This window comes from Vicugna pacos, chromosome 26, assembly GCF_048564905.1.
Source record: "Vicugna pacos chromosome 26, VicPac4, whole genome shotgun sequence".
NCBI lineage: Eukaryota > Metazoa > Chordata > Mammalia > Artiodactyla > Camelidae > Vicugna > Vicugna pacos.
In genome coordinates, this window is record NC_133012.1 from 3445262 (window position 1) to 3589440 (window position 144179).

Here is a 144179-nt window from a genome sequence, read left to right on the forward strand (position 1 = left end):
GTCATCTTTAACATGTGGTTTCCATCCTAAGGGTTGCTTCGCTGTCCAAGATGGCTTGTCTGCGCTCCAGAAAGCAAGCAGGTGCAAGAAGTAATACAGTGCCCATTAGAGTGTATTCCCTTTTTGAAAAACTTTCCGGCAAGTCCTACCCACTAACTTCCGCTTACATCTCGTTGATGGTCTCCCTAGGTTCAAGAGAAACTGGAATATGTCATCTGAAGGGCACATCTTGCTGGCTAGAATATAACTGAGTTCTGTTACTAAGGAAGAAGAGGCAGATACGGGGTAGGGAGCTATGAGTGTTTGTCACAGTGATGATTCCCACATATACCTGAACATGTAGGGAGGAAGTTGCTCATTCCCATCCCATTAGTGCACAAACCCAGTAGTTCTCACGAAGCTTTCCAAACTCATGAAAAAGTGGGCGTGCTCTCTCAGTTGGCTTTACAGTAGAGTGTTCCAATAATGTCCCGATGTGAAGGCTTAATTATTACATAAGGTAGGGGCCTTTTGGCTCCCAGTAGTAGAAGATGACTTTAACTGACTTAATAACTTAAACCCCTCCCAAGCTAACACTGTTATGCAGTCCAGCGAGTTTGTTCTGTCTTGCTATTTTTTTAACCCCACGAATTAAACAGTACATTACTGTTTTTAACATCCAATATTTGTTTAGAGTTACCCACATCTCCGATCTTCTAGGATCATTTTTGTTCTTTAAATTTATTTTTATCTGTCCTTCTTGGAATTTATTGGGATTCCTGAGTATGTGATTACTGCCTTAGATCAGTTTTGAAAAGTTCTCAGCCATGGTTAATTTGAATATCGCCTCTCCCCCTTTCTGCATCCTCCTTTAGAATTCTGCTAGGACGGGTGGCAATTTCCCACTTTACCGACATACATTTTAACCAGCCTTTCCTAGTCTCCATCTCTTTTGTTCATGGACTTTATTCCTTGCAATTTATCCCGTTTCATCTTCTTGTTTAGGGTTGACATTTTGTCTATTATGCTGTTTAATTTTTCTGTTTTTTTCTCCAATATTTTATCCTGATACTTTTCAAATGACAGATGTTGAAAGAATTTTACAGTAAACTCCCCTATACCCACCACCTATATTCTATAGTTAACGTCTGCTATACTTGCTTTATCACAGGCCCATCCCTCTCTGCACCCATCAATCCGAATTTTCCTGTGCATATCAAAGTGGCAGCATCCGTACCCTTACTCCCAAATCTTCCATGTAGTGTTTATTTTTCATTCTTCTTTTTCCCTCAAATTTTTATCTCTTTACTTATTACTGGTGGTCCTGGGGACTGAACCCGGGACCTCATGCATGCTAAGCATTCACTCTATCACTAAGCTATGCCCACCCACCCCCTATTTCTGTTTCTTATATATTCCATTTGAGAAGGTCCCTTTGTTTCTTTTTCGTATCACGCTGGTCACTCCTGATGTTCTGTTACCCATCACACAACTTTCCAATTTTTCTTCTTTTATTTCTCAGACATATTAGACATACAGGTTTTATAGTCTATACCTAAGACTGTCAGATTTAACCAATTAAAATTACAGAAGGCCAAGTTAAATTGGAACTTCAGGTAAATATCACATTTTTAGTATAAGTATGTCTCAAATATCGCATGGGACATATTTAAATTGTATTCATTACTTATCTGAAATTCAAATTGCAGGGGAGGGTAGAGCTCAGTGGTAGAGCATGTACTTAGCATGCACAAGGTCCTGAGTCCAATCCCTACCACTTCTACTAAGCAAAAGAAAGAAAGAAAGAAAGAAAGAAAGAAAGAAAGAAAGAAAGAAAGAAAGAAAGAAAGAAAGAAAAGAAAAGAAAGAAAATAAAGAAAATAAAAGTGAAATTCGAATTTAATTGAGTGCCCCGTGTGTTATCTGGCCAGTATCTGACAGTTCCTGTATGTGAAGTCTTCATAGGTCTGGCTCATTTGTTTTGCTGAATCTTGCTCATGGTGGCTTGTTTCCTTGTACGTTTTGTGATTTGGGGTTGTGGGCTCATCTGTGTTGAAATGTCTGTCAGGTTTCTTCCAGGCCTGGGTTGAGGGTACGCTCCTCCTCGGAAGGTTTCGTCTGCTTCTGCCAGGTGTGTGGGGCACACTAGATCTGGTCTACTTTAAAATTCTCAGTTGATGGTTTTCTGGACCATGCAAAGAGTGACAGTTTGGGCCAGGAACCCTTAAAAAAAAAAAAAAGCTAGTAGCCACAAAATGTCAGTGGAGGCTCTCTCTTTAAAAAACTTCTGGACAAAGATAACGTGGAACAATTTTTGTTGCAGTCTGGCTCTTCTAGATGTGTGTTCTCCCAGCTCAAAGTCTTACCCTTGCTGGGTCCTGGCTTTACTCTGGGGGGTGGGGGGGCCCTGCACCCTGCACAGACCCCATGGGTAGACCAGGTGCCCTGGGGCAGAGGCTCAGGTCATTATCCAGTAGCTTCAGAGCTCACATCCTTCCTCCCATGGACTTCCAGGTTGGTTTGTTCCAAGCATCTAAGGAATTAATTCCACCTAAATTCTTCAGATGCAAACACTTCTTTAAATGAGAGGTTTTCCTATTTGATTGGCTTCTTAGATGTTTTATGGAACCTCTAGCTAGCCTTATTGCTGGAAACCTGTGCTCCTTATTCATCAAATGATCTTCATTTTAAAAAGTTCAAGGGTTGCTTAAGGTGTTGTTAAATATGAAGATATAAACCAGAGAGACCCTATCTGATAGTTAACACGTGTACAACAAAATAAGCAGAATTCCTTTCAGGATTATGTTTTACCTTAAGAAGCTAACAGCTAATCTTTTTCTAGGTATGCCACATAATACAAAAGTAAATCAATTAAAGTAGTAGCCACATTTAAAAAAAAAAACCCAAACAGAGCAACTGGAATGACCAGCTTCACCAGCTGGGGACACACATCATGTCACATCCCTTTAATATTTGAAGTCATCCACCATATTGAAAAGAGAACTGGAGACCCCGGCTGTGATCAGAGATGCCCATTTTCATACTGCAGAGCCCTCTGCCTGCCTGGGGTTCTTTATTTCATATCCAACCACTCTGCCTTCGTACCTCAGCCTCACCCACAGGGCGTGGGTGGCTCTTGGTTACGTGGCCGCCACGACAGTCTAGCCTGGGATTGGGTTCAGATCCCCATTCCTTCCTAATAAGCGACTGCCCAGGGACACCTGGGGTCTTTTCCTGATGGAAGAAGCTTCAGACAGGCCTGACTCAATGCAGCTGAAATATCCTGACACTGACACTGACACTGAATGTGTGCATGAGAGTCTCAACTCCATCCTTGGAGGAGGAATCATGGTCTTGATGCAAAATTTCCTTTCCGCTCAGCATCACAGCAAGTAGCCCTGGGAGAAGCTGACTTTGTCAAGTCAATAACAAATGCTCACGTTATATCTTATTCCGGGGCAAGGTCTCTAATCAGCAAGTTCTACCCAAGTGATTTGTTCCAGGAGAAAAAAAATGTACAACCAGGATGAAATGCCTTATGATCTATGATGATCTACGATGCCTATGATCTACGATGCCTTATGATCTAGACATCAAAGCAGATGGGAGTGTTTAATTGACAGCTTGTGCCTTAAAAAAAATGTACCACTGTTTACCTCACCAGAAAACGTCAGCAGAAGAGTTGGGGGAGTATCTCCCCATAAACTGATTATTAGTTACAAGGAGAAAAATAGTAACCCTACAGCAGTGAAACCGAACAACACCTTGACCAGGTGATCAAAATTAACCTCACAAACATCTATATTTAAAAAAAAACTCAAATCAATTAAAAAAAAACTGAACTGAAGGCAAGCAAGAGAAGGGAAATAAAGATTAGAGTGGAAATAAATGAAATTTATTTCCAAACCAGACCAGACCAAAGTTTGGTTCGTGAAAACGATCAATAAATTCATAAACCTTGAGCTTAGACTGAAGAATGAAAAAGAGAGAAAACTCAAATTACTAAAATCAGGAATGAAAAGGGACATTCACTGTAGTGATGAATATTACCAAACATTTAAAGAAGAATCATACCAATCCTTTACAAACTCTTCCATAATGTAGAAGAGGAGGTAACACTTCCCTATTTATTCAGTGTGGGCAGTGCTACCCTGATTTCAAAACCAGACAAAGATATCGCAAAGTAGGGGAAAAAACAAACAAACTATAGACTAATAGCCCTTATGAATATAGATGTAAAAATCCTCAGTAAAATGCTACCAAACTGAATCCAGCAACATATAAAAAAGATTATATACCATGAAGTGGGATTTATTAGGAATTTCAGGTTGTTTAATATTAAATTCAATTAACATACTATACCAAAGTTGCAAACTTAGGGCAAAAACCATGTGATCATCCCAACAGATGTGGATAAAGCATTTGATAAAATCTGACACCTTTTCATGATAACAACGCTCAACAAAATACAAATGAAAGGAATTCCCTCAACCCAATAAAGCACATCGGTAAAAAAGCCATAGCAATCATACTTAATGTTTAAAAACTGAGTGTCTTCCCCAGTAAGATCAGGAACAAGACAAGGACGTCTGCTCTCACCACATCTATTTAACATTGTACTGGGGTTTCCAGTCAGGGTGATCAGACAAGAAAGAAATAAAAGGCACCGAGACTGGAAAAGAAATGAAACAGATGGCATGACCTTGGATGTAGAAAATCCTAAGGAATTAAAAACTGTTAGAGCGAATAAATGCGTTCAGCAAGTTTGCATGATATGAGATCAATATATAAATAGCATTTTATTCTTACACATTAGTAATGAACATTGCAAGAGAGTAATTAAGAAAACAATTTCATTCACAATAGTGTCAAAGAGTTAAATCCTTAGGTGTAAATTTAACAAAAATAGGTGTAAGAGGTATGCTGAAAATTATAAAATATTGTTGAAAGAAATTTAATAAGATCTCATACATGTTCATGGTTGGAAAGGCTTAACACTGCTAAGATGGTGGAAGCGGTGGTAGGGTGGGAAGGTGATGAGGAGTCACAGCTAATGGGTATGCTTTTTTAAGGGGGGATGAAATGTTTAAAATTAGAATGTGGTGGTAATAGCACAACCCTGTGGATACTGTAAAAAACATTGAACTGTACACTTTAAATAGGTGAATTTTACGGTATGTGAATTTTATCTCAACGAAGTTGTTTTTAAAAAATTAATGTCATCAAAGAGGGGGAGGGATAAATTAGGAGTTTGGGATTAACAGACACACATTACTATACATAAAAGAGATAACCAACAAGGACCTACAGTAGAGCACAGGGAACTATATTCAGTTTCTTGTAATAACATATAATGGAAAAGACTCTGAAAATAGATGAATATATACGTATATGTATAACTGAATGGCTCTGCTGTGCATCTGAAACTAACATTGTAAATCAACTACACTTCAATAAAAAATAAAATTCAAAAAATTAACTTCATCAATGAGGGGGAAGTGGAATTCACATACCTCCAGAAATAATACCCTGGGAAGGATACATCAATTTTGGTATATTCCAACTGAGGATGAGTAACTGGAATCTAAACCTGAGGATATAGACTAGAAAGTGCCAACTCTTCTATAAGATAATCAGTGTATATTGTTCAGAAATGTCAGTGTCAAGAAGGACAAAGGCTGAGGAATTTTACCAGATTAGTGACATGCAATCTGTGATCTGGGACTGGATCCTGGGCTGGAGGGGAAAACACCTTAAAGAACATACTTGGGACAATCAACACCATTAGAGTTGAACTGTAGATTAACATACTGTATCAATGTTAACTTTCCTGAACTTCGTAACTGCTTTATGGTTAGGTAAGGAAATATCTTTGCTCTAAGGAAAAAGCCCTCATGTAAGAGGCATGACATATGCCACCTGGGAGATGAGAAATCAACATGGGAAGAATATATATGAAGAAAAGCAAAAGAATGATTATGACAAAAGTCAGGAGAGTGGTGGGGGAAGGAAGGGACTGTCACAAGGTGGGCATTGCAGGGAGGGGGAGCTGGCTGGGGGAATATGGTTCTATTTCTTAGCATGGGTGACAGAACACAAGTATTTATATTATTATTGTGCTTGAAAATAAACATACCTTTTCATACACTCGTTGTTTGTTACATTTTACAGTTTAAAAAAATGATTTAAAAAGAATAAATCTAAAGTGCGACACCATGGTCCAAAAACAAAATTTAAAAAGAATCCAAACCAGGACAGTCTAATCAACCTGATGTTTTCTATGACTTGCTTCTTTTACTCAATATTGCTTTCAATGAATTTTTCCCTATTAAAGATATCTTTTTTTTTTAATTTTGAGGGGGGAGGTAACTTGATTGGTTGATTGATTGATTTTTTAGAGGAGGTACTGGGGATTGAACCCAGGACCTTGTGCATGCTAGGCATGTGCTCTAGCATTTGAGCTATATCCTCCCCCCACCCAAAGATACCTTGTTAAAGTCTGCCTATTGATCTTCTTTAAAGTATTAATTCTGGACAGTGGGTAATAGATACTTGTTAAATTCTCTGAACTTTGGAGGATTTTCCTACAAATTAAAAAGTACATTCTTGATCCTGCCAAAGAAAACACTTCGTGGATTCACAAGTGAGGGTGATTTGTCAGAGAGTGCCAGGCTGACTGTCCCATTTTTCTGGGGTTTTATATCTTATACTTCTATGTCCTTCAGCTCAAGTATGGCTTTGTGATCACTGGCCCTCTACTTCAATATTCTGTTTTGTATTTTCTCTCTTTAAAGCAGCAAATGGAATTCACCCAGTCATTTTGTTAGGATATAATATTCTTTCAGGGAAGTTACTGATACTGGAAATCACTATGAAAAGAATGCCATATATCCTAGATTTCAGGAGCCTACCAATTTAAAGACGCATCATTTATTTAAAGCTTTGAGCAGTTTGAGGAAGAAAGGAAGGAAGGGAATGGGAAGGGAGAAGAGGAAAGTAAAGGAGGAAAGAAAGAAAGAAAAGAAAGACTACCACATTGAATTAACAAATCCTTTAAAACGGTGCATCTTAGTATGAAGAAAATGCCATTATCATTTTGCCTTGGCCTCACTGACTTTCCAACATGCCAAAGGATTGAGGAAGCCCTCTTCCTGAACATCACTGTTTCCTGATAGAAATGTTCCATCTTCATACCCTGCGACTGGAGAGTTGGCAGGTGTTAAGTGGCTAAGCGGCAGATACAGAGTTCTCCAAGGACACAGGGGTAATACTCAGCAGGTTAAACACAGACATCCAATTTTTTTCCTGCCTAAAATTTTACTAAAATTAGAGTAAAAGACTGCTTTTAAAAAAGACATAACAATGATTGACGGGAAAGAATAGGAAAGGAGACAAAAATTGTGGCAACCAGATTGTAGGAGGGCATGAGATACTGACTTGGAGCTTCTGCCTGCAGTGGCAGAAGCTCAAGAGTGATTCAAATTATCGCACAATCCTGGAAAAGCATAGAAAAATTGGCAGCACCAGATACCTCTGGAATTTGGGGTTAAAGCCATGGCTAAAATAAGGAGACTGGGTAAAAGGTATCTATTTGTGAAGCAGTGAAATATCTAGATCCCTCTTCCAACTCTGTTTGCTTTTGTATCTTGCCTCTTTGGCTGCCTGTCCATGATTAAGCCTGGAGTACTAAAAAGTTGACCGGAAGGTCTGCTGTGGAGGTGGGACTCAGAGACCCTTATTTTTAGAAGGGCGCTCTCAGTGGGCTGCTGGAGAGCGAAAAGTCCATAAAGTATCTTTAGGTCTTTCCTCTTGAGCTACACAGACTCTCTAGAGACGAGTATTCAGATTTCCTTTCTTTAGGGTAGGGATCTGGCTACAGGCATTTTGATAGCCAATGGGTGGAGGCAGAAGGGGTCTGGTGATCATGTTCAGCATGTATATTGCCTCTTTTCTAAAGAAGAAAACTTTTTATTTTGAAGCAGTTTCAAACTTACAGAAAAGTTTCAAGAGTAGTACTGAAAATGTCTAGATACCATTGATCCAGGTTTACCAGTTGTTAGTATTTAGCCACATTTAACATCTTGTCTCGTTTCCCTTCACACTCATATTATTATTCATTTTTCTGAACCATTTGAGGCTAGAGATTCAGGCTCATTTATTTCTTAATATTTTAGTGTATATTTCCTGAGAACAGAAATATTCTCACATACTATCTCTTAATCCTCCTGTTTTTTGATATGTTACTTACACTCTCAAATGTACTTGGCATCCTCCAATCCAGAGACTTTCTGCTTTATCCCCTCTAGAGGATAAACCTGAATTTTTCTGTCATCACTAAGTGAGCAGCAGTTGCCCAGTGGTGTAGAGTTGGGGAGGGGGGTAGAGTCAGGCACAATTGATTAAGAAGACTTACACTAAGATATCTTACTGTGCAATTTCTGAACATTGGGAACAAAGAGAAGATTCTACAAGCTTCTGGAGACAGAGTCCAGGGAATTTTAAAAAGAGACAGTAGAATTTGGAATCTGAATGGTTTTGATTCATCCTTAGAAACTCTGGAAGTAAAAAGACTACAGAGCATTGCCTTCAAGATTCTGAAAGAAAATTATCTTCTACCATAATTTGATTTTATACCCAGCTTATTTATCACACCTGTGTGAAGAGAGAGTTAAAATATTTTCAGAATTTCAAAATCCCCCCAAATTTTCCTCCCATGCACTCTTTCCTCAAGAAACTCTCAAAGAGGAAAAAAAAAAAAAAAAAGACTTGGCTAAGAACCAGGTAAGATATGAGGAAAAAGAAGCTTTCGTACAGGAGAGGGGTAGAGAGAATCCCAAAAAGTACCATGAAAGGAAGTTCTTGGATCACAGCTGCACATTGGGTGTGAGGGCAACCTACCCAATGTACTCGAAAGATCAACATATTGAGGATTATAATTTCCAAGATCCTTGTTGCTGTTGTACCATCTTCTGAGGACAGAGTGAGCCTGGCACTGATTCTTATGGAAACTTGACTTAGCTCAACCATACGTATGCTAATGCATTTCTGCTCTTCTCTCAGCTGCCTGCATGAGATAAGGACACTTAGTTCATCCCACATAATGGCCCCCTTGATTTATTCTTGAGTACTAGAGGTGGGTCATAAACACAGAAGCTGAAAATACAGGGCAACTCATTTTCTGACAGATTTCTGCCACGCATCCAATACCTGGTCTACAAATACTCCAGCCCTACTTGATGTCCTGACCATGGTGAGCCCTACGATACTCACTCATGATCTTAGCCACCAACCCTCATGTCACAGTGGCCCTCTCTGTATACAACTATGTTTCTACCTGTTACACAGTTTTTCAAAACAGTGTATTGTTTTGTTTAGGAATACAAATATAGGTGGAAAACTGTAAAGCAAAGCAAGAAAATTATTAACGCAAGAGAGCGGTTAGCTGGAAGTTGGGGAGTGGGAAATGGAGGGAAAACATTAAGGGTACCAGTAATATTCTATTTATTACCCTGAGTACGGTTAGGTGTGTGTACGTGTGTGTATGTGTGTGTTGTGTGTGTGTGTCTGTGTATGAGAAAGAGAGACAGAGACAGGGAGAGATGTATGTGTAGAAGTTCATCATATTATTATTCAGTAAATTATACATGTGTTTTATATTATTTATCTGTATATTATATCTGCATATTTGCTATATTTCACAACAAAAATTTCTTTCAAAAGACAGTAAGCAAAATCACTGGCATTTTGCTCAAAAACATTTTTTCCTTAATCAGGATTTATAGATACTGTGGACTAATTTAAAGCAGTTTTTTCCTTGAGGAATTGCATTAGTCTTTCTAAAATCCATTTGTAAATGCTCACATAGTTCCATATAATCGGAAGAAGAATGAATGTAACAGAGTTCAAGAGGTGAACATCTAGAAGCAGACAATGCCAGATCATGAAGGACTTCATATACTGAAATAATCCTGGCCTGCAGGGAGGTCTCTAAGTGAACCTGGACAAGGACCAGGTAGGTGTGGCTAGTGATTTCCCCATCCATCCCCCAGCTTTTTCTCATCAATGTGTCTGGGGGCAGATCAGGAGCCCCAGGAACAAGTAATGTGCAAGCACACAGAGAATGTCTCAGGATCTTAGAGTAGGTGAGGTGTTTTGTTGGTTGGTTGTTTGTTTGTTTGTTTGGTTGGTTTCAGAACATCAAACAATGCATCTCCTTGTCCGCTACATCCAGAAGAGACTAGCCTGAATTAAGAACCTACATCAATTCATGGGCCAAGGCTAGTGTCTTGACTGCACGACCAGTGACTTGGAATGACCATGATGGGGAGACTGTTGGCAAGAAGCTTTGGGAAAGAAGTTTGAGAAAAGATCTCTCAAAATGGACCAAGAGTAGGCAACTAATTTGTGCCTAGGTAAATGTTCACCAAGGGTCCTCCACCATGGAGAAGGCTCATAACAATCAGTTTGGCGGGGAAGGTATAGTCTAGCGGTAGTGTGCCTTCCTAGCATGCACAAGATCCTGGGTTCAATTCCCAGCACCTCCTCTAAACATAAATAAATAAATAAATAAACCTAATTACCTCCCCCTACCAAAAAATAAAAAATAAAATGCAGCTTCTTTAGAACACATTGAAAAAAATTCAGCACTTGGTAATGTTAAAAACTTTTACCAGCAATGTGGAAATAGAAGGGAAGTTCGAGCATCCTCGAAAACCACAACAAACATCCTCAATTTGAAAGCATTCCTTTTGTAAGATTAGAAGCAAGACATGGGTACCAACTATCACTACACAAATGATAAAAGAAAGGGTTGATATACTTATGTAAATTAATAACAGGAGCTTCTCTTCATCAAAAGACATCATTAAGAAAAGTGAAATGACAAGCTGAAACTAGGGGAAACAACACACAGCACATATAACTGACATGTATCAGTATCTGGAATACATAATTAAGAAAGAGGCAAGCAGAGCAACAGAAAAATAGACAAAAAAATAGAACAAGCACTTCACAGGAAAGAAAATTCAAATGGCCAATAAACATCTGAAGAAAAAGGTCAATATCACTAGTAATCAGGGAAATGCAAATTAAAATACTGCAACAATCACAATACGGATGAGTTAACCCTATCATGTGCTTACTATAGAATGCAGACTATTTTAGTGCTATAACTACAGTGACTTTAAATTCTCAGAGCAATTTGATGTGATGGTATGGTAGCCGTTAGTACCTATAAACTGATACTAGCTGGTATGCCCTGCATGAGAAAACTCAGAAAGTCTTAAAGTCAGGGAGTAAAATTTCTTCAATTTTATTATTTTTCCAAGTTGTACGACACTTCACATCTTTCGTATTTCTGGAAGCATTTTACGATCTGCTTGTCATTTTCTACAAATGAATCCTGCTGGGATTATGATTGCAATTGCATTGAACCTATAAATCAATGTGGTAATAATTGACAGATTAACAATATTGAGTTTTCTAACCAAGAAGGTGTATCTTCTCATTTCCTTAGGTCTTCTTGAATATTCTTGGCAATATTTTGTAGTACTCAAAAAACATATCTTTCACATCCTTTGTCAGATTTACCCCTGAAGATTTCATTTTTTTGGATGCAATTGTAAAATATATTATTTTTTATATTTTCATCTCCAACTGTTTGTTGCTGGTGTATAGAAATACAATTTATTTTTTAAACTGTTTTAAATTATATGTAACATAAAATTTACCATCTTAACCATTTTCTTAAAAAAGTTTATCGAAAGTGTAGCTGATTTACAGTGTTAGTTTTGGGTATACAGAAAATTGATTCAGTTATTCATATACATACATATATATTTTCTTTTCAGATTCTTTTCCTTAATACATTATTACAAGAATATCTTAACCATTTAAAAATGTATAGCTTAGTGGTGTTAAGTACTTTCATCATATTTTTGTGCAACCATCATCACCATCCATCTTCAGAGCAAGACCGAAACTCTATTAATAATACCCCCTCATTTTCCCCTTCCTCCAGCCACTGGAAACCACCATTCTACTTTCCATCTCTATAAATCTGATTACTCTAAGTAACTCATATAATTGGTATCATACAGTTTTGCCTTTTGGTGACTGGTTAATATCACTTAGAAACATGTTCTCAAGGTTCATGTATGTTGTAGTATGTGTCAGAATTTCCCTTCTTTTTAAGCGTGAATAATATTTCATTGTATGCACAGACTACATTTTGTTTGTACATTCATCTGTCAATGGACATTTCTGAGTTGCTTCCAGCTCATGGTTATTGGGAATAATGCTATGAACATGGATATGCAACTATCTCTTCAAGACCCTGCTTTCAGTTCTTTTGGATATATACTCAGGAGTCGGATTGCTGGATCATATGGTATTTCTGTTGCTAATTTTTTGAGGAACGACTATACCATACTACCACAGCGGATTGCTGTTCTGCATTTCCACTAACAAAACCCAAGGGTTCCAATTTCTCCACATCCTCATAAACATTATTTTCTGTTGTTCGTTTTCTCATAGGAGACATCCTAATGGGTGTGAGGTGGTACCTCATTGTGGTTTTGATTTTGCATTTCCCCAGTGTTAGTGATGTTGGACATCTTTTGATGGGCTTATTGGCCATTTGTGTATCCTCTTTGGAGAAATGTCAATTCAAGGCTTTTGCCTATTTTTTAATCAGATTGTTTTTACACTTGATTTTTGTATATTGATCTTATGTCCTGCAGCCTTGATAAAATTAACTGTAGCAGCTGTTTGTAGATTCCATAGGATTTTCTAGGTAGACAATCAAGTCATCTATGAAGAAACATTTTACTTCTTTCTTTCCAATCTAATGCCCTTCTATTTTCTTGCTTTATTGATCTGACTGGGATTTAGGGCACAATGTTTAATAAAAGTGGTGACAGCAGACACCTTTGTCCTGATCATGTTTCGGAGGAAAAGTATTAAATCTTTTATCATTATCATGTTAGTTATATATTCTTCATAAATGCCCTTCATCAGTGTGAGAAAGTTCTCTCTATTCTTAAATTGCTGAGAGGTTTTTTTTTTTTTCCCCAGGAATAGATGTTGGATTTTGTCAAATGCTTTTTCTGTGTCTATTGAGATGATCATATGATTTTTCTTTTTTAATCTGCAAATGTGGTGAATTGCCTCAGCTGATTTTTAAATGTTAAACCAGCCTTGCATTGCTGGGTAAACCCAGTTGGCCATGATATATTATGTTTTATATACAGTCAGATTCAATCTGCTAAAATTTTTTAAAAAGAATTTTGCATCTGTCCCTCCATGTTCATGAAGGAATTTCCTTCTCTGGTAATGCCTTTGTCTGATACTGGAATCAGAGTCATGCTGAGCTCAGAAAAAAAGTTGGGAAATATTCTCTCCCCTTCAGTTTTCTGGAAGAATTTATGTAGAATTTGTTTTACTTATTTATTAAATGTTTGGTTGGCTATTTTGGTGAGGCTTTTTTGGGAGACCAACTATGCCTGAAGTGTCTTTGTGGAAGGTTTTAAAACAATAAACTCCATCCCTTTAATAGATGTAGGATTGTTCAAATTATTTCTTTTTGTATATCCTTTAGTAGATTATATCATTCAAGGAATTTTTCCACTTAATCTAAGTTGTAAAATGTATTTGCATAAGGTTGTTCATAATATTTCTTAATTCTTTTAATGTGTGTAGAAGCTAATGTTATGTCTCCGATTTCATTCTTTATATTGTTAATTCACGTCTTCTCTTTTTGTTTTCCTGGCCAGTCTCCTTCACATTTAATTGATTTCATCCGTCTTTTCAACAAACCATCGTTTAGTTTCATTGATTTTTTTCTAGTGCTTTTCTGCTTTTTCATTTCATTGATTGCAGCTCTTTATTATTTCCTCCCTTCCATTTACTATGGGTTTTTATTTGCTCTTCTTTTTCTAATTTCTTAATGTAGATTCTTCAAGAATTCACTTGAGGTGTTTCTACTCTTCTAATTTACTGTTTAGTACTGTTAATGTCTAAGTACTGATTTAGCTGCACCTCACATCATTTGATATATTTCATTTTAATTAAGAAAATATTTTCTAATTTATCCTGTAATTTCTTCATTGATCCATGTGTGGCTTGATTTGTAAATATTTGCTGATTTTCCAGATACATTTTTGTAATTAATTTCCAATTTATTTTCACTGTGTATATAATTTCAATCTTCTTAAATGTGTTAAAATTTGTTTCATGACCCTGAATATAGTCTCTGTTGGTGACAATTTTTTGTGCACTAGTAGAGAACGTGGATTCTTCTGTTGAGTATAGTGTTCTATAAATCTCAATTAGCTGACAATGCTTTTCATTTATTCTATATCATTACCCATTTCTTTCTACTAATTTTTATCAATTACTGATATAGAAGTGTTGAAATCTTTATAATTATAAATTTATCTATTCCTCTTTTCATTTCTATCAGGTTTTGCTTCAGTACTTTGAAGGTCTGTTATTAGTTTCCTATATATTTATGATTGTTATGTCCTCTTGATGAATTGACTCTTTTATCATTCTAAAGTAATCCTTTTTATTCCTGGTAATATTCTTGTTCTAAAATCTACCTTTCTTGGTATTAATAGAGTCATTCCAGCATATTTTGGATTAGTGTTTACATGGTGTATTTTCTCCCATTCTTTTAATACTAACTGATTTCTGTCTTTTTTATTTAAAGTTTATTCTTTATAGACACTACATATTTGGCCCATGTTTTTATTCAATCTGATAATCTGTACCTTTTACTTGGATGTTTATACCATTTGTATTTAATATAATTGCCAATATGGTTGAGTTTAAATCTATCATTTTGCTGTAGTTTCCTATTTGTCTCATCTGTTCTTGGCTCCTATTTTTCTCCTTTTCCTGTCTTCTGGATTGAGTAATATTGTGACTCCATTTTATTTCTAGTACTGGCCTATTAGCTATACCTCAGATCTATTATTATTATTCCTTTTAGTGGTTGCTCTAGAGTTTACAGTATACATCTTTAGCTTACCACAGTCTACCTTCAAATATTATGCCTCTGAATGCACAATGCAAAACCTTGTAACACTACTTCCATTTCCCCAGACAACCCCATCATCGAGTTCACTTCTACTTAAGTTTTAAACTCCAGGTACATTTTTATTAATTTGCCTTAAAATCAATCATCTTATGAAGAGATTAAATTAAAAAGAAATTATACTTATCCATATACTTCTCATTTCCAGCACTCCTAATACCTTCCTACAAACCCAGATTTCCATCTAATAAAGGATATATCCTTTCATTTTCCTTCTGAAATGTTTTCAACATTTCTGGCTATTCAGGCCAGCTAATGACATACTGTTTTAGCTTTTTCTTTGTGTGTCTAAAAACTTTCCTGTTCTGCCCTCATTTCCAAAAGACATTTTTTTTTCTGAATAAAGAATTTTAGGTTGATTTTTAATTTTTTCAGTAACATAAAGATATCCCCCCTCCTTTTCTTCTTGGTTGTATAGCTTCTAATGATAAGTCTAATGTAATTCTTACTTTTGTTGCTTCATATGTAATGCGTCTTTTTTCTCTGGCAGCTGTTAAGATTTTTCTCTTTATCATTAGATTTCAGTAATTTGACTATGATCTGCCTTGGTGTGGTTATGATATTTGTTTATTCTGCTTGGTGTTCATTGAACTCCTTGAATTTGTGGGTTTATAGTTTTTATTCAATTTGGGAATATTCCGGCCATTATTTCTTCAAATCTCTCTCCTAACCCCCAGTATAGGGTAAATTCATCTTCAGTACTAAGACAATACCCTCCTGAGAACTCTACCCAAGGCCTGAAGTGTTGAGAGGTGTTCCTATTCTGGCTTCTCGAAACACAGGCACTATTTCTACCCATTTTGGAGTTCTGGGAATTCCTTTACCTATTCGTTTTTGGTGGTTCTTTTCCCCAGTTTCTTTCTTCTCAAATATGTGTAAATTAATACTCTTCCTCAGATGCAAAAGGATCCCTCTGCAGATATCTGGGGTTCTCTCTACATATGCATCTTTCCCCTTTCTGGTTCTCTGTCCTGCAAATGTTAGCTACCTTGGTCTCTCTCAGTTCTCATATTTGTTTCCTTGACTCAGCAGTATTGCTGGGTTCTGTCCTGAGGCCTGGAAACAGTCTGAAGGCAGTAGGCCGAGGCAATTAGATGGTTCAACTTGTTCAGTTCTCTTGGCCTACACTGTCTATTGTCCAATGTCTGGAAACCATTGTTTCACCTATTTTGCCAGGTTTTCTAGTCGTGTAAGAGGGGAAGATAAATCCAGTCCCCATAACTCAATCATGGTCAGAGCAGAAGTTCTTACTTGGACAGTTTTTAAAAACACAGAGTCAGATTCATCTTATCCTCAGAAACTTAGATTCAGTAGGTTTGGTGTGGAATCCTGGAATCTTTACTTATTAAAAGGTACTCAGGTGAATCTGATACACAGGAAGTGTTGGAAACTATATCTTGATATCTCAGGCAAAGCTTTGTTCAGACATTTTTCTAATCAGAAGGAAGGACAGACCTTCCTTTTCAAACTTTTGCTGGTTGTGAGTATGATGTACTTAAGGCTGACCAATGATTCTGCTGAAAACAATTAGGAGAGCAGATAGAACATAAAACATCTATTTGAAGGCATCAGCACGCAGCTGAGACAATCAGGACTTAAGGGGACACTATCTTAAAGAAGGGGAAACTATACACAGAGGTGAGGTGACATTCTCCAACACCTTTGGCCCTCAGAGAATTTCTGGGCCTAAGGCCAGAGTGTGAGTTTTGGAACAGAGCTATGAAAGAGGCCCTGAGGGCAAAAAACCAAAACCAAAGCCAAAACAAAAAATCAAAACAAACAAACAAAAAGCCCAATAGGGATTTGGGCAGTTAAGTAAGGTTGAAGAGACAAAACTTAAAGACCAGAGGAGCCAGATTCCCAGTGAGAAGGCAGAGTTGAATGACTGAGAGTGAGTAAATTTCTACCAGTTTCTCTCCCATCATTTGCCAGAATCTGAAGATGCCTGAGAACAAAGGCTAAATCCCCGGAAAGCAGAGTGGAGGTTACTGCAGTCTCATGGTCCTCAGGAAACAAGCATGAGACATCAAGGTCTGCTGGGTCACGGGCCCCAGGGAACACACAGACTCTCAGGTGGAACACCTTGAGGGCCATGCTGGAGGTGCAGCAGGCAAAAAGAAGTTTTGCCAAAACCCAACTTCCAGTTAGTTTGGCCTCTGATCCATTAAGGTGCTCAGTCCTCTTTCTAAGTGCTTCCCAAAGGAAAGGGTGAGCTCTCTTTGGATGAAGATAATATTATCCAGAGCTTCTACAGTTTTTCATACTTAATGTGTGGCATTCTATTAAAAATTACCAGGCAGGCCAAAAACCAGTTAAAAAAAAAAAAAAAAAAAGACCAAGAACCATCGGAAAGAAAATGCAATAGAAATAGACCTACAGAAGGGGGAGGATATAGCTCAGGTAGAGTGTATGCCTAGTGTGCACAAGGTCCTGGGTTCAATTCCCGACACTTCTGTTTAAACAAACAAACAAACAAACCTAATTACCTCCCTCCATTAAAAAATTTGAAAAAAAAAACAGACCTACAGAAGATCTAGCTAGTAATGATCAGAGATTTAAAATAGCTAGAATTGATGTTTAAGAAAGTATTGGTAAAAGTGGAGAAAAATTAAAAGATGGAAAATTTCTCTAAATAAATTTTAGTTTAAAAAAAAATCACATGAAAATTCTAGAACTTGAAAACAAAACACCATGACCAATATGAAGAACTCAAGAAACAGAGTTAAGAGAAGATTTAGATAATGCTTAGAAAACAGACTCATGTGCAAAGAAAGGGGCAAAAAGGATGACAGGAAAATACAGATGATAAACAATGAAAAATTCTGACATAGGTATAACTGAAATTCTAAAAGGAAAAGAAAGATAGGAAGAGATAATGACCAAGATTTTTCTAAAACAGAGGAAAGATATCAAGCTACCATAAAGGAGTGCGTGAGTGGCACTCATCCTACCCTCAAGCCGAAGTGGATGAATATGAAGAAAACTATATCTAGACAAGTCACCAGAAAAGGGTTGAAAACTAAGACGAAAAAAAACCAAACCTAAAAGGAATCAGAGGAAAAAAGATCTTACTTTTCAAAGGAATAATAAAGGAATAATGGAAACCAGAGGATTCTTTTAAAGTGCTGAGAAAAACAAAACAAACAAACAAATCCTGCTAAACATTTTTCTTTTGGTATACTCAGCAAAAAAAATGGTTAAAATGAAGTTTTTAGGCAAACAAAAATAGAGAGAACTTGTCACCAGCAGACCTGCTCTAAATAGAGAAATTATTCAGAGGGGGGAAATTCTAGTCATAAGCATATTAAGTGCACATTGTAACAAGCAGTAACATAAAGGGGAAATACGTAGGCAAATATATTGAATATTGACTGTATAATGATTCTAAAATTTTCTGTGGTTTAAAATGTATGCACAATTAAAATCCATGACAAAAATAAACACAAAAGGGAAAGGAGTGAGTGGAGGCATAATATTACAGAACTTAAAAGTCTTAGCATTTTGTGGGAAGTGGTAAAAGTAATCATTTATATTAGAGTGTAATAAGTCAATCAGACATGTTGTAATTTCTAAGAATTTTTTTTTAAATTGAAGCATAGTTGATTTACAATATTGTGTTAGTTTCACGTGTACAGCAAAGTGATTCATACATATATACATATATATTTTTCTTCAGATTATTTTTCACTATAGATTATTACAAGATACTGAATATAGTTCCCTTGATCTACAGTAAATCCTTGTTGTTTCTAAGATTTCTTTAAAAAGTTTAATAAGCTATAGAGGTTAATGGCATACTTAAATATTTAATTCAAAAGAAGGCAAGCAACAAGAGAATAAGGGATATAAAGTAAATAGGCAAAGAAAATAAATAGTAAGACAGCAGGTATAAATCTAAATACAGCAGTAATTATATTAAATGTAAATGGTCTAAAAACTTTTCCTCCTGAAACAAGGATAGAGCAGCCTTCCAATTTTAGGCTTAGCTGCCTAAAATAAAATGTAGTTAACAGACACATCTGAAAAGGCAAGGATTCCTAGAGCAAACTGTGGAAGGGGGAAGTAACTTTTAGCTGTCAGTCCAGCAGGGCTGAATTCTGAGTAAGCTTGAACCCAGAGAAGCTGTCCCTTCAGTACTGTAGATTTCGCTTTTTAACATGCAAAAGATGAAGACCTTAATCTGTCTTTGTTGCAAACCTTTTATTTTGAGAAGACCGCCTGCATGTGCCATTAAGTTATGCAAATGTAAAGCAAAGACTCGCTAAGGAAGCTGCTTGAAAAGCTAAACTGTGCTTTGTTGTTGAAAATTCTTTTAAATTCTTGCTACTGTGTGCTTCAACTCCAGTTTGGTCTTTTCACAGCAAGGGCTGTAGCTAGTTTTCTTATCCAAAAGCAAACACAGCTCATCTTTGTATAATTTTTCTCCTGAAGACCACACACTAGTTTCACATGAAGAACTCATTTTCTTTCTATTAATATGACTTGATCAGTCCTCTTTGGGAAATAAAAACCTTGCATTATTCTTCTAAAAGAGAATCTCCCCCTCTTCTCCACCCCCACCCCCATGTATTGCCATTACAAACATTTCTCATTTCACCTGCAAATGCGTCTAATTCATCTAGGATGGAAAATATCCTTTCTAAAAGATTATTTTTCACCCCCAAATTTCTCTCCTAATTTGGGAACGGGGCTTGGCAGTAAGGTGATGAAGGGTGGCTCAGTAAATCTCACCACACTGATAACCCTTAGGTTATCAGTTTTCAGAGCTAGGATATTGAGTTGAAAATACAAGTTTTCGTGTTACAATTGAATGGTCTAGACAGTCTATGTATAGAACAACACGGCTAAGGATCAGAGCGCAGAAAAGCTATAGACAGAAGAGCAAGCTGAGGTATAAATAAGGCAGAGCTTGATTTGGGGGGGGCGGGATGGGTTGGGAAATTCCACCTCTTACTTGGTGGCTGAAATAATGTTCATTCACCGCAACATTTTTTGAAGTCTGTACCGCTTGTACACTATGTCCTGGAGATGCAAAGAGGCATCTTTAACAGAGACTATACCTGGAAATACATTCGTAAAATGTATATAAGGGTCAACAAGTGCCACACGAGTAGGGCAAAGGGTCAAATTACAAAAGTTCAGAAAACGAACTAAACGTGGACGTCAAGGTAGTGGGTGGTCTTTACAAGGTAACGCGGACACAAAACGAGGAGGCGTTGGGGAGGACAGTCTAGCAGGGGTCACAAAGCAGCTGAAAAGGTCCAGTAGCAGGAAAACGCTTCCACACAAAATTATGAAGCATGTAGTATGTCTTTTCATCTGTCATTTACTGCTCTTACAGTGAATGCAGGGAAATAAAAAGTATGACTCAATCTCTGCCTCAGGAGTTTAAACTAGATGAGAGACAAGACAAAGGAACACACTTGCAGCCAGCAGAGGACAGACAGGCCATGAAAAGTGCCAGTTCGCAGCTCCATTAACTGGGACGAGAGCAATTCCGCCCAAGGCGGGAGTAGGAGACAGGCGTTGGAATAAGACAGATGGAGGCTCCCAACTCAGGGGTGTGCCACCAAACAGCTGGGTGACCTTGTGCGAGTCTCAGCACCCCGCCTTCGCCGGTTCCTACGAACATGGCTCTGGTAAGGTCCAACAAGTCCCTCGGTGTGGGGAGGATGCGCTCCCCGCGGGGAAAGAGCCTGACACGGGTGTCTAACTTTCCACCCTTTCCCCCTCCTCATCGCACTACTCTTCTGCCTACAGAGGGGGTGAAATGTGGGAGGTGAAGATGCGAGCAGAACGGGGGTGCTGAGGGAGGCGGCCCCCCTCGCCTTCGCCCTCGCTCCGGACCCCGGGTTCCGGGAGAATCTCCGTGGGAGCGGGGCGAGGGCACCGAGGTGCGGAGGGAGGCTCGGGGACTGCACACACGGCGCCGTCAGAGTTCAGATCCCGTCTGCCTACCGGATTTCCGCGCCACACGGAAGCCTCCTCACCCAGGCGCTGCCCTCAGTTTCCCCAGCTGTGTAATGGGGCTACGGCAGCTCCTTCGGCCCCGGGTAACCGCCCGGCCCCGCCGCGCGAGAAAGGCGAGCTGGCGCCCCCGGCTGCCGGCCTCCAGCCCACCAGGTCCTCCTCCCACTTTGGCTTTGGCCTTTTGTACCGGCCCCACGTGACCCGCCCGGCCGGCTCTTCCCTCCTGCCCCGCCCCGCCCTCCGGCCGTTCCCGGCTCTCGGCCGAGCTCTTCCCGCTCCTCGGCCGCCCCCCTCCCGCGCGGCCCCTTCCTCCCCCTCCCCCTCGCCTCCCTCCCGGGCTGTTCCCGCGCCCTCCCCCAGGCAGCCGTTCCCTCGCGACGCTTCCCCTCCCCCCGCGGCTGTTCCGCCGCCTCGCCTCCCCTCCCCCCGGCCAGAGCTCACTGTCTCCAAGATGGCGGCCGTGTCAGTTTGGGGCATCTCCGCGGTCCGGCCCGGGGCCCCGGGAACCCGGCGCTCTTCCCTCCCGGTAAGTAGCCGAGGGGCCACCCCCCGCCGCCCCCGGCCGTCGCGCCCGAGGCTGAGCCCCTCTGGGGCCCGGCCCGCCGCCCCGCGGGGCCGGTGGCCGCTGCAGGCCCCGCCGCGGCCTGCGCCGCCTCCCGCTGCTCTGCGCCAGGCCTCGGGCTGGGGCGCCGCGGCCGCCCCCTCGCGCCCGGCCGGCGCCCGGCTCCCCCGCCCCGCGGCCCGCGCGCCGCCGCCCCCGCCGCCGCCGCCGCGGGCCGGGCCCAGCCGGGGAGCTGGGAGCGGGGAACCGGGGAGGGGGCGGCGGCGGCGGCGGCGGCGGCCCAGGCCGCGGAGCCTCGGGCGGGCCGTGCCGGCAGCCGGCTCTCCCTCTGGGCGCGCCCACCGCCCGGGCCCCGGCGCCGGCCGCCCGCCGCCCAGCCCCTCCGCCCGCGCTCCCGGCGCTCGCTCTCGGCCCGTGCGGCCGCGCGGCGCGGGGTGACAGCGGGCCGTGTTGTGGTGCGGAGGGGCGCACGTGCGGCGGTGTGTCCGCCCGGCTGTCAGCCCGGGCGCCGGGGGCGGGCGGCGGGCGCCTGTCAGCGCGGCCCGGCCGGGCCCGGCCGCCTGCGCGCCCAGCCGCCGCCGCCGCCCGGGACCCGGCCCCGTGCCGCCGAGGCTCCGGGGGAGCTGGGAGTGCAGATGGACCGCTCTCAACTCTTTCACGTGATTTCATTGTTAACTTAGTCCTCGGGTTCCGTCCCCGGCGAAGGGGAACAGCCAGCTCCCGGTTGGCAAGCCTCGGGCTTGTGCCGTTTCAAGTTTTTAAAGTTTCTCGCTCTTTAAAAAGAGAGCGCGAAGAAGTGTTAGGGGGTGGGGAGTGGAGGCCGGGGAAGGACTGTCGGGAGCGAGCTGTGCTTTCTCTCCAGCCGCCGGCGTACTTTGGGAGAGTTAAAGTTCAAGTCTGCAGGCGCTTTACTTTCTGCAGACCTGGAGACCGGTGCGGAGCCCGGCCCGGGAGACCATGAGAGCCTGTCATTCATTCTGTCACCTGCGAGCTTAATCGATTAGGACAGGCCCAGCTTTTAAACGCAAACTGTGGCTTGTCATTTAGTTTAGCGTTAATGTCTCCATAGTGAACTTTTTTTGGAGTAATCATGCTTTGATTTCTGGCCTCTCGAGACTCTCACCAAAATGAAGCATAGCCCTCTCAGGGGGCATCTTTTCAGTCAACTAATTTAAAAGTAAGTCTTGGCTCAGACTTGAGTGTTTACTTCAGCCTTTTCTTTCTCATCAGAGTTAATAGTACTATCAGTTTCCTGATATCTGTTAGGTTTCCTTTTGATTTTAGTGTCACTCTTAAGAATAATTGCTGCGGGAGCCGTTTTTCCGTCATTGTTTATGTTGTAATGTAAATGCTCCTCAGATGAGAGAAGTTCTTAAAAAAACACTTCAGTCAAGTTAAATTTAGTTTTGGAAGCAAAGGAGTTGTGAGATGCAGAATTCCTTATTTTGGTGATTTTAAAAAGGGTTCTTTTCTGTCTGTCAGATTCTTTTGTCGAAAGAGTATTGACTTTGATCCTGGAGAGACATTGTCTGTCCATGTCTGTCTGTGTTTTATTCATTAATGTTCGTTTCAGGACAGCACTCCTGCCTGAATCTTTATGAGATCGTCTCCTCTTTAGGCTACAAACAGGCAGTGCACTTTTTTTTTCCTGTACTGTACATTTGATGTAGTGTGTACATTTGAACCCAGTGATTCTGCACCCTTCTCATTTCTAGTTTATCTGTAGATTGGCTATGAACATTTTGACAGTTATAGGACTCCCTCCAGTATATTGAATGTTATTAGGAGAAGCTATCAGCACATGATTCTTAAAATTTCAATGAAACTGGATTATTTTAAATTTCTTTAAGCACTTTTCAAACTGTTTTCAGGGTTATTTTTGTTTGCATTTGGAATGTTTAAAGGAACGTTGTACTTAAAATGTGAACTTGGTTTGTATGCGTTGTATTTGTTGTTTCTTTTAATATATGAAATAGTTTAAATTTTCTCCATGGTTTTCTGTCTCTCTTACTGATTCTTTTCATCCAGTCTGAATGTCTAGAACTTTGAAAGGTGAACGATTCACTCTTAACTTTCATTGCAGGATTCTTTCTACTAATCCTTTACTTGCTGAAGTGCTGAATAGTTTCTTGGGGAAAGATGTCAAGGACCAGTTTCAGTTCATAGACTGGTGAGCAGAGATTGTGCAGTGCAGAATAGCCAGGTCCCTCGGTTAGCCTAAGGTTGTTCATAGTCCATCTCATCTTGTTTCCTCTTTGTATCTTAATTAATCATCTTTTTCCCTTTTTTTCGTTGTTCCAATGGTTTACATACACGGTTGTTTTGGAATGTTGTTAGAAACACGTGCCAACTCCTACAAGTGCTCAATGAACACTTGCTGTTGAGTGCTTTAAAAACTAGGATGTTTCAGTTACAGTTTATTTACAAAATGGGCCTTGATAGAAAACTGACCTTGTTTTAATGTTTTAATTGTTTTTCAGGCATAAGATGCACATTTTTTTCTGCTGGGAATGAGATGTTCTTGGGTTCTTACAACTTTATGAAGAGACTCATGTGTTGTGCTGTTGAGAAATTTGTTGGGAAGTTTGAAGACATTTCAGATAACAGGTTGTTTTGGTTTCTGAAGTAAAAGTGGGGAGGCACTCTATTTTGTGAAAGGAGGAAGGACTCAGGCCAGAAAACTTGTATGCTATGGTTAACTGGTTCCCAGCCTCCGGGAATCTTGTTTTCCAAGGTGTAAAACTTACTCAGCATCAGGATAAGGGATAACGACTCTATGGATATACAGAATCCTTCACCATGGTAAAACTCGCTAACCCGCTGTATACCGAGTGGATTTTGGAGGCCATCAAAAAAGTGAAGAAGCAGAAACAGCGTCCTTCGGAAGAAAGGATATGCAATGCAGTGTCTTCATCCCATGGCTTGGATCGTAAAACTGTTTTAGAACAATTGGAGTTGAGTGTCAAAGATGGAACGATTTTGAAAGTCTCAAATAAAGGACTCAATTCCTATAAAGATCCTGATAATCCTGGGCGAATAGCACTTCCTAAACCTCGAAACCATGGGAAATTGGATAATAAACAAAATGTAGACTGGAATAAACTGATCAAGCGGGCAGTCGAGGGCTTAGCAGAGTCCGGTGGCTCAACTTTGAAGAGCATTGAACGTTTTTTGAAAGGTCAGAAGGACGTGTCTGCATTATTTGGAGGCGGTGCCGCCTCTGGCTTTCACCAGCAGTTACGATTGGCTATTAAACGTGCCGTTGGCCACGGCAGACTCCTTAAAGATGGACCTCTTTATCGGCTCAACACTAAGGCGACCAATGTGGATGGGAAAGAGAGCTGTGAGTCTCTTTCCTCTTTACCTCCAGTGTCACTCCTTCCACATGAAAAGGATAAGGTAAGAATGGGGTATGCATCAGTGTTCACAGAGCTGATGATGTGGCCACATTTCTAGGAAGTTAAATAGAAGTTACATTTGGTGTTTGGGGACATTTGTGGAATGATCACCTCTTGTTTTTTATTTGTGAGTTCTAGGTGTGAGAACTCAGTAGTTGCTAATTGTTCTGATACTTTGAAATATTCAATGCCTAAGATACAAAGTGTAGAGTATTGATCTACCTAGAAGAACATTTTTAGATTAGAATTGAAAAGTGGCATACAACTTTAAAACTGTTACAGAGAAGCTCTTGTAATACTTAACTGCTGCAATATATGAGCACGAAAATGCTGGAAACTCTTAAGAACCTATCATCTTTCTTTTTTCCATTTTCTTGCAGATTATCAGACAGGAATGAGGCTGATTGTCCTGACCATAGTAGTGGCGAGGCAGATTTAGTGATTCTTATTTTTGCTGTTTGTATTCTAACTTTTTGTCATTTATAATTTTTTGCATATGATGAAGTCCTGAATGTTACTATTGACGACAGGTGTAGCTGCATGGATCAGGAATACAATATCCTATATTAGTAAAGTTCTGGGGAGTTGGGAGTCTTGCTACACAAATGGTATACCGTAAGTGCTGTGTATTTTATGCTTTTATTTTGTGCAGTTGAAAGTATGTATTCTTCACAGTAAATTTTGGCCTTAAATAGATAGTCGAGGATGAGAAGAGTTTTGTTTTGTTAGGAGCTCTTTTTCACATTGACCTAGTGTCTTAGCTGTGAATTTAAGTGCTCTGAATTGTAGTTTTGTGGAGAGTGGTAGTATTTTAAGTTGTTTGACACCTTAGTGTACACTAGTAACATCTTCATTTTGCTTAAGATCATAGAGGCTACTTCTAGGATGATAAGATTGTAAAGTTAACATTGAGTGTATTTAAAAATATTTGAGATTTGATCTAAATTCATTGCAGTTAATAACCCATCAGTAGATTTTTGTTTAAATAGCAATTGAAAATTAACAGTATTTTTTTTCTTTTTAGATGAAGTTTTTAGAGATCTATTTTACAGTTCAATTTTCCTTGTAAACTTTGAAATAGAAGTATTATATTACTGTTATTATCCTTAAAATGATTTTGATGGAGTCATGAATTGATAGTCCCATTCATAAATTGGTTCTGTATCATTTGAGCATTTGTTAAAGGTGTGTATTAGAAATTCAAGGTGGACAATGACCAAATTCTACTATCAGTGCTTATCTGTGAGAACTATTTTTTGATCACATATGACTGAAGTTAAATGAAATACAACGATTGATTCAAACAACTGTTATCAAATGATCTACAGATTTACGGCATGGAAACAGGAAATAATTTATAGTTTAGAATGAATTCAGTGTCATATCTGTGAATTGGGTATTATACATTCTTGTTAGAACACTGGGTATTTGTGTTTATTATAATTTCCCTTACTTGAATTAGATACTTTAATTTTAAAAAATATTGGCCATACATAAAATGTCAGTTGTGCCTATTTTTTTTAAAGGTAGTCAGTATATAGTACAATGTAGGACAAATCTGAGTTCTCTCACCCTAGGATATTACTTTTGAAAGCGACTTTGAGAACCATCTAATCCAACAATCCTTATTTTGCAGCTGAGCTGAGATCTTTGCATTAAGAAAAAAAAAGTTTAATCCAGTAGAGATCTGCTGATTTGCTTTGGTTGGAAATACATCTTTGGTTACATAACTTTAATATATGGTGTTCTTAACTGAAGTAACTAAATTTGGAGTGTGCATTTGGGAAAATTGAGTTTCATCGAGTAACTTCCATACATTTGTACTGGTCTGATTGGAAACCAGATTTCATGATATCTGCAAAATTAGAGTTAATAAGATCTGTTACATATTTTTGAATGGAGTCTCATTTTCAGTGGTGACTTTCCCCAAAGATATGAAAAGCTCAGATTCAAAATCATTACAGTGAACCCTAGGGCAAGGAATTATTCCTCCTTTGAACAGATTATAATCTGTTCCTTTTATTGTATTTAACTACTTCTTTTTTAAAACTATCCAATCAATTCTCATATGGAATTGATTGATTTATTGTTATGAACATAGATAATCTCAAAAAAAAATTATCCTGAGTGTATTTGACAGTGGTGGAGACAGGAAAGTGCATGCCAGTAGTAGTTTCACTTTCAGGCATGCATTAATTCAGTTACTGGTTATTGAGCGCCTACTGTGGGCCAGGAGCTCTGCTTGGAGCTGAAAGAGCGTCATTGTCTGGAGAACGCACATACATCTATCTATTGGTCTGCTCAGCCGTGAGGTGAGAGAGGAAGTTCCTCTTTACTTTTTTTTTTTTAATATCAATTCTAACTTTTGATTTTGTGTGTGTGTGCACACGTGCGCGCATGTGTGTGATATTAAGCTTTGGAAGGAACTGTATGTTAGATTTTCAGCAACTGCGTGATTCTTGTTTTGCTCTTTTTGGTGAGATAGCTGTGTAGAAATATTTTTAAGAGTTTTTGTGAAGACACTTGAACTTGTGTGTTTTCACGTTGATAAATAGGAGAATGTGAAGATAAATCTGTGATTTAAAAGTTTTATCCATGTTATAAGGGAAATTTCTGTGCTAGCTTTAGGCTGTGGTAGTTTATGATGAGTTTATTTAAATTAATGATAAATATTTTATACTCTGTGCCAGGCATCACTTTATAGCTGTACATGTATTAACTCATTTAATCCTCACACAGCTCAATGAGAGAGGTACTGCTATTTAACAGATGAAGAAACTGAGGCATAAAAGAGGTTCAGTAACTTGTTCAAGTCACAAAAGTATTAGGTGACAGAGCTAGGCTTTGAACTTGATCAGTCTGGCTCAGGAGTTGGTAGCAGCTATACCTGCTGCCTCTCGGGGGTTGTTATGTATAATGCCTGTCACTGCGCTCAAGTACAGGATTATAAGGTCCTTGGTGTTAACTTCATAGCGCATTCTCTAATTGTAATAGGACACACCCCCCTTCCCCTTTCCTATTTGCATCCCTTTTTTCTCTTCCTATCATAGAATTCTAAAATTCGCTTTGAACCAGTGGTAAGAATGTATCAGAAACCAAAGATTATGAATAATCTAGTTTTGTATACCTGAGGTCTATACATTTAAAAAATAGTTTGATCTACATGATATTTTACTTTTTTCTTAAAAATATTTTCTTTGTTTATTAATTTTCATTTTGAGTGTCACTGAAGCCTTCTAATTTGTAGTTTGAAATTGGTTGCATGGCTGTAATAGCATGCTTTCATTTGAGACAAAATATTGCTTTCCCTTGAATTGTGGGATATAGGTGAGGGTGATAGCGTGTAACTGGTGTAAATAAAAACTTCCTCCTTGCAAATTTTTTTCTTTTTGAAATATAGACATTACTGTAAGGTAATTTGTTCATTTACTTCATTTATTCATTATTCATTCATTAAGCATTTAGATACCTACCATGAACAGTGCATTAGGATTTAGGTCCTGTTGGAGATTAAGGCTGACAGCATAGAAATGTGAAACTTTTTTGCAATTCTTTTTTTAGTTTATGAAATATAATTTTTATTCTTTTTACATTCACTATGTTTCCATAACAATGAGATATTGCGGATCTCTGAGAAAGAATGGGATGTTTCTTGGGTGGGGCTAATTATTATTTGAGATTGTAATGGCCCAGGTCAAAGAATTACTTTAGACCTGAGTCTTGGAAGGATCTGTTTCCCTTTCAGGAATAATTTTCACCTTCATTTCAAATTTCTGGGTTCATTTTACACACTCATAGAATAATTTACTGGCACATCTATAGTTTATGTTCCATATTACTAGTCCAGAAATCTATTATGGTAATCAGTCAAATCAGGAGAGCATTGTTGGTCTGTGGAGTATTGTTGAACAGAATTACATTTTGCTGAAGCATTCTAATTGGAAAGGGAAGAGAAGGTATTTTCAGCCTAGTGTTACTGTTTAGGTTATTACTCAGGTGACTTGGAGCAGAAAGAACAAATGATAAATCACTAGCCTTCTAATACAAGTTACATCTCAATTCAGTAAACTCTTAGTAGAGTCCAAATTATTTTGTGTTACTGGAATTTGGTATTTTAAATTCATAGAATAAATGGGGCTTTGACAGCAGCTTTCGTTTTTGATATAGAAATGCTGATGAGAATGGAAATACGTTTTCAAGTTACTGAGAGTTAAGAATGATAGTTTTGATTTAGCTATTTGAAAATGGCCTTTATAGTAAAATTGTTTCATATTTTATATGATAGAATGGTGGTATGATAAAGATGTTTATAAATGTAAGCTTAGTAATGTCATTTTCATATGTTGTTGCTATGATACTTTATAGTAATTGTGCTATTAAATTCAGGGGTGTGTTGACTGCTTGACAGAACAATTGTTTACTTACAAACACACATGCACCCACACGCACCAAAAAACCTGAAAGCAAAAGATGCTTCATAAAAGTTGAGAATAGATAAATTAGTAGTAAAAACTGGAAGAAGTTCTCAATTTAAAGTATATTTTAAGATTCCTTATGAGAGCATACAAGCAAGTGTATTTTATAGTATAGTTATTAGGAAACTTTTTAAGTTGCAAGTTTTAATTCTTACATTGTAGGGGAGGGAATGGAGGATATCAGCTGTGTCAGTCTCTAAGTAAAGAAGGATTATTTCAGAGAAAGTTATCCTAACCATAAGAAGTTGACTTTATTTTTCAAGTAATGGCAAGAACACAATAACATGAATAATGTAGATTTTTGTAATGTTACCGAGTTTGCAACTGATTGAGGTCAGTAATTATATTTTCTTATGTTATAATTAATTACATTGATTATGATCACAATTAATTTTACATTTCTTACATCATTGTTTGAACCATTTTTTGATGACTATTAAATGTTCTGGATCCTGAAGAGAAGCTGGCTGGAAATAAAAACTTGTTACTAACAACTCATTGAGGTGATTAAGAATAAATGTGGTTAGTATAAATTGACATTGTCTAGCAGATCTGTTCTTACAAAAAAAACACAGAAATTTAAAAATAACTCAGGCAAGGATATATTTCTAATGCAGTATTTGTTTAAATACAGTTGACCGTACAGATACGTTTTTGGTCTTCTAGTTGGCCTGTGAGCTTTGTGTGTTTTGGTAATTTTCAGCCCATGACCCACCCGGGAAGAAAACGTGAGCTACTACAGCAGCCTTTGACTTAGCCATTGCTAATCAAAGCTTGTATACCCAGCCAGTGCGCATGACCTGAACATTCTTCTTACACTTACAGTTGCTAGCACTTTGCTCTTTCTTGGGCCAGCTTCTAATAAAGTGAGGAAATAAAGTGAGGGAATTAATGAATGAAGTCATCAGATACTACAAATTGCTTCGGGAAAAGAGCCCTAGATGATCTAACCATCTTGACCTCTTTCTTTGCCCTGTATCAGGAGACCAAGGGAATGAAAGCAGTTGCTTATAGAAACCTATTAATAGCTAACATTTGTTAAGGCCTGACCGTGTGTTGGGCACTGTTCTGAGCGCTTTAACATGTACTTTCTTATTGAAGTCTCAAAAGAACTTTACATGGTTAAGTTTTATAGGCATAATATATTTATATAATAGCTATTTAATAATATAAGTTTTCATTATGGCTTCTCATAAAACACCAAATGGAAAATAAGTGTATGCAAAATACATTATCTTTCTTCTTATTCTGCTGCCTGTTTTTTATTCAACTCATCCTGACACATGGGCCATCCTGTTTTACATTACACTTACCGTTAATACTATGAAAGCAAATAGATAACAGGAACTGTTTGATGAATCTGGGGAAAAAATGTATCATTCCAGGCCTCTTGAGGTTGTAAGGCTCTCCTTCATGTTTTTTCCCTTTCTGTTTAGAATACTGGAGAAGTATATTTACACTGACATGGTTCTTAGCTATGTGAGAGGACTGAATCTGGGTGCCAAGTTTGCTGGTTAAAACAGAATTGAAAATATTTTTTCCTAGTGAACTGGGAACGGTCTTTTAAAGGGATGGTAAATACTTTTTACGCTCTGATTTAAAATATTTAAAAAACCGAATAGATGTTACATTTTGGAATTAATTAAGGGCCTCATTCTGGTAAAGTTGTTTACCAGTTGGCTACTCAGGGGTGGAGTCAGTTCACAAAGGATCTGCAGCAGATGAATTAAACGAGCAGCGACTTCACCCTTCTGCTTTTCCCAGCTGGAGTAGGATTAGGACTCATTCAGCTGCAGCTGGTTCCCAGGAAAACCTAGGCTGTTTCTTCAGGTTTTTTCCTTTGACAGGAAAGTCATAGTTCCCAACAGATGGCTTTCATCAGCACTGTACATAACTCTGTAAATTCAAATCCAGAGAATTACTTTCAGCTTCATTAGGGAACAGGTGAAGAGATAGTTCGTAGTATGGCACTATTTGGTTTGGGTTGAAATTAAGCACGGAGATTATAGGAGTGTAGCACTTAGATTTGCAGAATGCCATTCTGGGTCAAAGTAGTTTTTTAACCGCTAGGAATTAAAGAAAAAGACCTGCTTAAAAAAAATAAGTCTGGTTTCAGTGTTGATTAATGTCTATTTTATAGTTGGATTATATTATGCTTACAAATTATAGATAAATTTTTAGGAAAAAAGAATAGAATTGTTTGCATTTTGTAGAATTTTGAGCCAGTAGCAATCTTGGATAACAGTGATTCTAATCTTATTTCACAAATAGAGAAACAGAGGACCAGAGAGATTTAAGTGTCTTGTTCAGTGCCACCTAGCAAGTTGATCACATCTGGGAGAAGTGGTTGGGCCCTTCTTGGTTCTGTGCTTTTTTTCATTAGGCTGTAGTACTGCTTTATAGCATCAGAGAGCAAGTATTATTAGTGTATAAAATAATGTTAGAAGTTGTTTCCTTAATGGAAACCATAGAATAAACCCTGGTGTAGAGAATTTTGGTGGTTTTTGTAAACCACAAGTATGTAAATCTGCTTGTTTCGGTGTTTGAAGATAGCTAGCTGTATACACATCCTAGAAAGTCGAGACTTTTTTTTTTTTTCTTGGAAAAGACTGCTTTCTTATGGCCTGAATTAGAAAGTCTTCCTGTTTTAAATAAATATTAGAAGAATGTGTTAAACTACCTTAATGCCAGAAGGAAAAGTACTTCTTGAGTTTTGGGGGGAAAAAGTCCACTTACAGTTAAGTCTGATTTTCAGAAAGTCTCCAACACAGATGGTGTCTAAGTGACTTAGGTAGTTGGTTCAAACTTAAAATGTTTAAGACTGAGATAGAAGGGTATAAGCCTTTCTATTAATTAATGAAGTAATTCTCCTTAAAGGCATTAAATATGGGTGGCCTAGGAGTATACAATTTCCACTCATTTTTATATATATGTAATATCTTGGTTCTGGGTGATTTTGTAATGCCAGTAAACAAACCTTACAGGGAAGGCAGCAATAGGTCATGTTTTTTTGTTGTTATTGAGTTTTTCTTCTTTAGTAGTGGGACTCCCCCCACCCCCTGCTTTTTTTTTTTTTTAGTCTTTATGATTAACAGTTCGTCTTTGCATTGCTTTTACTTTGTCATAAAAGTTAGCAAATACATTAGAAAGTGGCAAATAAAGGTTAAGATTGGGGGCAGTTACTTATAAAATAATTGGATAGAATAGTATGGCACTATCTGCTTTAGGGTTGAAATTAAGCATAGAGATTACAGGAGTCTAGCACTTAGATTTGCAGTAGGTGGTTTAAAAATTATTGGTAAAATTTGTTAGTAGAAAATGACTGCTGTAGAAAAACAATCTGGCAGCTAAAAACTTAAAATTTTTGTATGTATGAAAGAAGACAGCTGATTCCTTTACCTTTTGTGTGGAAGACATGGGTTCCAGGTAAGTGGGGTCCTTACCATGCTTGTACTGTGGGCTGCTGTTTCCTCCAGGGGATTGTGAGCTGTAGTTGCCCTAAGAGCTGTTGTTCAGTGTTGGTTTTCAGTCCTTTTGGCTTAGTGGAGTGCAGGTTTTCCTTTTTTCTTAGTCATTGGCTGCAGCGAAGCATTTAACTCCTGAGTTTTCAAGAACCCATAAGAGAACTCTTGGAAGCATTATTACATTTCTTGGTGTATCTTGAGTGGGATGCTGTGCTTTCATAGTCTCCCAGCTTTTCTCTCCAGGACATCTTCAAATGGCTGATAGAGTTTAGATCCTCTTTCACCATTTTCCTGCTTTAGTTATTTCATTTATTCTTATGCCAGTCAGTTTTCCTTTAATTCTGTAACATAAATCTAAAGTCCGTTCTTTCTAAAGCAGTGGTTCTTGACACTAAATCCACTTTAGAATTGCCAAACCAGCTGAAGTAGACTCTAGCAATGGGGCCCAGATTTCAGTTCGTGTGTTTGTTTTTTAAAGTCTCCACGTGCATCTGATATACAGCCTGGGTTGAGAACGGGCTCAGAACCAGCATGGCCTGTCAGGGGAGCTGGCTGAGAGAGTCAGGGGACAGTTATCTAGTAATTAGAATTCAGACCAATACCCGAAGCAACACCCTTCACACTTACTCTTGTGAACACACTTTGAACCCAGGACAGTGTACTTCTGGAAACCTTCATTTTGTTCTGTCCCACTCCCTCACTAGAACTGCCCTGATTTTCCACCATTCTCCTCACTCCTGTGGCACCTGCTCTTTTATCTCATCAAGGCCTCATATGGTGTGTGGTTAGAAGACGTTTCCCTATGTGATTCTGATGGGTGGCCCCTTCCCACCATGAATGCTTTTCTCCTAATTGCTTGACTGAAGGTTTATCACTTCAGTTACTCGCTTTACGCTTGCATCTAATTGGCAGACCCCAACCTTGACATTAAGCCAGCCATTCTCTCCCTGATCCTCTAAGGGTCTGTATTATCATTTTGAAGAAAATTGCACAAACCATGTGGTGGTGTGCCACTTACAAATTTGTGGCTTCTAATCTCAGCTCTGCCCTCTGCTTAGGGATGTATGTCTGTGTCTGCAGTCTGTTCTTTCTGCAGCAGCCCTTTTGCTTTTCTCATTTTCAGCCCACACTCCCATATCCTACTTCATAGAATAGACTCCATCCGGCCATATGAGCTCATTCAACTTTACCCTCCCATACTAACTCAGACACATCTGTACTTATTTACCCCCCTTTGCTGCCCTTTAGAGGACATGAAAGAAGTCACTTGTCTAGAGGTAGCATCTCCGTTCATGTGTAGGATCCTGTTCTCTCCTGTCTTAGGGGCCTTCTTCCACCAGTGGTGTTCTAGTCTTTTCACTCTTTGCCTCTTAGCAGGGGGAAGTCTCTCCCATCACACTAGAATAAAAACAAACAAAAAACACTGCTCCAGATCCTTCTCTCCATCTACACACCCTGTCTTTTCCCCTTCATTTTGGAACTCCTTGAAAAAAAAGTCTGTATTTGTGCCCTATCTGTTGCAACCTGGCCTTTGGCCCTGGAACACCATTTGAAACAGCTCTCGTGGACTGTTTTCAGTCTTTATCTTAAGACCTCTCAGCAGCATTTAGTACTTGGACACCATTCTCTCTTCCCTTGGCCTCTGGGGTCATTCTTTCCTAGGTGTCTTCCCTGATTCCTCCCATCTTTCTGGTAATTCTTTTTCAGTTTACTGGCATTTTATCTTGTCCCTGTATCTTAAATGTTGGATTTCGTAAGGTTCTGTTCTTTGTCTACTTATTTTTATCTTCCTAGGTTATCTCTAGACTTAACTTCTCTATTCTGATGACTAAATTCATATCTTAGTCCAGATCTCTTTTTTTGAGCTCTGAACTTGTATACCCTGCTGTGTAGTGTCTTACTTACCTCAGTCTGTGCAAATTCATGGTGACCCAGATGGAGTTCGTCACCCTCCTCCAGCTTGCACTTTTGGTTTCTTACTGTGATGAGGCATTGCTGTTAACTCTGATTCCTAAAACAGAAACTTTGGTGCCATCTTCTGCACCTCACTTGCACCTCTTCTGGATTCAATTCTAGTCCATCCCCAGTCTTTTCTCTTCCACTTCTGTATCATCTCTTAATCACCCTCTTATCCATGCCAGCCGCTGCTCTCTTGGTGCTGGTCCCCATCATTTCTCTCCTGATTTATTGTAGCAGCTTCCTCACTTGTTTTCCTTCCTCCAGTATCATCTGCCTCCAGTCCACATGATTGCCAAGAATGATCTTATTAAGAAGCAATTAAGAACACAGGTTCCAGAACCAGACCATCTAGGTTTGCACATCACTTGGCACTACTCGCTTTATGACCATGGGTAATTTGCTTAATCTTTCTTTGCCACATTTCTTTCTGTAAAACGGGAATAATACAGTGCCTGTCTCATAATGAAGATTTAATGAGTTAGTATGATGGAGCTTTGGCGATGATGGAATGTCCTGTATCTGTGCTCAGTGCAATAGCACTAGTCATACGTGGCTCTTGAGCTCATGAAATGTGGCTGGTGGACTGTAGAAACTGAATTTTAAATTTTATTTAATTAATTTAATTGAAATAGCCACGTATGGCTAGTTGCTGTTGAACTGGGCGACACGTAAGTCCAATGCTCTATAAATGTTAGCTATTATTACCGTCTTTCTAAAATACTCCCTTCTCTGCTTAAGAGCATTCAATGTCAAATTCTGTGGTGTAGTATATGTGATTTTTACCCCCCCTTCACCTCATGTGTAGCTCCAAACTTGTCTGCTCCTCCTCCTCCATATGCCCTCTACCTTCCACGATACCAGTTGGCAGAGTGTGGTCCAGGACCAGAAGTAGCAGTAACGTCACTGAAAACTTGTTTGAAGTGCAAATTCTTGGGCCAAGTTCTGGGCCTACTGAGTCGAACTAGGGGTAGGGCCCAGTGATTGATACATTAACAAACCCTCCAGTCGGTTCTGATGCATGCTGAGGTTTGAGAAGCACTACACGTTCCGCGTGGAGTTCGTTAGGTCCACCTTGTTTTCTCTTGCACCTGTGTTTTTGTCCTGTCAGGAATCCTTTTCTCCTTCACATTTAGCTCTTATTTAACCTTGAAGATTTAGCTTGGGCACATCTGTTTCTTCCTTGGCACCCATCTCGCTTCCAGGCTGACTCAGAGAGCTCCCTCCAGGCCCCAGGTGTCCTGCACATTCCTCCATCCTAGCCTGTTTCACATTGTGTTGTTGCTCTAGCCTGTCTCTCTTACTCGATAGTGACCTTAGGTCTGCTTTTCATCTTTGTACCCCGGCCGTCTAGTGCAGTGTCTGGTGCTTTGCAAGTATTTATGGGACATCTTCAGGTGCCAGCACAGTGATTGGGTCCCAAATGAAGGAGATACAGTCTCTGTAACTGACACACTCAGTGATGAGCGCTCAGAGTGGGTAAAACAGTGCTGTGGCAACACAGAAGAGGGGGTGGGGAAAGATAGGGAAGCCTCAGAGGAAGTCACATGTGAGAGGTTAGTGAGCGGGGGAAGCAAATGGGTGGGGTGGGAAAGAGCGTGGTTCCTGCAGAGGGAACTGCATGTACAAAGGCCTAGAAGCAAAACATTGTAGGCCCATAATAAACGTTTACTTAAGTATGGAGAAAAAACCAAATCATGTCTGACTTTTAGATCTTGGTTTTGAAGTCATTACCCTCCCCAGCATTAGTTAGCATTTTACATGTTTTTGCATTTTTAAAGCAGGTTTTACACTTGGTATCATGCTTTCTTTGAGCTGATGGTTAAAGGTATGACAGAGTAACCTCCAAGCCAGCAGGATACATTTATTTTTTTCTCCCCTCCCACCAACCCCCTTTTTTTTTTTTTTGCCTTTTAATGGTAGAAGAAAGAATTTGTTTTATCTGAAGAATTATTCTACAGGGCAAGTAACACAGCAGTGGTAGCAGAGGTAAACACATTCCTTTCATTGCATAAGAATAGGCCAAGATTTTAAAGCGAGCACCTTCAAATTTAGGGCATTGAGAAAGCGCATCATTAGGAAGGCTGAGAGGCGGCCAGTGCGACAAGCCCTGTTGTGACTTCTGCAGCCTGTCTGTATTGCCCTTTGGGCCCTTGTTGCTGCCCCCCTAGGCTTCCTGGTGTTCTCATTAAGCCTGCACTGTGAGGGCATCAAGGCCTTGGTTGAGGTGCTGTGTGGGCTCCCTTGTCGTAGCTGTTGAATACCTGCTTCCGTCTGTGTGGGGCTTTATGTATGTACTTCTCAGTAAAAACTTCACCTTTTACTCTCTCTGAATGCTTTACAAGTGGGTTGCCTCCATTATCTACTAACTTTAAGGAACAATAAAAAACAATTTTATTTCTGGTAACTTCACCTAAGCAGAGAACTCTTAACTTGAGCCAGGAAAGCTAGGGAAGGAAAAAGAAAGTCTTTTTCCCTAAAACTTTGTGTAGGTGGTAATGACATGTTTTTGAAGTGTTCCACAGGTTTTAAAGAATTTTGCTTTCACATATTTTCTTTTGATGAAGTACTTGTAGTAAGGTAGGCAGTCGCCATGCTGTGGTGGCCAGGTTTTACTGATGCAGAATTGCATGGTAGTTAAGGGAATAAATAGAACTAGAACCCAGGTTTCTTAAGCAACATTAGGCTGCCTCTGGTTCATGAAAATGACAAGCATTGAAAAAAAGTGGGTGCTGCTTTAGCGTGTATTACATACATATGTTAAACCATTTATCAGATCATGTGTGTTATTAATCCTTGTGTCCAGGTCTTGGCACATTGTAAGATGCTCAGAAAATGTTTGTTGAATGGAAGCTCTCAAGTTTAAACTGGAAGAGGGAATGATAGAAAACAAGTTTTGCTTTTTTAAATTATTAACTCTGTTAATAATGTGCCCAAGCTAAAATTAGAAGCAGAACCATTTATCCTCTCAAAATATATAGATAAAAAGGGAGATCGTTTCAGATGTTTGTGCAAGTTTGACACCTCAGCTGAAAAATACTATTTGCTACTTCCTTCAAGGTAATATTTTTTCTCTGGTACCCATATAGTAATTTTAAAAGTTTAAGAAATTGTATTTTCCCAAGGATAATACATTCATTAGTATATACAGTTCAAAAAGTACAAATGAGAATTTCTTGAAAAATATCTTCTAACCCTTGTTCCCTAGCTAGCCGGTTCTCCTCCTGGGAGGCAGCCGGTGAGTTTTGTTTCTTTTTCACCTTTCAGAGAGATTCTGTGTGTATATAAGCAATCACTTTATAGATGTGTTTTTCCTTTTGCCTTTTTTCCCACAGTTGATAACATATCTTAACATACTGTTTTGCACCCTACTTTTTTTTTTCTCCCCACTTAGCAATATATCTGAAGTGTATTCCATATCAACACATAAGGCTTGGTGGTATTTCCGTGTGTGGGTGTACCATAATTTACATAGCCAGCCCCTTGTTGATGGACATTTGTTTCCAATTTTTTTGTGATTACAAACGTTACTCAGCTAAATAATCTCCTTTATACATTGTTTTACTTACAAGTTCCTAGAATTAGAATAATTAGACATAGAATGTGTCTTTGTAATTTTGGTATTTCTAAATTTCTCTCCGTAGAGATTCACCCTCCTTGTATGAGAGACTTGTTTCCCTACACCCTTGGCAGCGTGGTTTTATCAAAACTTTGATCTCTGGCGGTCTGCTGAGTGACAAATCAGTATTCATTTTTGACTCCATTCTTTCACTCTGATTGGAGTGTGCTCTTCCAGCCTAGTGACCAGAGATAACTTCTGATCTGTATTTCTACTACTAGGCTGTCTTTAGCCTAATTACTTAAAAACATACGATTCTTAGAGGTACTCAAAAAATTTGTTGGTGTTTTTGTTTTTAAACTGTTATTATGTTACTTTAAGAAATATCTTGGTCTTTTTGCTGAATCTCTCTTGTAAACAGTGGCTTATACTGATAGATTTCTATCCTGCGGAGTGAGGCACCCCCTCACTCCTCAGATAAAAAGCCTGTTGCTGTCTACTGGTGGCAAGGAAACTGTTTTACCGATGGTATGGTATGACCTTGTTTGTCAGTCTTTTTAAGTGCATATAATGTAGTACTTGTATTTGAAAACTTAACATAATTTTGAATGAATATTGTATACTAGATATTATATTTAGGTCACAACCACCATTAAAGGAAGATTGTCTATTTTATAGAAGAAACAAAGGCTCATAGAGGTCAAGTGATTTGCCCAAGGTTGTATAGCTTTAATATACATGCTGGAGTGGAGAGGCTGGTGGAGTGGCCAAAAGAAAAAAGCACTGTGAATTCAGAGTTTAGATAAACTGAAACTCTGGTAAATTGGTACAGTCATTTAAAGTACTCCCTGAATTGTTATAACATTAATTCTGATTAGTTTGGGGCTTATCTTTAAGAGTGCTTATCTCAGCCTCATCATTTACTTTTTGTTTGATCTTTAAAGTACTTTGCTCTCCATGAGCTTCGGTTCCTTTTCCATAATAGGGAAGTAATAGAACCTGATCACCCAGGGCACCAAGCAGCTGCCTATTGAAGATTGTTTCATGCCAGAGCAGCTCATAGCTCCAGTGATTTTTTTTTAAGCCTTTGTCTTCAAAAATAAACAGCAGGAAGTAGTGATTTCCCTCTCCTTTCTCTAGTAAAACAACAAAACAAAACCAAACAAATAATTTATTAACCCACAAAATATTGCCATCATATTTTGAAGACTGAAGTTTTCATGAACATGTATCAGTTTTTACAGGACACTGAAGCAGACATCTAGACAGCTTAAAAAGCATTTTTCATATACTCTGTAGTCCATTTAAGTTAGGATGGATGTTCTCTGGTCGTATTCTTTTGAAACAGGCAAAGTGTTTGACAGTCCCCCATTTGGCCCTATGTTTTAAGTAACAGTATTTCTCTCTCCTCCCAGTAAAAGAACAACAACAACGCGCCCCCCTCCCGCAACTACGCCCCTTGGTCAAGTTGTCAAAATAGGTCTTTATTTAGTATCTTGAGGTTCAAGATTAAAGATGAAGCCTAAGAGCTGTTCTTTTTCCCCCGCAAAGCTACCTGGCCCATAGTGAGACCAAAACTAAGGGCTTTAATATAATTAAGCACTATATTGGATAGCACTGCTTCTCAAATTTTCATCTGGGGATCTTTAAAATGTGGTGATACTCTGCTCTCAGTCATATGGGAAAGCCAGGGAAATAAGAACAATAAGATACGAAGCTGTGATGGGTCATAAGTCCAGGGAGCTCTGAAAATTTAAGTACAAAACCTGCTTTTTAAACAGATTTATGAAGATACTGAAACTAGGTTGTCTGATGTATTGACATCTAAGTTCCCAATGGGTATAAAGTAGAATTCTGATTGAATTGTTTGTTGATCTAAAACAGATGTTGGCAAACTTTTTTTTTTTTTTTTTTGTAGAGGACCAGGTAGTAAATATTTCAGTCTTTGCAGGCCTTACAGCCTCTGACCTAATTACTCAGCTTTGAGTAAAGGAGCCATAGACAATATGTAAATAAGCGAGTGTCTTCCCATCAGGCTTTACTTACAAAATGGGAGGTGGGCTGGGTTTGGTCTGAAGGCCATAGTTTGTCTATCCCTGCTCTAGAACAGCAGTGTATTACACTCAGTTGTAAGATGTGTTGAAAATAATTTAAAGTAATGAATGATTTGTTTTAAAAATTGGGGTAGTTACCTCTATAATAACACCACTGATTTATTTGCATTCAGATATGCTGTCTTGGAACATGAGTTGCTCATATACCTAGGGATACTCCGAGAATATGTCATGCATGTGATTGTCGTTTATCATGAGTATCATTGGGAAAAGAAGGGTAAAGAACTAAAGTTAGTGCCCCTCAAGAGCAGCCCAGACACCTGCTTCCCCCTTTTCTCATCTGGGGAAAGAAGCCATGACAGGTTCGAGGGGCTAGGAAATCTCAACGTGGCTATACCGTGAAGCTCTGTAAATTGCTTTTTCTGGCCAATGTTGAAAAACATGTAATGCCTGGATCGGAAGGGGATGCTGTCCTTGGGCACTCAGATCAGTTACCATCATTTAGGGTGGTGAATAGAATTTGGGCTCTGGAGTTTGCTTTCTGGTTTCACCGCTGAACTAGTTGTGTGATCTTGGGCAGAGAATTTAACCTCCTTGCCCTTCAGTTTCTTAATGGGATCATGATGGTGAACATAGTTGTGGAGATGATACAGAACACTGCTTGATAGTACTGGTAAGTAGGAGGCCCTTAGCTGTTACTTTCCCTCCCTCCTGACCTGCCTGCAGAGCAGCTTATTATGTATGCACTGAGGAAAATTAAGAAAAAATGTTCTTGCCATGTAAAAATGTTAAAATTCTCTTGGAGGTAAAACAGTAAAAGAAGAGCACTTTCAAAATAACATGCATACAAGTGTAAGGCCCTTAATAGGTGAGGGAGTCTTAATTGTAGAACTAAAAGTCTTAGGAATTCCTACAATTTGAACCCATATTTTAACAGATGAAAAGAGATTAAATGACTTCCCCTAAATATCTGTATGTTGTCTTTGTAGACAAATAGAGAGGAAGACTCTCTAACATTCGTCCATTAACCAGATGTTACTGACTCTTGGTTACGAATTTCTTTATCGCTAATCTAAATTCATCTTATTTCATTGTAGGCACCTAAAAGCTTGCTCTGCTTGTTTGAACACTTAGTAAATGTTGACCCAAATGTTTCTGACTTCAGCAGAGATGGAGAGTAACTGTAGTCCTGACTGTAAATTAAATAATGTTGATTTCCTTCATGTTGCCACTAGGAACAGTTTCCTAATGGTATTTTTGTACCTCTTTAATCAACTGACTTGGGTTTTTTTTTTTTGCAGAGCTTAGAATTTACAATTTACTGTTGGTCTCTCTGAGCTGTATTAGTAGAAGGGAAAGGTGATACTGAATACTGACAAGGCTCCCAAAATTATACGCACATGCACACACAGAGTAATTGCTGTTTAGCGGCTTTAGTCATGCTTCTGTATCTGTCTCCTGTTGCCTTAACTCAGTTCTTTTCTCTCTTGGGTTATTGCAGTTCTTTCTGCTGGTTTTCCTTCATTCATTCAATAAACATTCCTGACATATGATAAGTGTTGCGGATTAAGCAGTGAACCAGATGAATAAAAATGCCTGCCCTCGTGGGGTTTATATTATCTAGCTGACTCCAGTCTAGACTTCTGGAGCTCACCTCTATATGTCTGTCTGATTTACTCTTTCTACAATATCATGTCTTCCCTTTGTTTAGAATCCTCAAGTCTTATGGATTTCTGTTACCTTCTGGGTAAAATTCAGGCTCCTTATGCAACTTCATCTGTGCCACACTCTTCTTAACCCATTGCCTTCCGACATACTGCAGTTCCTTGTAGACTCCACACTGTCTTGCCTTTCAGTTTTTATAAGTATGTGTCTCTGCTTGGAATGTCATTCTTTTAGATGTTTCTCCAAACAAAAATGAAAGTAGCTAATAGCATCTTCTACCTTTTTTAAAAAATTGAAGTGTATTTGATTTACAATATTGTGTTAGTGTCAGGTGTACAGCAAAATAATTTAGTTACACATATGAATGTATTTTTTTCAATTCTTTTCCATTTTAGGTTATTATAAGACACTGAATATAATTTCCTGTGTTACACAGTAAATCTTTGTTTGTCTATTTTATGTACAGTGGTGTGTATCTGTTAATCCCATACTCCTAATCTGTCCTTCCCCCTCCTTCCCCTGGTAACAATAAATTTGATTTCTGTGTCTGTGAGTATATTTCTGTTTTGTAAATAAGTTCATTTGTATTATTTTTCAGATTCCAAATATAAGCAATATTATGTAATATTTGTCTTTTTCTGTCTTACTTCACTCAGTGTGGTAACCTCTAGCTTCACCTATGTTGTTGCAAATGGCAAAATTTCATTCTTTTTTATGGCCAAGGACTGTTCCATTATACACACACGTGTGTGTATACCATACCTTCTTTATCTGTTCTTCTGTCAGTGGACATTCAGGTTGCTTCCATGTCTTGGCTGTTGTAAATAGTGTTGCTGTGACATTGAGGGTGTGCATATGTTTTCAAATTAGAATTTTCATCTGTTCACATACCCAGGGATGGGATTGCTGGATCATATGGTAACTCTATTCATTTTTTAACGAACCTCCATACTGTTTTCCATAGTGGCTGCACCAATTTACATTCCCACCAGCAGTGTAGGAGGGCTGCTCCCTTTCCTTCATACCCTCTCTAGCATTTATTATTGGGCTAATCCTCATTTTTTAAGCCTCCTTGACCTGCCCACTACCATTACTGGTTTGGTGAGGTGACTTTTCTTTCTGTATGAACATAGCAGACACATTCTCATGGTTACGTTAGACATGCTGATTTTTCTCCCTGTATCATACACTCTGCCTGCCTGTTCTACTGGAATTAAAGGCAGGAGTGCTTTTTATTTCTTTGTTTTTCAGTGTCTATCAAGGGGCCTGGCTTACAGTTTGAAATATCTGTTGAGCAAGGAATGAAATGCCTGAGCTGCTATCGCAACGAGATGACTGGAGAGTGTTGGGGGTTCATTCAGTAAACCTTTGAATTTATGAAGTGCTTACTGTGTGCCAGATAGTAGAGATAAGTAGATAACCTGCTCTCACATAAATCAGCACTAAGGCCGACAACTTTGTTATTTTCACACAGGCTGTCCTTTTTATTATACACACACACATGCGCGTGCGTGACTGGTAAGTCATCTGTACTGTCAAGTCTGCAGTGTCAGTGGTATTTTTTCCCTAAATAAAGCAGTGCTTTAAACTATCGAATAGAGACTGATAAAAATTTGGGGATCCACAAACCATGTTAGGATCATATGAGGAAGGAATATGAGTCTTGGTTTGTCAGAATACCTTCTGTGGACACCTTCTGGTAAGATTAATAAGAGTGTCAGCATTCAAACTGGCAGAATGGAGTCAATAGCTTGGAAGAAAATTCTGGAGACCAGAGTGAAATAGTCTTTAAGAATTACTGTATCACTGAGAAGTGAGTGGTTCAAAGAGTGATCCTGTACAAATAAACCAGAACCACCAACAAAAAATGAACACTGACAGCTCCGAACCGGATAGTGATTCAGAAGAGATGAACTCTGAATTCAAAAAAGGTTTAAGAATACTTAATTCATTTTGCTTACATTTTTCTTTCTTGATTGCACATTGATGTAGGATAAAAATATGTCTAAAGAAGAGCATTTTCAATAAGTTTACATTAAAAATTTAAGTAATAAAAGATTTTGGCAAAAAATTGGGGGGAAATGTAAGTTTTGCACCCCTCAGAGATCCAAAGTCATTTGGATAGTTCAGTAACATACAAAGTATTTTTTGAACAACTGTGTTTGCTCATTAAGTCATTGTATTTATTATCTTAAAAATATGAAGGCTTGTAATGTTTTCTACCCCCTAATTAATAAAGTTTTGACCTTTAAATGCTACCCTTGGAGAAAATTTTCTTCTGTCTACTTCCCGTTCCACCCTCACCTTTATAGAAGAGTTACCTACTTGTTCTCACATTTCTTCTTTTTAAAAATAGAGTAGTCAGTTTTATATTGCAGTTCTCTTTGAATCTTATTTTACACTTTGACTTTAGTGTCTGTAACCATTAATCTCTCAATCTGTTCTACATTATAGAGATGTTAATAGTTTTGTGTGCTCACGCTGATGTTTTCAGTTCAGGGACATGTGCATATAAATCTACTGTTTTGAAAAGGATTCTTAAAATGTTCTGTGGGTCTGTTTGTTATAAGGAAAAGGTTTAATTAATCTTTGACTAATGAGCCTTGAGGTTAATTTTTATTGCTCACTTTTAATACTAATTTTAAAACAATAAGTAGAAGAGTTATGTTTCCCAGATTGCTTCCTTGGTACATGAGTTCCTGAGAGGAATCCCTGTCACAGTAAGTTTAGGAACAGTGCATATTCATGGTTCACATAAGCATATTAAAGGGATTGGGAACCCTTTTAAACTGTGCTAATAACTAAACCTGTTTGTATAAGGGAGGACGACTCCCCTTCTCCCACCTCTTACTGCCCTGAGACCTGTTTAGGAAGCATGGCTGTTAGGCTTTTTTCTGGGACTCTCTGGTTTTTTAAAGAACTTGGCCTTTTGTTTGTTAATAGCAGTTAGAGTCTTTGCGCTTGCCTGCATTTGCAGTAAAATATCTATGGGAGTTACTTAGAGGAAAAAAGGAGCCAGTCAATTTCAGCTGGAAAAACCTGTGGCCAGGGTGACTGTGTATCTGTGAGCAGAGTCTTTGCTGTCTTTCAGTTCTTAAACGCACATCAGACTTGTTGGCTGTTTGGATTATTGGAGCAACAATAAATTGTTTAACTCAATTGTTCATGGCATTGGAAGGGACAAAAAGATGTTTAAAACAATGTTGTAATTCAGTTTTTTTTAAAAGAAAAACCTTCAAATGAAGAAGAATACTTCTTGAACATAAGTGTTTATTTTAGCTCAGCCTTTTTTTATTACCTGTTTCTCTGTTGAGAAGATAGGATAATTTTTATTCCAGGAGTTGAAATGTGTCTATAAAGCTGTACAGGAAGTTGTGAATTGGTATAGAAGGCCTTTTAGACCTGCTAATTTGTAAGCACCTTGAAGATAAAGTGATCAGCTTTGTATTGCTCACAGGCAAATACTATTTTATGGGTAACAGTAATTTGTGTTTGAATTTAAGGCAAGAAAGCCTTTGTATTCAGTTATCTAGTGCCTGTGTGTCTTGACGTGGTTGATCAACTGGGATTGACGTTAAATGCTATTGTGATGTCTGGAAGGTTGTTTGTATAGTTGCTGCCTGATGCGTCTGCCCTCCTCGCTTGCTCTGCTTTCCCCAGCTCACAGGGGCTGAGGGATCTGGCTGTGGACTGTAGTCCTGCTTTCTGTCGCACAGGGCTGCCAGCTCGAGTCAGGATTCTTTTTAGTACAGAAGGGACACAAGGCATGGCCCCAACCTCACTGGAAAGATTTTTTGTGGGTTTTGATGTCAGTGATATATCAAAAGGTTTTGGTATGTCCTTGCAGATGACATTGGTGGAGCATCTCTGACTTTGACTTGGCATTTTCTGGCTTCTCTGTTAAACTTCTCGTTGCCTTAACATCGCTCTCCCCTTATGCCTTGGCTCAACCATTTGAAATAGTCTCGAGGCTTAAGGATGAGGAAGAGTTGGAGAATTATGAACAGTGTTTCCTCAGCTAATGAAAGAGACCCGAACCTAAAATCTAACCTCACCTAATCTAATCGTGAACTGAACCTGTAAGTAAAATTAATCACTGCACACACCAAAATATATTATGGGGTCACGTAACTGTTCCAGCTTCTGCTTCAGTTTCTGTCTTATGTGAAGTTGCCTATCCTAATTAAGAAACATCTCTTGTTTTCTTTCTTTTTTTTTTTTTGGTATGGATATAAAGATAGAGGCTTGCTAATCTGCTCTCCTCCCTGCCCATTTTACCCTTTTCTTTTTTCTTAAATTCTTTGCTGCTGTTTTGTCCTATCTGTCCTCATTACTGTGATTTCTGCCCCATCCCCAAACAAAAACCAAAACCGATCATGCTGTGGATTGAAGGTGTATGTGTTGATTTAGTTTTATATATTGAAAAAACTTAGTAGCTTGAGAATTTTCTCTGTGTATATTTTAAGAAAGAGCATGGCCCTAAATCTCAAGCCCAAAATGTGGCTGTTTTTACTGGTATATTGCCTTCAATTGATTTTTTATGGGATTTGGCCCTGGGTAGCACGAGCATGGGCGCAGTGACTGTGAATGGCCGATACTGGCCGATGACAGGACTGCAGGGCTCTCCCGGATTTCCCTTTGCTCTGTGCGGTGTGTATGGGACAGTTTGGTATCTCTCTCTCACTCTCTCTTTCTCTCTCTTAACTGAAGTATAGGCCATTTACAGCGTTACCTTACTTTTTGGTGTACAGCATAGTGATTCATGTCCGACATCCCTTTTTCTCACACGTCACCTGCAGTCCGGCAGCAAACCCTTCCAGCTCTGCCCTCAGAGCAGGGTTGGAGATTTACGGCCCCAGCTACACCTGGCCCCCACCTCTTTTTATATAGCCTATGGACTAAGAATGTTTTAAAAAAATTTTTTTAAGTAGTTGAAAAACATCCAAAGAAAAATTATATTTCATACATGTGAAAATTATATGGAATTCAAATTTCATTGTCTATGTAAAGTCTTACTGGAGCACAGCCATATTTGTTTGTGGCTTTTTTCACACTTTACAGCAGAGTAGTTGCAACTAATAATGGCCTGCAAAGCCCAAAATATTTACTGCCTGGCCCTTTACAGAAGGAGTCTGCCAAACCCTGCTCCAGGGTGCATAGCAGAATCCATCTACCTCTCACTTCCTCCACCACTGCTCTCCGATTCAGACTTCTTGACTAGACGGTTGCTGTGGCTTCCTAATTGTCTCCTTGCTTTTGTCGTTGTCCCCCTGCGTCTTCACAGCCAGAGAACTGATCTTTTTAAAGGAAAAACCAGATCTTGCGCTCAAAACCATTTATAGTTTACTGTCTTTCTCAGAGTGAGTGTGAAAAGTGTGTCAAGTTTCTCTGTTGCAGTGATCCCAGTATAAAAGCAGACATACCAATATGAGAACAGATGGACATGGCTGATTTCCAATAAAACTTTATTTACAAAAAGAGGTGATAGGCCAGATCTGTAGTTTTCTGACTTCTGCTCTGGATGGTATGAAATCCTCCCAAGGCTTTCCCGTCCCACTTAACACACACTTCCTGGTTTTATTTCCTGTTATTCTCCTCCCTTCCACCAGCCACAGTAACTTTCTTTTGGTCCCTAGGTACCTCCCTGCCTAAAGGCATTTTGTATTTGCTGCTCCCTCTACTTGGAGCACTTTCCACCCAGATAGTCAGTATCTGTTGCATACCTGCCATATACCAAGTACTGTCCTTAGCTTGTGTGAGCAAAACTGAAAATCCCACACCTTTTATAGCTTACATTCCTCTGTGTGTGTGTGTGTGTGTGTGTGTGTGTGTGTATGTAGACAGTAAAAATAATAGCAAAAAGTAAAGAATATAGTATGTCTTAAGATACGTGCAATGGAAAAAGTAGACCATGCTTAAAGAAGCCTTGTGGATAAAATGACATCTGCAAAGACTCCAGGTGGGGGCTCCTCCAAAGTAAGTGTTTACTTGGCTTGTCTGCCTCATCTTCTTCCCTGACTGCCTTGGAGAAAATTGCAGTCTCTCCACCACACCTGGAACTCAGTGCCATTTTTCTGTTTTCTTGTATATAGCACTTACTGCCATTAGACATACTTTATATTTTATTTATTTTTGTTTGTCTCCTCCTCCTAGAATGTAAGCTCCAAGAGGGCTTTCTTTTGTTGTTGTTGTTTTTTAATTTATTTGTTTAATTGAAGTAAAGTCAGTTTATAATGTTGCATCAGTTTCTGGTGTACAGCATAAAGTTTCAGGCGTACATATACATACATGCATTCATTTTCATATTCTTTTTCATTAGTGGTTATTGAATAGAGTTCCCTGTGCTGTACAGTATAAACTTGCTTATATTTAGTAGTTAGTATCTGCAAACGTTGAACTTCCACCCTCTTCCCCTCCGGTAACCATGAGTTTGTTTTCTGTGTCTGTGAGTCTGTTTCTGTTTTGTAAATAAGTTCATTTGTGTCCTGTTTTTAGATTCTACGTGTAAGTGATATGATACAATATTTCTCTTTCTGGCTTACTTCACTTAGAATGACAGTCTCCAGGTCCATTCATGTTGCAGCAAATGGTATTATTTTATTCTTTTCCACTGTGTGTGTGTATGTGTGTGTGTGTGTGTGTTGTGTGTGTGTGTACACATAACCTCTTTATCCAGTCATCTGTCAGTAGACATTTAGGTTGTTTCCATGTCTTGGATATTGTAAATAGTGCTGCTATGAACATTGGGGTGCATGTATCTCTTTGAATTAAGAGTTCCCTCTGTATATATGCCCAGGAGTGGGATTGCTGGATCATGGCATAAGTCTATTTTTAGTTTTTTAAGGAATCTCTGTACTGTTTTCCATAACAGCTGCACCAGACTGCATTTCCACCAACAGTGTAGGAGGGCTCCCTCTTCTCCACAGCCTCTCCAGCATTTATCATTTGTGAACTTTTTGATGATGTCCATTCTGACTGGTGTGAGGTGATACCTCCTTGTAGTTTTGATTTGCATTTCTCTGATAATTAGCAATATTGAACATTAAAGTTTTTTTTGTTTTTCTTAAAACTTACTAATTTTTTAAAAGAGGGCTCTTTTTGATTCCTGCTTTTTCCGTAGTGTTTGGCACATAGTGGGTATTCAGTAAATATGTTTATGAAATGACTCAGTCTAGGTGAACTGATAATCCCTAGACGTATTCTTTATCAGTGGTATATTAGCATGCTTATCGCCGCATAGATTTACTGCTTCTTAGGTTTTGGGTAATAAATTTGGAAGCAGAGGAGGAAATTCATCACTAAGTAGTCTTAAAGATGATTTTGTTTCTTTTCAGATCAAATGGATACTTACGTATAGTTAGGAAGAGAGCCATTTAAAAGAAGTCATGTTGGGAAGTGATTGAAGGAAGAGAAAAAGACAAGGTTGTGCTCAGTGACACGTCTAGATAATCAGTGACACGGCTGTCCTGTTTCTAAATAGGAATGCACATAAGGAAGCCTGCCTTAATGTTCCTTCCCTCGTCCGTCATTCTTCTCTTTCCCGGTTCCAAATACCCTTGAAACAATTGATTTAGAGCAGGGGTGGGCAAACTAGACCCAGCCTGTGGTCCAAATCCTGTGCAAGACCTATTTTTATATAGACCTTCAGCCAGTTTTATATTTTTAAAGCATTATTGAAAGACAAGACAAAACAAAACAGAGACTGTGCTCTAGATGGTACAGAAGTTAGGTGACCTACAAACTCTAACATACTTTCTGACCTTCTGCAGAGACAGTTTGCTGACGTGTGACTTACAGGTGGGCACCTTCTTGGTTGCTTCCAGTGTAGAAAGAGGCTTCTATGTGGTGATCTTCATACGTAGTAGGACTTTAGATTGGAACATGTCATCCATCTCACTTAATTAAAGGTTGTGTTGAGACCTAGAAATCTACATTAACTTTTTAACGTAACACAGCTTTCTAGATATAGATCTTAAGTCTCTAGCCTGTTATTTTTTATGTACCTTTTTTCATATCACTAAGAAATGGTGTTCCCACTTCTGTGATATCTTAGGCAGACAGACTGTCTTTTCTAACCCTAATTTTTATCATCTGTAAAACTGAGAAACGGGTTGTATAGGGTTTTTATAATAATTGAATGAAATAATGTTTATCAAGTACTAGTATGTAATTAAAGTGCTCAGGAGATCAGAGTTACTGTATTTTGTCCTGGTGGAGTTTGTAGATTTCTGGTGCCTAGGAGTCGCTCCCTCTCCTTGCCCCCACACGTTTTAGGGGATAGGGCCAAGGAGGGAAGGTGTTTCTGTCATCCAGAGCTTCAATTCACACCTCCTTTGTGTGTTGAAAAGTAGTTAGAGACCTAACTGTTTCAGTAATGTTGTTGTATTTGATTATTTTTTAGGGTCTTCACCAACTTTTACAACACTGTTAAAACAGGACATTTTGTTCCAAGTAGTAAACAGTGATTTACAAACAAACTTTTTGAAATTGGATTGTAGATTACAGATTACTCTTCTAAAAAGGTTAGGTAGAAGGGATTTTGGGGGGTAGCCAAAAGAGAAAGATTGAAGGAAGGGAGAGAAGGAAATGGAGCACCTTTGGGGAGTCAGGGCTGTAGTACTGTGGGCCAGGCTTGTTTCTGGTGCGTGTGGACAGAAATGCGGGAGGTTATTAAAGTGCTCAAAGTGCCGTTTATGCATGGATTAGTGCTGTGTCAGAGTTTACCTAGTCTGAGATGAGGAAGGCCATCACATTTTCCAGCTGTCTCCCCCTTCCTCCCGTCTAGAGAAATAGGGTTAGTAAATTAGAACAGTTTTGAAGGAAAGTCGTAAAAGGACTAGCAAGCAACCTTGGGTAAGATAAGAGTAAGGAATCACATATCTGGTGTTCAAATGTTTATTGAATTAAAAAGTGATTGTGTGTGTGTGTAAATTTTTTTTAAACAGTAAATGGCAGAGCTACTTCCCTTTGTAACTTCCTTTTTTCCTCCCTCCCTTTCTTCTTTCTGGTTTGTATACAGTAATGTATTCTTTTTGGTGTATAGATTTACGAGTTTTGACAAGTGCTCAGGGTCATGTAACCACCACCACAAATCAAGAGATAGAAGAGTTCTGTTAGCTCCTCCAAAAAAACATCCTCTGTGCTGCCCTTTTGTAGTCAAGCCTGCTTTCCTGAGCTGCTGTTCTCCCTGTAGTTTTTCATTTACCAGACTATCATAAAATGAAATAATATATGGTCTTTTGAGTGATTTCTTTCATTTAACATAGTACATTTGTGGTTAATCCATGTTGTGTGTATCAATGTTTTGTTCCTTTTTCTTGCTGAGTAGCATTCCATTGTATGGATGTACCATAGTTTGTTTTCTCCTTTATTGAGGGATATTTGGGTTGGTTTCAGTTTTTGGCTATTGTGAATAAGGCTGCTATAAACATTCACATACAGGTTTTTGTGTGAACATAGTTGTCTTATTTTCCTGTGGCTTCTCACCAAATTGCCAAACTGAGCACCTTAAAAACTGGGCATTTATTCTTTCACATTTCTGGAGACCAGCAGTCTGAAATCAGCATTTCTGGGCCCAAATCAAGGTGTTGGCGGGGACACACTCCCTCCACAGGCTCCTCCAGCTTCTGGTGGCTCCTGAGGTTCCTTGGCTTGTTGCTACATCACTCCACTCTCTGCCTCCATCTTCACACCATGGCTTCTCTTCTGTGTGTGTCCAGTTTCCTCTGTCCCTCTCGCGTAAGGATAAACTTGATAGCATTTAGGGCTCACGTGGTAATCTGGGATAATTTCCAGTATCAAGATCCTTAATTTAGTCGCATCTGCAAAGACCTTTTTCCAAATAAATTAACATTTACAGTTCCTAGGATTAAGACCTGATCTCTCTGGGGACGGTCTTCAGCCTCCTACAGTAGGTTTTCATTTCACTTGGGTAAACACCTGGAAGGAGGACTGCTGGGTTGAATGGTAGAAGTGTGTTTAACTTTATAAAAAAACTACCAGAATGTTTCCATGTGGCTGTACTGTTTTGCATTTTACCAGCAGTGTGTGAGAGTTTCATTTGCTCTGTATCCTCACTAGCGCTTGATCTTGTCATTTTTAAAAAGGTATTCTAATAGGTATATCATTGTAATTTAATTTGCATCTCCCTAGTGATTAATCATGTCAAGCATGTTTTCCGCTGAGCAAAGCTAAATTCTTTTTTTTCCTGCGGAGGCGGGGGTGATAATTAGGTTTGTTTGTTTGTTTGTTTATGTTAATGGAGGTGCTGAGGGTTGAACCCAGGACCTGGTGCATGCTGATTCCTCGCTCTACCACTAAGCTGTGCCCTCCCCTACTGAGCATCTTTTCATATGTTCAATTATTTGTTTGTATCTTCTTTGGTGAAGTGTCAGTTCATATATTTTTCCCATTTTTAAAAGTGGGTTATTTTCTCAGTTGAGTTTGTTCATTTTTTAACACCTCTGTTCCTCTCAAGTTAGTCCTGGGCCCCAGGGAATTAGGAAGATAACGGCACTTTTGTAATACTTGATGCTTCTTGTATTTCCTTGCAGCAGAGTTGTTTCCTGTTTGAGTTTCTAAAACTAAATAAATTAGGCTTGAGTTCTTTTTCAACTCCTAATAGACTTACTACGTAAAGAAAATAGAGTCTGCATCTACATGTGGTGGGTATGTTAGGTCTGGAGTTGTGAAAAGAATGATGTATTAGTGCATATGATCAAACTGCAAGGAAGGGTAGAGATGGAGCTGGCATAAGGCACAGCTGATCCGAAGACTAGACGAAGCGATATTCTCTCTTCTCTGCTTCTCTCTTTGAATTGGTTAACACTGTCTCCTGTCTCAGACTGATTTTCTCTGAACGATTGCAGGTATTTTAGGATTTGGATCCTTCCACCTTATTGACCCTAAAGGGAAAAAAGGATCTTCTTTCCAGATTTTGTTCCGAAAACCCCTGGGATTTTCAGCATGAAGTCACATGCAGATCAGTAAAGCAGTCACTCTGAGCTGCGTGAACATCTTAAATTTACTTATTTTTTTTACATTTTTTTAATTGAGTTATAGTCATTTTTCAATGTTGTGTCAAATTCCAGTGTAGAACACAATTTTTCAGTTATACATGAGCATACATACCTCATTGTAGTTTTGATTTGCATTTCTCTGATAATTAGTGATATTGAGCATTTTTTGAACATCTTATATTTAATGTGAACAAAACAAACTCTTGATTTCTTCCCTCTCTTCTTTCCCCATTGTTTTCTTTATGTCAGTAAGTCCATCTCTTGTCAAAGCCAGAAAACATGGAGTCCTCCTTGAGTCCTCTTTGGTTTCCTTTAGGGAATAGCCCTTTTCACCCACGTGCAGGCCGTCACCATCGCTTACTGTTGTAACCACTCTGCTCTTACATAGTTTCTTAGTATATCAAGCTCTTCTTTTCTCGAGCCCTTTGCACACGCCCTTCCTTTGGCATGCAGTGATTTTCCCCTCCAGGGGTAAAGCTGCTTCTCTTCCATTAGGCCCTGCTTTAATGTCAGCACCTCAGCGAGGTCCTCCTGAAGCATGTAGCACCTTCTTCATTCCCATGTCTTTCCAGGCTCCTTGTTTATTTACTTCTCTTAGAACAACTGAGAGTCATTTGATCCATCTCTTTACTTGGATTTTATCTTTTTACCACCAGCATCTAAATTGATTGAATTTAAGAACATTAACTTATTATCTTTTAATGTCTAATTCTACAGCGTGGGGCATATGGTAGAATGTAAAAGTTTTTGAATGAATGAATCAGAATGCCTTTTCACAGCTGGCCCTGTCTGAGTTTAGTGCCCTTTTAGGGTGGGGGTTGATGGATAGACAGAAACACAATAGCCACCACAATAGACTCCAAGTGAACCTACGTTAAGATGCCACACTTAATGCTTTTTCAGTTCTTAAAAAAAGTCATAGTGATTAATTCTAGTATTACTCATTATACTTATTAGTATTTTTATTTGAATAGAAATGATCTGTAAGAGTTATCTGTAGACATTGGTCTAAGCTAAGTTTAAGGCTTAAAACAAAAACCATTCTGTTTATATATTTGCATTTCATTAAAGGATATGGAAAACCCAAATAAATTACTTTTGAAAGCAAAAAAAAAAAAAAAAACCCCAAAAACCCCACCAATAGCCTATAGTCTGATTAGCATTCTTTACCCTAGTACTTAGTGCGATGTGGCTGTTATGCACCGACCAGATGTTTTAAAGCATCAGTGGTGACATTCGTCTTCATGTTGCTCTGTTGTACTTACCCTCAGAGGCTTCTCTGCAGCTTCTGATATTGTCCCTTTCTATCTCTTCCCTTTTGACCATTCATTTATTTACTACTCTTTTAACCAGCTCTGAGAAATTCAAGGCAGAGAGGAGTCTGGAGTCAGGAATGGTTGGACAATGTAGCAGAGCACAGAAAGTTTATAACCTGGCCGGGAATGACTGCTGAGTTAGTGAAGGTTAAGGTGATCAGATAATTTGTCATCCAAGCCAGGTCATTTTTGAGATGAAAGGGAAGGAGAACAGGTGTAAACCTGGACTGTCTCATGAATCCCAGTGATGGAGAAGTGGTCATCAGTTGTTGCAAGATAGTGTGCTCTGAGTCTGAGGGCTTTGAATCAGGAAAGGACTTGCCAGTGGGGTTTCCTAAATCTTTTTGAGGACTGAATTTGAAGACAGTGAGTCAAGAGTTCTGTATAGATCTGTCCTAATTAGTAGATGTAATTGCCTGTGGATGAGGTTGAAATCCTAGAATCTGAACCAAACTCTCACTTATTTTTCCCGTAGAAAACTGGTACTGGTTCGCTATAATGTTCAAAGAACACATGGATTGTCTGATCTGCGAGCTTCTGGCCTGCTGTCAGGAGAAAGTTATTGAGTGTCACTTGCACTAGTGTTGCACAGTCTCTTGCCAGTTTGTCCTATAGATAGTTGTAGTACACATTGGAGAGTAGTTTAAAAAGATGGGCTTCAAGGGTAGTTTTTAAGTCTTATTTATGTGAGGCAAACTTGAACTCTTAAATTAGAAAGAGGACAGAATTTTATAGTCAAGTACACACCATAAAATTTCATCTTTGCTTTTTCAGTTCCAATCTGGGCATTGTTAGTGGGAGCATTGTAATTGAGGTGAGTAGTGACGTCAGTGGGTAGCAAGACTGATTATATAAAGGTAAATGTTACCACTCCAGAATTGGGCTTTTAAATTGTTTTTGTTAGGTAAACATGTGCTTTTTCTTTAATGAGACACTTGTGCTTTTGACAAAGGCTCTAATATTGAATATTTTGTGGGAAGACAAAAAACATGAAAAGTTTTGTAAGGAATGTAAAGTGCGCATGTGCACACACATATTTGTCACCTTAAGGCCACCTCATATGTCGTGGGGGCACTTTTGTTATACCTTTTCTCATAGTTTAATAAGAAAAAACTCCCTTGCTAGGTTATATGCACCTAGAATAGTGCTGTATAAGGTGGTTTAGGGAGAATCACAGTTACTGTGAAGTTTCTTGAGATCACAGCATTAAAAGTAATATTTAAAGTTTTTATTCCTATGTAAAGTAGTAGCAGTGCCTTTTTATGTTGTAATTCAGAGTACTTTGTGGTTCCCATTTTATTTCATTTAGTTAGGTCAGACAGGGCTACTTACTGTTAGCTCTGTCTTAGGGAGGAGGAAGGAGAACCAGCAGAGGTAATTAGCTGCATTTTCAGCAACTGATTAAACTAGACCCCAAGAGCATTGTTATATGAAAGTTAAGGGATGACATATGATGTGAGGTACTTGGTATAAAAACCAGCCTTGCATAGGGTGCTGTGCATGTAGTCACATGCTGTAGAGTTTGTTAGAAATTGCTTTTCAAGGTAAAAAATTGCTATGTAGACATTGCTGTACTCACTTTTTATAGTCACTTTATTCATCAACTTTAAAACTTTATTCATCAGTTTTAAATGTTTTCCCTCTATACAGATATTCTGGAGTGGTACCAATACAGATGCCATTAGCCACATGTAGCTTTTTAAATTTAAATTAATGAAAGTTACAAAAATTAATGGTAGCAATATTTCAACTGTCTAGTAACCCACACGTGGCTAGTGTTTACCATCTTGGACAACACAGATACAGAACATTGTCATCGTTAGAGAAAGTTCAGTTAAACAGCGATGTTCTTAAAAATAGCATTAAAGAAAATAACACTTGAGGGCAGAGTTTGTTTTAGTTTATTAGGCTTTAGGATTTTGGGAGTTAAAAATGTTAGCTTTGAATCATTTATCCTAATGAGAAGAGCTTTGTAATTTACTGTGTATGGATCAAGCTTGTCGTGTTCACACTCACCTTAATCTTTCGTTAGTCTCTCTGGCTCTGTATAAATCAGTTGTACTAGGCTAAGGGATATTTTGAGCTAAATAATACAGAATTTGCAAATGTGTGTTTTGTTATTAATATTTAATATCTTTTAAGCCATAAAGCTTAATATCTTTTCCCTTATCAATAAAATGAGAATAATGAGATAATGACTACATGAAATTTGAATTAATTGATCAGAGATACGACATTGACAATTTGAATCCTAAAGAACCTCCCAGTCCTAGCAGAAATCTTTGCGCTGTTTTGAAGTTATCTCAGCTTTAGCTTTCCTTCAGACCCTTAATGTCAAGACTGTCGGCTCATTGAACACAGTCTTTACCTTTGTTCTGTCACCACTCTGGACCAGTCACTGACTTACATTGTTTGCAAATTCATTTACGGTTGTAATTACTGCTAACTAGATTATGAGCTCCTTGAACATAGGAAATTCTGTTTTGTATTTAGAATACCTGTAATTTTAGACATTAAGAACTGAAGGAGACTTTAGAGATAATCACGTCAAATGTTTTCATTCTATAAATGAAGAACCATGGCAGGTTAAGTTGCCCATAGTTGGAGCTAGCTAGGACTGGAGAACCTGCATAGCTTTCTGCCAAGCAGTCTCCTTAATTAGTTGATTTTTAAGTTTAAACCGAAGGAAATCCTAAGCACAACTGTTGGTTGAAGCTACTGTATTTTGTGTGTATAAACTATGTCAGTGTAGAGCAAAGTTATTTATAGCTACTAACTTCAACACACGATATTTCCTGTTTGTTTCTTATGACACATTCTTAGGGGCAGATTGTATGCTATTTTGGGAGATGCAATGGTTTGATCTTGAAAAGGCATTTTTCGTTTTGGACTAGAATAGTTGGGTTTCTCAGGTTAAATAAATACTCAGGGTTTCTCTTTTCATGTATTATGTTTGGTAGCGATGACTTATATAATGTGTCATGGGGTTGGCATGTCTGTTTATTGACTAACAGTCTTGAGTTTCCATGAGCGTGAATTCTGATCTCTACTTTGATATTTCAGTTCCAGTTTCAGTTTCAATATTATTATTGTATACAAACACTTCCATGCCGGCACATACAGAGACACACACTCGCAGGAGTCTAAGAACAGCAGACTTTCCTATATATAGCCAAGACTTAGATTTCTAGGGTGTCTGAACTGTTTCTTAAAATCCATTTTTATGCCCTGTAGTCACTGGCAAACTGCACATCAGGTATTTATGAGGTAATTGTTACTGATCAGATGCTTGCTTCTCAGAAATATCATTGGTTTATTTCTGTAGAAGCACATGCCCGTGGTGGGCATGGGCCAGACCAGCTCAGGCTTTTTTATGGAATTCTGGTTGTTTCCCCATGGGGTTAGAATACCTCCTCTCCTCCGTCCTTCTTCCAAGAACTGAAATCAGTTTCAGAAGGGAGTCATTGCTTGTGAATCAAGACTTTAATTACAGGCTTTCTTCTTTCCAAAGGCAGTTCCCTCTTCTACAGTTGTTCTTTGGGTGGAGGGTCTATGTGTGTGTGTGTGTGTGTGTGTGTGTGTGTTTTGCAGCATTTGGATCGTGCACCGTGGCTTTCTAGACATCCTTTGTATAGTAACAGCATGTGCAGAGGGGCTGGCAGCCCGTGAAACAGTTTTTTTCCTCTTCCCCCTCCTCTCCGCCTCACCCCCTCCCTAGATCTGGTGACATTACATAGATAAATGTGCTGGCTAGGAAAACAGCAGAAGGAATTGAATGTCTGCCAAAAATGTGCAGTACGAAGCCAAGCTGGCTGCTCAGGCTCGCTTCCCCGATCTCTCATTGTGCGTGCAGGCTGCGCGCTCTGGGCTTTCCTTGCTTTCCTTGTGGAGCATGACGTCACCGTGTTCTCCACCCTCATCACACCGTCTTTTCTTTTGAAAAGCTACTGTCCTCAGGCTTCAGACTTGTTAAATAGACACTTAGGGCTTTATAGTGTAATGGAGGTAATACTGAAGATGAAAATATATTTAAGCCTAAAAGAGGGATTTTAATTTGATATAATATCGACTTGGGGTATGTGTGTGCATGCGCATGCGTGCACCTGTGTTCCCGGGCACTCTTGAGGTGGTGTAGAGAAGTAAGGTCCTGGTAACTACCTGAAATTATTACATCGCTTTCAAAAAATCTGTTCTTCAGGAAGAAGGATAGCTTCTCCAAGGACTTGGAAGACAACTTAGAGAAGTACTGATTTGTAACTATTCATCAGCATTGGAAGTAGACATTTCTAGAACAGAAGTGATTTCATTTATCTGCTGTGTTGAATTAAAGAAAATAATATGAGATCTTGAAATTGGGGGTTCTTATTTTCAAGACTGCTAATAATAAAGTTGAGTATATAGACTGTGTAAAATGTGTCAGTGATTTTCAGAGAAAAAAATTAGCTTTTTATTCTTTTCCAGTTTGGTAAGACTGCTTAAATCCATGACTGAAGAAAATGGTTTGAGCTATTAAAGATTTATATAGTCCTTAAAAAAAATGAGGTTCTACTTTCTTTTTCAGTTTAGGAAAGCATTGTTTTGAATGGTTCATTTGGGTGCCTTTAACTATAGTATTTTCATTGCATTTGTTCCTTATTGTATGTTACCCTGTATCGTGATGTATTTTTAATGTGTATGTCCTATTTTTACAACTGGATTATATGATCCAGAAGCACAGAACTAGTTTTGTTACATCTTGTTTCTCTACCGTCTAATTCCATGTCCTTATCATAATAGATAGCATGGATATTAGTATGTGGAGAGAACACTGAAGATGAGAATTGTGTGAGGTGATTTCACTGGCTGACCGCCGTAGTCAGCTAAGGTTCCCGTTACAGAATACCATGACTGGGTGGCTTAAAAAGCAGAAATTTCTTTTCTCGCAGTTCTGGAGGCTGGAGGTTCAAGAAGAGGGTGCCAGCAGGGTTGGTTTCTCCTCAGGCCTCTCTCCTTGTCTTGCAGATGGCTGCGTTCTTGCTTTGTCTCTCATGACCTTTTCTCTGCACACACTTACCTCTGGTATCTCTTCCTGCTCCAGCAACACACTAGACTTTGAGGCTTAGGGACTCACTCCTGTGGTCTCACCTAACTTTACCTCCTTAAGAACACTATCCCCAAATACAGCCCGATTGAGGGTTAGGGCTTCAACACATGAATCCTGGAGGGATGCAGCTCCGTCCATGACACTGACCTGAAGACAGACATGTGCCAGGTTTTTAAGTTATGAGATAACATATCAGGCAAGATGCAGTCAGGAAATGAGAAACCATGAGAGAATGTAGGGTAGGGAATTGATACAGCAGATGTTGGATAACTGAAGTGACAGAGAGGTGATAACTTCCACAAGCAGCTGCCACCCCTGGGGCTGGAGGAACAAAAGGAAGAGATTTGGACCATTAGAACCTAGAACTTTGGAGGGGGGCCCGTGGAGCTGGGGTTCAGACCTATGAGGAGGGCCTACTGCCTGGTTGCTTTTAAAAGCTTGGAGAGAGGCCCCACAGCTTTGGGGGTGCAGACCTCCCAAGAGATTGAAGGATACATTGCCCTACTGCTGCCGGTACTTCTGAGGGAGCCTGACGAGGCTGCTTCTGGAGAGCTGGAAGAAGCTGAAGACTGCAGACGACGGTTGCCTCTGGGAAAGGACCAGGGCTATGATGGCCCTGGTGGGGCCGGGGAGACAGGCCGAAAGGAGCAAGCCCAGTCCTTTATCTTTACCTTCTGGCCTCCCTCTATCGCCGCACTGGTGGAGCGTAGTGGGAAGGCAGCCAACAGGGGAGAAATGGAGTGTGCTTTCTGAGCCCGGCATCACAAAGCGGAGTAGGGCTGAGTTTGGAATTGAGACACAACAGCTTCACAGCTGGCACAGACTGTGCTGGTGGGCGGACAGCCTCTCTAAAATTCAGTGGGCAGTACGCATCAAAATCTTAGGAACGTGCACCCTTTTGACCCAGAAATTCTAGTTTAAGAAGTATATCCTAAGGAGATAATCCCCAGAGTGAGCGAAGACTATATACAAGGAGTTTGATTTCAGTATTGCATATAATAAACTATTAGAAATATTAAATGTTTACCAGTATGAAATTGGTTAAATTATCTTAAAAGATAGACTGAAATGTTATATAGTCATTAGGGAGATGATGTGGATTTAGATTTATTAAGTAAATGTTAAATTCTGAGGGGAGGATGAGGAAAAGTAGGGAGAATTTTACTGTCTTTTCTCTCTTACCTAATATTTTAGATGAGAATATGATGACTTTTTAATTAGGATAAACAATAAAGTTTTCTACTAAAACTGAAAACGAGGAAGCTGATAAAGGTGTAATGAGTATTTTGCTTACTTGTGGAAGTCCTAGAAGTCCAGGTTGCCTTGTAGGTAGACAGGCGCTTCCCCCCTGCCATGGAGATGCCGCCGACCACTGCGGCCTGTCTCCTGGCCGGCTTCTCCTTCCTGCGGGGAAGGGTCAGCCCGACACCCAGGGCCAGGCTTCCGACCACGCTCCGGGGCTCCGTCCCACTCTTGCCTCGGTGTCCTGGGCGGACTCTGCCCTCCGCTCTGCTCTGTGAGGAGCCAAACCTAAGCTCCTTCACCTTTTTTTTTTTTTTTAGTTACTGAAAAATTGCCCACTTCTATTTTCCATGTGGGGTGCAAGTTTCAATATTTTTATTGTAGCGTAGAAACAATCTTAGAACTGAGTATTATACAGTTCTTCAAAGTCCTTTGGCCAGCCTGCCTCTGGGAATTTGTTAGCGGCCACCTCTTTCTCCACATTCCAACCTGCTTCCACATTTCTTGACCCTCTGTCAATCCCGCTCTCAGTTTCCTAGGCAGAGCAGTTTGCCTCCCCCCCCCCTTTTTTTTTTAAACAATGACACTAACGTGCTGTGCTAGAACAAAAGATCTCATTACCCTTTTAGTTACATTTAGGAACCTGCTGGGGCTTCTGCATTTTAGTTTTTCTTCCCCCCTTCTTAATCATTCTCTAAGAGTGGGAAAAAGGGGTAACAGATTGATTTCTTAATGCTGTGAGTAATGCTCCTCTGAAGACGGCAGGAGAGAACCTCTGGTCAGTTTTAGTTTTAAGTATGTAAGTTTAAATCCTGCCACACTGTATTATTAGTGAATAGTGTCGGTATTTGTCAGTAATGGAACTCAACATTTCCCATCTGTAAAGTCTTTCTTTAAAAAAATTATTTTATCTCTAGGTTGTTTACTTGAGTGACTGAGTTAAAGCTGTTGACTGGAGTTAATGCTGTAGTTACTGGGCTTGGAGTCAGAGTAGCTACCTGACTTTGAATAATTTTAACCATTTTACTAGTCGACTAGTACAGCCTTTGGTAATGATTTCTGTCTCTGATAAAATGAGTATATAACATTTTTTATTGAAGTTCCCTTCCAGTTCCAAAGACCATGATTCTGATAGTAGCAGAACACTGCATATTTTATCAGGTATGTGTCAGGTATTATTTTGGTAGGACTTGAGGAAAATGATACTATTTGCCTATTTGTTGAAGTGTTACTTATTTTAGACCTTAGTGTGGCCATTTATTATGCCTGCAAATTCAGTCTCTTAAAAATGCAGTGAGCATGAAGGTCTTGTCGGACATCTTGCTCCTTCTGAACCATCACTTCTATATGTTTTTAGCATAGAAGATATTCTTTTGCTAATGCTCTTATACTCAAGTACCACTAAAAGCTTTTTTTTAAAGTGGTAAATGTGTGTGTGCAGAAAAGCTTAAAAGGAAAAAACTCTAACAATTTCCTAGCACAGAATTTAAATCTGGCAAATATGCATATTACCATTTTTGACGTCACCTCCGATCAAGAAATAGAAAATTGTTATAATGTCTTGACAGATAATTGCTGTCTCATCTAAATATACAGGAATCCATATACATAATAAAAGTGTAAATTGAAGTTGATCATTACCAATCTAATTATATCATTAGCTTATTTTCTTTCACCAATAATCTTGTTATATCTAATTGTCGAAGTCATTGGATGAACTCATCATAATAAAAGTAAATTCAATTTAGTACCTCTATTAAAGCTTTGTAATGGCTAGTGGGTTATGTTGGAACTGATTAAAATTATAATACAAGGTTACCTAGTTGTAAACTATGAATAGTAGAAAATGGACTCTTGAAGGCCATTCATTTTATTTTATTATTACATATCTTTTACAACTGTATACTTTTGAGGACAAGATTATCCTAAAAAATGTTTCATAAGCAGCCATAGAGTGCTTGATAGTATATGGGTGCTGAAGAGTTTAAGATCAGATCCTGTCCAAGGTCATGTCCCCTGAAGATGATTGACTCTTGGGGGAAAGGCTTTGAGTAGGTAACTGATAAACCTATTTGGAGCTAAGCATGATTTTGTTGTGTTTTAATTTCAGTAAATGCTTGTTTAGTACATGATGTGTGCAAGGCACTTAAGAGGTGAGTTAAAAGGTCTCTGGTGATTTGTGCTTACCTTGAGCAGTCTTTCTGGAAAAAGGTGAAGAAAAATTGAATTCTAAACTGTTGGAAAGGACTTGGGAGGAGAATGAGTTCATCCAAGGTCGTTGGTGGGGAAGGAATGAAGAACTGGGTAAAACAGAGAAGGGCTTGCCTGACTGCAAGAGAACAATGTACTTCAGAACGCTCAGTTTTCTCAACGGAGTGTAAGCGCCTTCCGGCAACGTGCTAGTTTCCTGAAGTGAACTCTTACATGCCGGTTTGTTTCTCTTCTAATATTGGAAATAACAGATTGTGCAAAATTTCTTTCAAAAGGCTTGCTTTTGCTATTGGTGTGTAGGTGGTTAATGTGAAAAGTGAAACCAATTTAATTGGTTTCTAATTACTTTGTGCGTATTTTGTTTTGTACTTAATGACATTTATAAATGTGCTTTGAAAATGTGAGTACTGCTTCCTTTTGATCTTCTCAATCTTTTATATTACAGTGCTTACCAAACAGTAATATTTACCAGACTTCTTACACTTTGGATAGTGTTTTGAAAACCTAGCAGTGTTTGTTTTCCTTGAACTCAGTCAGTGAGTGACATTTTGGTTTCCTTCACTCTGACACACCTAGGAATAAATAGCCCAGTTTTCCTCTTTTTAGATCTAAGCTAAGGTTTACCTCCTCTTTATTCTTTGGGTACTTAGTATATATAATAGAACCATTCTTTTAGCTTTATTATGCATAATAGTACTTCAATAGTAGATATTATCAACCAATAAATGACATCTCAGCTGGAAATTACTTGCATTTCAAGTTGTGTGAAATAAATATCCATTGAAGAAAGTTAATTTGCTGTTAAACTTACTCCACTTAATTATAATTGTGAGAGAAGAGACAGGATGAGTACTTTAGAACCACTAGAAGAATTCAAAGGGGTATGTGAAACCTGTAGTTTGAGGAAAGGTCAAAAGTAAGGAAGAGAAGTTTGGTGGGCAGATTTGAAAGGAGCTTATGTGGTTCATAGCCCGGCTGGATCAGACACACGTGGTCAGAAAGAGATTTTCCTTTGAGAGTGAGTGGTGCTTGATTGATAGATTTTATTTCTTAGACTTGTCTTACAAGAAAATTATTAAGGCCTAAGGGTGAGCTGTTTTTATATAATTGGATTAAAAGGTAACCAACTTTGGTGTAGGTACAGTGAGAATAAAATGGCTAATACTTAAATTCAGTAGCCAGAATTTGTTATTAATTAAAAACGTTTTCATGTTGGGGAGAGTTGTATATTTCTAAGTCTAACATAAGGGGTTCCATAGGAAGTTAAAAAATGCAGGTTTTCAAGATGAAGACAGATTATATAGTATTTGCTTCTCAACTTCATTAATTTTGACCTATTACTGGAACCATCTGACTTGTGAGAATATGAAAAATCCACACCATTTAGTTTTTTGGTTCATTTTTGTATTGTGGTAAAATTTACATAACACAAAATTTACCATTTTAAACATTTTTTAGTGTACAGTTCAGTGACATTAAGTCCATTCACAGTGTGTTTAAAAGTGATTTTTTGTCCAACTATTTTATTTTTTGTTTTATTTCTTTACTTTTTTGTTTGTTCTTTTGGGAGGGGGGAGGTAATTAGGTTTATTTATTGAACCCAGGACCTCATGCATGCTAAAAGCACACACTACCACTGAGCTGTACCCTCCCCCCACATTCACTGTGTTTTGAAGCCATCACCACCATCCATTTCCAGAAATTTTTCATCATCTCAAAGTCTGTACTCATTAAACTCCCCCTTCCCCCTAGCTTCTGGTAACCTCTGTTCTATTCTCTGTCTGTGTGAATTTAACTGCTCTAGGTACCCCATATAAGTAGAATCACACAGTATTTGTCATTTTGTTGTTTACCACTTGATTTTTTTAAAAAAGTGAGTTGCAGTAGTTATAGTTGAACATACATTCACATATTTTTAATAATGTCTTCATAGTGCTTTATAGGTATTTTATATTTAAGTATAAGGAAGAATGATATGACCATCATTTATTGTTTAGTGCATGTTTGAGTATTTGGGGAATCTGACATGAATTATGTACTTTCATACTCTATTTTTTTCTTTCATACTCTGTTAATATTGGCTCTGCTAACTTGTCTCAATCATTTCCGGTGGTCGTAAAACTTGAGAGAATTTGTAGCTCTTAAGAAGTCACAGATCTCTATTACCTGATAGCCCTGATCTCTTAGAGGTTTCTAAAATCAAAAGTCTACGATTAAAAGTACTTTTTTTCTCTTGAAAATTCTAGTGGTCACAAATTCTAGAGTTTATCATTCAGTTCAGCCTTGAAAAATTAGAAATAATTACATACAACAAAGCAGATTCTTGATTATGTCAGTATTTAAAAATAGAGACAATATAAAAGTGAATTTGATACCCTCAGAAGATATTAGAAAATGGAGACAATGGTAAGTATATAATGGCTTTAAAAAATTAAAGACAAGTTTGGAAAAAATAAAAATTGGGTATGAGAACATCTCAGATATATCAATATGTAGAAAATGTCATTATGTTTAAGATACTCTAAATGCTTGTGTCTAAAATTTATTTTCTTTCATGGTATAAACCTCATGTAGTAGTGGTCATTGGACCAAATTTTTGCCGTTCTTGTTTTTTCAAATTTAGTTCCAAAAGCTCAAGTCAACATGCTAACTTAACCCTCTGCCTTCTTGTGGGTACATCTATTGTGTATTTGCCTCAATGCTGCCATCTAGTGGTTATTGTGGAGATCTCAAAGTGGTGTTTAAGGCAGCCTAGGGCAACCCATGACATCAGGTAGAATCTAAGTGCCTCCTGCCACAAATCTCCCCCTACTTTTGGGATATTGAATGGCATTGGGTAGCTATGGCAGAAATCTTAGTTACTGAGGCCATAAAATTACTTGGTGAGATTACTTGGAAACAGTAGAGCATTTTTATATTACTAAGATAATCATTGAGCTGTGCACAGCTTTATCCAACTCGTAACCAACTCTTTGTTTTTGCTAAGATCCTATTTTTATTTTTATTTCTAGCTTTTCAAGGCAACTTAGTTAATGTATTAAATAACACTTATTAAATGCATTTTGTATGCTAGGCACTGTTCTTAGTACCAGGGATACAGTTCTGAACAAACAAATTAGAACCTTCATGGAGTTTATATCTGTGGGTGACAGATAATAAGATACACATACACAGACAATATTTTAATTAGTGGAAAGAGTTAAGGAGAAAAAAATTAAGCAAGGAAGGAAAGATGTGAATTACTGTGACTGGTGAATTGTTCTGAAATGTTAGATGGCGTGGTCAAAGAAAGCCTTCCCCAGGAGGTGACTTTTGTGTAGAGATCTGAAGGGTCTGGGTAAGAGCATTCCCGATGGAGAGAAAGCAAGCAAAGGCCCCGTGTCTGGAACGTCTGACTTGTGAAGAAAGAGCGAGCGCGGAAGCTGGCATCGCACACGAGGCGGGGAGCTTTAGGAGAGGAGGTCAGAGGTCATTATGGGTGTATGTGTCGGGGCGCAGGTCCCCCAGGCCTTTACTGGTTCACTTGGCGTTAACCTGAAATGGAAGCCGTTGCGCTGGATAGAGGGTTTGGGGCACCAAGTGACATGCTCTGATTTACCTTTGAACTGATTCACTCTGGCTGCTGTGTTTAATGGTGTGTAAAGTCATTTGCTACAAACGTTTTTCTTGTTTTATTAGCTGTAGGAGCCGGTTTACTTTAGATAGATGTGAGAACGGTCATACATAAGGACTAGGTTTGGACAGTTCTGAGAACAGTAATTGTAAGTGAGGCATACTGTGTATATCTACACAGATTTTTAAAAGGTTTTGTTCATGGATTATCAGTTCGTATTTTATCTTTGTGATACAGGATAATTGAAAACAGCTGGTAGAGTTTTACTTGGAAAATGTTATGAATATCACAACCCCAGTACATGTCAGGTTCAAATCTTACAGTGAACCCAATTTAGTGTTAGTCTTTCTCACTGTTTTTTGTTTTTTGTTTTTTGTTTTTTTTAATTGTAGAGGGCTTTCTCTTAGTAGGGTCTCCAGCTATTTCTCAGTTGTGAAATCCAGTAGTTATTTTATCTTCCCAACATTGATTGTTGATTGCTGTCTGCTTCTTGAAATTCTTGTATCATCACTTCTCTCGGTTCTGTTCTTTCTTGGTCCTTTGTGGTCTGCTTTTCCTCTCATGCGTCTAGATGTTGCCACTCCTCCATTCAGACTTCATCACGTTCTCCACCCCCCTCCCTTACCTGCTGCCCCTTCTCCCCACCCCGCCTCGCTCCACCTTCTCACTGGGCATTGTCACTTACCACCTGCACACGCATGTCTTTTACATCTCTAACCTGTTCTCTCTTCTGAGTTCAAACCCCAATGTCTAAGTCACTGCTGGTCTCTTTCAGAATGTTCCAAAAGTACCATACCCCATAGATGTTCATTTCTTTAAATTTAACTTCCTAATTAAAACATGCATGCAGAAAACTGCACAAATTTTAAGCATTCTCCTTAGTTAATTCTTATTTAACATCCATGAAACCACCATCCAAGTCAAGAAAAATAGTATTTCTTGTACCTCCACAGTCCCTTTCCAACTCATTACCTCTTCCTTTCTCCCTAAAAGTAACCACCATTCTGACTTAGAACAGTTTAAAACTGTTTTGAGCTTTATATAAACAAAGTGGTACAGTATGTATTCTCCTGGGTCTGTTCTTTCATTCAGTGTTGTTTGTGAGACTCACCCTTGTTGCTGACTGTCACTGTTTAGTCTCATCACTGGTCAGTCTTCTGTATGGCTGTCACACACTTTATTTGTGCAGCCATTCGTTGCCAGTTATTTAGGTAGTTTTGGTTTGAGTAAATTTTGTTATTAGGAATAATTCTTCTCTGAGCGCTTTTGTGTGTGCTTTATTGTGTATCGTGTGTATGTGCTTCATTTGGGTATTTAGCCGAGAGTGGAAGTGCTGGGTCATTTGGTGTCCCTGTGTTTAATTTTAGTGGTTTTCAGAGTAGTTTCGTTGATTTGTATTCCTGACAGCAGTGTGAGAGACTGCCTCTTGTTCTACTTTTTAAGTGACACTTAATATTGCCAGTCTTCCTAATTTTAGTCATTCCTGAAGATCTAATTCCTTGATGGCTAATGAGATTGAGCATCTTTTCCTATGTTTATCGGCCACTTACATATTTAATACATGTATTTTCTGTTGTGAAGTATGTGTTGAAGTCTTTTGCATCTTTTTCTACTGTTTTTTCTTTATTGACACGTAAGAGTTCTTTGTATATACTGGATATGAACCATTTGTTAGTAAAATGTGTGTTAGTATTGTCTATTCTGTGGCTTGCCTCTTCACTTCTTGAATGGTGTCTTTCTGGTCTTCCAGCTTCCTTACTGTGTTCCCTACCCCAAATCAATTAACCATCAGTTCTGGCCAGTTTTCTCTTAAATCTCTCTTACCTCTCGTCTCCATTCCTTTTGTCAGTGCCTTAGTGCAGGCCTGGATTACAGACTGTAGCTCTTCCGATCCATTTTCAACTGCTTATGGAGTGACTTTTCTAAAACATAAATCTTGGCCATATTATTCTTCTGCTTAAAGCCTTCCAGTGGTACTTAGAGGTTACAGCATAAAGCTCAAACCTCATGAGCGCGCTTCTGCTTTCTTTCTACACCTTCTTTAGAGTTTACGTCCAAGTTTCTTCTCCTAGATGGAGTCTTTCCTGACTTTACTCCCTGGTTGTTTTTCATACTCTCTTTTAAAGAAAGGATGTGGTTGTCTTTACCACAGCCACAGTTGTTAAGACAGTTTCCAGCTGTTCATCTCTCATTTAACCTCTTGGCTGAGCAGCACTGTTAGTTTGCTTGTGTTGGACATTTTCTGTATTGATGGACCATCCCAACTTTCTGATTAACCTATTTCCTCTTCAGGCTTTTCCCTCTGCCAGTCACTTGGATATTGGTTTTCTGACCTTAGCTCTCTTTCCACCTGGTCTCCATGGGAGAACTCATCACTCTGATGGCCTTAATGCCATTTGGTACGTACAGTCAGCCCTTGGTATCTGTGGGTTCCGACGTATCTGCCAGATTCAACCAACTGATTTGGATCCAAGGTTGGTTGAATCCAAGGATGTGGAATCCACGGATACGGAGGGCTAACTGTCTGTGACTTTTAGAGTTTTATTTCCAGATCAACCTTTCTCTTGAACTCCAGATCCCTGTATCATGTCTATGGGCATTGCTATGCTTAGCCATTTTAAGCTCAGTAAGTCTCAAACTAAACCCATACCTTCCTCCTCCCAAACCTGATTCCATATGATTCTATATTTTCTTTGAACATCTCCATCAGGTGGGCGTGCGTGTCAAATAACTCCAGTTCAAGCCTTTCCCTGATACCACCTTCCCCTGCTTTATCGCTTCTCCTTTGTTTCCCATTGTAATGCTTCTGTCTGTCATGGTACCTACAGACATTTCATCTGTTCTCCTCTGTAGAATGAATGCGTCTTGAGGGCTTTGCATCTCTGTCCTGCACAGTACTTAGCATAAATAGTTGAGACTTGACCGAGAGGGCCTCTAGCTAAACACATCTGAAGTCAGACTCCTAATTTTCTCCTGTAAAATGACTTACCTTTCACAGTTGATGGTTTCACCATCTTTTCGGTTAATCAGTCATGTTTAATTCATTTTCCTTTCTGTCAGTTGCACAAGTAGTTGGTTTCTAAGTCCGTAGCTGTTTTTTCTCTCTTCCATGCCCTTTGCTTAGGTTCAAGTTCTTACCTTGTCTTCACCAGACGGTTGCAGTCACTGTTGAAATGTTTACCTATCTTTAGGTTTTTCCCAGTTTGTTTTTGTTATTCCTGCTGGAATTATTTTTCCCAAATACAGTTGATCATCTCTTGGTTCATAACTCTCTGTTCTTTTCTGCAGGATAAAGTCTAGCTTCTTTACAAGACATTCATTGGCAATCTTAAGGCCCTGGTCTAGTCCCCCTCCCCGCCCACCCTCACCCCTGCTTATTGCAGAAACCATATCCTTTACCCCTTAGCAGACTGCAAACCCAAGTTCATCTTGTTTGTGCTACCTGCGCTGCCTTTCTCTGCATCCTTCGAGGATGAGGGCGCAGTGCTGTAGAGGAACACGGAGACCTATGTTTATACCTGCTCTTAACAGAACTATCTGTTGTCCTTGGACAAGCTTCTTAAGATCCCATAACCCGTATGTGTTAAGTACTGGCACGTGATACAGATTGTCTTCTTCGTTAACCCTTCTCCTCCAAACCACAATTGGAATTTATCGTTCGCATCTGTACAGAGCTCTTACCATTTGTCTTATATAGCACCCCATGCCTCTGGCCCTTCATTGTGCTTATTATATATTATACATCTTACCACTTCTCTCCTATGTCACACACCTTTGAAGGGTTGATGCTGTGATTTCTTGTACTTGATTCAGTTGAGTTTTTCAGTCTTACGTGGTGGATTTGCTTTGTTTAATCCATACTGGGTCATTCAGTTTCTAAGTGACCAACATAATTGGGGTGTGATTTTTTGGGAACCAAAGTTGTCACAACAAGGACCATTTCTAAGGTCCCAACCAGAGCAGGCTTCATAAAAACTCACCTACTTAGTTGGAAATTTAGGGCAGTGATACAGTTGTCTTAAAGTTACATGTAACTCTCGAAGGAATTTAAGACTGTAATTTTAATGTCTTTATATTAATACTGAAAAAGCAAAAGTACCAGTACCTGAGTGAATTGTGTTTTTCTTTATAGCCGGTTGCTGAACCAATCCCCATCTGTAGTTTCTGTCTTGGTACAAAAGAACAAAACCGAGAAAAGAAGCCGGAGGAACTCATCTCCTGTGCGGACTGTGGCAACAGTGGTATGTGACCCTCTGTGTCCCTTCCGACCGCTGCTGTCAGGAAGGAGTATGCTTGTCTGAGTTCGTGCCCTTGATCCTTGAGAAAGTAAGATTTTAATTTGCCTCTGTTTTGGGTGACCGAGATGAGCCTGTAGACGAGGGAGGGGTTTAAGTGTGTGGCTGAAATGTTTTATTCAGTTACCTTAAATCAGGCCTTCGTTTTTTGTGTTTTTCTTTTAATGAAAAGCTTTCCGTAGACCTATTTTTTTCTGTTGGTCTTTATATTTCACTCTCAAACATCTGTGCAAATCACAGCAATCAGTGCGAAGTTATTGCTGGTTTCTTTAATAATCACTACTTATCTTTCCTGATTTATGCCTCCAGGCTTCATGAATAGAACCAGGATGATAACAGATTTGTTTTCCTTGATAGAAACTTACATTTGTCACATTGGGAAGTGGAGTGTTGACACTGCAATTTCGTGAGCTGTGTGAAATTCTGGGCTCTAAAAAAGATTTTACAAAGAGCCTTCTAATTTGTCAATTCCAGAGATATTCTTGGACTACATTTTAAGAACTTAAAAGGCTTTGCAGTATCTTTGCTCATTGGCATAGTGTTCAGTGTTTTACACCAGTACCAATCAGGATTTAGTCCAGAAAGCAGAAAACATACTATATACTTAGAGAGAAAAGGAGTAATACTAGAATCAGGTTTTGGTGAGATTGTTGGAAGGGCTGAAGAGGCAAGCTGTGGGCAGGGCTCTGAGGACCGATTCCTGGGACAGGAGCTGGAAGCGGGAGGTGCTGTAGAACCATGGAGTTCTGGGCTGGGCACTGAAGTGCTGCGTCTGGCCATCATCACAACTGCCTCTGGAAAGCTGTGAAGGTGACAAATAGATCCTGGCCTTTTCATACCTTTATCATTAGAAAACAGTCAGCACCAGGAAGCAAATGGTCTTGGCTTCCTTCTGCCTTACAGTAATCACTCAGATATATCCAGTTGATAGAATTCATATCTGGAGCCTAACTGCAGGGGAGTCTAGGAAGTACAGTTCTTAGCTTTTCCGTTCTTATGTATAGAAGGCATTAGGAGGTGGGAGGGGATCTTGAATGCTAAGTGACCATATCCAGCATAATACCACAAACCATAATGAGTTCTGAATGGATTTCACATGTAAATAAAACAATGAAATCGTAGAAGATTAGACAAAAATAAAGTGGCAAGTCATACAATGTAGTGATTTCCAAACTATTTTAGTAATGGAACCCTTAAGAAATCTTACGAGAACCCAAATATATAAAACAGGTGAAAATGGATCTGCTCTAGGTAGTTGGAATGAAACGGGGGCAGGAGAACAGTTGTGTTACAGCCCTCCGCTTCTGGGATGCGTTGTGTTTGAGGTGGTCCGAGTTTCTGTAAGAGGAAAGAGCATACTTTGAAAACTGTTACTGTAGAGGGAACTTTTAAAGAATAGAGGAGGGGGTAGCTCCATGGTAGAGCACGTGCTTAGCATGCACAAGGTCCTGGGTTCCATCCCCAGTCCCTCCATAAACAAAATGTATAAATAAGCCTGATTCCCCCCCTGCAACCACCACCACCAAAAAAGAAAAAAAAACTATAAAGAACTCGTAGAATAAATAACTGTTGGTTATCTGTTGCTGTAGAAGTTAATGACTACAAAACTTAGCAGCTAAAAGCAGCAGCAGACATTTTAAATTTCTTGTTGTTTCTGTGGGTCAGAAATTTAAGAGTGGCTTACCGGGGTGGTTTTGACCGAGGGTCTTTCACGAGGCTGCAGTCAGGATTTCAGGTCCTGTTCTTGTCATGTCTGAAGGCTTCCATGATGACTCACCTGTTGACAGGAAGCCTCGACTCTTTGCCCTGCGTACCTTTTTGTAGGGCTGCGTGAGTGTCCCCATGGGACAGCTGGATTCCCCCAAGCAAGTGTCCAAGAGAAGGAGCGGGGTGGAATCTGCAGTATCTTTTATACTCACCTGAGGAGTCACTGGCATTTCAGCAGTATCCTGCTGGCCACATAGATCAGCCTTGTTCAGTGTGGGAGGGTCACACAAGAGTGTGACGTGGTGTTCTTGCCAGGAGGCAGGAACCACTGGAGGACTGCTTAGAGCTTGGCTCTCACCAGAACCAGGGAGGAAAGTATGTTTGTAGCCAAGTGTATGAAGTTTGATATTTTCCAGATTGAGAACTAAAAAGCCCCAAATTTTAAAAAGCAAGAATTGTTTGAGGAAAACAATTGCATTAAATGTGGCAAAGGGCCGAAAGCTATAAAGTAAAAAGAGCATGTTTACACTTCTCAGCATAAAGTCCAAAGGGCAGAGTCTATGAACAGACAGTTTGTATGAGAAAAAGTTGATAGTTGAGCACATAAAATGGTGTTTTACCCAGGTAACAACAGGAATGCATATCACAGAATCAGTGAAGTGTCACTTTATAGCTTTTATAAAGCTTGAAAGATGAGAGAGCCCAAAGCTAGAACTGACTGAATTGCAGTGCAGTATTTATGCTTTGCTGGTGGCACTGGATATTATACCATAGGGTTTGGAGCATGTTTTAGCAAGGCATGCCTGCCTCTCAAGCTATAAAAATGTTTATTTCATTTCATTTACCAACTGCAATTTCAAGCATTTGTTCTAAGGAATTAAAAGGAAAGAATCTTTAAGCATGAAATAACTTACTGTAGTGTTCTAGTAACTCTACGAGCAGTAAATGTCTACAGAAGGGCAGTGGTCAGGTAGGTCATGGTATGTCAACTCAGTGGGGTATAATCAGTTTAAGGAATGTAAATATAAGGTTTGCTTGAATAAAATAATGAAGAAAAGCAAAACAGAATTGTGTATACCCCATAATTAAAACCACTGAAGGGCTTTTAGCTAGTGTGAAAAGGAAAAGTAGTAGACGTGGAAGTGGCTGTTTAGAGGATGAGGTGATGGATGAGATTTTTACATCTTCCTCTTCCTTTTTCCTTTAATGTCAGTAACGTGTCTGTGGTGAACTTCTTACCATCTCCTAAAAGGGAAAATTATTTAGGAATAGAAAAGAGAGGAGAGAAGATAATTTAGCCAACCCTCTCTCTCACCAAAGACAAGTGAACATAACCAACCTTTAGAGGAAAGGGACAGATTTTTTCAGAGTTAAGGGCAAATTGGCTACACTGAATTTTTGAGAATCAAACTGATACTAACTCCTGGGAGAGAAAACATCTTTTTGTGTTACTATTAATTCTGATCATAATAGCAGTATTGCTTACGTTTTAGCTTTAGCTTGAGTGCCTTAAATCATGAGCACGCAGCTCACTTGAAATGATGAGATTTTTAGATATATTTTTAGTTATAAAAGTAACACGTTATTGTTTGAAAAATGAGAGCACAGAAGGGTATAAGGTAAAATGCAAAATCCTTTTCCTGAGAAATATAGCTCCATATCCTAGGATGTTTCAGTTGTAAGCAGTTTTTGTGTATTTGAAATGTGTATAGAAATGGCCTAGGCCTATTATGTATTCCTGTACCAATGAGCACGGGCACACAGCTTAGTGCTTTAATTAGTGCAGGTTCAATAAAAGCTCGAAGTTGCTGAGCTTTTAATAATCAAGTTGGGGATGTACCACATTCTGTTTAGCACTAGTAAAACTGAATTGGACCAAGTCATAATGGAACACGCACGGCAAGTTTCCGAGAGCATCTTGTTTTCCGTGATGTTTTGATTTAAATAATTGCCGTTTTCTGCATCAGTCCTTCACTACAGTTACAGAACGATTCTTGATTGTTTCACTTGTGAATTTTCCTCCCTTAATAGGTCATCCATCCTGTTTAAAGTTTTCCCCTGAACTCACGGTTAGAGTGAAGGCCTTACGGTGGCAGTGCATCGAGTGTAAGACGTGCAGCTCCTGTCGCGATCAAGGCAAAAATGCAGTGAGTGCCTTTGCCTTCGGTGTGAATGTTGCGTTTAGAAGTGGCATGTACATCTGGCACTGTCCTCTAAGTATGGTTGGTTATTTTTCAGCCACGTTGTGTAGCTTCGAGTTACACTTCATAGGTTTAGGATACTTGCTCACGGGCACTTGGGTTATGTCTAGGTAGTTTCTAAAGTACCTTAATTATGTGTTTGCAGAGAGACCAGCTACTTTGAAGAAATACTTGTGAACTTTATTTGAGTGATACGGAATATTCATTTACGAGTGATCAGTTAGTATATTAACTACAGTCATCCTTTTTTCTTTTTTATTAAAACAGACTAAAGTTAGCTTCTATCTGGCTGCTAGATAAACTGTAGTTCTTTAGTAAAGATGGATGGAACATAACTTTCTGCTAGCTCACACTGTCCATTTACCCATCTAATACAAATTAAGGAAACTTTTATTATCATGAGAAGTCATCTCCTTTACGAGGTGGTTTGACGAAGCCACGATCCTGGCGTGTTTTTGTTTCACAAGGTTCCGCGGCACTGTCTTTCTCTCCTCTAGGATAACATGCTCTTTTGTGATTCCTGTGACCGAGGCTTTCACATGGAATGTTGTGATCCGCCACTCACCCGGATGCCAAAAGGTACATGCTTTCTGCAGTCAGGCTGGCGATATCAAGGGGTCAGTTAGTAAAAGCTGTTTTTAATCTACTTTGTTAAAATGAAAGGATGATTCGTTTTGTTTTGTTTTTTTATCTTTCTATTTGGGGTTGTATAAGTGGAAAGAGAGCTGTCACCTTAAAGGCGGAGACAGTCTTTCTTAACATTCTTATGTGCTGTGGATTTATTATTATTTTCCTCAGTCTTCAATATTTGAGCATCCAGGGAGGGTGAAGGGGTTCGTTTGTAAATATTTGCCAGTCCTGTAGCTAGACTACAAAATACTTGCTTTACGTGACACTTTGAAATATCTGTCTCTTAAAAGGGAGAAGTGAAATTGTATTAGGTCATGCTGATTCTATCACTGCTCATCACTTTTGAGAGGCCTAAAGCTATTAGAATCTCTGGTTTATTCAAAAATCTTTAAAAATTTTTTATAAAATAATTTGCAAACAAATAAGTGCTGAGATCAGAAGAGTACAGATTAATAATGTTATTCTAGTCTTTTGACTCATGTTCTTTGAAAGCTGTTAAGTTGGATATAACTTCCTGTTGTGTAGACTTCCATCTTATCGTATGCTTGTAGTTTCTTTAAAAAAAAAATGAGGGAGTCTTCCCTGCTTTGTCTTATCATAAATTCCATTTTGAACTCTGATTTTGTGACTTATAGGTTTCTTAAGTAAAATAGTTACGGGGAAACTAGATAATGTCAATATCGGTTAGAAGAAAATGTCCCTGTTGATGGAAGGGGACTCAGCTATGGTTGTAGCCACGTTTCTCCACTGTAGAATTTTACGTGAGTCCCCTGTGCCACTCTATTGATTGAATAGTCTTAAATTCAAATGTGTTAGAAGAATAAATACCCTTCTTTCCTACCTCTCCCATTTACTTGAAATCTGGGCAAAAGGCCTTCTGAGAATCCTTCAAGATAATAAAGATTTTCTTACGATATCATTCATTTGTACTTAATGCACATAAAAGAAGTTTTATGGCAGTTTAAAGCAGGGAACATTTTGTTTTGAAATAATTTCAGACTTATAGAAGAGTGGTAAAAATAGTAAGAGTTCTCGTGCTCTTTATTCAAGTTCCCCTAATGTTAACATCTTACACTTACTGAAACCAGGAATCTAACGTTGCTATGATATGATTAACTCATCTACAGACCTTATTTGAATTTCTGGTCCAGAATCCAATCCAGGATCTCACATTATGATTAATTATCATATTTCCTTACTCTCTTCCAGTCTGTGTTAATTCCTCAGACTTTGTCTCTCCTGACCTTGACACTTTTGAAGAATACTGGTCAAGTATTTTGTAGAAAATCCTTCAGTTTGGGTTGGTGTCTTGCTTTATCACGATTAGGCTGAGGCTGTGAAGTTTGACAAGATGTGCCCTTCTCAGAGTCTTGCAGCAGGGGTGTATTATACTGTACTTCTTATTACTAGTGATGTTAACTTGGGTCACTTGATACAGTGGAGAAACTTGACAGACACCTGAAAGTTACTCTCTTCCTGCTTTGCCCACTAGCTTTAGCATCCGTCATTAATTCTTGCTTGCACCAGTTTCAACTGTGCTGTTTGTTTGCATAATGGTGATTTTTCTGTTTCTGTCATTTCTTCTACATATACTAATTGGAATTCTGCTCTAAGACAGAGTTATCCCTTTCTCCCATTTATTTATTTGATCAATCATTTATATCGTTACGGGCTTGGCAGTATTTATTTTATTCTGTGGGTTATAACCCATTGCTGGGATGATTCTTTTTTGCTTGGCTTGACCCAGGTTTGGCTATTGGAAGCTCCTTCAAGTTGACTCCGATGTCCCTGGACATGCCTTCATCATCTTTTGAGCCCTTCTTTATTTTCTGGCATGACGGGGTGTTCCAGGTTACCTTGTATCTTCCCAGTCCCCGTGCTGGGATCAGCCATTCTTTGGTGGGAACCTGGCTTCTTTTCTTGCAGAGGGATAATCAGAGCCAGGATGTGGGTGCTGGGCATAAGGTGAGGGCCAGTGGACTTCAGCCATGTGTGGCCTTCGGGGTATTTATAGAATTTGGTGTGTTTATGTTTCTGTGTTTATTTTTTTAAGGAGCTTTTATTAGATTTTCAAATGATAGTTCTTGACCTGAAGGAGGTTAAAACTCCTGGCTCAGAGTATCTGAACTCTTTCAGTGTATTTATGTTCATCATGCTTTTATGTGGAATTTTCTTTCTTTATAGGCATGTGGATATGTCAAATATGTCGACCTAGGAAAAAAGGACGGAAACTTCTACAGAAGAAGGCGGCGCAGATAAAGCGGCGCTATGCTAACCCAATAGGACGCCCCAAAAACAGGTTAAAGAAACAAAACACGGTGTAAGTTGTACTTGTGGCAAGGTGAGGGGAGAAGAGTATAGGGTCTTCGCTGTAGTGCAGGACCCGTTTGTTTGCTTTATGGAAGAAAATTCAGTTACTGCAGCTGGCACTTGTACGTAAGAATAACGGCTGACTCTTACTAAGCCCTCAATAAAGTGCCAAGGCACTCACTGTTGTATGTGCTTTGCACATGCTAAGCACTCGCTTCTCCCAGCAGCCCCGTGAACTGGGTCCTGTTGTTGTTGCTCTCATTTCTCAAAGGAGGAGACGACAGCTTAGAGCAGTTAACTTGCATAGTTCATAGTAAGTGTTGAACTGAAGTTAAAACACCAGCAGTCTGGCTCTTAACCATTGCCTTATATTGCTTCTCCTACCTAAAAAGCAAGCAAGAAAAAAATGGCTACTCTAGCATTTCACAGATTCCTCTTTTGATGTAGTCTCAATAGTTTATTTCTGTTAGGTGTACAAATCACTGAATAGCTTCTATTGAGGTCATAGCTAATTCCCATTTCTATGTCCTGATGTAAAATAATGTGAGTTTTTCATCTATTAGCAGAAATGAAGAATATAATTATCTCTTGTGGACTAAAAACTGGGCTATGTCTGGAGTAGGTGGGGCAAGATTCAGCAGCTAATTCTGTCTCTCTTTTTTGGAGTATCTTTGTAGTAATTTACCTTTGATAATATGTAAAATTCTGTAGACCTATAAACCTCTCTTTATTCTCACAAATTTTCCCCACCTCTTCTACACTTAAGACTCTCTTGAAGGTGATTTAACTGAAATGAATGAACATTAGCAGCTTGAAATACACAGAACCAGTATTGTAGCTCATATTTTAAATCTTAAATCAAGCTTTAGTTTTCCCATAAAATGATCTTTTGATTCCTGACTTAGAGAGAGTAGCCCATCCTTACATTTAGGGGTAAAAGTATAACTCTGAGTTGGTGCAGAGATCATAGGACTTCATACCTGGAAGGGTCTTCGCTGTTCTCTGGTGCAGCTCCCGTTTCGCAGATGAAGACACTGTTGTGTAAGGAGACTAGGACTTGTCCAAGCTGTACAGCTAGTAAGTGGCAGGATTACGACTCAGATATGCCTTCTGACTCCTGGCCTAGGATTGTTTTCCAGGCTTCCTGGAAATGTTTCTAATAATATTACTTCTCAGTCATACAATGTTTACAGTTTATGCATTATTCTTAACAACATAGATTTTTAAAATACAGTTGTAGGCTATTTACCATGTGTTGTATATGAAATAGAAACCTTATAAAGACTTCTTTTTAATAGTTTCCCTTTTCCCTATTTGATTCTTTAGCTCAAAAAGTCCCTTCAGCAAAGTTCGAACAGGCCCTGGAAGGGGTCGGAAACGTAAAATCACTCTGTCCAGCCAGTCAGCATCGTCATCCGAAGAGGGATATCTAGAGCGGATAGATGGCTTGGACTTCTGCAGAGACGGCAGTGTGCCCTTGAAGTTCAACAAGAAAACCAAAGGGCTCATTGATGGCCTTACCAAATTCTTTACCCCTTCCCCTGATGGGCGGAAGCCCCGAGGGGAAGTGGTGGACTACTCGGAGCAATACAGAATCAGGAAGAAGGGCAGCAGGAAATCAAGCACTTCGGATTGGCCCGCAGGTAAAAAAACGTTTGTCCCCTCCGAAACACGGAGTGTTCCCAGAGTGTATTATTTGGAATGGCGCTAGTTATCTGGAATAGATTTATATTTGAGTGTTAAAAATTGGTTATGGAATATAAGAACCCGTTAAAGACATGTATTTAGGTGGCACTCAGGTGTTAATGATGGCAGGAATTTAGAGCCAGCGATGACGTTGGAAAAATAGGCAAGTAGGAGCTTTTAGACAAAAGTAGGTGCTTTTTGGGTAGAACCACAAAGAATCTGCTTACAGAAGTTTGGTAAATCAGAGATGAATTTACATTTCATAAATTACAAAATGAATCATGTGATGCACATCATGATGCTCATTTATCCCTGGAAGGAAATTGGAAAGAGTATGGGTAGATAAGATGCTGTTGATCTGAGCATAAGTCAGAGGCCAAGTTATATGCAAATGTGATAAGGTCATTAATGTTTCTACTTCAAATCTTGGCAAATACAGTTGTAATTTTACAGGGATTACACTTAAAAAGAGAAAGAAAGACAGAACCACAGCTTCAGACCATTTGCTTATGTATCAGGCTAAGTACCCTGGTTTTCAGAGTAAAACACATGTGTGGAGAAGACTTACAGGAGAAAATTTTGAGTGGCCATCCAGATAATCACAGCTACTCCCATTGCTGGTGAGTTTAGGAGCCTAACTGTGTGAAGGAAGCAGAAAGGGCTCCGGGCAGAGCAGAAGAGCGAGATGGGCTCTTGGGTCACAAGGGTCAGAATACAATGTCTCATTTGCTGCAAGAGAATGTCTTAACTTTGATTTCCTTCCCCTGAATGTCCCATTGGTGACTGAATCCACTGCTTCCTCATTCCTACTTCTGTAATTGATTGGTCCAGTGCAGGAGAGAAAATCCTCATCCTTGTCACCCCCCACCCCCGCTGTATGATTGGCTTTTCACCAGAGTGGCAGTGAGCTAATTACTCTTTAAGCGTTTCAGTACTTTTCACGTCTTTATCAGCTGTAGATAAGCTCCACTCTGAGTATGTTTATCTCAGGAAATACACAGGCCGTTTAGGTTGGACTTAGAAGGGAAGACTCATACAGCCGATCCCAATAAAAGGTATTTTTTAATTAAACATTTCAGGGGAGATGGATTATTAGAATAATCTACTGGAAAGTTTTAGAAATAGAAATTATTAGAGAAAATGAATAACGTATATGGAGAACCAGCATTGAGCTTTAGGCATTGGTGTGAGCTTTTGCTTTACTTGGCTCTGCCCTCTTGATGAATTGTAGAGTTTAAGGAACCGCCACACCATCTGAGACGGTGCTGCCGACCGCTCTGCTGGATCTGTGCCTGCATCCCGCTATGCCATGCACTAGGGGGCGCTAAAGGCATGTAGTAGCTTTAGGTTGTATATGTATTTTCCAGTTTAGGAGTCAAGAGCGAGGCCTTGCCCTTTTTCTTCTTACACTAAATGACTAACTGTATGTGCAATCGATTGCAAAAGAGCTGTCTGTCAGTAATTGGTCTTTTCAGCCACACTTGTACAGAGAGGAAACAAGGCCATTATCAGTGTCATCTTCACATGCAGAACCATGATCTACTTAATTCCCCAGTACTCCTTTCACTAATTTCTTTGCCCAGTGGAGGAAGGTGCCTCCTTTAGTGGGTGATTATTATAATTTCTCACACTCACCCAGAGGATTGTTGTCTATGGTCCTCAGGTTTTGGAATTTGTGCTTTAGAAGGGCACCCAGAATGTGGGGGGAGGGAGTGGTACTTAGTGGTACTAAGGTAGCTCTTTCAAAGGTTATCTTTTTGCTGAGATGAGAGTGTACTGGCCTTAGGAAGATTGCAGAATCATTGAGAATTTTAAAAGGAGCAGAATTTCCCTGTTTTGCTCCAGAATGATGGAAATTATGTCTTGCTATAGCATAAACTTCTTCCAAATTACCAAAGAATGAAAAAGCAAATATTTGCATGTTGACATGTTAAACTCATGTCAGACCTTTTTCCTGTTCTGCTTTTACATGTATGTATATACCGAAATATTATCTCTTTTAATGAAGTATAAATTTACTTATGTACAATTTTAAAGAAGCTTTAAGTCAATTCAGGATTTTCATTATAAGGCAGATATAATATGTACATACTCTTTATTGACTAATATCTTTCTAGGAGTCAGTTCAGTGTGTTTCTCTTCTCTGTTGCATAAATAATATTAAGCCTCTACTAAGGGTAGTATTAATAACATGTGAGCCCTTTCTTTATGTGCAGACAATCAGGATGGCTGGGATGGCAAACAAGAAAGTGAGGAACGGCTCTTTGGGAACCAGGAAGTCATGACTGAGAAAGATATGGAATTATTTCGTGATATCCAAGAACAAGCACTGCAGGTAAAGTTAAATATTCAGGTTGGACAATCAGTTTGTTCATGGGTAGGAAACAAAGGGCTAATTAAAATGAACTCTCTGGGTAAAGCAGTAACAGCGGTTTACTTAGCCCTCTGATCTGCGAATAGCTGTGTTTTGTGCGTATACAGAGTTCTGCTGGTTGAGGTGTTCCTTTCAAACCCAGGATAACTGCTTTGGTTTTGCGGATGAACACATTGCTTTGACTACTAATATTAAATGAGCTTGGTTTATTTATTTTCTGTCTTACGTATGGAGAAGAGTTGAGGATTTGACCAACCAGCAAACAAACATCAAGCCTCTCCCAACTGATGAAACACACATATTCATTAATGAAGAAATCTTTATTAAATGCTTCTGTTTTAATCCTTTGTGATGCATAAAAAGAATGTACTGATATGCCAAATGCTGGAGATGTCAAAGTGAATAACAGGATTCCTCCGGCTGCAGTCTCGGAGAGAACTATAAATACACGATTTCATTAGTGTGGAAGGCTAGTTCTAGCATACGTGGGATTGGGGAGTGTGGGGGCAGGCATGTACGTCTGCCTGGGCAGGTCAGAGGGGGGCTCCTTGTGGGGAAACACCGAGCTGCTCTTCAAGAATGCGTAGGAGTTTATCAGGATGACAAGGAATGGGGTAATCAGAAGGAACAGAAATGCAAAGGTTTGAAAATGAGAGAAAACATGAAGACCTAGACGTAGATTATGGTAAGAGATAAAAGCATGGAGAAGTGCGGGGGCTAGGTCATAAAGGTGCTTCTAAATCATGTTTATATTTCGTCTTCTCCACCAACTGACTGGGTAACTAAGGTGAGTTCTCTTATCAAAAGTAAGAATTTATAAGCTGATTCTGGGGATTCCTCTGGTGTAGGTGAAACTACACCATTGGTGATTAGATTGTTTGTGTAGGTTATTATATAACCCATTGGTGAATAGATTGTGTAGGTTATTATATGAGTATTTTTGAAAAATAAAAACAACAATATAAATATTCTACCGGCGTTTACTCAGCATTTCACTGCCTTGTGATTTAACCAAGTATTGACTGTGAGTCAGATGGATCTGGGTTCAAGCCTTGGTCTGTCGTTTACTAACTTCTGCTTTGGGCAAATTGCTTATGCTCTGAAGGCATATTCTTTTTCCTGACAATAAGTAAAATGAAGTATTACAGGTACTGTCTTAGAAATTTACTTGGTATTCAGTGAGATTTCAAAGGAGAGAGTAGTTAGTTCTTCGCTTTTTAGGAACTTTTTTTTTTCTGAGTAAGTTGCAGACATAATGCTAATGCTTTTTCCTCCTACTTATTTGTGTGTTTATCCTAAAAACAAGGACATTCTTACAGATGACCACAATACAGTCATCAAATTTAACATCAGTGAAGTATGTTACCTAATATGGAGGTTTTATTCAAATTTCACCAGCTGTATCCCTAATGTTCTTTATAGCAAAAAAAAAAAAAAAAAAGACAAAAACCCCTGTCTCGTCCGCTATCCTGCCTATACTGTATTAGTACAAGGGGCAATGAATATGGGTCCGTTAGGTCAGCAGAGGTTTGAGGGCCTGCTGTGTGCGGGTCACACTGTGAAGATGGTGTGGAAAACACAGTGGCTGCCTATGAACGTGTTACAGGTGGGCAGTCCTGGCTTTGTGTGGCCCTGGTGGGTGCTGGTGGCAACACATGCATATCAGAATCGTGCTTGTGCTTCATGCGTTTGTCCACTCTGCAGTGGCTGAGATTGGATCTCAGTTTTGATATGCATACGTTTCAGTTAACATGGCACCGTGCAAAGCAAGGGCTGCCTGTAGTTGAATTTGAGAGGTAGTTGAATTTGAGTGGAACGTTGTTGGGCATTGATAAGAAATATATTGAACTATTAGTGTAGGGCTGGATTTTAGAGGCTTTTGAAAGCTAGTGACAGGACGTCAGTTCTAGCATCCTGGGATTTTAAGGTGTCACCCTGACTGCTTTTTTTTGTTGCTGGAGCGATTACTCCTTGGTACTGATGAAATTAGAGGTATTGATGAAATAGGTATTGATGAAAGTAGAGGCCTGTTTTAGTGTCTTAAGGCATTTACCTATTAATTGTAAGTCACATATTAAGGTGTATTTTGAGTTCATTCATTTGACAACTTACCAACATTTTACTGAGTATTTATTAAGATAGCAGTTAAGAGCCTAGGTATTAGAAATAGCCTATGCAGGTTCAGATCCTGTCTCTGCTGAGTGACCTGGTCAGCCAAGTTACTTAATAGGTTTGTTGAAAGGATTAAATGGATTGATATTTGCAAACCACTCAGTGTGTCATTCATGTAGTGAGTGTTAGATAAATCAGAGTTTCTGCTAGCTGCCTTTGTGGCAGGTGATAGAAATACACAAATAAATAGAAAATGCATCTCTGCCCTCCAGGTGAGGAGATATTCATAAACAAATAATTGAAGCGTGTGATTAGTCACAGGTATACTTTTACTTTGTTCCAGGTACTACATCCAGCATTACGTATCAATTTTTTGCATTTAATAAAACCTTGTTATTACTTTCATTTTACAGTATTTACATCCATTTTATAGATGAAGAAACTGAAACCTTTGAAGGATTATTGTTAACTAGAATTATATAGTTATTCAGTATTGGAATCAGCGTTTGAACCCAGGTAGCCTGACTCCACATCCGTAACCCTTAAGTGCTAGTTCATGGTGTAATGCTGCTGCAGAGGCTGTGAGTGATGATGCAGTGAGAATGACAGGGAGGCGGGTGTCAGGGGAGCCTTCACAGAGGAGGTGATATGTGAGCGGGGGGGATGAAAGAGTAGGAATTAACTGTTGAACAAGAGGAGGAAGGCATTTCTTGTAGGACAGTTGGGTGTGAGAAAGCGTCTTGAACACGTGGAGGTGCATGTAGTTTCTTTGGCTGGAGTTCAAGGAAGGGATGAGGTTGAAAGATAAGTGTAGACCAGACCACAGAAGATCCTGTGGGCCATATAAGGGAGTCTGTACTTTCTATTCTAGTTACAGTAGCCCTTTAAAGTAATTCACACAGCTCCTGGGGAGCTCCTGGAGAATTTTCTTTAAAGAGGGTGGCATGATTGTATTTGCATTTAGAAACTCAGCTCTGGTGAGCCAGTGCAGAATGCACTGAAGAATCCCTGCGCAGGGCCACCTGCCAGCCCAGTGATCTCAGTGGTCAGAGTGAGAAGTGGAGGCGGAGAAGCTGCAGTAGGCAGAGTTTGTGAGGAAGACTTCGGTGGAATGGAAAAGACGGAGTGTGGGCTTGGGAACTGGGGTTGAAGGAGAGGGCAGAACCTTGTAGGTTCACGGTGTCTTCTCTTTTGAGAAGATGGTGATACTGTATGTGGGCAGAGGAGCTTTGAGGGATGGAGGGAGAGACCATGCTTACACAATTGGAACTCTAAAATTTAGAGCTTCTGCAGACCTGTACATATGGACGTGGAGGTCAGGAGGGCTCTGGGTAGGAGATTTGCCAGGTTATCAGCACACAGGGGCTGGATGGAACTCCAGAGGTAATAGCTGAAGTTCTTGTCATAGATAACATTCATTTAGCAACTCATAAGGCTGAGTACTGGTTACTGTGTCAGGCACTGGAGATACAGCAGTGACCAAAACAGATTAAAAAGAAAATCCTGATCCTCAGGAGCTTAGAGTTTAGTTGGGGTGGGAATGAGTTAAAGTAAATGGTATCCTGTGTGGTAGCGACGAGAGAGAAGCTGGGCAGGGAGAGAGAGTTCCGAGGGAGAGAGTGAATTTGTGCAGTTTCACGTTGTTGGCTCAGGAGCTGTCTGTCTGACATTTAGCAGAAGCCTGAACGGCATGAGGGAATGGACCATACGGGTGTCAGGGAATGACTCCAGGCAGGGGAGCAGAAGTGCACAGGCCCTGAATCAGGATTTATAGTTGGCTGGTCAAGGAAGTAGAGGGAGGCCAGTGTGGTTAGAGCTGAGTAAGTACCAGTGAGAATAGAAATTTGGAACTGAGAGGACAGAAAGACAATGGGAGGCCAGATTTTGTAGAGTCTTCTAGGCCATTGCAAGGACCATGGCTTTTACTCTGAGTGAGGTAGGAACCCTTGAAGATTTTGAGCAGAAGAGTGACATGCTCCATTATAGGTCTTAACAGGATTACTCTGGCTTCTGTGTAGACTGAAGGGGCAGGATACAAAAATAGGGAGAAGTTAGGAGGCTGTTAGAATTATCCAAGTAAGAGATATGGTGGTTTGGATCTTTTACCATCTTGACTATTTTTAAGCATACAGCTCAGTGGCATTGAGTGTATACACATAATTGTGTAGCCATTGCCACCGTCTATCTCCAGAGCTTTTCATCCCCTAGACTAAAACTCTGATGCCCACTACACAATAACTCCCTGTTTCTCCCACCCCAGCTTCTGGCAACCCAGTCTTCTTTCTGTCTGAATTTAACTACTTTAGGTAGACCTCACATAAGTGAATTGTAAAATATTTGTCCTTTTGTGTCTGCCTTATTGGCATAATGTCTACAAGGTTTATCCATTTTGTAGCATATATCAGAATTTTCTTCCTTTTTAAGGCTAAATAATATTCCATTGTATGTATAGACCACACCTTGTTTATTCACTCATCTATCAGTGGACATTTGGGTTGCTTCCCTTTTGACTATAATGAGCAATGCTGCTATGAACATGGGTGAACAGATAACTGAGTCCTGGCTTTCAGCTTTTTCGGCTATATACCTAGAAGTGGGATTGCTGATTCACATGATAATTCTGTTTTTTGAGGAAGTACCATACTATTTTCCACAGTGGCTGCACCATTTTACATTTTCACCAGCAATACTCAAGGGTTTCAGTTTCTCCACATAGCTGCCAACCCTTGTTATCTTCTGGTTTTGTTTTGTTTTGTTTTTAGATAGTAGCCATTCTAATGGGTGTGAAGTGGTATCTCTTTGTGGTTTACTTTTGCATTTCCCTGATGATTATGTTGAGCATCTTTTCTTGTGCTTATTGGCACCTGTATGTATGTCTTTTTTGGAGAATGAAAAAGATCGTCTCATTTTACATTAAGATCTCACTTAACCCTGATTCAGTTGTTGGCAAAACGTGATCTGAACTGATGTGAGGCTACATACATTCTTAACTTACCCTGTTTAAATGTACCTGGTTATGGAGTGTTGTCCCACATCCTCCTGGGGCTCTTGATTTAAGATACACATATGTACTGTAATACTTTATTTTTTAAATCAAAGTACAGCCAGTACGATGTGTCAGTTTCTGATGTACAGTACGATGCCCCAGTCATGCAATACATACACATATCCTTTTTCATATGTAATACTTCTCTGACATGAGAAAAACTCAGGATTCTAAAGCACATTCTGTTCCAAGAGGATAAGAGGCTGTGGACGTGTAGCTTCATTTCTTTGGAAAACTTTATGTTCCAGTTCAAAAAAACCTTTGAAATTCGGGAATTAACTGGTTGAGGGTTACCCATCCTTCCTGTCATGCGTCGTACCTGTTTTGTTCTTTTCTGTCTTTGTACTTCACTCTTTATTCCTGTCCTGGAGTCCTTTGCCTCTTAACCTCTCTGAGCCTTGTTTTGTTGTTGTTTTTCTATGTATAAAGCAGGTGTATTGTTTCCTCCTGTGAGGAGTGGATGGCGGGGGTTAAGGCGAGGACAGTGTGAGACGCGGTCTGTGCGGAGGTGTCCCACCCCACACCTCGGTTCTCCTCACTCCTGGGGTCTGTGCTCTCTCCACTGTGCAGCACTTGGACTCATTCTTACACATCTCTCTCATCATGTAAAACTTCTAATCCCTGATGAACGGAATCCTTGTTTATTATACGTTTTTATGGGAAAATATTCAAATACCAGAAAGATATGTCTTCTCCCCGCATTTCACATTCTCATACTGATAACAAGGGTACAGTTCTACCCTCCACTCCCACCTCGGAATGTCATTCCCCGGGGGACTGGAAAAGGAAGGTTAGGGAGGGAGCAGGGCTGTATCTACAGCAGTTGTCATTTTCATTTTGTACCAGGTCTGGACTTGGGAGGGTCTCTGTATGCAAGAGTGGTGTCTGTATATTGAAAACTGGAATTAAATAAGTTGTTTAATGGTGGGGAGGGCTGTGTGCAAACTCACTGTGTTTTCTGCTCAGTTCTGCTGTGAACCTGGAACTGCTCTAAAAAATAAAGTCTATTAATAAAAAATTAAAAATTTAAATGAAAAAAAAAGTCACTTAATGGAAGTGGAGTTTTTGCAGAAGAGTAACAGTCTTTTCTCATAAACTGCTAGTGATAAAAGTTTCATTATCTAGAATAGGCCTATTCAGAGTTATCTTTTGGTTTAGCCCAATTACTAGTGTATATAGTGCCCGTTCTTAGATTAAAAAGTCCATTTTGGGCCAGAATATATGTTATGTTTTAAAGATTTGGGCATTTCAGATGAGAAGGAGGGCACAGAGTGGCAAGACTTGAGTTAAAAGTTTAAAAAACGTATACACAAAATGTTATGATAAATCACAGAGAAAAAAATGTGACAATGAGTGTGTATATGTCCGTGAATGACTGAAAAATTGTGCTGAACACTGGAATTTGACACAGCACTGTAAAATGATTATGAATCAATAAAAAATGTAAAAAAAAAAGTTTAAAAAAATGTAGTTTGTGCTCTTGATTATGTTAGATCCCTGCTACTTTGGAAAGCTGCATGTTTAATGAAATTTTGACTGAAATTTAAAAACAAAATGACTTAGCAAAGATAACCTTGTAATTCGGATTTGACAGCTTGAGTTTGGCAAGGACTGGGTTAATGAGAGGTGGTGGCGCAGCTGTGGCTTCACACCACACAGGGCCTCTGTTAACTGCGGAAACACTGGCCCTGGGGGCTGGCTGTCCCCAGGGGAGCTGGAGCTGGTGGAGGTGGTGGAGGTGGTGGAGGAGCGCAGCTCACTGTGCAGAGAGGCGAGGGCGGGGGAAGGCAGGGCAAGTCTGCCGTGAGCCCAGTTTTACACAGACTCTCAGTCGCGGTGATGTGCAAGCAGTTGTACTGGAGCTGGGTGTCCGCCTTCACTTCGGGCATCCACCTGGAAGAGCGCCGGGCAGCGGACGGGAAAGCGCTCACGCGCCAGGCGGGGCCGCAGCAGGTGCCGTTCTCAGCCTCTGTGCTTCCTTCCTGTTTGGTCCTTGGCTCAGGGTTAGAGTGGGTTTCTGATGCTGGTTGTTCAGATGTTTTCTGTACTACTGTTCTTGTTATTTTGAGCTGTGAACATAGGCTAGAAGATACTCCTTGATGACTTAGAATACTTGATTCTGGAGTGCAGTTTAAAGAACAGTGTGTTTAAAACCTTTTTGCAAAGTTCTTTTTTGGTTTTGAGAAATGAAAAAAAATCTAACTTTAATCCTGTCTTGCATTTTTCTTTATGATTTTTGCCTTTGAAAGAGCCCCATTACTCCTTGGTGTCACAACATAAGGTATGCAGCTAATAGATGTTTGTCTTTTGTTTTGAGGTGTCTAAGGAAGAGGTGAGGTTTCACCTGGCTGTGTTCCAGCGCGAAACCCAAGTCCCTTGGCCTTTTGTAAAAACAAATGGTTAGAAAGACCAGGGAGAGTTCTCAAGTGAGTTGTGGTGAAGAGGCTTCTTCCTTAAATGAATTTACATGAAAACAGTGAATAGAAACCTCTGATTTTTTAGTTTTGTTGTGGGGTGCGGTATGTGTGTGTTTGTCATGAGCTCCAGCAAGGGACTTTAAAAATATCAGTGGTTTTTAAAAAGCATAAAGTTGAAGGATAGTTTTGGTTGTTCCTTTGCAGAGTTATTAATTCTTGTGTTTGAATAGGCTAAATTCTAGCTGCTTTTTTTTTTAGAAGTCAGTTCATGTTTATAGAGTATCCATGGTAAATATACATGCATATATATCATATGTTACATACATAACACACACAGCCATACCTTATTTTATTGTGCTTCACAGATAGCATCTTTTTTTTTTTTTAACAAATTGAAGGTTGTGGTAACTCTGAGTTGAGCGAGTCTACCAGCACCATTTTCCCAGCAGCATTTGTTCACTTCATGTCTCTGCGTCACATTTTGTTAATCTTTGCAATATATCAGATCTTTTCATTATCATTCTATTTGTTATGGGGATCTGTGATCAGTGATCTTTGATGTTACTACTACGACTAGCTGAATGCTCAGATAGTGGTTAGCATTTTTTTAGCAGTAAAAGATTTTTTAATTAATGTACGTACATTTTTTTTAAGACATAATGCTGTTGTACTCTTAATAGACTAGCCTCTAGTGTAAACATAACTTTTATATGCATTGGATAACCAAAAAATTCATTTGAGTTGCTTTTTTGCAATGTTCTCTTTATTGCCGTGGTCTGGAGCCGAACCTGCAGCGGCTCCGAGCTCTGCCTGTAAACATGTATGCACGTAAGAGTCTGTTGCTGTATTGGGTGCAGAGTAAATCAAATTCCTCTTGAATTTAAGCTTTTCAAACTTGATCTTTGCGGTCATTAGCAATGGCTTATATTAGAACTGTTGGCGGAGAAGTCACAAAGGCTTTACAGGTTATTCTTTTTTTTTTTTAAGATAGTGTAGTTGAGGTTATTGCAGAGATTGGGGGCGTAGAGATAGATTTTCATTACAAACAGAAGGTAGATAAAAACAGATAAACGTATGTGTATAACAGTGTGTTTTTCTTTGGTCAGATCTGTGAAGAGCCACTAATGAAGGGAATTTTAGGAGTAGTGTAAAATGAATTGCAGACTCTTGTTACGTGTTTAGTAATGTTCTTTTCAGATTGTTCTTAATAGTTACTTCCCTAGACTGGAAGGCGATTATTTCTGTGTGTGCTCCCAGGGTCAGGAGGCCGTTGCCATCAGCTGGGGCACTGTGTGTGTGGTCTGAGCCAGCCTGCAGCGCCCCTCCCCACCCCGACCTTACCTCCCCAAGTGCCAGCAGTGTCTCTAGTAACTGAGTCTTGGGGAGTGAGTTTAGTTGAGGAAAGTATTTGCAGTGTTATTAAATGCGGAAAAAGCAATGTCACCAACTGCATTTGGTTCTAAGAGATTTATTAGCACTTTTGTGCTTTATTTTGATGCTCTACTTAAAGAATAATACAGCTTATTTCAAAACTTGTTAGCTTGTTCCTGGCTTTTTAAATTCTCCTGTGGAACCCTGAGAAGGCGACACTTAGATTCAGATGGGATTTTAAAAAATTGTTCGTTTTGTTACCTGTCTCAGTGTATTTGACTTAGCTAAATTATGTAATGCATTTTCTGACTGCACAGAAAGTGGGAGTGACTGGCCCGCCTGACCCACAAGTCCGCTGTCCCTCTGTCATTGAGTTCGGGAAGTATGAAATCCACACCTGGTACTCTTCCCCGTATCCTCAAGAATACTCAAGGTACGTTTTGAGAGACTGTTTACTTTTTGCTTTTAGATGCATGGAACTCTAGCCCTAGAAGAGATCTTGGAGACATTTTAGTCCAGTTCATCCTTTTACATTTGAGAAAGCTGGTGGCTTTAAAGTGTTCATAATAGCAGCATATGTTGGCAGCTCCTTAACCCAGTTGGCTTCAGTCTTTCTTTTTTGTAACCTGTCCAAAAGCTATTACTTCAGATTGGAAACCTGACATATGGTCAGAATGAAAAGGGAACGTTTTTTTCTTTAAGGGAAATTTGCCTTCTTACCTCACACTAAGAATTTTTAAAAAGAGAGGTTGTTATATTTAACTATAAATAAAAAGTTTCACTGAGTAGCCTTTAATTTAAATTTTTATAATTTAACAAACTTTAGTGAGTGATTTGTTTTCCCGGGAATAGACAAATGGCATAAAATTATGTATAAATAGCTTTCCAGATGTAAAAATGAATCAGTCAGCGCCAGCTTTTGGGGATGAGGTGGCGAGCTCAGTGAAGCCAGACTGGTTCCATGACCCAGCCATGACATTTATAAGCTGTGGGACCTTAGCCGTCACCCAGCTGCTCAACACCTCAGCTTCCTTTTCTGTGAGCTAGGGATAATGATTGTTCTTACCTCGTGGGGTTTGTTGTGAGCATTAAATAAGCTGAAACATGTGAGTCACGTAGAAAATGGTGAGTGCTCAACAATGTCAGTTATTATTATTTTTTTCCTTTAGGGTTGAAATTAGAAGAGTTGAAAAATAAGATTTGGTCCAAAAATTAAACACTGGTTTATCATTTGAAGTATAGCAGTCATATTAATTCAATCTTTACTCTGTAAGATGGGTGTGCCTCAGTTTCCCTTTAGCAGAGCATTACAAGGAGTAGCAAATGATGGTGCTCTCTGAGTTAAATGCATGCTCAAAGTACCATTATATGACTTCTGGCCTTCTTAGCCTTCTTCAGGTTTACCTAAAATATTAGCCAAAATCTTCATACCAACACTGATAGCTTTAGTGCTTTGCAGTATACACAATGCTTTAACATGGGTTATTTCTAAGCTGGGATTAAGCCAGTATAAAAAACTAAAACTCAGGGGATATTTCATTTGCTTTTTACTTCTTCTTTCCATAAATTTAATAACTTGCTTGTCTGGTTTCTACGTCTAACAGAAAAGTAAGAGGGAAAATGTTGTTGCAGATAGACTGCAGTGATAAACCAAAAAAAGAAGAGAAAGGGAAAACTCCAGGAAACGTAACACACAAGCTCATGAAAGTTAGCAGTTAAGAGCCATTTATTGAAGGGTCATTTAGCCCCACATTCTGCGGTAGATCTTTAAGACAGTATTCTGTTTACATCACGGAAAAACAGCAATCTGAGTTCATTAAGTAAATGTTTATTTATTGTATATTATTGTATGTATGTTAAAAGAGGGAAGGAAATCAAACAACTACCCGCAGAATGCAGGTGTTCAAGGCAGTTTCCTCCCCAGGAGTTCTGGATAGCCAAGACGCTGTATGACCAAGAACAGCAGAGCTGAAGAATTAATTTCTTCATGAGGTTTGAAAGAAATTGTTACCGTTTTCCCGTGAGCTTTGTCCAGATCACGAAAGTGCCAGACTTAGAAAAGAAAGCTTTTCCCCATGTGTGTCCCACTTTTGCAGGGATTGTGGCACAGAAACTGAAACCACAGTCACCTTCCTCTCCTGCTCAAGGGGAGGGGAGGAACTCAGCTGCGCCAGGAGTGGAGGTGGAGGGCCAGCACCTGCTCCTCAGGAGAAGGATGAGAGGGGAGCCAACCACGAACTGTGGACCTAAGATACTGAGTCTCATTAAAAATGTTGCTCCGTGTTCTGATGAGATTGTCACTAGAACCTGACTTTGTAATCAGGTTTGAGGGAATGGGTTCTCAGTGAAGGAATAAGCAGATATCACTAGCAGTAAATTAAATAACCCTCCAAAATGCAGTAGGAATTGTAGTAGAAAGCAGCAATAGGATAAGTACTGTAGAATTCATCAGCTTTCTTATGTAGAATTTCAGACATCTATACATTTCTTTATCTACCATTGTGGGGGGTTCCCTGAATTTTCCATCAGAAAATATTCTATAATTTAATACGTTCTTTACTAAATAAGAGTTTTTTCTATCTATATGTTCATAATTTTCTTAATGACATTTTAAAAAACCACATATATTTAAGTGAGTTTAGGCTTATTTCACTTCTGAGTTCTTTTAAACTTAAGTTGACTGTTTAGGGATCTAATGATTTCCAAATAATAAACCTGTATTTTTTTCCTTTGTTAATATTTATTATTACTCTCTGCTAAATTACTTTCAAATTATTTTCTTATTATTAAAGATTTTAGACACTTAAAAAAAAATTCCAAATCCTAAGGTGTACAAAAACACCTTGGAACAAACAAAAAAGAAGAGATCCCAAGAGGAGAAATCTTTTGGGACCTGGGATTATGCTTTCTCTCCCAGAATATTCACATATTTGTATGTGCAGTGTCTGTTAAGTCATCTTGCATCCCTGACTTAAAAAAAAAAAAAACAAAGCAGAATGAAACAATAGCAATGAAGCAATAAAACTACTTCATTTGGAGCAGTTTATCGTATATATGATTCATATGACTCTTCATGACTCTTCATGTACATGATTATATAAAGAATATAAACCAGAGTTTTAACCCTGAGTTTCTCCAACAGGGCCGTGTGATACTCACACACAGCAGACAGGCCCATAGAGGGCCCCCCTCTGCCTTTGAAAACCAGACATAGGTGGGCCAAAGGCAAGAGTAAATAACTGTGACCATGGGATATCCTCTACTCCTGAGCTGTTTAGAGCCTACCTTCTTAATAATCTCCTTGCTACAAGATCGTATTAGGATCCTCACAAGGCAGATTCCCACATACTTGAGTAGTTTAGGAACTTCGGTCTACTTTTTGATCCTGTTTCTGATTTGATTTGATGCATAGATGATGTACAGCCCCGGTTACTAAAGAAAGCATCCTTGAGTCTTCGGATGACCACTAAATGATGAAGTAAAATGGATGAAAGGAGTAAAGGTACTCGTAGTAGTCACCGTAAATAATTGCGCTGCAGTTACCATTGCCTGAGCATGGTCCCGGGCTCAACACCTCTGGACTAATTCTCTGAGGGGGATGTTGCTGTCTTTGTTCTACAGCCTAGGGCCCAGCGGATACACTCAAGACCATGCAGTTTGTAAATGGTAGAACCAGGGTTTAATCCCTCTTTTCTCTAAACACATAACCAATACCTTTAATCTCTGTCCTTCACTGCTCTGTAGAGCATTAGTATCGAGATTGATCTCAGATGGCTTGTATCATAATCTTTGACCTAAGTAATATTCGATATAATTTTTATTATTGTCTTAAATTTTTACTACAAGTTGACCTATTATGAAGGCCAGACAAACTGCTACTATCTTGGGCAGTGTTCAGAAGCCAGGAAGGTACTGCAGGAATTCCTAGGAAGGGTGTTTGCATCATCCCTGAAGTAAGGGAAGCAGTGCTTCCGAGGCGCACACAGCTGCAGCCCAGTCCTGGCTTCACGGACTGTGGTGACAGTGCAGTGGGTGACTTTAAAATAAGCTTCAACTGTGGGAGCTGAACTCCATGATGCAGCTGATCAAAGCAACCACACACCTGCTTGACAGTCAGGGCCCAGGTGCTTTCGGGAAAAAGAGGACAGAAAGCAGCACCGAGAAGTATTCTCTCGGTCTGGGGGTGTTCATAGTCTCAGTAACTGCAGGTCACCTCATGTGACCTAATGTTCAAGATTATGGTGTATGTTCTCAATCCGAGAACTGCAGCCGTGTGTGCTATTACTAGGAGAAACATTTCGTTTGTCTAGGAGTTTTATTTGATGATTCTCTTTAGACTAACAGTAGGCTTGGTTTTAATAAAGTAAGGGGGTTTTAGAAATACAGAGGATCATAAGAGACAAATACAAACAACTATACACCAATCAGATGGACAACTTAGAAGAAATGGACAAATTCCTAGACATGTACACTCTCCCAGGACTGAAACAGGCAGAAATAGAAAATGAACAGACCAATTGCCAGTAATGAAATTGAATCAGTGATAAAGCAACACCCAACAAAGTCCAGGACCAGATGGCTTCATAGGTGAATTCTACCAAACATTTAGTGAAGAGTTAACACCTGTCTTTCTCAAACTATTCCCAAAAATTCCAGAGAAAAGAATGCTTCTGAACTCATTCTTTCAGGCCAGCATCATCCTGATATCAGAACAAAAGATATCACTCACACACATACATGCACACAGACACATACAATTACAGGCCAGTATCCCTAATGAACATATATGAAAAAAATCAACAAAATATTAGCAAGCCAAATCGAATAATACATTAAAAGATTAATATACCATAATCAAGTAGGATTTATCTCAGGGATGCAAGGAGTTTTCAATATCTGCAAATCAGTCAGTGTGATACACCACATTAACAAATTGAAGAGTAAAAATGATATGATCGTCTCAATAGATGCAGAAAAGCTTTTGACAGAATTCAACACCCATTTAAGATAAAACTCTCCAGAAAGTGGATATAGAGGGAACATGCCTCAGCATAATAAAGGCCACATACGACAAGCCTACAGCTAACGTCATACTCAGCGGTGCAAAGCTGAAAGCATTTCCTCTAAGATTGGGAAGAAGACAAGGATGCCCACTCACCACTTTTATTCAGCATAGTGGCAGCAGTCCTAGCTACAGCAGTCAGAGAAGAAAAAGAAATAAAAGGAATCCAGATTGGAAGGGAAGAAATAAAACTATCACTGTTTGTAGATGACATATGGTATACGTAGAAAATCCTAAAGATGCCACCAAAACACTACTAAAGCTCATTAATGAATTTGGTAAAGTTACAGGATATACAATTAATATATAGAAATCTGTTTCACTTCTATATACTATCAAACTGTCAGAAAGAGAAATTAAGGAAAAATCCCATTTACTATAGCATCGGAAAGAAAATACCTAAGAATAAACCTACCTAAGGAGGTAAAAGACCTGTACTTGGAAAACTGACAGTAGTGAAAGAAATTGAAGATGACACAGATGGAAAGATATACTGTGTTCATGGACTGGAAGAATTATTATTGTTAAAAATGGCCGTACTACCCAAGGCAATATGCAGGTTCAGTGCAATTCTTATTAGAATTCCAATGGCATTTTTCACAGAACTAGAACAAAAATTTTTAAATTTGTATGGAAATGTGAAAGACCCTGAGTAGTTAAAACAATCTTGAGAAAGAACAGAGCTGGAGGCATTGTGCTCCTTGACTTCAGGCTATGCTCCAAAGCTAAGCAGTCAAAACAGCACGGTACTACCACAGAAACAGACACACAAATCAATGGAACAGAGTAGAGAGCCCAGAAATAAACCCACACGTGTATGGTCGGTTAATCTGTGACAGAAGAGGCAAGAATATACAATGGTGAAAAGACAGTCTCTTCAGTAAATAGTGTTGGGAAAAACTGGACAGCTACATGCAAAAGGAATACATACAAAACGACAACTTTCTTAAACCGTGTACAAAAAAAAGTTCAAAATGGATTAAAGACCTATGTAAGACTGGAAACCATAAAACTCCTAGAAGAAAACATAGGCAGAACAATCTGACAAAAATCATAACTATTTTTTGGGTGTGTCTCCAAAAGCAAAGGTAACAAAAGCAAAAATAAAGAAAAAATGCTCAATATTACTAATTATCAGAGAAATGCAAATCAGAACTACAAGGAAGTATCACCTCATACCAGTCAGAATGGCCATCATTCAAAAATCCACAAATGACAAATGCTGGAAAGGCTGTGGAGAAAAGGGAACCCTCCTACACTGCTGGTGGGAATGCAGTTTGGTGCAGTCACTGTGGAAAACAGTATGGAGATTCCTCAAAAGACTAGGAATGGACTTACCATATGGCCCAGGAATCCCGCTCCTGGGCATATTATATCCAGGAGGAACCCTACTGCAAAATGACACCTGCACCCCAATGTTCATAGCAGCACTATTTACAATAGCCAAGACATGGAAACAGCCTAAATGTCCATCAACAGATGACTGGATAAAGAAGAAGTGGTATATTTATACAGTGGAATACTATTCAGCCATAAAAACCAACAACATAACGCCATTTGCAGCAACATGGATGCTCCTGGAGAATGTCATTTTAAATGAAGTAAGGCAGAAAGAGAAAGAAAAATACCATATGAGATCACTCATATGTGGAATCTAAAAAAAAAACCAAAGCATAAATACAAAACAGAAATAGACACATAGACATAGAATACAAACTTGTGGTTGCCAAGGGGGCGGGGGGTGGGAAGGAATAGACTGGGATTTCAAAATTGTAGAATAGATAAACAAGATTATACTGTATAGCACAGGGAAATATATACATGATCTTGTGGTAGCTCACAGAAAAAGATGTGACAATGAATATGTGTATGTTCATGTATAACTGAAAAATTGTGCTTTACACTGGAATTTGACACAACATTGTAAAATGATTATAAATCAATAAAAAAAAGTTAAACAAATGGGGCCTAATTAAACTTAAAAGCTTTTGCATAGCAAAGGAAACCATCAGCCAAATGAAGAGATAACCTAAGAATGAGAGAACATAGTTGCAAAGGGTATGACTAATAAGGGGTTAATATCTGAAATATATAAATAACTCATACAACTCAACATCAAAAAAAAAAAAACCCAGTTAAAAAATGGGTGGAAGACCTGAATAGACACTGTTCCAAAAAGACATGCAGATGGCCAACAGGCACATGAAGAGATGCTCAACATTGTGAATCATTAGAGAAATGCAAATTAAAACCATAGCGAGGTATCACCTCACATCTGTCAGAATGGCTGTCATCAAAAAGAACACAGATAACAAATGTTGGCGAGGATGTGGAGAAAATAGAGCCCTTGTACACTGTTGTTTGAATATAAATTGGGACTACTATGGAAAACTTAGGGAGGGACCTCAAAAAACTAAAAATAGAACTACCATATGACCTAGCAGTTCCACTCCAGGATATATGTATCTGAGGAAAATGAAAACAATCCAAAAAGATACATACACTTTAATGTTCATAGCAGTATTACTTAAAATAGCCAAGATATGGACGTAACCCAAGTGTCCATCAGCAGATGACTGGCTAAAGAAGATGTGGTCTGTATATACGATGGAATACTGCTCAGCCGTATTGAAGGAAATTTTGCTATTTGCAGCAGCATGGGTGGACTTGGGTATTAATACTATGTAAAATAAGTCAGAGAAAGATACTATATGGTATAACTTATATGTGGAATCTGAAAAATAAATAGTGAATATTACAAGAAACAGACTCACAGATACAGAGGACAAACTAGTGGTTACTAGTGGGCAGAGGGGTAGGGGAGGGACTCGATAAGGGCAGGGGATTAAGAGATACACACTACTATGTGTAAAATAAATAAGCTACACAGATGTATTATTCAGCACAGGGAACATAGCAAATATTCTAACAATGACTATAAATGGAGTATAACCTTTAAAAATTGTCAATCACTGTGTTTTACAACTGAGACTTGTATAATGTAAATCAACTATACCTCAATTTTTAAAAAAGAAAATAAGAGGCCTTTGAAATGTTTTCAGCAGGAAATGATTTGGAATAAAATAGATCATGTGCTTCCTTCTACTTTATTATTTTTCATATAGTAAGGTCCACTGAAGTTTTTTTTTTTTAATCATCAGTAAAATGCTATACATCCTGCTATTCCAAGGAAATAACATTGAAGTCATAATTTACCATATAAGACTTGGCAGTGATTTTCTCAGATTTCAGTTTTTCTGATGTTTTCTTGAACAACCCACTATTAGTGCTTTAAAAAATTAGGTCTTTTCCCATAGACCTTAGGAAATAGATTGTATTTTATTTTCATATGTTCTGAGACCTAATATTTGATTTAGATGCTTTTAAAGTTGACATTTTTCATTACCATAACCTGGGTCTCTCCCCTTCCCCCCTCCTCCTTTTCTCCCCTCGGCCTCCCCCTTCTCTTCCCTCTCCTCCCCGCCTTCCCTTCCTCCCTCACTCCCTCCCTACTCCCTCTGTTTCTCACTATCTTTCTTAATATTTTGAAAGCTCAGAGTTTTGCTTAGGTTTCTTAGGTTTACATTTGTAGGGAATATTTATTTGTACTGTTTAACTCTCAGAGTAAACCTGTACTCAAGGATTCTTCTTTATCTTCATGTTGCAACAAGTTAAAATTGTTCATTGAGAATGTATTTACTTATATATATATTGAAGAATAGTTGATTTACAATATTGTGTTAATTTCAGGTGTACCAAAGTGATATATATATATTTTCAGATTTTTTTTATAGGTTATTACAAGTTATTGAATGTGTTATGTTACACAGAAATCCTTATTGCTTATGGATTTTATGTATATGTATAGTAGTTTATTTTATGTATAGTAGTTTATTTTATGTATAGTAGTTTATGTCTGTTAATCCCATACTCCTAATTTATCCCTCCTCCCATCCTTTTCCCCTTTGGTAACCATTAATTTGTTCCCTATGTCTCTGAGTCTGTTTCTGTTTTGTATGTAGATTCATTTATCTTTTTTAGACTCCATATATGAGACACTTGTCTTTCTCTGTCTGACTTATTTCACTTAGTATGATAATCTCTAGGTTCACCCGTGTTCTGCAAATGGTATTATTTCATCCTTTTTTTTGGTGGGGTGAGTTATATTCCTGTGTGTGTGTGTGTGTGTGTGTGTGTGTGTGTGTGTGTGTGTGTACACATTTTCTTAAACCAGTCATCTGTTGATGGGCACTTGGGTATTGTAAACAGTGCAGCTGTGGACACTGGGGTGCATGTATCTGTTCAAAGGGTTTCCATCATTTCTGGATATAGCTCGTTGAGAATTTAGGGCAGGTGAAGAAAGGTAGGTAGGGGAGGAGGATGCCATAGTTGCATTTTATAGGGAGAAGCTCATTCTTCCTCTGTCCTTTTAAGAAGAAATCATTCAGAATCCAGGTATTTAGGGAGCGGTGCTGGCAGTTGTGGGTCACCTTTGAGACTCAGTTAATACATCTGGTGCCCACACTAGATGATGAAGTTCACAACCGGGGCCACTTCATTTTGAGGTTTTCTATTTTCCAGTTCTGGTGGTAAGGAAGGAAAAAGCTGTTTACCCTGCTGCCATTCCTGAGTAGTGGGGTTGGAGGCAACATTCAAAGGAAATAAGCAGAGTAGTCTGGGAAACCTTTCATTTTCATGCTCTTGGCTCCAGCTTCTTTTATTTATAATGTCAGTCATTATTTGCTTCATTCAGTACTTTATTTTGGAATGACTTTTGTACTAATGATATGATTTCAGGTTGTCTGGGCTTGGCTGATAATTAGATACGTTGGAAAACAGTATTACATATTGTGGACATTTAGAATTATTATACCACAATATTTCCTTGGAAGCTTTTATAGTGTGCTGAATGGCAGTTGCAAAACTAAGATGTGGGGTTGTAGAGGAGGGATTAATACACACTTGTGAATCCCATGCCTTTTCCTACCTTATTTGAGCATGAAACACTTAGTGCAAACAGAACTAGGGGGTCCGTGAACACACAGGGAAAGGCCCTAATCAAGTTTTAGGTGTTTTTAGATAAATTATAATTATGCTTCAAAAGCTGCTTCTAAAGTAGAACTGGGGAAGATAGTTTTTATGGTCTTCACACTTTAACAAATCCTTTTTGTGTGTGAATCCACTTTTTCTTTAATTTCAGGGTTGTCTTTTTAAAGTACAGCTGTCCGAACTGGTAGCAGCTAAATTAATGTGGGGGCTTCTTAAACTTCCTTCCTTCAGCCTCGGCGCTCGTTTACATGAGAGAGGATGCAGTGCTGCATTTGGATTATCCTTTTTGTCATCACAGCATCCAGTGTTTTTTTGCATATGCAGTTTTAATGATAATATCAGACCTCACGTTACCAAGGCACGACCAGTTTTGGATACAGTTCAGGATGCAGGGAAGCCTCTGTGCCGAGGATACACCGGATGTGTATTTATAATAGAAGAGCCACAGATCTTCTCAATTCAAACTAAAATAGATTATAAAAGCCACTGGTTTTTAATTTAGGTTATGTTTCCTCCATTACGTGATGAACTGATCTAATCACTTAACTCTATTGCCTAGCTCCTCATAAAAGGGACATTCTAAAGAAGTCCTGTTACATTATTACTAAAATAGCAAGATGATTGAATAAATATAAATTATATAAATAGAACAGGGAGCCTCTGAATGAATAATTTGAACTTCTATTTCACTTGTTGAAAAAAGACTTTTGAGTTGCAGGATTTAATGTGATATTTAAACAGAGAGAAAGCCAGAATTTCAGGGGTGGAAGGAAGGGAGGTAGTGTAATACGTTCTAACTTGAAAAAACATATTCAGTATTATAATTTTACACATAAAAAATGTACAAAAATCTGCTGTGTCCAGTTTACTCAGCATTCTGTACGTAGTGTGCCTAGCACAGGGCCTGACACACAGTCAGTAATCAAGAAATGTTTATTTTCTGAGATCAATGGATGAATTATCAAATAAAGGAAAAAAGAATATATAGCTTAACAAAATCTTTACTTACTGGTGTGTTCTGAAGGCAGACTTTATTTTCTACTTACTGGAAATTATCAAGGAGGAGAGAAGGTGAGACTCGTGCGTGCCCAGTGGGTGACTTTAAAAGACTGGGAAGTGCTAGTCTGATAAGGAAGAGCACTCAATTGGGTATCTTGGTTTCTCAGCCCACCCTCCGACTGTTGATTAGATACTGTTATCCAGATTAGTTCTATCTATTGTTTTTGTTTTTCCTTTCTTAATTAATTGAGATAGTGTGATACATTATTATTATCAACCTTTTTACTTGGGTAGTAATAAGAATCAAAAAAGAATAATTGTGAAATTCAAGGTCTTATAAAATATAAGTTCCTCCCATTTCATCATTTTTTACAGGCTGCCTAAGTTGTACCTCTGTGAATTCTGTCTGAAATACATGAAAAGTAGAACCATTCTCCAGCAGCACATGAAGAAATGTGGTTGGTTCCATCCTCCTGCTAATGAGATTTACAGAAAAAATAATATTTCGGTCTTTGAGGTAAAGTATAAGAAGCTTAGTAGTTGTCTTCCTATCCTTGTCAAGTACACTTGCCACCTGTACTTTGTCAAATTGTGGAACTTGATTTTTTAGAAAACGTTATGTTACTGTTGCTCACTATTGAGTCAGTAATTCAGCTGTATGAGAAGCAGAACCAGGCATTCCAGGTTGTACCAACTTCACAAGCTTGATCTCTGAATAAATTATTCTGTATTTCATTGAATCAGAGATGTCAGTTGTAATATATCTTACTATTTTGTGTACCACTAAGAAGGGAAAAGGGCTGCTAATTATGATTTATAAGACTCCGTTTGTTTATAGCATGCCAACAGATTTTACTTATGTTTAGATGCGATAAAATTGTCTTAGAATCTATGAAATGTGGCATTTAAATGAAAAGATTTCTACTGCTGTATTTAAAGGAATGTTTTGTAGAGTCGTATGTAATAGCTGTAGTAAATCTTAATAATATTTTTCTGACTTCATCACAATTGTACGACTAAGGCTACGTCTGTGATCCTGTGTTGTTAGTCGTGGTTTTTAATTTCCTGATCGAGTACCTGCCGTGTGGTCAGTTAGGTTACTTACTATGATGGTAGGATTTCAGATCGTCAGGATCTACTCCATCTCTTGCTTTCTTGATCTTCCCTAAGCCTCTGTTTCAGTTGAGGATTAGAGGAGCTCTTCAGCTCGTGGGGAGGGGAAGGCTGTGGTACACGGTACTGTTTCAGCAAACCCGAGAGCAAAGTGTTCCTCACCTTAAGCATATATTGGTGTATATATTTTTTAAAAGTGATACTAATTACTTGAGTTGTTGAAGAAGATTCAGCCTTGAAATGTCATTGTCTTTGGGTCCAATGTGAGCAGTCATTGGCATTTTCATAAAAGAACAGGCTCCCGCATCCCCAGGATCCAGGGGTGTGAAGGGCATGATTGCCTAGCGCTCCTGGTCCTGGCCAACCTGAGTCCAGGAAACACCTCATTTGCCAGGTTGCTGCCTAGGGAACCTGCTTGGTGCTTCTGGCAATAGTTAATGATCCCTCAGTTAGCTTTATCTGAGGGAAAATCTTATCATGGCAGTCAGACGACATTGCTTCTGGCTGCTGGCACAGATTAAACTATAGATGTATCTTATTTTACTTAACAAATGCATTTTAGAAGAGGTTGCATTTAGATCTTTTGTTGAGTTACTTTAAAAAATGCATCAGATCAGCTTGTCTTCTGAAGGATTCCTGCAGTCAGTCTTACTATAAAAGCAGAAAGTGCTAGTTTTGAAATGGCCACCACCTCCTTGTCTAGCCATTCTTGCTTTGTTGAAGTACAGTACTTTCCATATTTAGTTGTCTTAATCTAGCAGGTCCTGTATTTTGCCATTTCAAGAGACGGCTTCCAGGTTCAGTGTTTTCTGAGAGCTGACAGCTCCTCTGAGGCTGGCCTGTGAATACTCAGAGGCGCTTGTAACTGACGTGTGTTATTCCAGAACTAGACACACTCTGCTGACCGTTCTGTTTTTCTCCTCTAGGTTGATGGGAATGTGAGTACCATTTATTGTCAGAACCTGTGTCTTTTGGCAAAGTTGTTTCTTGACCACAAAACACTCTATTACGACGTGGAGCCATTTCTTTTTTATGTACTAACACAGAATGATGTCAAGGGCTGCCACCTTGTTGGCTACTTTTCTAAAGTAAGTATATCAGCTTAAAATTTGTTTGATTTTACATGGAATTCTGAAACAGTCTCGCTGGTTCTCACTAGAAGACACCGCAGGATGCAGCACCTTCTGGGTGCCCTCTAGCTCTTTGGAAAGGAAAACAGAAGGAGCGTTCAGAAACTCATGAGCGGACTGACAAACGTAGAGAAGAAACTTACGGTTACCAGGGGGAACGGGGGGAGGAAGGGATAAACTGGGAGTTCGACAACTGCAGATACTAACTACTGTATATAAAATAGATAAACAACAAGGTCCTCCTGTCCAGCACAGGGAACTCTATTCAATATCTTGTAGTAACCTGTAATGAAAATAAATATGAAAAGGAATATATGTATGTGTATGTATGATGGAAGTTTTATACTGTACGCCAGAAATCGACACATTGTAAACGGACTGTACTTCAATTAAAAAAAATGAAAATTAAAAAAAAGAAACTCATACAGTGCTCGCAGGTGCCTGGTAACGTTCCACACACTGTACTCTCCTGGGAGCATAAACTGCTGCTTATACTCAGGGGGAGAGTTTTGAAACGACTTCTCGTCCCGTGGGGACAATGGATAGAGAACTGGTGAAATAAACAGTCATCACCTCTCTGAGTTCTCTCTTGGTCTAAACCTCCTCGTCCTAATTTGAATTTTAGGCATAGAAGTAAGAATTTCTGAGAAGCCATTTTTTATTAAAGGATATTTTTCTCTCCTTCCTTTTAATTTTACATTCTCTTGAGGAAAAAAATTTCTTTTGTAGTCAAACGGCATAAAAGATGTACTTTAATTTAAGCAAGCCTATGGTAAAATCTGAGTGTATAGAATAGTGAAGTGGAAAGTCTTTATGAGAGTCCTGTTCGTAGGCTATTTCAACAGTTAAATATAATGTAAAATATATTGATTAATTTATAAAATGTATTTTTACCTGCCCTGTGTAACACCAGAGTAGGGAATAAAAGAAACTTCGAAATTGTTGATGAATCTCCGCACTTCTAAAGTGCCAGCTTGATGCGTCATTTGTAGCTTTGCAAGTCAGCTGGGACTCAGATTCCTCTGCTCATCTCAGGCACTGACATTACTGTTGTTGAGTTGCAGGTGGCATTGGGTGGTGTCATTTTTATCTTACACTTTTATTCTCCTGGGGTGGTTTGTGGGCAATGGCAGTGACTTGGCATTGTCCTGTCTCCTCCCAGAGGGGCATTTTTTTCTTAATGTGCATGGCTATCCCCAAAGGACCAGGGCTATGGTTATGACTGTTAGTCTTGTTTCTTAAAAATTAGCATTAGTGTTCAGTCTTACCGGCTTGCTGTTTTAAAACTTGGCTTCTGTTTTCTCCACTAGGAAAAGCACTGCCAACAGAAATACAACGTTTCCTGTATAATGATTCTTCCCCAGTACCAGCGCAAGGGCTACGGCAGGTTTCTCATTGATTTCAGTAAGGATTATAGTAACATAATTGCTTATTGTCCCCTCCTGTTGAGCTTTTGTGTGCGTGCGTGCGTGCGTGTGTGTGTGTGTGTGTGTGTATGTTTCAAAGACTGGCAGCTGATTTATTGGTTGCTCCTTAGTATCTTTGGGCCTTAAAAGCTAAGGCCATGAGCTTTTTTTTTTTTTGGTTGAAATATTTTAAAATATTTAAAAATAGCTAATATTGGATACAAGCTTCTGTATGATATATAGAAAATCTCTTTAATTTGCAACTGTTCGTTTACAACAGAACTTAGTTTTATTTTATACAGTAATTCTGCTGCACAATATTAAAAACACATATAACTACTTAAATTCGTGCTAATAAAGAAGTGCAGCGCCTGCCCTATTCTTGTTACCCAGTTACAAACCCAGTTACACATTTCTGAGAAAATGTTTGCATCATTTTTCAAATGTAGCTAAAAATATGTGACACACCTTTAAAATTTTTAGAAGTAAATAATACAGTAAATAATTTAATCTGATAAACTTGAAAGATGACAGTTCAAGAGGTCATTATGGAACTTGCATTTTGTTACACATCGGTAATCTGGCTTAGAAAGTACATGGCTGTGGTGAATTTTATACTTACTGTAAAATAGTGGTATAGGAGGGAATATTTCCCCTCAGACAATTGTTAAATGTAATACTACTTAAAGGAATACATTCAGAAGTAATGCTCCAAACTACGGATTCTGATACAGGCAGTCTTTCTAAATACCAGATTGATTATATGACTAGTGCTAGGAAGTTAATTCTCTTGTGGACCAGTGAGGTTTACTCTACATGGCTGTACACCTTACTCCTGACTATATTTTATTGGAAATATGTGTCATTGTTTATTTTTTATGTTTTCTTTTGTCTGTCTGTCTGTCTGTCTTTCTTTCTTTCTTGTTTTTTTGCCTTGATTAATAGTAGAGGGTGAAACTCAGGTCATTTCCTTGAATATCCACATGTTGTTTTGAAATAGGACTCTTGATGGGACATGTTAAGCCATTAAGTAGAAAAGTTAGGGGAAAAGATTTCATTTTGCATTTGTTGGTCATTCGTCAAGCTCTGCAGACAACAGTCTGTGGTTACAGTGCTGGTTTTTGTTTTGCAACTTCTCCTAGCGTAGTACATTTTCCCACGTTACCCTCCTTAGACTGATTTTAAGTTTTCTCTAACGAAAAAAACTACATTTCTTCTGCCATGTCCATTTTTGATGCTTTCCCTTCGAATTCATGCCTTTCTCTTCCTTTCTCGAGAGACATGCACTGGATGAGGACAGAGTAAAGCACCGTACACTCACAGTGACTCCCTCACGCTGACACTCTTGTTTACCAGGAGTTAAGGTGATGGATAATTGTGAGGAGAGCTTTGGCTGAAATGAGAAATTGTTGTCTAATTTCCTCACAGAAGAACCACATCTTAATAGACAGGATCACGTAGAAACTAAAGGCATTCTTTTGTATCGTGCAGTTCAGATATAGCTGTGGCCACCTAGTGGTCCAACTAAAACATGCAGGGGTGGTTCCCTCGTAGTGCATTAAATAACCAGCATTATTGCCTTGGTCTTACCAGTGCCGCCTGTTAATATGAAGTCCTAATTTTAACTGTGTGAATATTTTAATGATGTGATTTATATTAATATAGGTAAAGCAATATAGGTTAATGTTCAGTGTATACAAATTATGCACTCTTCCTACACACTTGTTTTCAAGTGATTTTGCAGTTTTGTTATTTTTCTTGAAGAAATTTACCTTTGAAATTATTGCCTACAGTAAGTTGAATGGATTGTGGAAGAGGAGATTGTTATTTTTGTAAATTATCATCTTTTAGATTTCTGACATCTTTGTGATTTGGGGATTTCTTTAGGTTATTTGTTATCAAAGCGTGAAGGCCAAGCAGGGTCTCCAGAGAAACCATTATCTGACCTCGGTCGTCTTTCCTACATGGCTTATTGGAAAAGTGTAATATTGGAGTGCCTTTATCACCAAAATGACAAACAAATCAGCATTAAGAAGTTAAGTAAGTTGACTGGAATCTGCCCTCAAGACATCACTTCCACACTCCACCACTTACGAATGCTGGACTTCCGGAGCGACCAGTGAGTATCACGTCCCTTTGTGTTATCTTCGAAAGATAATTAGGTGGAAGTTTTTGGATCAGGCAGCCAAATTATTGAAGAAAAGGCATAAACTAGTATAAATGGTATACTTGGTGATCCTGAGACATCATTTTTCTCTGTAGAAATAAACTGTTATTATACTATTGACCATATTTTTTAAAAACCTTTTTTTTCTAGTCTTCTTCAACTGTAGAAACCATGTCAAACAAAATACACCCATGATTAATTTCCATACAAATGGCACAAAATGAAATACAGGTCAGAGGAAAGGCAACGTTCCCCTTTCTAGCACGATTGAAAAACGGTCACAAAGAAAGGAGGCACTTGGTCTAGAAAGATAGAGAATAAAAGAGTGCGGGAGAGCAGCAGAAATTTCAGGGGTGGGAAGGGTGAGACAGTGAGTGGTTCAGACAACCCCATCCATTGCTCTGGAGCGGGAAGCACTTGTCTGGCTTCATATTTCTCAGTGGGGGCATCTTCCCAGGCAGGTTGTCTGTGAAGCGTTTATCCTCATCTCCGGGGCTTTCGGGGGTGTGGCTCCATATCCATGGTGTGGTACTCCGTGTGCATCGTTGAGTGCTATAAACTTTTCTCTGGTTTCAGATTTGTGATTATCCGCCGGGAAAAACTTATTCAGGATCACATGGCAAAGCTCCAGCTGAATTTGCGGCCCGTGGATGTGGATCCGGAATGTTTGCGCTGGACTCCTGTCATAGTCTCCAACTCTGTGGTCTCGGAGGAGGAGGAGGAGGAGGCGGAGGAAGAACAGGAGGAGCCTCAGAACCAGGAAGGAGACTCAGAGACGAGTGTAAGGGCATGCAGGGTCCCTGTTGTTGATGACGGAAGAGTGTGATTTTGGTTTTCAGGAGTGGCTATGATACACATATAATGACATCTTAAACCAACACAGTAAATTCACATGTGAATTTCTGAGTTTATTTGAGTGATGGAAACGTCAGGAAGGCTTTGAGATTTGTTTATTTATTTATTTTTAAGCCTTAGTATCATTATGAAACCTTCAAATTTGTTAGAATATGTTACTTCTGAGTAAATATGCTAATCAGAGTGCCAGTAAGCAGTTCGAAGCTGTGTGGTAACTGAGGGATCTGAATTGAATCTAAAGCTCACCATGGTTAAACATGAAATGAAGGTATGTTTTCCTTAAAATGTTAAGGAAATCCTGTCATCACGTATGTTTTCTAATAGAGCACTGAGTAGTTTAGTGAGTACACGGGTGTCTTTAGTCATTAAAGGGTTGATGAGGGACTACACTGCCATGCAGTTTTCAGTGTTTTTCTTCATGTGATGCTTACCTTTCCCCTTTTCTAAAGCAGTTCTTTCATCCTTTAAAAATCTGTGTCCTCCTTTGATAAAGTTTCATGCCCCTGTTTAATATAATTTTTTAAATGAAATTAAATATTCAGAATAAAATAAATCAAAATATTTACAGAAATTTTCTTTCATTTTTTGGAACATCCCCTTTCTCTTGCCCATGCCTGAGCCCACGTCTTCTCTGTTAATAAGTTTTTATTGAGAAATTTTACAAACTATCTCATTGAACGTTTATGAGAGTTTAAGAACACTGCAGTTCACTCTGATTATTAAAGATGGTGCTGTGCAGTGGTTGGGAGCACCAGCTTTGGCTCTGGCCGTCTGGGTTCACAGCCCAGCTTCTTCACTTGCTATTTCATGTCCTGGGGCAAGTTAGATTTTTTTGTGCCTTAGTTATTACCTCATCTGTAAAACGGAGCTATAATAGTAATGCTGCATATAATCGTTGTGAGGTGTACATGGATACCCATAAAGCATTTAAAACGGTGTCTAACACGTAGAGATACTTAATGTCAGCCACTAAATAATGAAAAACGTTCTCTTTTAAAGTTCGTTTCTTATCTCAGTATTTACGAGGTCGGAATAGGAGATACAACCGAATATGACTGAAAATTAATCAACATGGTCTCATTTTCTGCCGTCAGGTGGGGAAGGCTGCCTGCCGTGAGAACAAAGAACCGGACTCCTGTTCTTCCGTGGAGAGTGAGAAGAAGCCCGAAGCGCCGGCAGCGGCCAGCTCCGCGCGGCTGAGCAAGCAGGCCCTTCCCCGGGACAGCCCTCCTGCCAACAGCCCGCCGGCCCGCAGGGGCCGCTGGCCCAGGAAGAGCCGGAAAGCCCAGGACCGCTTCGGCGACAAGGACCCGAAGCTGCTCTTGGAGGAGACGTCAGCCCCCCGGGAGCAGTATGGGGACTGCGAGGAGAAGCCAGAACCGCCCCCGGAGCAGGACGCCGAGAGCGAGGAGCCGCCGGCCGCCTCCCAGGAGCAGCCGGGCCAGGACGGGAAGCCCGACGCGCCCCGGAGAAGGGCCGGGGAGGGCCTGGAGCTCTGGCGGGCGCCGCTGCGGAGAAGCCCCGAGGGGCTCAAGTGCGCGCTGCCCGACGGCCACGACAGGCTGCCCCGCCGCTACGCCGACGGCCGCTTCGGGGACACGGACCGGGCCCTGCTGCGGGGCTTCAGCGAGAGCAGCGAGGAGGAGGAGGAGCCCGAGAGCCCGCGGTCCAGCTCACCCCCGGTGCTCACCAAGCCCACGCTGAAGCGCAAGGTGAGGCCCCGGGGCTCGGCCCTGCCGCCCCGAGGAAGCCAGGAGCCCTCAGGGTGGGGGGCTTTCCAACTTCCGCCTCCGTGTGGTGTGGCCTCCCACCTTCCCGGGGGCGGGTGGGATGTGCTCGTGACTTCCTGGGCTTCTGGGAATTCGTTTAGAAGTCATAAAGTTACTGAAGGGCTGACAAACTTTTTTAGCTTGACGGTTTGATTTCAAATTAGGACTTTTTAGGGATTGCAAAAGTATTTTAAAACTATGTACAGATGAGAAACGTTTCTGTTAGGAAAAGAGAGGAAAACAGTACACATTTTGCTGGAAAGTGGACAAAGCAGTGCCTGTACTGAGGCGCTCGGAGCGAAGCTGTTCGTCTTACCCTGGGGGGTGCCGTCTTCCTCGTGCTCTCCTTCCTCCTCTCGCCCTTCATCCTCCTGTGGTTTGACTTACCCTTGTTTGAAAAGTAGCTTTTAAACTATATTTCATCATCTTGCAAAGTTGGAGTGATAGGCAGATTGTTGATAAGTGCTGTGTGATGATGATAATGAATTCCGTTACACCATATACCGGAAATATCCCAGGCTCTGGAGTGAACCACCACAGGCCAGCCAGAATGATGTGTGTCAGCTCCCTGGACGAGCCACCCAGTAGTAGTGGGGGACAGCTTTCATCCAAAGCAATGAAATCGTTCTTTTCCTTAGCAGAGCTTTTTTTTTTTTTTTAAAGGGCTATTTATTTAAAAATAAACTTTCCATTTTAGAACAGTTTTAGATTTACAGGTTTATTGCAAAGAAAGCACAAAGAATTCTGATGTTCCCCACAACCAGGTTCACCGACTAGTAACCTTTTACCTTGTACCTTGTACATTGGTCACAAATAGTGACCCAGTACTGATCCATTAACTAGAGTCCATACTTTGTTCAGATTTCCTTAGTTTCCCTCATGTCCTTCTGCCCGGGACCATCCAGCACACCAACACTGCATTGTGTCATCATGTCTCTTTAGGCCCCTTCTGGTTGTGACAGGTTCCCAGACTCCTTGTTTTTGACGACCTTGACAGTTTTGAGGAGTACTGGCTAGCTGATTTGTAGACTGCCCCTCACGGTGTTAGAACAGGGTGGTGTGTTTCTGGGAAGAAGGCCAGAGGTGAAGTGCCATTCTCATTGCCTCGTGTAAGGGTATCTGCCAGCACTGTATCCCTGTGTACCAGATGCAGGGGTTTGCTGTCAGTCTGACTCTTCACTATTGGTGTTAACGTCACGCTCAGTCATGGCTCCAGGTGGTTTGTCCACTGGAGAGTCAGTCCTTTCTTCAGACCCTTTTCTATGCTGTACTCGGGAAATTACTGCCCATCGCCCACGTTTCAGGTGTGGGAAGTTACACTCTCATGCTCCAAGAGCAGAATATCTGTGTTAAGTTATTTGGAATTCTCCTTGGGAGATCTATCCATTCTTCTCTGTGTTTGTTTATCCATCATTCATTTATGTCATTGTGGACTCAGAGGTTACTAACTTCATACTTCAGGTTATAACCCACTTCTACCACTTTATGTACTAATTTGTCTCCAGCTCCAGCTGGTATGCGCTCTTTCAGTCTTGCTCCTGTGTCTCTTCAACATCTTTGTCATTTAGAGGCTTGGTTTGTTTCGAGCACTTCCTCACCTTCTGGGTCTACAATATATTCTGGGTTCATCCTGTATATGTCGTGCTCCAGTCCTGCAATCAGCCATTTCTCCTGAGAGCAGGGCCTGGTGTTTAACCTAGTTTGAAAATTGTGTTCTCAACTAGGCGTAGTCGATTTAAAGTGGAGAAAAATAGATTAACTCTGTTGTTCATTACATGACCATGAAGACTATTTCTTTTACATCCTAGCCTTATATTGCCTATTTATAAAATAAAATTATGCTATTTCCCTGTGTAAAAAAGAATATTATAATAGGCAGTGAGACCAGGTACAAGATACTTTTGAAGTTCTTGAAGAAATTCAGTTGCCTGGGAGTCAGGCTGTGTTTTGCAGCCTTTTCTGTACTGACTGGATGTGCCCTAAGCAAGTCCTGCGGCCTCTTTGGCCTCTAGAATGAGGGGATGAACTAGAGCATCCTTGGTGATATGATACTGCTTTGTGACACCTATTCTGTGATTCGAGGTGTTAGATCAGTCTTAGTACAGAGTCGTGCCTGATGTGCCAAATCCCAGTTTTAAGAGATTTTATTGTACTTTTAGAATGCTTGCCAGCACCAAGGAAATGTGTGCCAACTCCGGAGCTGCAGCTCTTTGTGGGCGGCTCGTGAGAACTCGTGCGGCTTTCCCAATGCACAAACGATGTGTTAGTCCCCTTTTCCTATTGAGGAAGAGAAGTTAAGGGACTAGCCTGTGTCACTTCAGTACTGAAGTGGGCGACTCCCTAGGGTGTTAATTTAACTGCACCGTTACTAAGGGAGTGATAGTATCTCCTCTGACAGCACGTCTGTCTGTTCTTTTACAAAGTTGTATTCAGTTATCCAGATCTTGTATTTGTGATCCTTCATGTACTGTTTTACAGTAGTATTCTGAAATAATCACAGTGTCTTTTGGCAAACAGCATCCTCCTTTTACAGGTGCTAATTCTATTAAAAACTATTTAAAAACCATGAATCATGTTATTAATAGAAGTGGTAGTGTTCATTACTGTAAATAAAATGCTTTCTTTCTCATAAATAGAAACCCATTCTTCACCGAAGAAGGAGAGTCCGAAAGCGCAAACACCACAACAGCAGTGTGGTCACAGAGACCATCTCTGAGACCACCGAGGTCTTAGACGAGCCCTTTGAAGACTCTGACTCCGAGAGGCCGATGCCGAGGTTGGAGCCCACGTTTGAGATGGACGAGGAAGAGGAGGAGGAAGATGAGGGCGACCTCTTCTCTAGAGGGTACTTCCACCGCTTGTCCTCTCAGGATGTCCTCAGGTGTCGCTCCTCTTCTAAGAGGAAGTCGAAAGATGAAGACGAAGACGAAGAGTCAGATGACGCTGACGGTATGTTTCACAGCACCGCTGCTTATTGGTAGTTTATGGTGTTGGAAGACAAGACAGGTGGTCTCAGAAAGAGGCACTCGGAAATATAAGATCCTGTAACCTGTTTTCATTTTTTTTATCCCTCCTTGTGCAGACACTCCTATCCTAAAGCCAGTATCTCTCCTGAGAAAATGTGACGTGAAGGATTCTCCACTTGAGCCAGACGTGTCCCTGCCCATGAAGAAGAAGAAGGGGTGGCCCAAAGGCAAGAGCCGCAAACCGGTCCACTGGAAGAAGAGGCCTGGCCGCAAGCCGGGGTTCAAGCTGAGCCGGGAGATGGTGCCCATGTGTGCGCAGGAATGCCTCATGGAGCCCGTCGTCCCGCTTCCCAAACCCGGACGGAAACTCAGAATTCAAGAGAACGAAGAGACCATTGAACCAAAAGAAGACTTGCCTTTAATGGAGGAAAGGAAGGAAGAGGAGGAGCTGCCCGCGGAGGCAGAAGAGGTTGAGGACGGGGAGGAGGAGGACGCCACCGGCAGCGACGTCAGGGCGGCCTCCCCGGGGGACAGCAGCGGCCCCGAGACGGAGGCGAAGGAGCCCGACGTGGGCGAGGAGGAGGAGAAGCCCCGCGTCCCCGTGGAGCAGCGTCCGGCGGAGGAGGAGCCGCAGGAGCCGGAGGGGCCGGAGCCCGAGGAGGAGGAGGACGGGGCTGCAGGGACCGCCCAGCACGAAGACCATGACGCCGACGACGAGGACGACGGCCACCTGGAGTCCACAAAGAAGGAGGGGCCCGAGGAGCGGCCAGCCCGGGAGGACGCCAGGGAGGAGCCTGGCGGCCGGGAGTCTTTTTTAGATACTAACATGCAGAGCAGCAGGGAGACAGCCAAGGATAAAGATGAAACCGAGCCGGATTCTGAAGAGGAGCAGACCTCCCAGGAGGCTTCCGTGGTGTCCGAGCACATGCCGGGCTCCGAGGATGACCACGAGGAGGACTCGAACTCCAAGGAGGAGCTGGTGGAGTTGAAGGAGGAGGAGGAGATCCCTCACAGCGAGCTGGACCTGGAGACTGTGCAGGCCGTGCAGTCCCTGACTCGGGAGGAGAGCGGCGAGCACGAGGCCGCCTACCAGGACTGCGACGAGACCCTGGCGGCCTGTCAGACCCTGCAGAGTTACACCCAGGCCGACGAAGACCCGCAGCTGTCCCTGGTGGAGGACTGCCACGCCTCGGAGCACAACAGCCCGATGTCCTCTGTCCAGTCGCACCCCAGCCAGTCGGTGCGCTCGGTCAGCAGCCCCAGCGTGCCCGCCCTGGAAAGCGGCTACACCCAGATCAGCCCGGAGCAAGGCTCCCTGTCCGCACCCTCTATGCAGAACCTGGAGACCAGCCCCATGATGGATGTGCCTTCCGTTTCAGACCACTCCCAGCAGGTGGTGGACAGTGGCTTCAGTGACCTGGGCAGCATTGAGAGCACCACGGAGAACTACGAGAACCCCAGCAGCTACGACTCCACCATGGGCGGCAGCATCTGTGGGAACGGCTCTTCGCAGAGCAGCTGCTCGTACGGCGGCTTGTCGTCCTCCAGCAGCCTCACCCAGAGCAGCTGCGTCGTCACCCAGCAGATGGCCGGCATGGGCAGCAGCTGCAGCATGCTGCAGCAGAACGGGGTCCAGCCCGCCGCCAACTGCGGCATCAAGTCGCCGCAGAGCTGCGTGGTGGAGCGGCCTCCCAGCAACCAGCAGCCGCCGCCACAGCCGCCGCCGCCGCCGCCCCAGCAGCCGCCGCCACCGCCCCCCGCAGCCCGCGCCGCAGCCGCCCCCGCCGCCGCAGCAGCAGCAGCCGCCGCCACCGCCACCGCCGCCCCCCCAGCCGGCGCCGCCGCCGCCCCAGCCCCCGCCCCCGCCCCAGCAGCAGCCCCCGCTGTCGCAGTGCAGTATGAATAACAGTTTCACCCCAGCGCCCATGATCATGGAGATCCCGGAGTCCGGAAGCACGGGGAACATAAGCATCTACGAGAGGATCCCGGGGGACTTTGGTGCCGGCAGCTACTCCCAGCCGTCAGCCACCTTCAGTTTAGCCAAGTTGCAGCAGCTGACTAACACCATTATGGACCCTCATGCCATGCCTTATAGCCATTCTCCTGCTGTGACTTCCTATGCAACCAGTGTTTCTCTGTCCAACACAGGGCTGGCTCAGCTGGCTCCATCTCACCCGTTAGCTGGGACCCCTCAAGCACAAGCCACCATGACGCCGCCCCCAAACTTGGCCTCCACCACCATGAACCTCACGTCCCCTCTGCTGCAGTGCAACATGTCTGCCACCAACATTGGCATTCCCCACACGCAGAGGTTGCAAGGGCAGATGCCCGTCAAGGGGCACATTTCCATCCGCTCCAAGTCCGCGCCGCTGCCCTCCGCGGCGGCTCACCAGCAGCAGCTGTACGGCCGCAGCCCGCCCGCAGTTGCCATGCAGGCCGGCCCGCGTGCGCTGGCTGTCCAGCGTGGCATGAACATGGGGGTTAATTTAATGCCAACCCCCGCCTATAATGTCAATTCCATGAACATGAACACCTTGAACGCCATGAACAGCTATCGAATGACACAGCCCATGATGAACAGCAGTTACCACAGTAACCCTGCCTACATGAACCAGACAGCACAGTATCCTATGCAGATGCAGATGGGGATGATGGGGAGCCAGGCCTATACCCAGCAGCCTATGCAGCCAAACCCTCATGGAAACATGATGTACACTGGCCCCTCCCATCATAGCTACATGAACGCCGCCGGCGTGCCCAAGCAGTCACTCAACGGACCTTACATGAGAAGATGAGCAGGACGAACTTGCAGCCGAAAACTTAAATATATATAAATAAAGGAACCTTTTATACTGACAAACCAGAGAAAAATGGACCTTTTTTCCAGTTAAAATATTGCTGTAGATTTAGAGGAATTTTTCTTTGGTTTATTTTATTTTTTAGAAAACCTGGTCTTTTTGCGGGGGGTGGGGGGGGCTCATTTTGTTCTGGGTTTTGGTTTTCTTCACAATCTTGAACATTTTACAATAGAACTCATCTACAAAATGGATTTGGGGGTAGGGGAAACATGCACAAAATCTTTTCATAATTAAAAAGAGCCTTACTTTCTTTACACACCACATGGACGGAATTTGTGTAAAAGTGAATTATCTTTATTTTATTTGAAGATGTATGTTTCCCCTCACTGTTTGCAGCTCCCAATGTCGTCATTTTTAAATGTTATATATACATCTCGAGGGTTAACCAGACCCTTTCCTCCAAACCCAACCTTTCATTTCCTACTTCATTCCAGCAGGAGGCACTTACGGGAGACTCGGACGGGGACATGGAGAACAACCCAAGCTCCTTAAACTTATTATTATTGTTAATATTATTATTATTATTATTATTATTATTAATAAAGCGAGGCAGGAAAATGCTTCTCCTTTTAAAATCCCCTCCACTCCCTACACACATACACACACACACCTCTTGAAACCTTTCCCCAAGAATGTTTCTTTATAGATGGACTTCATTGAAATGTTTGTTTTTCTGAAATCAAGTGTAATATAATTTTTTTTTTAAACTACTCCCACTCAGCACTCAGAGACACAAAATACTGTAAGTCTCAATTAACAGCAGAAACTCAGAGGAAAGCTGTTTGCAATCCTAATCCAGCCTTGGAGGAATAGAGATGGTCAGTTAACAATCAAAAAGAGGAAGTTAACCTCTGGTTTTTTTAACCACCTGGTGAATCAGCCATAACGCACATAACTGCACGCAGCCTCTTGTTTTTAGTATGTACTTTGAGATGCTAAGGGTCTTGATTCTTGAGGCTTTGACTCTGATTAAATTCAAACAGCAGTCCACAGTGGTTAGCCTCTCACATCCTTGCATAAAGTGTTGGTGGATGACTGTACCTGTCAGTGATGCGAGAATTACCCGACTAACCCTTGACACTGTTTACTTGACGTCGGAAGACGCCGCCGACTGTGTGTCGGGAGGGAGATCATGGTGTGAGTTTTATAGCTACTTAACTAATACATACCTCTAGTTTGCATTTGTCTTTCGCGATCCTGAGTTCATCCCCTGTGAATCAGTGCACCAGCCCCTCTCCCGTGAGCGGCTGAGGAGAAGAGGGATCAACGAACCACCAGCATAGCAGGGCAGACCCTGACAACGGCGGGGCGGCAGCCGGCGCCCGCGCTGCTCCCAGCTGCGTTCTCTTCTCTCCTGTGCAGCCTGTCCACCCAGTCTCTTCCTGTTACTTGCTCCAGGGATAGGTAGAAAAAAAAAATATATATATATATAAGTATATATATATATTCATATATATGTTCCATCATTAGAAGATGGACACTATTATACCACTTGGTATGTGCAGTCAAATATCCAAAAGGGGGAAGTACTGCTTAAAGAAATACCTGTAAGCATTAAATTCTCTCCTTTATTTGTACATTTTATATAGATAAATTTTTGAAGTACGAATTAGGCATTAAATTTTTTCAAATGCACAGGTTTGTTGGTTTTTTTTTAATATATATACACTTTAATTGACTTTCTCAATTAAACGTGTTAGGTAGAAAAAGGCAGAATTCCACATCTTCCCGCTGTCAGTTCTGAGCATGTGCAAGGCTGTGTAGGACCCAGTTTCTCTGTATATACTATTCCAGTCCCCGAGCATCTGTGTAGAAAGTGCTCTGTGCTGCCCTCCGCCTACTCTTCAGCTCTGTCATTGCTTCCTGGTTGGGGTGGGGGCGGGGGTGGGTCGGGAGGGAGGTGTGTGGGGAGGAGGGTGGGTCAAGGCAGAAGGAGAAGCTGTTGAAACGAGGGCCGTGAGTTCAGGTTCCGTTGGTTTGCGGTTGTGTTTGGTTTTGTTTGTTTCTTTAAGAAAAAAAAATTTCAATCGGGCAGCTCCCTTTTCCACAAGCCTTTTTGTGACTTTAGAACTATTGTAGAAAAAATGTTCTTTTCTATATTATAAAAGAAATTATCCAACACAGTAATATTGGTACCTGTCATTTTTTCACTTCTGTTTAAAAAAAATGTATTTTTAGCAAGATAACTTGGGTAATCTTCTAAAAAAGAAATTTAAAAACTCACTGTTAGTGACTTTGATGCCTTTTAAAATAAGAGCTTTTTCATTTCATTCCATCTTTAAAATTTTTTATCTTTGTTGTAGAATATTAAAAACTATTTTAAGAAAGATAAAAATTCTCTTTAAAGAGATCTCTAGAGTGTGTGAATAGAGCTCCAGATGCCTCTAAAAGCCGCATGTACAAATGAAGCTAAGTCTATTCCTGTCTGTTTATATTTGCTTTTCCTGTTTTGTAACCTCTTTGTACTTCGTTCATGGTGACTTGTAAGCTAAGGGGAAGGGGTGCCTCAATGCCTTTGTATTTCTCCGTGTCACGCGCTCCTGGGCCAGCTGGTCTCCCTTCCTCTCCTTGTATGTAATATCACTTTTTTTTCCCCTTTCTAGCAAGTACTTTCAAAAGAACTCTGTACATTTTAACATAAAAAAAATAAATTATGTTGAGCCATTTTGGATGTCTGTCTTGCATGTGGAATTTTTCTCCCAAATATTTCAGACTCTCCGATTCTTTTTCTACATACATGCTCCTCTTTATATAGCAAGTATAAGTTGATGACCTTTACTCTGAAATTTCAGTTTTTGTTCATATATGTGTTTAAATACCAAGAATATAAGTAGGAGACCAGCCATGCAGATCACCTGTCAATTCATTTACACTGGCCTCGAAGAGCTTTTTGAGCCTCAGAATCTCCTGTTTTTGAAAATGTCATTTAAAGCCTTTTAATTGGTATCCTAAGTTCAAAGTCTCTTGTGAACAAAGCAAAGAAATTCATACATAAAGCCTCTGTCCTCCGATGGAGGCTCTGCCCCACGTACAGACAAGCTCTAACTGTTTAACTGATGTAGTACAGTTAATAAGACTTAAGTGGTTGATTTCACTTTCTTTTTAAAAGGTTAGGAAAAGCTGTTGTCAATTACATTAAAAATGACTGAATCTGATCGTAGTTTTCTGTGTAAAGCGAAAGCACTTATATGTCGAGTAGGAGGCAGTGACAAAGTTACACGTGTCCTGTTACTCACCCAGCAATTCCACTTTGTTTTTAAACCTAGAGAAACTGTTTACACCTCGGACACGCATGTATGTCCAAGGATGTGTGTACAGGAGTGTTCACAGCAGTAAAATCTGTGATGGCTGAAGACAACCCACATGTCATTACCAATAAAATGGGTTAAAAATTTGCGATGTGTAACTACAAGGGAATTCCATACACTGGTAACAATGAAGGAACCACAGTACATGAGGGAAATGAATCCTAGGAATTACGGTGAGCAAAAGAAGCCAAATGTAATCAAATACATATGACACCAAACACACGAAGCATAAAATGAAACCGCTGATAAATTAGATTTATCAAAATATAAATCTTCTCTTCAAAAGACACCATTAAAAAATGAAGAGTTTGGCCACAGGCTGGGAGATAATACATATTTGCAATACATATATCTGACAAAGGACTTGTGCCCAGAATATAGAAAGAACACTCGCAATTCAACAGTAAGACAAACAACTCAGCTTTCAAAAAAAAAAATAGTCACTTTATCTTTGACACTTCACCAAAGAAGATACACAAGTGACCAATAAGTACAGGAAAAGATGTTAAACACCATTATCAAGGAAATGTAAGTTAAAACCACATTGAAGCATCGCTTTGTGTGACTAGGATGGAAAAGGCTGACCTTGGGACATGTTAATAAAGATGTGAACAGTGAGGACTTTCACATAGTGCTGGTGGGAATGTGAAATGACACCACCGCTTTGAAAAAGTTTGGCAGTTTCTTGTAAAGTTCAACGTACTACATACTCCACTGCCAAGTCCACTCTCTGGTATTTACCTAAGAGCAATGGAAGCCCCATACATCTGCCCAAAGACTTAGACCCAACACTGGAAAGAACCCAGTGCTCATCAACTGTTGAGTGGATGAACAAATGTGATCTGTCCATACACACAGTGGGACAACGTAATCTGCAATAAAGGAAAAATGACAAATATGTGACAACATGGGCGAATCTCAAAAACACTACCCTGAGCAAATGAAGCCAGCTTCAAAAGTGTACTTTCTGTATCATTTCATGTCCATACAGTTCTAGAAAAGGCAAAACCAATCTATCGTGACAGAAAGCAGATCAGTGATTGCCTAGGGGTGGGGAGAGAGATTGATTTATAAAAGATATAAAGGACTTCTTGAGGTGATGGAAATTTCTTTATCTAGTGAACACTAATCAAACTGCACACCTAAAATGGGTACATTTTGTTTATAAATTATACCTCATTAAATTTGATTTAAAAACAAGAGACAGTTATACACCTATGTTCATAGCTGCATTATTCACAACAGCCCCGAAGTGGAAGCAATCCAAGTGTCCATTGATGGATGAATGGATAAATAAGATGTGGTCTACACACATAGTGGAATATTATTTAGTCTTAAAAAGGAAGGCAATTCTGACACATGGTACAATGTGGAGACACTTGAAGACAAGCTAAGTGAAATAAACTATAGATACAGAAGGACAAAAACATGATACCACTTAAATGAGGTCCCTGGAGGAGTCCATTCAGAGAGAGAAGAGAGGATGAGTGGGTACCAGATACTGGGAGGAGGGAGGATGGGGAGTGAGTGTTTGGTGGGTGCAGAGTTTCAGTCTGGGAAGATGAAAAAGTTCTGGAGGTGAGTGGTGCTGGTGGCTTCACAGCAGCATGGCTGTGCTTCCTGCCCCTGTACACTTACAGATGCTCAGATTTATGTTATACGTATGTCACAACAATGTTTTAAAGAAGAGGGAAAGACTCAACAGAAGGGAGCTCAGGACCACAATTTTCTTCATAAGTCTTCTGAGAGAGTGTGACTGCAGGTCCGGGGGAGTCTCTAGGGTCCATGTGCCAGCAGAAGGAGGGGTCTGCCGACTGGCACGGCCAGGTCCAGTGACCGAAGGGAAAGGGCTGGAAAGCTGCTGATGGGGCCCATGTGGAGGGAACACACGGGAGAGAACTAGAACCAGCTTAGCCAGATTTACACCAGCTCAAACACGAGTCCTTTATTGGAGCCCTGCAAGGAGGCAGCTGAGACTCTCCCAGACAGAGCAACCAAAGAGCAGCTGAAAAATTATGTTTTTGGTAGCAATAAACTAGGAATTCATAGTAAGTAATGTATGACATACACACGTTAGGAAATTAAAACCACACAGAAGGATATGTTTGCAGTGAATGATTCACTAATCTCTCCCTCCTCCTCATCTCCTCCGTTCCCTTCCCCAAGGGAAGCCTCGTCAAGGATTTTCCTGTGTCTTCCCTGACACCTGCCTGTGAGCATGTGTGTCGCTCTCCCACGTTCCCTGCACTCAAGTTTCACTCCCCAGATGCAATCCTGTCATCAGCACCACTCTTCCTTTCACGGGTACCACTTGCTCCCTCCTGAGGTTCTCGGTGTACATCACTGCACATGGAATCGCCTCCTTCTTTTTAAAGGCTGTGTAGTTTTCCACCGCAGGGAAATGTTTCATTCCAGGCTAACTCAAGCCCCTTTTCACTTTTTCCCATGACCCTGGGGTCTCTCCTGAGGGGTTGCTGGCTGGAGCACAGGTGCCAAGTGGCACACGGTGTTTTCTGTGCACAGGGCTGCCCCGCCCACCTGCTCCATCATCCCTGGGATGAACCCCGTGGCCTCTGCCCGTGAAACCTCAAACCTCCTCTGGCCCTAAATCCCTCCCTGTTCCCACTCGGTTCCTCCTCACTTGGGCTTTCCTCCTGGTTCATTTTCCCTTTGTCCTCTCCCACCCAGCTTCTGCACTGCCTTTAGGGTGACGGCTGGCTCCCCACACCTTCACCTCCACGGCCTCCATTTCCCCTCTCCTCCCGGGCTGCCTATCCACCCAGAGGGCCTTCGCCTTCTGCTTACTCAGAAACAAAGCCAAACCCTCATCCAGAGGTTCCGCGTGCTGGTATCTGTGCACTTCTCTGGAGGTCTACACTGGAAGTATGTTTGGTCTCAGCAGAAGTGACTTTTCACTTGGAGCACTGTGCGGGCTGCGGGCACATTCAGGTGGAGGGGCCCTTACAGAGCCTTTGCAGAGATGAGGGCCTGGGGCCCCCGGGCAGAGGCACAGGTGGCCTGGGGTCAACGACTGGCTGCTCATTTTGAGACTGTGTGTAATTGTGGTTATGGAAATATGTCTTGTTCATTCGCTCAACGAATAGTCACAGCCGGACACTGGACTAGACACTGGACTAGGCTGAGCTGCACCAGTGAAGGGACGGGGACACCAGAGGGGCTGCAGCCCCATCTGCTGAGGCTCTGTGAGTCCCCGCTTCAAGCCTCAGGGCAGATCCTGACGGTCACCACTAAGAAGAGGTCACACAGCCTGGTCCCACTCGGGACTCCACTCCGGACAGTCTGGACGTTGCCGCATTGTCAGCGCACTCACCATGGCTCCTTCCCTCCCCACTGCCCTCCCCGCCCAGGACAATCCAAGGCCAGAATTGCCCTCGGGGGCCCCGGGAATGGGGGGCTCTTGGCTGATTGGCTCCTTTGGCCTCTCTTGCACACACACTGCTCCATTTGAGGTGGGATGGGGCTGGAAGTTCACTTGGTCACGAGCACCTGGTGGGCTAACCCTGCTTACCCGCCCTCGGGCCACACACCCCTGCGACCCCGGAGCTCCACGTCCCCAAGCCCAGGCCCCTGTGCATCTCAGGGAGTCCCGGCCTTCTCTCCTGGCCCCTCCAAGTCACAGCCGGGTACCCACCATCAGCACCCCACACCCTGTTCTCACACAAGTTCCCGATTCCAAAACTGGGAGCCTAGAGCATCCATTTAGAGATTCTAGGGGGAAAGGTGACAAGGTCAGGAAAAGGCCTTTTACCAAAAAAGACTGCCTGGAGAGCCGTACCTAACGTGATGCGGTCCAAATGCTCCAAACGGTGTTATAAGAACGCAAATGTGCAAGTCTATCCACATTTTGAAAGCACAAGAGGAAAACCAGTATTAAGGAAATGCATTCTGAATCCTTAAAAAGAAAATATTAATTTTTTTTGAACAAAGCATCTTTTAGTAAAGCAATCACACTTCCCTTTGGCCCCCTTCCTTTAGTTAATGTTTCTAGCATTTTAAACGTTTTATCTATTGAGTCTTCTGCAAGCAAGGCCCACAATCACAGAAAATTCACTGGAAGGAAAAAAGGCTTGCATGTATGCCTCCCAGGGTGTGTTTTTAAAATACCAAACAGAAGGGCAGGAGGGAGAAAAAAATTACACGCCTTCTGGTGCCAAAAGGAGATTAAGAAACGAAAAGGCCTTTTGCAGTTGGATTGAGGGGAAGGTACCAGGGAAAAAACAGTCTGCTAATAAATGAGCAAAAGCCTGTCATTAATGACGGCAGCCAGTGTTTTAGAGGCTGGCTTCTTTTTCAAAGCGCATTAAAAAGTCTTTAATAAAATTAGTCAAAGAAAGAAATTCAAGCAGCAGGATATTCCAGAGGCCTCGCAAAAATCGGTCTTCCTTGTATTGACTAATTAAATATATATGAATTACAGAGGTTAATTACATTGTATTTGCATAACACCTGCTACGTCTTCAGCCCTGTTAGAGTCACGGGAGTTGGCGAGAGGGTACAGCTCAGTCGTAGAGCATGTGCTTAGCATGCACAATGTCCAGGGTTCAACCTCCAGTACCGCCATTAAAAATAATAATAACAAAACAAAAAATAAATGAATAAACCTGGTTACCCCCTCCACAAAAAAAAAAGAAAAAGAAATTCTTTTAATTAAAAAAAAAAAAAAGAATCACAAGGGCTGATGCAGCCAGCACCACAACCCAAAATCTTGCTCTCATGGGGTTTACATTCCAAGGGGGAAATAGATGAGAAATAAAATACGGAATTAAAACACCTAGTGTGACAGACAGTGATAAGTGCTAAGGATACAGGCAGGAAATAGAGAAATAAACGGTGTGATGTGGAGGGGGTGAAATTTTCGGTAAAGTGGTTAGAGAAGGCTGTTAGAGGTTGAGTTGTGTTCCCCCCAGATTCGTCAGTCCTAACGGCCAGCACCTCAGAATGTGACTGTATTTGGACACAAGGTCTTTAAAGGGGTCATTAAGTTAAAACAAGATTATTAGGATGAGCCTGAATCCAGTATGACGGGTATCCTTATAAGAAAAGAAAATTGGGACATAGACGCACACAGAGGGAGGGTCACGCGAGGACGCAGGGAGAAGGCCACTGTCTACAAGCCCGGGAAGGAGGCCTCCGAAGAAACCAGCCCCGCCCACACCTCGATCTCGGACATCTAGGCCCAGATTTGTGAGACAATGCAGCTCTGTTCTTTAAGCCACTCAGTCCGTGGCCCTTTGTTATGGCCGCCCTAACAAACTCATACAGAGACCTCACTGAGAAGGCAGCTTTTGGGGAGAGAGCAGAGGAAAGTGAGGGAACGAGCCAGCAGATGGGTTTAGGGACACTGTCCTCTGCTGGGGCTGGAGTGAGGGGGTGTAGAGAGGACACTGGGAGCCAGGGAGAGGCTGGGCCACGGGAGCCTCCACAGTCACCCCGAGGGACACTTTCCTTCACTGGGCAGGTGACGGGAAGGACGCTGCTGAGGATTCTTAATTACGGAGGGAAGTGAGTGTTATGAGTTGAATTATGTCCCCTGGAAGATGTTGCAGTCGTAACCCTCAGCACTTGTGGATGTGACCTTGGGACTGTCACTTAGCTATGTGTGTGCTACGTGACCATATTGTTTAGAAAACCTTTCTTCGCTGATGATCGAGTTAAGGTGAGGTCCTTAGGGTGGGCCCTAATCCAGCATGACTGGTGTCCTGATAGGGGAAATCTGGACACGGGGACAGACACGCACAGAGGGAAGGCCATGTGAAGATGCAGGGGAAGTGCCACCTCCAAGCCAAGGAATACCAGAGCTACAGGAGCCACAGGAGGCCTGGAACTGTCCTCCCTCAGGGCCACAGAAGTAACCGGCCCAGCCAACGGCTTGACCTCAGACTTCCAGCCGCCAGAACAGCAAGACAGTCAATGTCTACTGTTTGAGCCGCCCTGTCTGCAGCCCCAGGAAGCACCACAGTGAGTGAGCAGATGTTAGGAGGTTCAGACTGGGTCAGCGTGGAGGCTGGACTGGACGGGAGACTGGCTGGGGGTCACGCTGGGGAAGGATGACCCACTGCTACCTCTGGAGCTCTTGGAAGGGAACCAGAGTGAGACAGGAATGAGGAGGAGTCAGTGGACCTGTGATTAGGAAAATGCTACCAATCCAATTAAATACGAGCAAAAGATCTAGACAGACACTTCAGGCCAGAGAAGCGTTAAAAAGGCCAATAAACACATAGAGGTGTGCACCCCTTCTCCAGTCATCAGAAAATGCAAATTAAAACCACGGTACTCCACTTACTGGAAAGGGTGAACTCAAAACCAGCAGTGATATCAAGTGCTGGCGAGGATGTGGAGCCACTGGAACGCTCTGACGCTGCTGGTGGGAATGCGAATTGGTATAACCACTTTGGGAAATTGCTTGGCGGTACAACCAAAGCCAAGTGGATGTGTGCCCCATGATCCAGCCATTTCACTCCTGGGTCCACACCCAGCACAAATGCGTGTGTCTGTGCGTCTGCCCACCGAAAGGAATGTACATGAATGGTATGTCCATGGCAGCTTTATTTATAGCAGCCTGGAAGCAGAAACAGCCCATTCATATGTGAGAACCAAACATACTACACAGTGTGGCAAAGAACCAACTGCTGATGTGAAACAACTTGGATACATCTCAGGGATGTGATGTTGGGTGAATGAAGTCCCCACACAGGAGTACATATTGTGTGACGCCCTGTATATGAAGTCTGAACCCAGGCAAAGATAACCTAAGGGGGTAGAGGTCAGAAGACGGGTTAATTTAGGGCTGGGCACTGTGAGGGAGATGCCTAGTCTGCTGCGGTGCTGGAAACATCCCCTACCTTGATCTGGGTGGTGTTACACAAGGTGGATGCGTTCAACTGTTGTGTACAGGGAGGGGCGGAGAATAGGGGCCAGTGTTGCCATCCATCCACACCCGCTGACTCCAGGTCTGCATTTTAGTAAGATCCCTGCGTGGTCTGAAGGCACATTTGAGAACTGATTTTGAAGAAAGGCTCTGGCATCTCATGGGCAGTGGGGCCAGGGGTGGAAAGGAGAGAGGAAGGGGGAGCTGCATAGGACCCTGGGTTCCAGGCTTGGGTGAAGAGGTGATTGGAGGTGCCGTTCCTGGGAAACTGAGATGCCAGGAGCAGTGATGGTCAGGGCGCCATCTGATGGCGCCATCTAGATGTCTCATCCCAGGAGAGAGATCGAGGCTGGAGTTAGAGACTCAGCATCGTTGGAATGTGGTGCTGGGTGACACCAAGGCTGGGATTGTGATGGGAGGGGCACGAAACTGAAACGGGCTGGGGCAGGAGTTTTATTAATGAGCCCAAAAAAAGAGTGTTCAAGGAAACAGGAGAAGAGCGAGGTGAGAGCACGGTCTCGGGAACAAGGGAAGTTTGCAACTAGCCCAAATCCACCAGGGAGTTCCACACAAGATGGAGATGTAGCTGGAGGGTCTGCGGTGTGGGGACAGAATGCAGGGTGAAGGATGGGGAGTGGGGAGGCACCGGCTGTGCCCTCCGGCATCCTGGCTGCGGCAGGAAGAGACGCTTGGTGATTACATGGTGGTGGCTTTTGAGGAGGCATGCAGTGACATCTGCAGAGGGAGGGGGCAATCAATGGCCACGTTTTCTGAGGAGGTGACAGGGGATGAGATCCAGAGGGTAAACCAAAGGGAGAGTGTTGACATGGGAGTGGGTGTAGACACGTGCAAATGCTGAGGGTGAGGATGGAGCTGAGGACGGTCAGCCCAGTGGCCTCCAGTTCTCCTCTGAAGTAGAAGACAGTGGCGTCTGTGCAGAGTGACAGAGGAGGGGTGGCCAGGCTTGTGGTGCAGGAGATTGCCAGACAGGGTCCCCGGCGGGCTCTGGGGGACCAGCTCAGCTTGAGTACATAAATGAATTTTATTTCAGCATGTTCTTTTGTATTTTTCAAGTTTGAATGAATTTTATTTATTTATTTTATTTTATTTTTTAAGGATATTATTTTTTTATTGAAGTATAGTCAGTTACAATGTTGTGTCAATTTCTGGTGCACATTTCAGTCATACATATACATACATATATTCCTTTTCATATTTTTCTTCATTAATAGTTACTATTCTAGCATTTTCAAAGAATACATATGTCAAAAACCTCTTGCTCCTTTTCTGTTTTCTCTGAACACCCTGGCTTTTTGCTCTTTTATCTCTTCAAATTCCACTCTGGAAAAGGTAATGATTAAAATGGTAAGTCGCCTTCCTTGGTAAACCTTGGGCAGGAAAGAAGGACTCCTCATGGTCAATGTTCACCTTTGCTATGAACTCCTGACATTATTCTGGACAAGGACAGGAGAGATGTGGAAGCTGTTCTCAAATATTTGAAAGGAGATTACCCAGAAGAAGGATTTGAGTAGTCTCTGTGTCTCGCCAAAGGGCAGCGCCGGGGCTGAAGTGCACATACTCGTGGAGACGGTTTGGACTTACATGGGGCAGAGAGCTGGTCCTCCCGGGCTGGCCGTCTGGGGAGCGATCTGGCCTGGGAACATGTGAGTCAGCAGCGGAATCCAATCCTCACACTGTTTGGGAAATAGAAAGACAGTTCTTTTGCACCCTGAGATGCTCTGATTTTCCCGTTCCACCCTCAACATCCACACCTCTTGGATGACCTTCCCAGGCTCAAACGTGAATTGCACACCTCCTGCAGGGGGTGGCCCTGGATGGACGGTTGGGACCCACGGGTGAGTGGGACAGCCTCTGTTCTCCGAAGCCTCAGGGGCTGCAAGATACTTACTGTTTCCTTCTTTCCTAAGAGGAATTCAGGGCGCAAGGACAGAATAAGAGAGACCTTCAAAATCCAACCTCCATCCGATGTCAGCCCTAGCATCGCAGTAAAAGCACAGACTCTAAAGACTGACTTTGTTCAAACCCTTGGTCCCATAACTTACCAGCCATCGATCTTGAACAAGTAATTCGCTCCCCGTGCCTCAGTTTCCTCACCTGGAAGACGGTGATGGTGACAATGGTACCTACCTCGTGGAGTTGTTATTAAGGTCATGTATGCTCAGAAGACTGCCTGGCGCGCTCAGTGTATTTTAGCTATTTATATTATTTAGTGTAGGAGGCACTTTAATCTTGGGAAGCTTTATTAATTATTAACAATGTTTCTTTTAAGAACACAAATCGGTCTCGTTGCATAAACTCATAATAACAGAATAGGGTTGGGGGAACCGGTTGGAAACCTTAGGGGAGAAAGCACAAAAAAAAGATCTCCTCCCCTTCGCTTAACAGCAAAAATAAAAAGGCTCCATTGGAATAAAGAACTTACCTGAGTGATAATTGTCTCTGGGGAAAAACAGAAAGAGGGGCTTCTGGGGACTCTCCCCTACGCTGGGGTTTCGCCGGCTTCCCACGGCCACTTTCCAGACACCAGAGTGAATGGCCCGTGGGGGCTGTGGGTGCACCCGGGACCCTTGGGTGCAAGAAGAAAAGGCAAGGAGACCCCCAGGAGGGATCACGAACCGACACCTCCCCCTGGTCAGGAGATGCGCTAAGATGAAGAGGTGGTCCCTGGAGAGGCTGCACAGAGCTCTGTGGGTTTGTTTCCACAGCTTCAGAGGAACAGGTCGGCCCCTTGGTTGCCTGCCTGGGGGGTGTCACTGTATGCGTCTAACTCAAGTGATTACTATTACGTCCCCACTGCGGGAGCGCCTGCTGAGTCACTGGCCAGACCAGTCACCTGCTGGTTTTCTTTAGGCTGGGCTTGGAGTTAGGCAGCTTGGGTCTGAATTCTGACTCTGCGCGTCAGATGGGCGACCTCAGCGAAGCGAGGTAAACATACCCAACCTCAGCTTTCTCGTGTGGGACACGGGGATCACAAGGCTCTAGTTATGAGAAATCAATGCTACATAAATGATTAGCGGCGCCTAGGGCAGAGCAAACAGTGAATAAATGGTGATTATTATTATTATGATTGTCTGTTGACATGGGGAGCGTCTGCAAGAGTTCTTTTCTGAACCCCACAGGCGCCCAACGTTGTCCAACCTCTGACCAGGAGGGAGGAAGCCCTTCCAGCAGCCGACATGGCTGATTCCTGATCAGCCTTCAGGAGGAATTGCCTTCAGACAGCGCAATCCTATGTTCTCCTCAGTTTGCAGTCTTCTCAGTATATAATAAGATCCAAGGGAACTCCCTTACAAGCGACCCCTGGACATGGACCAGACCTTCACCTTGCCCCCACGGGGTTTTTGGAACTCCAAGGCCAGAGCTGCCATCATTAGTGATGATTTAGGGGAACCAAGGCAGGACCTTGGTACCCACCGCCCACTGGTGATTAATGACAATGTTTCCTCTTTCCAGCTCAGGGATTTTTTTTTTTTAATCTTCAAAAGGCTCCCATAAGGATTTAGATACATGAGAAGTCTGGGTTCTGGAGCTGAAAGTGCTTTTGGACACCAACTTGTCCAACTGGTTGCCTTAAGAAACAGAAGCTCGATGCAGCCTTTTCTGTTTTACTGAATCACTTCATAGGCACAGTGTCCCCTGCTCCTCCTGACAATCCTTTATTAAGGGAGGTGTCATCAGGATCTGTGTTTATAGACAGGCACACTGAGTAATTCAGTGCAGCGTGATGGTTAAGAGTATGCACTCTGGAGCCAGACGTCTAGGGTTCAAGTTCTGTTTCCACTGTTGACTAGCTGCGTGACCTTGAGCGAGTTACTTACCCTCCTCGTGTCCCTTTCCCCCATCTGTAAAGTGACAGTAGCCCCTGGTGCACTGGAAGGGCTGAGCAAGTGTCAGCTAGTTTTATTGTGGCAGGCAGATCTCGGAGATTTTGCAAGTTCAATTCCAGACCACTGCAGTAGAGCGATTATCTCAATAAAGTGAGTCACCTGGATTTGGGGGGCTTCCCGGTGCAAATAAAAGTTATGTGTACACTATACTGCATTCTATTAAGGGTGAGATAGCCTTATGTCTTTTGAAATGGACATACCTTAATTAAAAAATACTTTATTGATAAAAAAGGCTAACCATCACCTGACAATGCAGGGTTGTCACAAACCTTCAATTTGGGAAAAATGTAGAATCTGGGAAGTGCAATCAAGTGGAATGCAATAAAACGAGGTGGCCTGGTTTCCTTGAGCGCACAGTAGCCTTGTTGGTTTCTTCAACACACATTTATGGAGCCCCTACTACGTGCCGGGCGCCATGCATGGTACTGACGATACAGGAGTCAGCAAAACCAGGCACTGTTCCTTCCCTCACGGAGCTTCACGTCCAGTAGGGAAGACAGATATCCGTCAAAACAGACTACTGCCTAGCACCTGAGTCATGGCCATGCTCCTCCCTCGCAGGACAAACAGCATAAGCTTCAGAATGCAAGTCCACTTTCTCCAACTACTGGTCCCTGGGCTCCGTGCAGTCGCCAGGCCACCGGCTTCGACTGGTCAGCAGTGCAGCCAGTGTCTATGCAGGTGCCGGAGTCTCAGACTCTCTGATCTCTGTGTTTGGCTCCACCAGCATCTGGCACGGCTGGGGGTCTGGGAACGTGGGCTCGGGGATGGTCAGGGCTCTGGTGGGCGTAGGGAGCATTCAGGGTGAGAAGGAGACCATGCAAGACTTGAATGACTGCCTGGCCTCCTACTTGGAGACGGGGAGGAGCCTGGAAGCCAATAATCAGAAACTGGAGAGCAAAATCCACGAACACCTGGAGAAGAAGGGACCCCAGGTCCAAGACTGGGGGCATTCCTTGACCATCAAGGACCTGTGGGCTCAGATCTTTGCAAATTCTGTGGACAATGCCCGCATTGTTCTGCAGATTGACGCCTGTCTCGCTGCTGCTGACTTCACAGTCAAGTGTGAGACAGAGCTGGCCATGTGCCAGTCTGTGGAGAGTGACATCCACAGGCCCCACAAGGTCATCGATGACACCAGTGTCACTCACCTGCAGCTGGAGACAGAGATGGAGGCTTTCAAAGAGGAGCTGCTCTTCACAAAGAAGAACCCCGAGGAGGAAGTAATGGGGCTACAAAACCAGACTGCCAACTCTGGCTTGATTGTGGAGTTGGCTGTCCCCAAGTCTCAGGACCTCAGCAAGATCATGGCAGACATTCTGGGTCCAGTATGATGAGATAGCTCAGAAAAACCGAGAGGAGCTGGGCAAGTGCTGGTCCCAGCAGATGGAGGACAGCTCCACAGTGGTCACCTTGAAGACCACTGACATAGGAGCTGCCCAGATGACCCTCACGGAGCTGAGACGGACCATACCAACCTGGACTCCACGAGAAATCTGAAGGCCAGCTTGGAGAACAGGCTGAGGGAGATGGTGCTCTTTGGGGAGTGGGAGGCCAATAAAAGTTCAGATGTTATTGCAAAAAAAATAGTAAAAAGCAAAAGAACCAAAAAACCACATACACAAAACAGTCAGACTAAAGTACAACTATACTCCAGCAAGTGCTATGAAGGGGGCACAGTGGCGTTCAGATGGGAAGGTAGGGTTGGTCTGGGACTCCAGAAGGAATTGAAGACCACTTTGCTGTCTGATGGGTGAGTTGGAATTAGCCAGCCTGGGGATGGTGGCAGTGGAGGCAGGGTGGTGGGAACGGGGACAGAGCAGTCTGAGCAGAGGGCAGCAAGGACAAAAGCCCTGTGACGGGACAGCACTGACCCATTCAAAGGCCACTGAGGCTGGAGCACTGGTACCAGGGCAGACCTTAAAAGCAGCGGGTAGGAGGAAGAGCCGGATCATTCAGGGCCTTGCGGGCCGTATGGAAGGGTCTCAGCTTCATCCTAGGAGCTGGAAAGAAAGATGGTGAGCTGAGAAGAGACAAGAATCAGATCTGTGTTTTGAGGAGTGGTGTGACTGCAGGGTGGGGGATGGATTGTGGGAGGCAGGCCGAGGGGCACAGAGGAGAGGTCTGCACCAGAGGTAAAATCCATGCCTTGTTGGCAGTCTGATTACAGCCGGGGGCTCGGGTGGGCTGGCCTGCGCGAGAGTCCAGGACTGTGCACTGTCTAGTACAGAAACCACAAGTCACGTGTGGCTCTTTCGTGTCTAAAATGTGTCTCCTCTGAATCCAGACGTGCTCTCAGTGTAAAATGCACACTGACTTTCGAAGCCTTAGCGTAACAGAATGTGAACTATCCCACCGGTACATTCATCTTGGTTGCATGTTGATATGATAATATTGTGGATGCACTGAATAGAAAAAAAATGTTATTAAAATTAATTTTACCAATTTCTGTGAACTTTCAACAAACGTGGCTATTTGAAAATTTTAATTACATATGGGATTGGGATTTGTGGCCCTTGTTATGTTTTGGTTGGATCACTCCGATCTGGAATGAGCAGAGGAGAGAGTCCAGGACCCAGCCCTGGGGAGGATGGCACGGGATAGGGAAGTGGAATGAGACTGGGGAGGGATGGAAGGAAAGGTTCCAGTAAGGGAAATCATGGAGGCTGGAGAGGAGGTAAGCTATTCAACCACTCCCCAAGTGTGCAACGCGGTGGGGAGGAGGGGTGTCCAGCCCTGAGGCCTCTGAGAGTCATTTCCCCCACAGTATCGCAGAGAGCCTGCTTTCCAGGCTCCAGTCTGGCTGGTTAGTCTGCATCAAGCCCTCAGCCTAGGAGGGTCGGAAGAAGCAGACTATTTCATAAGAAATTTTCACCCATGTTCATATATGGTCTTCCACAAATCCGCCTCTGCGTCAACGTGGACCAAGAGCTGGGTCCCACCAGATGGGCAAGGAGGGGGCTGGGAGCGGCAGCAGACTGAGGGGCATTGGTTCCCAAGCCTGGGCCTCAGTTTTCCAGCGGGTCACGCGAGGGGGTGGGTAAATGAGCCTAAGGCCATTTTCCCCCTCCCGCAGCTAAGGTTTGTGGCTGGTGACCCCAGCGGCCAGGTGTGTGGGTCTTTACGGCTGTACGCCTGTGCGGGTGGAGTCGCCGAGAGCGGGATGTGTGTCGAGAATGGGGGGTGGGCGGTCCCCGGTGCAGAGACCTAGTTCTACTCCCATCAAAAGACAACTGGCCGAAAACTCCATCTCGGACACGTTTTCTAGCTGTAATTGGCAAATATGCAAATGAAAGGCCCACATGGTCTGCCCGGGCAAATCAAGCTCTAGGCGCGACCCGGGGAACGGGCGCTTCCCGGGGAGCCTGGGCACCGCGCCCCTCGGCGGGCGCCCCGGGCGAGGGCAGGGCGGGCTTGGGGGCGGCGCGTCCCTGACCCCGCGGCCACCGCCCGGGGGCGCCCCAGTCCGGGCCGCGGTGCTCTCCGCCCCCGCCCCGGCCCCGGCCCCGCGGGCCTGGCCTGGGAGCCCCGCGATGCGGTCGCTTCTGCCGCCGCCTTCAGGCGCGTTGGTCCGCCGGGTGGCCTCGGCGCGGGACCCGCCGCCCGCCGCAGCCTCCCCTCCCCCGGCCCCCGGAGAGCGGCGCGGCCGCCCGCAGCAGGGCCCTCCGCGGCGCCCCGGCAGCTCCGGGTAGCGCGGCGGCTTTGTTCCCGCGGCCCGACGGCGCGGAGGCCCCTGCGTCTGGCGGCGGCGGCGGCACTGCAGTGGCGGAGCCCGGCCGGCCCGCGAGCCTGCAGCCGGGCGCTCGCAATGCGCCAGCGCGGGCGCCGAGCGCGCCGAGCCTCGTCGGGCCGGCCGGGCCGCCCGGCCGCCAGCTGCCCCCGCGCCCTCCTGCGTTAACTGCTGGAGTCCGCCTCCTCCCCGCCGCTCGCCGCTCGCCGCAGTACGAGCCACCTCCCCGCCCCCGCCCCCCGCGCCGCCGCCGCCGCCGCCGCCGCCGCCGCCGCAGGAGAGGGAGGGGGACGGAGGGAGGGAGGTGGCGGGGCCGAGCCCAGAGCCCGTCCCGGGCGCCGGCGAGGAGCTCCGGCCGCGGCGGGAGGCGCCATCCGGGGGCCGCCGGGCAGCCGCGGCGCGCCTCGCCCTCCGCGCGTCTCGCGGCCTCGTACCCTGCCAACCCGGCCGCAGTCTTCCCGCGGCGGGGAAAGCAGCTACCCACTCCGCGGAGCGCAGACTCCTTTTTTCCTCCTCGGGAGGGTGTCGCCACCTGGATCGCCAAGTGTGAGGGGTCCGGGAGGCGGGGACCGGAGCACGGTGACCGGCCATGGCTCAAGCGGCCAAACAGCTGAAGAAAATCAAAGACATCGAGGCTCAGGCCCTCCAGGAGCAGAAGGAGAAGGAGGAATCCAACAGGAAGCGGAGGAACCGCTCCCGTGACCGAAAGAAGAAGGTAAGGGGGGCGGCGGCAACAGCCCAGCGGCAGAGGCGCCTGGAGGTGGCTGCCGGGGGAAGGGGCTCAGCAGACCCGGGAACGAGGTGGGGTCGCGGGGCCCCGGGGCCCGCCGAGTTGGTACAGCCGAGTGGAGGGCGCCGGGCAGGAGAGAGGGAAGAGGCTTCCGTGCGGCGGGAGGAGGACAGGGCAGGAGGCTGGAAGGGCAGAGCGGGCGGCCAGGAGGCTGAGAGCGCGCGGAAGCCCGCCCGCGGAGACCTTTCAGCACCTTGGACAGAAGCCGGAGGGCCCGGGCCGCGCCGGGAGGAACTTTTCCGGCCTCCCGGTTGCCGGCAGGATAGTGGGCTGCTCCGCTCCGGGCTTTCCAAGGAAGCCAGTTTGGGTGAACGCCGCTCCGGGCTCCCGAGGTTGCTCTGCCCGGCGCATCCCCGGTGACCCACTCTCGGGGTCGCAGAGAGCCTCGTTCCGGGGTCTCTGAAGGAGTGGGGCTCCTGCCCTTCCCCTACCCTCCTGGAGCCCAGGAAGCCCCTTTCTTAACCCCGGGGGCCCCAGGGGCATTTTGGCAACGTCTTCTGTTGGAGTCACTCAAGATGAGCGGCCGATGGCCAGGAGGGGGAAGTTCCTTTGGAAGCCAGGCACGGGTGCTTTCCAGCCTGGCCCAAGGGCCTGGTCAGAGAACAGGTCTCCTCTTTGCAGAGACTGGGGGTAGGGAGGGACAAGACATCCCCCACAAAGACTTAGACCCCTCAGGGCAACTGCTGCTGTGTTTAGCACTTTCCTTCTGGGTCTGAGGCCTTCCCACCCCTGACTCAAAGCACCTTTAGAAATACCTTTGGTAAGAAACACCTTTGATTGTGAAGGGAGGGGGTCAGTTAACCGGGAGAGGGTTCCAGTGTTTCAGAGCCCCCCCCCCCCGGGGGAGCCTGGGAGTCCATGGGTGCAGTTGTTTGATTTGGAGCTAGGGCTCCAGGAGAGCCATTTTTACCCAAAGATGTCAAGGTGGGGCACGGCACCCCCTGCCGGGGAATGAAGCCCTTGGGGTCCTACAACAGAGGCACTGGTCTTGGTTGAGAAGGAAACATTTTTTACTTTAAATTGTCTCACTCTGAGAAGGAAATTGGAGCCTATGGTGGACAGCAGAGAGGGGACAGGCTGCCTGTGGGTCATGCTCCTTGTGCCAGCTGGTCAGCAGGACCAACATCCAGCCCTTCCCTAGAGATGAGCCCCAGGGGTAGAGATGTTCTCTGATTGTACCCGAAGGAATCAGCGCGCGCTAGGCTTTCCTGTACCCCTTCCAAAGACAGCCCGCTTCCCTCCAGGGATTGCCGGCTCATGTGTAAATAGTAGTTTCGCAAAGGCACCACCCCTTTAGCAGGACCTAAAAAGAAGCTGTCCCCAAACCGATGGGGAATTGGAGTTTGGGTTGGTGCCACTTAGAGGGAGAGTCCCATCAGGTCCTTCTGCTGGGTCTGAAATACCGGAGCCCATCCTGTGAGTCAGGCAGGGGGACGTCTGGTTATATGTGACAGCGCTCACCCACTTTCTTGGCATGAATGTAAACTTCTTCCTAGGAAGGCGCTCTCTCTATTTCCATCCCTGCCTGGTGCTTTAGGAACCAAGCCCATCTTCTCTCAAACTGCTCACTCAGTGTTTTTATCTCACTTCTTGCTCCCCAGCTTCTTCCTTGACTCTCCTGATATGGTAAATAAAAAAATTTTTTTGAGCAATAGTCAAAATAAAACTCTCCCTTTCTTCTCCTCTGTGATTTCTTTCCATTCTCAGTAACTCCCATCAGCGTAACTCCGAATTCTGACTGTACGTAATACACACACCTGAAAGTGGCAAGTTCAATATTCTTTTCGTTCCTTGGTCTTAGACTTTACATTCTTAGTAAACTTGATCTCCATGTCGAGTGACTAGATGATAATATATTCCCCTCCCTGTGACTTGTGTTATTTTGTTTTACTAGCTGGTCACAGCATACTGCGTCAGTAGGCATTTGAAAATCTCCCGTACAGATTTTCATTATTTTATGCGGTACCCTGGGCGCTCTGATTGAGACACTATTAAGGAGATCTTAATTCCAAGTAATAGCGATCATGGAAACTTAAACTGAGTCTTTGGGTGGGAGGGGCGATGTGGTATGGGGTGAGGCGTCGGGGTGCTTCGTTCGTGTTCCATAATGATTTTGAGTTCTTGCCGCCGTTGGCGTGGTCTCGAGAGCCACCTCAGAGAGTAGGGTTAAATTTTAGAGCAAAACATAAAATCACAAGGAGGCAGAAGGCCCTCGAGGGAAAGGTGAGGAAGGCAGAGCAATGCAGAAAGGATCTTTAGAGAAGGCAGAAGATGCTCTTGTAGGAGCCGGTAGAGCAGATGGCCGGGGTGGGGGCGGGGGCCAAACCGAAGGTTCATACAAGGTGAGGTCTAACGGAGACCCGTTTTTCACCAATGAAGTTATTCTTTTGAGGCAAAGTATATTCAGATCCAGCAGCTACAGTCTCTACATCGGTCACCACAGGTTTGGGGATGCTGTGGAACCACCGTGATTTCAGCACGCAGGAAGAACTTCACACATGCAAATAAACATTTTTTTTTTCCTGCCAGCGACTTGGTGATTCGGGTGAATGTGTGGCTGAGCGAGGGCATTCAGAATTTACTAAAAGGAAAGGTGTCTGTCCCCTGGGTAACCTACTTAACGAGGACTGACTGAGCAGAACCGCGTCCCTCCCCGTTTGTAGAAATAATCGCGGTTGTAACTTCAAGGGTGGTTGCAGCTTTTACAGTTGATGATACTGTGTGGGAAGGCGCTTGCTAAGAGGTGCTGTGCAGCGGGGAGGGAGGCTGATGTTGTGACGCACTGACTGACACAGATAGAAACCACCTCGACACAGGGAACTGAGCTCAAACTCGGGAGCTCTAAAAATGCCTGCATTCTGCTGGGGCTTCATTCAGTTTTCTGTTTGTGCAGCCCACATCCTCAGGGGATGCTTGCTGTTGGAGCTGCAGCAGATTTTGAAAAAAATTAAATAAAATAAGAAGATCCAGAGTTTTTGACTTTTACGGATCTGTTCCCTGCTTCTGAAGGTTGGGATGGAGATAAATAAATTACAAAGCATGTCTAGAGCAGGCATTTGCATTAAGAATGGTGGTTTTCCAGGGCTGGGGAAACCTTGGGCATAAGGAGGTGTGTGCTTTTTGTGTTTACTCAGAGCTTGAGGTTGGGAGAAGAGGACGGGGAGGTTGGAGAGAGAGGCCAGTGATTGATGAGGAGGAAAAGGGATGGAATTAAAGAAAAGAGGAGAAGGAGATGGAGGACTGACAGGGGTAAATAAGGAGAGAAGAGGGCTGGCGTCTCAGCTCTACTTTAAGGGGTTCTGTTCAGTTCCTGCAGTACCAGTAGGTACCCCGGGGCAGCGTGTACCGGGCTCTCTCCTGGTCCCTTGTTTGTCCACCTACTCCATCCTCTGACGCTGGTAAAGGGTGGGGGTCAGGCCCTGCTCACAGCTGGCCACCCAGGACCCAGCTCAGTCCCTGACACACAGCAGGCGCGTGATGATTGTCGGGGGATGAGTGCTTGCACGAGCCAGGTCAGCTGTCTGTGTCTGCTCGTCTCCATGTTTCTCGGTCACAGGCTTGTGTTCAGGGGAGTGAAGGCCTCCTTGACTGACTGTCTGGGGTGGGGGGGCATCTGAAGAAAGCCCGACATTTCTTTCTTTTCTAATCATTTGCAAACCAACCCGGAATGGCAGGCAGGCAGCGGAACCACCTAATTTTTTGGTGCAGTGAATTCCACCACTGAGCGTGTAGTTGGTTCCTTGCAGTCCCTGCCGCACTCAACGACGAGTGGTTTTAGCCATTTGGAACAGCAGTGTTTGCACAGGGCCCCGAGGAGCCAAGCAGAGGAGGGTGCAGAAGGGAAGGAAGCAAGCCTGGCAGCGGAAATTGGCCGTCATCGCTTCGCTGGGCAGGTAGCACCGGCCGCCCTGCCGGTCTCTGCAGCATCCCTCGAGAGCCCTCAGCCTTCCCTGAGCAGCTGGACGGGGCCCTGCTCCTGGACTGCAGAGGTGTCTTTGGATGATCCAGTGACTGGAATCACTGGGGAGATGTGGGGGGACCTGCAGGAGACTTCAGTAGCCACGGCTGTGACCAGGGCTTCTCCCCAGGAGGAAAGTGTGATGAAGGACAGGAAGTTAGGCAGGAGGGTCATGTGGGTCCACGTCTCCCATCTGTAAAGGGCCTCAAATGTAAACTTCCACTGTTATTTTCTGACAGAGAACTTACAGGCTCAAAAGACAATGATGTTCATCACCCATCTTTTTTGGATTCTTTTCCATTATAGGGTTCTCACCAGCTATTGAATATAGTTCCCTGTGTTATCCAGTAGGACCTTCTTGTTTCTCTATTTTATATATAGTAGGTTGTACCTGCTCATCCCAAACTCCGAATTTATCCCTCCCTCCTCTCTTTCCCCTTGGGTAATCATAGGTTTATTTTCTGTGTCTGGGAGTCTCCTTCTGTTTTGTAAATAATTTTATCCACATCACACATCTTTAGACCTAGGTCCTGCTGGGAACCGCATCACTAGTGTATGTTGCAGTATGAATTGATATTTGTATATAAAGTCTCTGGCTTTTGAAGAGCATAATGATGTCGCATTGCATGTTAATTATTAAACGTGTTAATTTATGTAGTTTCGAGCCTTTAAAATCTGGCACAACTTGGGTAACCCCCCTTTGGCATCTCTTCTTATTTTAGTACCTGGGGAGCCTCAGGTAATGGAAGTGGCCCCGTTCCTCTCGCGTGCTGGGAGGTGCTGGCAGTGGCTGGAGATGTGGAAACGTTCCCAGCTGCTCTCTGTCCATCTACCCCCAGCGCTTCCCTCTCCGCCGCTGAGACAGTGACGGTGGGGGCTGTTTCCTGGGAGCCACTGTCACCCTCAACCGTCCACCAGACTAGGAGAGTGGGGTCCATGGGCAGAGAAGGTGTTAACCCTCAGGTGTGTCCAGCCCTGTGTGGGGTTTTAATTTTAACCTCAGTCTAAGTCTGCTTCCTCCTTCTTCCAATATGAACATGCAAGCTTTCGTGAGTGGGTACCACATGCCCAGCAATTTTCATGGATGTTGGCTCATTCTGGGCTTTGCCCCCATCAGCGGAGCCATCAGCCATTCCTTCTTCTTTTGCTGTCAAAGCCAATCACGCTCTTCTTCAGGAAGCCTTTCCTCGATACATCGCTCTCCCCCTGCACTCTGGGCTGCTCCAGCCTTTGTTCCAGGGTGTGTGTGTGTGTGTGTGTGTGTGTGTCTGTGTATGCATGTGTCCGTGTGAAACACGTGTTCTTGTCTTATCCCTTCTACCAAATTGTAAGCTCCTTGAGGCCAAAGCCTGAGTCTGCAGCTAACCACTCAATAAATATTTATGGCTTGAAAAAATTCCGAAGCTACATTGAACTGGTTCTAATTTTTTTTCCCCTTGGTCTATTTGATGTTGGAAGACGTGGCCCTAGAGAAGTGAAACCAAGTGAATCTGTCTTTTTTTCCCGGAATTATTCTGATGAAAGCAGAGTTTGCTGTCATCAGTGTTTGATTTTTGGAAAAGGCAAACAGGCTTTGCTTGGTTCCATCTCTCCATTTTTGGTTCTTGAAAAGCAGCTCAGACATCTACCTCTTACGGAGGCTGGACTGGGAGTCAGTCACCTGGATTCAAGTTTCAGCTCTTGGACTTGTTAGCTACCTAGGCGTGAATCAGTTGCTGAATTGCTCTGAGCCTCAGTTTGTCCATCTGTAAAATGGGGGTGAGAGTCACAGGAAAATGTGCTTTGTAAAATTGAAAATTCCCATATATTTAAAAGATTACAGTTAATAACATAATGATTGTTGATTCCACGATTCTTCCTAATTAAATCCGATGCTGAAGCCCCTGCCTGGCCTTCCTGTGGTAAGCATGAAATCCTTACATTCACTTGGGAAGGCCAGAGCATTATTATTTCAGTGCCGGTCAATGAGAAAAGGATACTTTAATTCATTTTCTTCAGCTCATTTTCAGGAGAGAAATGAATTTCCTCTTTTGACAAGATTTATTATGGCAGACTTGGTTATCTGCCTAGGTCCAGTCTACAACTTGGAGACGGGCTTTATTAAAGTCCTGACTGGCAATTATAGCTGTACATCAAAAAGGAGACATAAAAATGGTTCCCGAATTTTCCGAGAATGCCATCCTATTTGGGCCGTGGCCGGTAAATCTGAGGTGAGGAATGTCACAGATAACGGAGCAGACGGTGTTATGGGCAGACCAGGCTCCTCCAGGGAGACCCTGGGCATCTGAGGAGAACAGGCACTAACACAGCCTCCAAGGAAGGTAAGCTTGCATCGCGGACACTCAGAGCTAAAGTGAAGAGATCGAATGGCCAGCCAACTTTGAAAAAACAAAACAAAACAAAACAAAACAAAAACCCAACAGCAACAAGAACAACAAAAAAACCCTTTCTTTTCTCCTTTGCTTCCAATGTGACTGGTTGCTTCCCCCTAAAGAAAATTTTTCTGTGTTTTTGCTAAGGTGACAATAACTTGTTCGGTTTTGGTGAATAGATTTTTCTCCATTTCAGAACATCATCAACCACGGAAGTTCCAAACACCCTTCTTTGCTTCTCCAAGGAGGAGCCTGTGTTTACTGAGAGGCCGCAGGTCCTCCAGGCAAGATGGGGCCTGGCTCCAAAGCTTGTTCGCAGGCCCCTGCCCTCGGCTGCCTCCTTCCGCATTTGGTCCATCCTCGGGGTGTCCCAGGCTCTGGTGGGCCCTGGGAGGGGAATCAGACTGACGGTGGTCTTCCCGCCTTCACGTGAAGCGTGGGCGTGTTAGCAGGAAAGCTGTCAGGGCAGGAGGTCACCCGAGGCAGAGAGCAGAGGCGGGTGATCTGGGCTCGGGACAGAAGCACTGGCGGGCAGGTTCCAGGAGGAACGCGGTGTCCAAGGCCGCCTCCGGATGCCTGTGCAGCAGACCACGTGCTGGTGAGGACCTGATTCAGGCCCTGGGTTAAGACGAGAGGCCAGATGGCAGGACCGATGAAAACTGACTCCTCAGAGTTCCCTGCTCAGTTTCTGTCTCTTCTGCCTCACAAAACCGTTCTTTCCCTCTTTCCTTTCTGTCTTGGAGATTTCTTTGCCTTGTCCATAGAATCACTTAATCACGTGCTTACACGCAAAGTTGCAGAAGTACACGTGTCTGCCGCTGTCACCTAATCTTTCTAACTCTCTGGGACTTTGCCTTTGTTGGTGGATGCATACAAGACCGCTGAGGTCCTGGACCTTTCCCTGAAACGCTGGCCAGGAGCCTGACTTGGACAGGCGGGAACAGAACAGAACAGAAGTCAGCTCACAGCCAGAGCTCTCACCTCCACCTCCTGGATTTCTGTGGTTTCATTTTCTGCCCCAAAGAAGTCACGTGGGCTGGGTAATACCCACAAAAAGGAGGGCCATAGGGGAGAAAGCAGGCACTGGAGATTAGGTGGCGCAGAACAGTGTTAAAGTGTGACTGAGAGAGACTGGGATGCGGGGAGAGGAAGCATCACAGGAAGAGGAAAGGACTGGCCAGAGCCACGACTCCGAGACCCAAGTCTGAGATGCAGGGACAGCCCCAAACTCTCAAGGCAAGTCCCGCAGAAAGAGGGAAGGGAGGAATGGTCCCCGTGGACCCTCAACTGTGCTGGTGTCAGAACCACCTGGGGGAGAGGGCTTGTTACCCCGCCTCCCACCGGCAGAAATCAGACACTGGGCGCCGTGGGGCCAGGCACCCGCGTGTCCGGCAAGGTCTCCTCGGGCGGAGATCATATGGTGCAAACCGGGGCACCTCTGTTCTAGCAGACGGGAGGAATCAGTTGAGGAACGGTGGCAAGATGAAGGGAGAATCGAACCAGGAAGTGTAGGAAAGAGGTGAGAAGGTAGAGGTTTTTCTTTAACTTGTTATTTGTCCTGTATCCCGTTCCCCAGAGGAAGCAGGCTAGTAAAGAGTTGGCTTCAGCGCTGTGGCCATCCTGTGGGAGGAGTAACCCTGGTCAGGGCCCCCGGCTGGGGTGCAGGGAGCCTGCCGGGGGAGAGGCTGGGTCTTCATGGACCGTTAGGGATCGGGGGACAGGACATCAGCTGCGATGGTAGCTTGCATGGAGGGAGAGCCAGTGGTGCCTGAAGGAGGAGGTGGTCCAGGAGATGCGGACCCAGTAGCAGGAGCCCACGGGAGACCTGGAGAGAGAGCGGAGATGGAGCCAGGCCAGGTCCAAAGGACAGAGGAAGCCCGAGGCTTTCCAGGCAGGAATCGGAAAGGCTCCCATGCCTTTGATGCAGAAGTGGGTTGGATGGGGCAGCTTCCTGGTAAGCGGGGTGTCTAAGAATGGAGAGGCTTGTGCTGGGCTGGATTGGGGCGGGTTCTAGTGGGGATGGGGGCATGTGACAGACCAGAGACATTTGGGTGGTGGAGAAGAGCTGGTCTTCATGAGCAATGAAGTGGGTATGAGTGAGTAATCAGGGATGACGCCACGGGTTTCTTTTTGACCATGATGCTAACCTTTCTGCACGTGTGTGTGTGATGTTAACTGTCTACAGGGTCTCGAATCTGACCTGGTGTTGGGGTAGTCAGTCACTGGTGCCTTTTATTGAGCCAGGAATGAGGAGGGGGAACAGGTTTGGGAGAAAATGCTGAGTCCTTGTTACAGAACATAACTGTTAGGTGGCTTCTAGGGGCTCTCGAGTGATGGAGGGAGACTGGATAGATGATGTCCTGAAGTATCAGGGAAGCTGCCAGGCTTGGTGGAAGGCAAAGGCCATCAGTTCAAGTCCCAGCTCTCCGGCAAAGCCCTGGTGTGCAGATCCCCTGAGAGTCTGCTTTAAATACAGCCCAAATGCTATGCGTTCACTATAAATGATGCTTAAAAGAACATGTTTTTAAGAATATGCTTCTAATAATAATTTTAAAAAGGGTAAGGTATGCTTCAGATGTAATGTAATTAAAAAATGAATGTAATGTAATTAAAAGCAAAGAAAGGACAGAGAATGCTCCGCTGGTCAAAGACGGGTAGCCAGGCCTCTGCCCGTGTGTCCTCTGGAGACGGCCGCTGGATGAGGTGGGTGACCCCACACTCCAGTCCAGAATTCCGAGGTGATGTGGACTAGAGCCCAGTAGGTGACAGAATGTTCTGGCTCCAAGTGGAGCTGGAGTGTGGTCCCGAGAGCCTGGGCAGCTGCGTCTTGGCATGGGCAGCCGTCCCTCGTAAACCAGCTTGAAAATGTGTGTGTGTTGGGTCTAATAATCTACTCTGCGGCCAGAGCCATCTTCCAAAAATGCAAATCAGCTCTGGACACTCCTGCCTTGAAATCCTTCAGTGACTTCCTAATTGCCCTTAGAATAAAGGTCTGGCGCGTTCCCCCAGCTTCCGGGGCCCCCAGTCTTGCCCGAAGCT

At 41.9% G+C, this 144179-nt stretch overlaps 2 protein-coding genes across 2 annotated transcripts; both read left to right on the forward strand.

Annotated features, from left to right (window-relative positions):
• Window positions 1-21435: 21435 nt before the first annotated feature.
• On the forward strand, window positions 21436-118856 carry KAT6A (lysine acetyltransferase 6A). Its single transcript, XM_072950195.1, is given in 18 exon segments — window positions 21436-21572; window positions 24089-25007; window positions 70795-70903; window positions 74696-74811; window positions 75363-75444; window positions 77680-77815; window positions 79132-79448; window positions 81708-81826; window positions 91129-91244; window positions 102297-102438; window positions 103961-104122; window positions 105475-105568; window positions 107458-107689; window positions 108314-108518; window positions 109687-110304; window positions 112998-113310; window positions 113444-115085; window positions 115087-118856. Coding segments are annotated over 17 exon segments (6039 nt in total). The 5' UTR covers window positions 21436-21572; window positions 24089-24407; the 3' UTR covers window positions 116123-118856.
• A 10853-nt stretch (window positions 118857-129709) lies between these two features.
• LOC102533457 (keratin, type I cytoskeletal 18-like) lies at window positions 129710-134188 on the forward strand. The gene is given in 6 exon segments (XM_072950112.1): window positions 129710-129809; window positions 130873-131612; window positions 131614-131761; window positions 131764-131822; window positions 133367-133473; window positions 133852-134188. Coding segments are annotated over 6 exon segments (1491 nt in total).
• Window positions 134189-144179: the final 9991 nt, after the last annotated feature.